Raw genomic sequence first — 144,179 nt, 5'->3', positions numbered from 1 at the left:
TAAATTAGGGAAAAAAGGTTGTCAATAACCTAAAACAAACACTAACAGTTTCAAAACCACAAAAAAGTTTCCACAATTAACAAACCCTAGACATTGAGGAAAATGTGGTTCTCGTTCGTACCTTGCTTGGATTTCTTCTTATTTCTAGTTCTTAGACATTTATTCGAGGTGCTAGCTTCTGCAGATTTGTTTGTTGCCTTTTTTTTCTCCATTTGCTGCATCTCAGTTGAAGCTTTCCCTCTTTATGGTGATATTCTTTCAATCGGTCGAAGCTGCTCTGCAGAAGGGAGAGAAGATATAATACAATAATAAAGTAATAGTATCAGCAAAATAATATAAGTAGGCGGGTAGTAATGGGTTTTAATCAAATATGAGGGTAATTCGGTAGTTTCCTCTTCATTGGGGAGTTTAAACATATAAATACAATTTGTCAGGCATTGAATATAAATATATTAACGATTGGGTACTGACCGTAAAGTTCAGGAATCAAATAAGAATTTATGCGCAATTTGCTGATATTTTGATTTATGTAAAATAAATAATTACTAGATATATAAAGGCAAAAATTTATGTGAGACGGTCTCACGAGTAATATTTTGTAAGACGGATCTCTTATTTGGGTCATCCATGAAAAAATATTACTTTTTATGCTGAGAGTGTTACTTTTTATTTTGAATATCGGTAGGGTTTATTCATCTCACATATAAAGATTCGTGAGACCGTCTCACAAGAGTTATACTCATATATAAATAATATGACCAAATAAACATGATATATATAAGATATATTAATTATGTATAACTTCAAAGTCTGCCTTAATGTTTTTCTCGTATCTAAATACCTCCATCCACGTGCAAGTTGGGACTCTAAAATCCGGAATGTCTCCGGTAACATCGAATTCTGGTCCTTTGAAGTTCCAATTGATGTAGGTATCCTACGATCGAGTCACGGGTTGGGAATACAACAAAATACATATGCTTGGTTTCAAATATCTTCGAAGTTGATGTATATAACCACAAATATTAGCATATACTAAAAAAAGTGAAAATTAAAAAGGATCTCTTGCCTTTTGTTCTTGGTAAATAACCACAGATATTATCATACAACCACAAATGTCACAAGTTTGAGAGTTTTGACAATTCAGTTGGCCTGTCCTTTCAGTAAAACAATATGGGATAGAGTTCTAAGATGGATTGGTATTTCATTTGTTAGAGCATCTCCAACTCTTCACATCAAAACGTCTTTTTGGTGCAGAGAGATGTTCTCCAATGGAGTTGCGCTAATTTGGTGCAGAGATTTGGTGGAGGGCTGCTATTTATTTTTTAAAATTTTTATGTTTATTTATTTTATTTTATTAATTAAAAATTTTAATTAATAGTTTGATTTAATTATTTATATATAATATAATAGTAAAATACAAATGAAAATTTTAGTGCAAATATAATTTATAAAAATACAATATAACAATTAAAAATGTTAGTTTTAAGGGTAAGTTGGTGAAAAATCTCCAATCAAAACATTTCTTTGGGTTCACTCCCTACCCACAAAATTGTGGTACTATGTCAAACAAAATGTGGTACACTTTGTGTGGAAATGTGGTACACTTCATGTGGAAATATGGTACTAAAAAAGTACTCAGGGACTGAACACAAAACAAATCGACGGCTGGGACTGAAGATTAATTTCTCGTAGTTTTAACATAAATTAAAATATAACGATTAATATATATAAAATAAAAAGAATATTCTAAGAGTATTTTTTTTTTTTAAGATTTGAAGTAAATAAGTTATAGTTAGATGTTGAATTTGATGCAGAAATTCAATTATTTTAGTACTAAACTTGTACTATAAGGGGGCGTTTGGTTTATGGGATTAGGTGGGTTTATGATTGTTAAACCCACCTAGTCAAGCGTTTGGTACGATTTTTATTTAACCAACTCAATCCCTCCTATAAATGATTAGGTTGTATAATCACTCCTCAAATCTTAGGATTATTTATCCAACTCTTAATCTATCATATTTTTCTAATTTTACCCTTCTCTTATATCCAAACACACCTCCACGACCGACCACCGGCCGAACACCGACCCCCCCGCCGTCGCCTACTGCCGGCCGACCGCCGGAATACCGCAGCCGTCGCAGTTCGACCGCCGCCTTCGGTCGACCACCTCCGGCCGTCGCCTACTGACGGCCGACCACCGCCGCAGCCGGCCGATCACCGCCTCCGCCGACCACCACACCGTCGCCGCCACCGGAGTAAAGAAGAAAAAAAGGAAAAGGGAAATTTTGTCATTTCATCAAAAAATTCAAAATTATCCCACACTTAAAAATCATACCAAACATAATACAATTTTATATTATATATTATATTTCTATCACAATCATTTCTTTTATCATTTACATACTGATCATTAGTTTATTTTGTCATCCAAACCAAACGTAGCCTAATAGAATTAAGAGTTGGAAATAATCTTTATGAACCAAATCAAACCATTAAAAAGTAAATATCAATCAAGTCTTTTTGCTTGGTTATGTTCAACTTGTTTTGGATAATTTTCAAATCAAAAATTTAGATTTTTTAAAATATTATCATTCAAAAATTTTAAAAGAACTATTGTAAATAAACAAATATGAGTATATACATAGATATTAATAGTATTTAGCAATGTAGTATACAACAATGACACTACAAATTTGGCATAAAAGAAATCCACAATGGTTTAATTTAGCTTCTAAGAGCCCTCATAAGTCATAACTAATAATCTAATATCGACGAAAATCTCTTGAAAAATAGTAAAGAAAAATAAATAGATTAAAAATTAAATTAATTACGACAAATCAAGTTTATATAAATAAAAACATCATGGTAAGGTAAATTATTGACAAAAATTATATAATTTTATATATATGAAATCGGTTTAATTTGAATTTTTTATTTATGCTTTTAACCTAACCAACTTTTTTCAGTTCCCTCAAGTCCACCTTCTTGGTCACCCCTCTCTACAACTCATCAAGTCCCCTTGAAACCAACCTCAGTCAAGGTGATATCCAACACTGCAGTTTGGTGTACTTGTGTGTGTACCTATGGAAGATACACCCAAGAATGTTATATTTCTGGTAACAGAGTGCCGTAAAGTTATGGGATTATTAAAAATAAATAAATAAAACGAAGAACTAATACATCAGTAAAACTTCATCCATAAATTGTGGACCAAAAAGAAGACCAATAGTTGAAGGAATACATTAAATTCCCAGATTAGGGGGCAATGCAAAGCAAAAGTTCAAAACAACAAAAACAAAAAAGAAAAGGAAATAATATATATAAACAGGCAACAAATGGCCTGCCGGTTTCTAGTATCAAAATTTTCTAACCTGACTGCTAAACATATATGTGACAAATCAATCTTTTGGTAAAATAACTGTAAATCATTTGGCGGATTATGAATACCTAGTGTTTCTGTCCCAGTATGGAAGCACGTCTCTATTCTTTGAAGTTTCCGCCGCCTCCACTTCAAGACTGCGGCGCTTTAACCAACCGAAATAAAATCAAGAGGTGTGTTGAGGATGGGTTATTATGGCTGAATTGTCCTCTCAGATTACTGCTACGAGGGTTGGAGATGCTTAAATTCCTGACATTTGGCGCCAACTCCAGTCAATGCATTGAAAAGTTTCGGTACAACTTTAGCAAGCATTAGCTTGAAACCGATTGAATTCAAGTTAGAATTACTATCACTAGATACAGAAGCGTCCCTTGTGAGTGAGCCAATGAGGTGTCCTTTCATATATGCGTCACAGGCCTTTAGAATGTAGTACCCGCGCTTCCTGAAGTGCTCAAAAACCAGGCCTTCAAAGTCCTGCAAAACTCGTGGAAAATCAACATCTAACAAGGATGACTACAGCACGTCACTGTTCGTGATAAAAAAAAAAATGCGCTAGCCAGATCGTCCAATTAATAGAAACTGCTAACATTTTATGATGCAGCAGATGAGAAAATAATGGGATGATAAAAGCACAAAAATGTTTTACGCTGAACGCTATACGTAAGTGGTTATTTACAACAGTTAATAAACAATATATTAAATATCTCACATCGACTAGATTAAGCCTTTTGGAGTTGTACATATGGATATAGACAATCCTCACCCCTTGAGCTAGCTTTTGAAGTTGAATTATGTTCAAGTCTCAATCATCTCGTATATTTAATACCTCTCCTCACGTCTAAGAATGAACAACTGGAACGTGAAGTTTACAAGACATTATCAGATGGCTTATAAGACAGTCTAATATATAATGATGAATCTTGGCTTTGATATCATATTATCATGTTAAGATTGAGAATTGGACATGACTCAAACCCAAAAACTAACTCCATGTGAAGTTTGTCCAAGTCCATACATACAACTCTCAAAGACTTAATCCAACCGACGTGAGACATTTAACATAATATACCAATCATCAAAAAACTGTTCTAAAATACTGATTTGGTTAGTTTTCAGAACGGATCCATCATATATTCCTTTTGGTAAAACATAATGTTTTAACAACTATAGAAGTCGAAAAGTAAAAAATTTTGCGTCAATCACCTTTGGGGGCTTTCGTATCAGATACATCATGGTCTTACAGTTCAATAGAAATGTATTCTCATTGTAAGACAATGAATTTTTCTCCCCTTCAGCTGTCCCGACTTGTTTGTCATATCCAGCCTCGTTGAAATATGGCTTCGAATTTAGCACAAGTCCCTGAAGAGAAACTAATACTTGAAGAATGCTCGACGTTGAAGGATGCCAGACCTCATTTCCTCTACCTGTCCAGGTATTCAGAAGACTGAGGCAAACTTTTCCCTCCTCGTACAAATTTGGATTTATTCGCCATCCTCCAGAATAATAATATGCAGACTACAGACATGAAAATTGGTAGCTGAATGTCACAGAGCAAAACCAGCAAAGATAAATTACAGTAGTTCGGTGCAACAAGGAGGCAAAGAATAAGATGCGAAAAAAAAGTAGAACTTTCCAGCTTTAAATGAATGATGGACCCGGAATGGCAATGCATAGGTTTCTTACAGGCGGAACATCAGGATATTCTGGTGGAAGTTGAAAATCAAAGAAGAAAAGGCCATCTTGGTAAGGCGTCCCATATGCTCCAACTATGACTGCCCTCAAAAGATCCATTCTATCTTCATAGGCACGTACATATATTCCCTCTGTTTATCAATCTTGTAAATTTTAAGATAGCGTGTAAAATCATTTCCACGTGATGATAAGAGTTTTTAAAAAATGTCCAGAGCAATAGGAAACCATCGGAAGCATACCTGGTAGGTTATTTTGAAGAATATTCCAGTCTTGTTGCACTTTCTTGAGCCATTTCCTTGCAACACTATTCTGTATATTGGATAGCAGGGATCAGCTGAGCACAAACCCTGATAGAACTAAGGAAGCACCATAAGTTGGTAAATAAAAGACTGAGAAAAGAAGTCAAGGACGTGAGGCTCATATTAGTCACATAAATAATTTCTCAATCTGATGATTCATCATAAATAGCTTTCAAGCTGTCGTCGTGGTAATTGATTGATAACTAACCTGCGCCGGTGCACCAGAGAAGTAGTGGTCAAAAGGATCTGTGACAATATCAAAGCCTTTGAATAATGAAACATTTGATTCTGTCAATTTTAAGTGGCATAGTGTTTCCGCAACTTCTAATAAATCAGATGCCTTAGCATTGTGCTCCTCACCCTTACTATCAATGCTTAGCTTCGAATGTTTATCCTCTATATCATTAAGTTTTTGAGAGCTTGATCCATTACAAGGATCCTTATTCGAAGTCAATCCATCTAAATGAAAATCATCTTCACTTTTGATATTTAACTCCATCGAATCAGAATCCTTTCGTCCCCTTGAAAATATTCCAGAGGCTATTCTGGTCACAAAACCAAGAGCAGCAAGGGGAAATGAGAGCACACCATTCTTTCCAGAATTTTCTGCCGCCAAGTTGCTATCTTCAATATCAGGTTCGACGTCACTAGAATTGTCCGACATGGGATCCTGATATCACGTGCAGTTCATTCATTTTATCAAAAGAAATTTAGGTAAATTTCAACATAAATAGAGAGACTCCTGACCAACTGATAAATCATATACCTTAAGAGTGACAATTAAAAAATGCTAACAAAGGATGTGGCAAATGGGAGTGATAAATGAAATTAACCAACGACAACAATTTAACTGCTCTAGCCACCGTTACCTCCTTGTCATCATCAATACTCTCAATGTTATCATCTTCAACAGTTTCCCAGCTGGCAGCATCATCGCTAGCACCACTTGCAGCTGCAATAGATTCATCATCATCACGACCAACAACATATATTTCATGGGGACCAACCTGATACAACATCATAGATTCAACTGTCAATGAGGATTATCATCTTCAACAGTTTCTCTCTTGAAGGTTCAAACAACTGCTGTATCAAACTTGACCACTTTGCATGGACAAAAATAAAAGAATAGCAATTACTGAGTCGGTAAATAATACTCACATTTATTCCAAAAATATGATATTCATATTTACCAACTTCTTAATAATTGAAAATCAGTTAACATTCCTCAAAAAAAAAAAATCAGTGAACCAAGTAATACAAAAAATAGAAGAAAGTAGGACATAAGAACTCAGGAGTGAAACTAAAGCTTTCAATCAATTGAAGAGTCAAATGACCAGAACAAGATTAACAGTAAAAACTAAACAAAGTGATTATAATTCGTGAGGCATGCAGAAAATTTACCGAGGATATCATCCCATCAGCCCATGTGACTTCTATGTCACCGTCTTTCAGCCCAGTGATGTTCCCAACCCAAGAGAGATCCGAAAATTCCGAAGACATGTCATGAGCAGAGTTTCCCTCGTCATGCTTTGACTCATGTGAACTATTAAGTGAACTGTCTTCAATAAAAGTTTTGGTAGGAAAAGTTACTGATGAAAGCCGAACAACTACATCTCCATAACAATAATCATAATCTGGATGGCCCTCCAGCTCATAAACACTTACCACTTCCTCTCTGTCAAATTCTCTGGGGTCCTCTGCCCTCAGTACAGGCTTCAACCATCTGACACAAGATGTCCGTTCTTTTGCATTTACACTTTTAACAACCCCGACACGTCGGATCTCAGTGCCATCATTACTGTCATCAGCAGCTTTCTCCACCACATACTGCTCAGCAACAAATTCATGATCCCCAAGACTATCAATGGGAATCAAGGATGTGGAATCCATGCCCAATTTTATTGTTCCATCCTGCCATGCAACATCAACTTTTGTCTTGGTATTGACAATTAAAAGGGCTCTTTCAAAATTTTCTACCTTCTTCCGGGCTTTCTTGTCCTTCCTAACTACAACTTTACGAATCTTTTTACGGTGAAGGGGCCAAGTTTCATGCACAGCTTCCTTTGAAGGTGTCACCGAACTGCATAAACTGGATCCTGCAAGGGAACTGTTCTCTGATGATTTTATGTTTTTGTTAAATAAAGCCTCTGAATCATGCTGCATGAGTACAACATTCCCAGTTAATTCCACATTAGTGGCCATTTCTGCATCAGACTTGTCGCCTGTTTCAGCTGATTCCTGTTCATATTTCACAAAATCCTGAGCTTCTGATTTTGATTGTTCCTTGTCCAATAGTGTAAGTGAGAACTCCACGGCCAATGGAAGGAGGCACCAATCACCCAACTGCCAAATTGTATGTGCAAAACAAGACAGCAGTTTTAAGTTCTTAGGACTCTGCTCTTCATCTGGAGTGTTATCAGAATCAGGCCCATACCCAGCAGAAGCAATCCAGAAAATGAACACTGATCCTACAGCTACTTTGGTCACTGTGCCTTCCAACCTATTAGCTTTCCACAATCCAGATAGCCACCTAGAATTTTTGAAAACTGATGACGAGCTTGCCTTCACGTGTTGGCCGGGATAATATGGAAAATGTCCATCTTCTAGGATGTTCTTTCCAGCTGGTTTGAGGCGCAATGGGTCAGCATTCATGACCTTGCAGATAGAACCATCATCAAATAGAACAGTCACATTATCAGAAACATCTTCAATTCTACCCAACCAGGGCCCAAGGACAACATGGTCGCCTACGGTGAATTCTCTAATGCGTTTAAGGTCCCTGGATGACTGATCTTTCAATACAGATCCATCATGCATTAATAAATCAACGGTAGTACTGATATCAACCACAATCCCGATTTGACCAGTTGGATCTGAAGTAGCAGCAACATAATCCCCTTGTAAAAATCCTCTATCAATAACTGCCACGTCATTAGTACTTTCTTTTGTTTCAGATTCCTCCAACCAAAGCACTCTAACTTGGTCTACTGAGAGGGTTCCGTGCTTAGAGTCATTATCACCAAATTTTCCAGTAGAATTTTCATCCGAATTTTTGTTTCTTTCCTCATAACACTCCTCTTTAGAGCCAGCTTCATCATCTCTTTCATCTTCATCCTCTTCATCATCATCATCTGTTACAATGCTATCGGTATCTGAATCACCAGCAACTTCAGTCACAATACCAATCTTACTGTTAATTTTGCTACTCACAACATCATGCCGATAAATGTATGAAACATTCTGCAAGTTCCTTAGAACCTCGCCTGATATATTTGCATAGCTCAAGTCGGGATCTCTATTTGATCCACATGTTGAATAACATTGTTTAATGGTGGCGTCCTCTGTAGTAGTGGTAGGTTCATTAGGATCAGGACTCCGCTGAGATTCCATCTGACAAACAATAAAGACATTCATGAAGGCATGCAATCCGTACCTAATATAGACATACGCCCACAATATCCATATTTTAACTGCTCTATTTTTAATACGCGGATAGATGTTCTATTTAACATCTCAATCAGGATAATCGGATCATGCCACACTCATCCCCTTCACTAAAGAAAAAAATATCTCATAACGAAATGTGGAAGATCGTAGTCCCCATATTCAGGTTATTTCTTGTAATCATTCATAATCATTAATGGATTTTCAACAGGTTTAAAATATGCTAAGTTTGTAGAAGGAAGATGACAGTCACATTTGCTCGATTGGTCCAATTATACATAACCCAATCTCGTATCTCAATGCAAATTCAATTCCAAAAGCACTTACAGGAACTTCATGCATACGTCGGATAACCTTTCTATATGATTGGAGAATATTTTAATAAATTGAGAAGCACCAAAGAAAACAAGTTAACAAGGCAAGTCTGTAAAAGAGATAACCATACAACAAATCAGAAATTTCAATGCATACTCCGCGCATGACACCAAAAGTCAAATTAATAGTTCTACAAAAAAAATTGAATTAGCATACTCCTTAATTCAAGACTAGAGAATAAGAAGCTAGTGAAAGTAAAAACTTCTTAATCTGCAATATATTTTCCAAATGTCAAGCCTTCAGAAACAATTATGAGACTACTTTGTACAATGCTATTGTTTTCGTGAGCAGCAGATAATTCCCTTCTCCTATAAAATACCAACACCTGGGGGGCCATGGATAATGGACTAATTTGAGTTCTTTAAGACCTCATCTTGAAAACCATGCTCCACAATAACCGGTATCTCAATTCTAAACATTTACCATCTTCGCCACTGCGGAAGCTTCAATTTTTCATTATAAGAATGAAGCTAAAATAATGAGAAACTGAAATTTAAGAATCCAGATTATAAGAAAAGGAAAAAGAAAAACCAAAGAAGTAATAAATAACGAAGAACCCAGACGCAAGCTCAAACCCAACATCTTTTAAAAACTCGTACAGCTAAAGGATGAGTTAACAAATAAAATGCACAAAAACCAGATCAAACAACAATTCTTTATATCAACTCGTCCGCCAAAAATCCAACAAAACGTCGGAAACAAATAAACGAATCACCAAATATAAAAAAATGCCAAGATACATAAGGAATTTAATCAAACGCAAATCGAAGGAATGCGAAGAATAATAATACCAATTACCTTCGAAATCGGAGAGCAACAAGCGAGCTAAACACGGCAGCTGATTGAATGTGAGGCACTTCCCTCCGATTATATTTGATCCAGACAATAAAATATACATATCATTGTTTAAAGGTCGTGGTCTTAATATAGAGGCTACCATGGGCCTTTCTGTCATTACACTACCGTAGAATTGTTTCCAAGGCGACCTTTCTTTACTTTTTTTTTCTTTTTTATTATTATAATAATATATAAATTGATAATCTAATATAACAAAAAAATAAGTAAAAATTATAATTAATATAATGTTTGATTTATTGATAAATAATAGTTTGTTTCATTAATTAAATTTGAGAGAAATAAAATATAAAATTATATTTGTACTTTTAATAATTAATAATATTATTTATTAAGGATATTTTATTAATTTAAATTTAATGATTTGATTGACGTAGAATAAATAATTATAGATTTGAAAATAAACAAAATCATGTGAATTAAAAATATGCCAAAAAAGGATATATTTTCTCTCTTTATATAAATTAATAATACTTATTTTTCACTTTCATATTATATTGATTATTATGTATCTCTCACGTATGATACTAATAATATGGTTACCCCTCTTTAAACATCTCTCTTATTAATCTCACCCTATCAATCAACCAATATATATTATAGATATAGTTTGAAATTACAATATTATTCTTAATAAATAATATTATAAATATTTTATTAATATTTTCAAAAAAAACACAACGATAATATCAGATTATCTCAAATTTAATCAAATTAATCAATCAAATCAAACATTATATTAACTATCATTTTTATATATTTTATTATTAAAAAATTATTACACATCTCCATACTATTTGTTTCATGTCACGAACCAAACGGTACTAATGCTTATTATTCAACCAAACAATACTTTAAACCACATTAGTTTTGTTACTTTATTTCTTACGTGAAGAGTTGTGTATACCTTTTTTGTGGGGAAAGCCCTCGAATCTTATTTAACCATTAACCTTTAGAATTTCCTTAATTTGAAAAAATAATTATTAGAATTAAAATTTTTATGTATAAAATACACCCTCAGAGATCAAGGCAGAGTTTTGAGGATATATTAGAACGATGGTCTGAAAATGGAATACATAAATGTTTTGCAGCAAATTATGACGACCAAAGCAGGGAAAATGCTTTTCTTGAGACCTCAGGGAAGGAAAAGGAACAACTTCCCAGTGAAATAATCTATCTACTGTTGAATCAAATTGCAAATTTAGAAGTAATGTTGAATTGTTAAAAATAATAATAGCATAAATTATGAATAAAGGGGATTCTTTAAAGTTAAATGAGGCGATCCAACGTCTTGAAGCTCGGTATGATATACGTAACAAAATGTCTTAGGAAAATTCGGTAGACCCCCCAACCCATCAAAGAAAATGGAACAGCTTGCAAGAGAACTTGGTAGTTGTGCACAGTATAAGAGAGAACATTTATCAGAATTCGTCATCGTCCTCCTCAGCTATATGTTTAGCAAGTTCTTGCTCTTGCTGATGTCTCTCTCTCCTCTTCTCCGCGGTTTCCTTTTCCTTGTGGGAATTAGGTGGGAATCGAAGAGCACGGACTGCCTCATTATGCATATTCAGGCAGAAAGCAATTCTGGAGTTGAAAGCAATTTGAGGCTCATTCGTAGAGTATATATCCCCTGTCTCCTTTGAAACCATCCATCCATTAGCATGGTCCAATGTGGCATCAATGGCACCATCTCGAATTGCTTTGGATACAATGCTTTCAGCATCAGCAACAGGATTTGGCGAATCCAATCTTAACTTCTTGGCAACATCAGCAAGTGAGATCTTGGAATATGAGATACTGATGTTGCGTAAACCAGTCCTGATAACATTGTGGCGTAGCCTGACAATTAGATTGTTAGTTCGATCAGAGCTGAAGGTACTGGAGAACTTTTCAGCAACTGTTTTGAACAGCTCCAGATCTCCAATTCGAACGGCCTGAAACCCACAAAAATATCAGTCAGTACCAAACGATTTGAGTGTGAGGATGCTAATCCACCAAAAAAAAGTACTATCCTGGCCCAATACAAATTCAGGATTTGTTTATATAAATAGATAAACGAAAGTTTTGACTCGACAATATTAGTGCCCATTAACTAATAAAATTAAAGCTTACAATTAAAAACTTCCTGATTTCTACAAATGCAAATAAATGTGTGGAAAGCCTTCGACAGCTTCCTCATGAAACCATCATTTTCATTTGGGTATGGACGGTGTCTCTTCATTCTTCATGATAGTCAATGGTTATCATGAACTTTAATAGAATCATACTCACATTTGTAAGCTCAAAGTAAGGCCTCAGAGCTTTTTCCATCCCTTTCTGCATAAAAACAGTTCTTTCCGGAATCTCTCCAAGCAGTAAGCGGACAATTATAGCCCACTTGTTGCATTGAACTCTGAAACCAAGAGCAGAAGCAGGTGCTTTCCTGGAAGCTTGCAGGAGTGATTCTTTGGCATCGGTGTATTCCAACTGAATTGTCCTGATCTTTCCGAGGTAGAAGAGGTACCGACAGAACTAAAGAGAATGCAGGTAGAGTTAGAACAATCAGATGACAGAGACGACAGTTATCCCTGGAATAGTAAATGTTTTTGACACATGTATAGAGAAAACGAGATCTGAGTACAGGTAGAAATGCTGCATTTATGGTGTGGTATCAGAGACAAAATCACTAAAGTTACAACGTTAAAGTGTGATGTTGGTACAAGAATAACATGTAGGAGCACAAACTATGCATAAATTCGTAATTTGACTTCATTAAAACGTGATGATATCTCTAGTACACAACATATAGCTGTTTGAAACAGCCATTTACAATATCCTTTTCCATTTCTTATAGACGTGATGTTTAATCTGGTCTATCAATCTCTTTCCATGCTAACAGTTCAAGCGATATCGACAACAATCTAGGAGTTACAGGTCATTTAAGATGAAAATAATTTAATCCGGACTAAATTTACAACATTCCAATCTCCATTTTTTTTATATCAATAATAATAATATATTCCACCCCATATTCGGCTCTTAGTCAAACCAATTATTGTATTAATTGATAATTTATATTCAAGCAATTATAGAAAGAAACAAAACAATCCAGGGATTGGAGCTGTGTTTCTAGAGTTGCCTGCTGATTTGAGTGAGCTTCAAACCGAGGAGCCTTTGATCTCAGTTTTTCAGCTTGATCATATAAGTTGTAATGGAGGTAATTCCTCAGTAACAGATTCAGAAGAGTTTCCTGCATCATGCCATTACTATATCATCACTCACAAGAACACCGCTACCCAAGTTAACAATTTTAATTGCTGATTCAACAACCACCAACCTGACCCAACTCGTCATGGCGCAAAGTAGCAATTCGGTGCAGAGTAAGAAGACTACTGAAAAAATATGAGAATTTCTATCAGATATAACACCATCAGTTCATAATTAACAGAGTTAAAGTTACAAACAAGAAGATACATAGCATCCCAGTTTCTTGGCTTTCAAAGTATCAGTATCTGAGCATCAGAAAAAGATTTAGGGTATCAAAAGCTATGCCAGCAATTCAAATGAGTAAAAACATAGGCATACCCACGTATTTCAGCAAGATCGCCAGTAAGTTCATAGCTTAGACTGTAGTAAAAATAGAGCCTGGATGCAAGGACATCAACAGTTCTCCTATTAAGATTCTTTAGACGTGCAATGCTTGCAGAAGAACAAGCCTTGGCCTAATGTATCAAAGAATAATCAATATATTAGTACGCACTCAAAGACAATCTAGTTATGACCTTGCAGTAATTTGAACATACAACTATACCTCACTGTATCTCTCCTGATCAATCAGAAATATCAAAACAAGTAAATAGCAATAAATCTCAATCTCTGGTAAGGAGTGTTTTGCAGGAGCTTGAGCACTAGATGTAGCGGAATCAACTTCCATATCATTTTCATCTTCCTACAACATTCAGCAAAACTTATAAGAGTTATACACAATATATCTAGTTTATCTTACATGCCGTATAATTTGATGAGACAAACGACCTCAGAATGAAATGCCAACCGCTGCTCAAATCTAATTGGTCACCAAGTTTAAATGCACTTCAATTATTCAAGGTATACAAAAAGACGTCGCCTTCTCAGTCAATGTAGTACCATAACCCAGAACAAGATAAAGTCTGTGGTTTGAAGCTATGTCTCAGAGCAATTGTAAAAACACAGAGTTGAACGTCCAAAATCAGATGTACACAATTTCACAAGATACCAATAAATTGTTGATGATGTATTCCACCAATAACATTGAGAAATCATTCTCTTTGAAATAAGTTTAAGCACTTAAATTTCCAAAATTTATTTGGAAGTTGGTGTAAAAACTTGTTTCTCACCTTGGGAAGGTAGGACGACAATCGTGAATGCACCTCAGATCCTGGCACTAGCACAAAAATGAGAAATGCAGATAGAACAGAAGTCGTTAGGTTCTTCCGCAGCTGAATTGTAGATCGAATTGCCCTTGCAATTCTTCGAACCTCCCGGGTGTATGCCCCAGTCTCAACCAGAGATGCTATATCCTTCAAATCTAAAAGAAGCAACACCCGAAAAATAAGGGGAATAAAAAAAAAAAAGCAAACTCATTTAAAACTAAGATATAATTTTCAAAAAGATTTCTAAATGTAGTTGAGTACTAATAAAGCATAAAACTATTGATCGTCTCCGCTCCCATGAACTTGAGCTTTTGGGAGAAATGGTTTAAGGCTTTCAGCTTAGTATCAAAGTTGGATAAAAGATTCAAGACCAACTTAGATCTTCAAGCTAAGATCTAAAAGTGATAGCTAAAGCTTAAAATAGAAACTAGAATTAACGATGATGTTTCTTGTATAAAAGAATGAAGGAAAGCTACGGTTTCCAACCAAAGTGAGCTTAATTACAATAATCCACTGAAACAAAGGTGCTTTCTTGGCTCTTTCCTTTCATTCGGAACGCAACGGTAGGATTCTCTTATTTTCACCCTCTAGTCAGGAGTAGTTGCCCTAATTTTTTAGAGTGAACACGGGGAAAGTTTTTTATTAATGAAGCAAAGGGCAAAGGCGAGTCTTCCCATTCCTAGAAGCAGCTAAAAGAAAAAGTCCCTCGGAGTGAAAACTCCACATATTTTATTAAGCCGGCTTATTATGTCCCTTCTCGCATAATGTTCTACCAATGCACATGTCTACGCCTTAGATGTTAAGCTGGAGCTTTTGGCACAAACCGTTTAACAGCATTGCAACTTCGCTAGAATACTGTAAAACCAAAGGGCTTAAAAAAACACAATGAAACTCCAAGTAGTTTTGTTAGTTGGTTAATTGGTCACACAACAGAAAACTCAAGCATGTTCACCCAAATAAAGACACATACCCTGGAGAGCTGAGGAAGAATTGATGGAAATTGAATTTGAAGGGGTGGGCCGCTGTTCCTTCATCTCGATATCTTGAGTCATTTTCTACGAATCTGAGAAGTAAACGCAAAATTAATCCGCGGTTTGTTCAGATTAATTGACGCAAACCAGATTTGATAACATTGAAACAAAAAGTAGTTTTCGAGGTAAGATTTGATCTATAATAAAGGGCGAATATAAGGTTTCAATCGCTTTAAATCGATGCATGCCATTGAATAATATTAACAATTTCAATAAAAAAACAAGTCAAATTTTGTTCAAATATGCATACACAGAAGAAGATAAGAGGAATCCGTACCTCGGATTCAACGAATTTCTGAAAATTGAAGTTAAAACCCTAAAGTGTTGGCTCAGTGATTTGGGGGGTCTTCTTCTCCAAGCAAGCTGTAGAAAAAAACAAGTTGGTCTGCTTGCCTAAGGCCGATGTATGGGTGCGGGGCGTTTTAGTAAAACAGTTATGTTTTCTTTCTTTTTTATTTAATTAATAAATTCCGGAACTAAAACGTTTTGATTGGGAACACGTTGATTTTATTTATATATGATATTAATATTATATTTTTATTTTTTGTTTTTTAAAAAAAAATCAATACAAATTTTTATTTTTATTTTTATTTTTTAACAATTCTAAATTTTATTATATTACATTTTTGTTTTTTTAAAAAAAAAATTCAACACATATTTTTATTTTTTTTATTTCATCAATTCAAATATCAATTTAGTCCCTTCATAATTTGTCAAATTTCACTTTAGTCCATCGATAATGATAAAAAAATTATAAACATACACATCGCGTTTACAGATTAACTAATGTACATATATATATACAAATATATAAATATATATATATATATATATATATTCTATTTTACAAACTACCTAAGAAGTACACCAACTTTTTCTTCCAACTTTATCTTTATATAATATTAATATTACGCTTTTGTTTTTTGTTTTTTTATTTTTTTATAAATTTCAACACAAACTTTTTTTATTTTTTTATTTCAACAATTCAAATATCAATTTAATCCCTCCATAATTTGTCAAATTTCACTTTAATTCATCGATAATGATAAAAAAACTGTACACATGTGTATTGTGTGTGCAGAATAACTAGTATATATATGTGTGTGAAAGACTACATGTGCATGGTGTGCTTGTGTTGTTCTATTGTATAATCTTTTATTATTAATTTGAAATTTGATTGATGTTAATGAGAAATATCATGATTATAAAAAATAAAAAATATTTTATTAAATTGAGATCGTATTATAATTATAAAAATTAACAAAAAAAAATTTATATTACAATTTAAAATGACGATTTTTTGTATATATTACTTAATGATATAGTTAATATATAAATTCAAATGTAGCTGTAACATTTATAATTTTGTTCTACTATTTCATAAAATCATGCTTTATTTATTATATTTTTATTTAGTATAATAGAAATAGCTTAAAATTTTACATTTCATCACTACTAAAAAAATCTTACTTGCATGTCATATTTAATTTTTTAAATATCATAACTATAAAAAAAAAAAATTGACAAACAAAATTTGTATGCTGCAACCTCATGAAATTGGAATTTCTAATTGAGTTGTGTTATTAAAATATCAACATTTTTCAACAGAACTTCATTTGTCAAACTTATTTGCCACTCACCGATGTGAAATATATTACAGTTTCTTCGACAAAGTGCATTACACAGTGCAAGTAAATGACATGAAGTTGATCAAGAATCCACAAGCTTGCCACAGTCAAATTTAGACATTCTAAACAAAGTTCCGCCCAAGTATTTGGCAAACAACTTCTCTCTCAAAAAGCTCAACAAAATCCCATCACTCTGCTGTACAAAGCCTACCACATAAGCTGCACTGACAAGCTTTACACTCCTCCATCTCCTCTCTCTTGCATACTTTTTCAACCCAATTTCGATCATCCGGTGCTCGAGTTCCTCACCGCTTTCGAGCATCCCAGTGCTTGATTTCCGAGTCAAAGCATCGACTAAATTCCTGGCTAAAACAACAGCATCTTCTAGAGCAGAACAACCGCCTTGGCCTATGTCTGGTGTCATGGGGTGAAATGCGTCACCGAGCACACAAATGTTGTCTTTACTGATATTTCCCCATAGTAGTTCCCATGGGTCCCTGAATTTTAGCTGGGACCATATCATATTGTTTAGATCAGTTCTTTCAAAAACGGCTCGAATCTTATCAGGGATGTTTCCAAGCTTGGAAGATACGAATTGTTTCATTTTAACTGGATCTTCTTCCATGCCTCTGTCTGCACCAAATTTAGTAAAAGCCACGTAACTTCATTAGTTCATGGATTGTAACTGGCACATTGAGCATAAAGATCCCAAATCACATGCACTTTGGGAGCAAGAAAAGAATGAATCTTCACAAGAATAAGAACCAAGCAAAATTTCAAATGTCTGTAAAACAAATCACTCTTAGTGCTGCATGCAAGACCTACTTTCTAAGCAGGATTAGAGGGCGTTTGAAAGGGGCCATCAACCTCTCCCATATTTGTATTCTAAAAAATTATTATATTTTTTGTCTTCAAAAGTTTTTCGACTTTTCCATTACTCTTGTGGCTGATTAAGCCCCTGTTTCTTAGGAAGAAAAATGTGAACCTGCTGGAGAGGGAATGTATGTGAAAAACCAGTAGACACCATGATCATCACATGGAGTGACACCATATCTTGCGCCATTTCCGAAGAACAGCAAAAACTTTGGCTCGAAGCCATGGCCATCTTCAAACTTTACATGACCCCTAATCGATGCTCGCCCCGCCAATGATGGCTTCTTCAAGCCTAGATATTTGGCCACCTTTGAGTTCACTCCATCACATCCAATCAACACCTTGTGCAAAATAATATGAAATATCTCTATAAATTGCAGAAAAAAAACAACATCAAAGACTTCTCCTACTTCTTCAGTTGGGTCCATTACCTTAGTTTTAATAACAATTCCATCAGCAAGATGAACTAACTTGAAGTTACCAGACTCCTCGATATGTACCAGTTTAGATGAGTACCTAATGGTGCCTTCAGGAAGTTCACTCTTCAACGTTTCAATCAGGACCTTCCTATCGATACGACGAACTTCGTGATCATCCCTGCACGTACCATGCATCATACTACCAACCAACTCATGATGAAAACAATTTTTGCAAAGTGAAAACGATCATCCATTTGAAACTCACCCAAACGGTAGTTCTGCGGTTGGCAGCCCGGAAACAACTGAAGTGGTCACTAGACTGCAAGAAATAGTTCAATAACGAATATGGTAGGCTAACAAGCTCGGAAAAAAGCGGGCAGAAGCCACATTCATCAACCATCGAAGATAATGAAAAATATAACACGACTATACGTCTCTATACCTAACAAGCTGGTTATGTTGTCGACGAAGAAGGCCACCGACACCAATGGCATCCAATGCCTTCCAAGCATTAGGCCACAATGCCAGAGCGTACCCCTCGGCCCTCAATGCATCTGCTGACTCCAAAACCAAGTTCCGAATCCCCAGCCTACAAAAACCGAATCCGTAAAGTAATTCATTCAGATAAAAATACTACTTGCTGTCATCCAATCTACATTTCATATTCTGCTAAAACTAGAAGATGCAAGATTTAGGATAGACTCACCTAATTTAATGATGAAACTCAAGTCCATGGTTAAAAATACAAACTCAACAAGTACCTGTGAAGTCCTAAAGACGTCGCAAGGCCAGCTATTCCAGCACCAACGATCACTATTCCCTCCATAATCTCTGTCAAAATCCTACATGTTTTTTCACTGATATCATAACCCAAAAAAAACCCTGATAAAAAATCATAATGGGCAGATATATAATTTAATTTTAGCCCCATATACGATAACAACATGCAGACATAAGAAAATGAAGATTAAAATAGACACCACAATCTATATGAAAACCCACAGAAATTATTAGATAAAAACCACTCGCAATCTTGAAATTAAATGCTTTTATTTGTGTGTGTGATAAAAACTAGTTCAAGAAAATAAAGGGTACCTCTGCCTGTGCCCAGATGACCACCGTTTCACCTCCGCTGAATGATGGTGGTGTGTAAATAAATAAACTTTATATTATTTGTTTATTTTTTTTCTCTAATTTGCTTCTTTATTATTATTTAAATAAATTATATTTATGTGTCAATAAATTATATTTATGTGTCTGCTCCTGAGCCAACCAAGTTTCATCGTTGTATCGAACCATTTGTAAAAATCACGTGTTCAAGAAATGCAAACGACTGGAATCGGGCCTACTCAATGGGCTTTCTCAGTAATGCATGGGTGACACTAGGTAAACCTTACGATCAAATTTAATACTCTGTAAATTATGCTAATAGGTAAATTGCATTGGATAATATTTATGTAACATATTCGTCCGATAAGGTATTAGTAGAGATATTTGAATTTATAATAATTGATCAAACGTTCACCTATTCCATCAGTAATTATCTTCTTTTTTTTATTGACGTGAAAACTCGTCGTCGCTAGCTTCGGTGCACACTGAGTAAACCTCCAGAATAATACAAAAGCAGACAAATTGTAGTGACCCGTTCCAGAATCACCTACTAATCAAGAACTAAGCATGCAATTAACCTAATTAACAATAATCAGAGATAACAGCGGAAAAAGTCAACAACTATACCGATTATACAACCCAATCGAAGTCTATAACAACTCAAAATAAGGTAAAGAATATCTGGTACAACCATATCGAAATCAAAACAATACCGATAAACTAAACCAACCAGCTACTCAACGTCCTCCTCCTGCTCCTCCTGAGCTGTCCAACCTGAGGCCTGCCCCGAGGGAATGGGGTGTCCAAGAATAAACAAAACCGAGGACGTGAGCGATAAGAACGCCCAGTACAAAAGTATGAGTATACAGACCTATATGAAATGCACATGCTATGATCATGATACCGGGGTAGTCAAGAAACAGGAATCACAAAAGGATCTCAACAATGCTCAGTCTAGAGGCGCCAAGTGGATAGTGCCGCGCGGTCCAACCTCTGGGTCACTGCATCCACTACAAGACAGACGTGGACCTAAAATGTCCCGGACCACCGAAGCCCTCCCGACCCGTCGGCCACTGTGTACTCTCGGTGTCCATGCGTCCACAAGACAGGGCTGAGCGGCCCCAAGATATAGCTTATCTCGAAAGAGATACAGCTCAACAGTAAAGGCTATCTCGAAGGAGAATACGGCTCAACATGAAATGCAACGTGCAGTAATAAACGTGACATAATAGCATGCATCATATGACATATATCAATGCACCACATAATCATGCAACACATATAAGAATGTATACTCAACCAGGATATCTCGGATAGTACTTTCGTACCTCTATCACAGCAATCCTAATCCACTGGAACAACCAGACAACAGGTCTAATCCAAGCCTATTCATCAAGTGAAAACCATCACTAAACTTATCTACCAGACTTAACTAGATAATCCTGAGATAAATACTGATAAAATTCCAAACCTTCGTCCGTCGCTAGCCCGCTGATGCCGCTAGCTCCCAACTAGAGCACAGCTCTGCTACAAGACCAGCAGCTCCCCGCTAGTGCCCAAATCTCGGAACAAGACTAGAACCTGTCAGAAACGACTGAAATGCTATGAAATTCTCTGAATTGGCGAGTCAAAATGAGGAAATCCGACCACTATTTATAGGCCATGTTCGGATCCTCCGAACACCACTTCGGAACGTCCGAACGCTACGTGTCCATTGGCTCTTGACAGCTCATGATCGGATCCTCCGATCATACACTTCGGACCGTCCGAACATGCACGTGTCCAGCTGCTCTTGACACCTCATGATCGGATCCACCGAACCCACTTCGGACCTTCCGAACTCCCACGTGTCGATCAACTCTTGACACCTAATGATCGGATCCACCGAACTCACTTCGGACCTTCCGAACTCTTCGGTGCTTCCGAACCATCTTCGGACCTTCCGATCATGATTAATCACCATTAATCCGTTAATTACCCAATTTGGAATTCGGGCTACTACATTCTCCCCCCCTTAAAAAGATTTCGTCCTCGAAATCTAGGCAAGAGAATAAAACACCATTGTAATACACTGCAAATATTCTTCATTACAACTGTATAACAATTACATCTCAGGCTGATCCTGGTTCAGCGCAAAAACCTGACCTTGGGCACGAGGTCGAAGATTCGAACTACCCACTGCCTGACCCTGTCTCCTCTGCTGAACAGTCGTCTGGGATCCAGAACCAGATCCTTCTCCACCTCGCAACTGAGGACAATTCTTCTTGATATGACCCATCTCTCCGCACTGAAAACAAGCTCCTGCGGCTACTCGGCATTGCTCCGATGGATGGTTCTTCCCACAATGCACACAAGCATCCTTCTTCTCACCAAAGCGAACATCACCGCTAGACCTTGATCCAGATCCAGAAGAAGAAGAACCTGACTTCTTGAAAGACTGAGGTCGAGGGCTCAAAGTATGCGAAGGTCTAGAAGAAAAAATAGCCCTACCACGCTGGAGACTGATCTCTGCCTGGCGACACCGGTTCACCAACCCATCGTAAGAAGTAGGATTATCACAGACGGTGACACGATCAAAAATCTCCTGGTTAAGGCCCTGAAGGAAATGATCGTACTTGGCTTCAGAACTGCCACTGATATGAGGCGCAAAGGGTAACAACTCGAAGAATTTCTGCTGATACTCATCAACAGACATACTACCCTGCTTCAGATTCAGGAGCTCAATCGTCTTGGCCTGGCGAAGGGCTGGAGGAAAGTACAGCTGCATGAACGCTGCACGGAAATCGACCCAAGTCGCTCTACCCTGCGACTGAACTATCGGCGCAGAAGTCGATCGCCACCACCTGCGAGCACGGCCCTCAAGAAGAAAACTAAGGGTCTCCATCTTCTGCTCATCGGTGCACTGGAATGCGCGGAAACAACTCTCCATGCGCTCTAACCAATCCTCAGCATCATCAGGAGTCTCTCCACCAACTAGAGGCTTAGGCCCCATCTGAATGAAACGATGCATATCGAAACGCCTAGGACCATCCCGACGATGACGATGCTCACGATGACGCCTACGATCGTCCTGGTCACCCCAACGACCTACACTTCCCTGACTACTCTCATCACCAAAGTGGTCAGCCATTGCTACAACATAGAATGGGGAAACTAGTAAATTGGTCAACGGAAATCCCAAAACAAAAATCTATATCCCAAAATCGCACGCATGCTCTGATACCATAAATGTAGTGACCCGTTCCAGAATCACCTACTAATCAAGAACTAAGCATGCAATTAACCTAATTAACAATAATCAGAGATAACAGCGGAAAAAGTCAACAACTATACCGATTATACAACCCAATCGAAGTCTATAACAACTCAAAATAAGGTAAAGAATATCTGGTACAACCATATCGAAATCAAAACAATACCGATAAACTAAACCAACCAGCTACTCAACGTCCTCCTCCTGCTCCTCCTGAGCTGTCCAACCTGAGGCCTGCCCCGAGGGAATGGGGTGTCCAAGAATAAACAAAACCGAGGACGTGAGCGATAAGAACGCCCAGTACAAAAGTATGAGTATACAGACCTATATGAAATGCACATGCTATGATCATGATACCGGGGTAGTCAAGAAACAGGAATCACAAAAGGATCTCAACAATGCTCAGTCTAGAGGCGCCAAGTGGATAGTGCCGCGCGGTCCAACCTCTGGGTCACTGCATCCACTACAAGACAGACGTGGACCTAAAATGTCCCGGACCACCGAAGCCCTCCCGACCCGTCGGCCACTGTGTACTCTCGGTGTCCATGCGTCCACAAGACAGGGCTGAGCGGCCCCAAGATATAGCTTATCTCGAAAGAGATACAGCTCAACAGTAAAGGCTATCTCGAAGGAGAATACGGCTCAACATGAAATGCAACGTGCAGTAATAAACGTGACATAATAGCATGCATCATATGACATATATCAATGCACCACATAATCATGCAACACATATAAGAATGTATACTCAACCAGGATATCTCGGATAGTACTTTCGTACCTCTATCACAGCAATCCTAATCCACTGGAACAACCAGACAACAGGTCTAATCCAAGCCTATTCATCAAGTGAAAACCATCACTAAACTTATCTACCAGACTTAACTAGATAATCCTGAGATAAATACTGATAAAATTCCAAACCTTCGTCCGTCGCTAGCCCGCTGATGCCGCTAGCTCCCAACTAGAGCACAGCTCTGCTACAAGACCAGCAGCTCCCCGCTAGTGCCCAAATCTCGGAACAAGACTAGAACCTGTCAGAAACGACTGAAATGCTATGAAATTCTCTGAATTGGCGAGTCAAAATGAGGAAATCCGACCACTATTTATAGGCCATGTTCGGATCCTCCGAACACCACTTCGGAACGTCCGAACGCTACGTGTCCATTGGCTCTTGACAGCTCATGATCGGATCCTCCGATCATACACTTCGGACCGTCCGAACATGCACGTGTCCAGCTGCTCTTGACACCTCATGATCGGATCCACCGAACCCACTTCGGACCTTCCGAACTCCCACGTGTCGATCAACTCTTGACACCTAATGATCGGATCCACCGAACTCACTTCGGACCTTCCGAACTCTTCGGTGCTTCCGAACCATCTTCGGACCTTCCGATCATGATTAATCACCATTAATCCGTTAATTACCCAATTTGGAATTCGGGCTACTACACAAATGATGTTGGCCAAGTAAACCACACACTAGACAACTCATATGTAACAAACTCGTCCAAAAAATGTTGGTAGAAAACCGAACTCAAAATCATCCACTTATTCGCCCAAAATTTGTAACAATTTTAAAATATGTCTATATGTTTTATAATAAAAATAAATGTTTTATCATGCAGAGATTTAGGATTTTAATAGAACGAAGAAAATAATTGGTGCATTGAAGTGTGAAATATTTTTTTTTTTAATATTGAATCCGAAATAACCTCATCGCTACAAGAATTAAGAATTCATTAATATTAGACTATATAAAATGTGGATATAGCGCATAGCATTTGCATTGACGTTGTGTGGGTTAAGTCGATATTATATGTGGGAGTACTGCTCTCACATGATTTGGATAGACAAGATTCGCACACATATGTGATTTTAAAAAAATTAGTGGACCCCATGTATGTATGACTAAATTTGGGCCCTTGATTCTATCATGAGATAGTGCCCTCACATGTAAGATGGAATCAAGTGGTTGTGTGGTGTTATTATGCTTTGACCCAAAATGGGAAATTATGCACGCATAATTAATAAGCCATTAATAGTTTGTTCCAATTTAATATTATTTTACAACTAAAATCCACACAAATTAATGGTGTTTTCATAATTAATTATATCTCGTGCAACTTGCTAAAAAATATTAATTAACATGTTTATTACATCCTTTTAAAAAATAATAATTAAATTCTATGTTTATTCGTGCACTAAGTAATAAATATCTGCATGTTATATATATATATGTGTGTGTGTGTGTGTGTACTATTAAAATGCGAGGAGTGACCATACTACAAAATCAACAGCTCCTTGATCTTTATATCAAAATAACAAATTATATTTTATTTAATATATTTGATTGGGTGGAATTTTATTGGTAGGTTTATATTTCTTCATGAAGTTCCAAATTTAACTTTTATTAGTAATTTTTTATGTGTATCAGCTTATAATAATTGATACATGTGAATTACATCCATTTTATTATTATTTCTAAATACTATATATATTTTCTTATTGTTTCAGTGATCGTTTCATCAAATTATTTTTAATAGCACTGTAACTAATAGATTCCAGTTTTTTTCATATAATTTTCTTTTTAATTTTATATTTGAAACTGTATTTATTGATATATTCAAAAACTGAAATACTAAATTGATGCTTATTGAAGACATTTCAACAACAAAAAAATTTGAAAATCTTTTCGAAACTGCCACTTATTTATGTTTTAATAAATATGTTTGTCTTCTAAATAAACACTTTTTTTATTTATTTTTTTTAAAAAAGTATACTTTTGCAATAAGATATATATATAAATATATAATTCATTTAATACTATACTTTGTTAGATTGAAAATATCTTCATTTTGATGATAACAAATAGTATCGAGACTCGATGTTTCTAAGTCCAACTTTGAATTAACAAGTTTTAAGCTTGATGGTAAATCAAGTCGGGCAACCCTATATTCTATTTAGAGTCAGGTTACTATAAGGCCCATGAAACTATCATTTTTTAGTCTGCAATTACATTCATCATGGTAGCTCATTACAACTCGAAAATCTACATTCTTGGCAGTTTACATTCTTGGCAATGGAGTATATGTCTCTCCGAATCTCGAACTCAAGACCTCGTCAAAGTCATAAGTACTTGGATTAAAGAGATTTGATATCAATTGAGCTAGTTTGTAAGGTCTGTGACACTATCCCTTTTGGGTCTACAATCACATCTTTTATGGTAGCTCATGACACCTTACTCACAGAACTCTCCACGCCTAGCAGTGGAGTACATGCCTCCTCAAGTTTCGAACTCAAGACCTCGTACAGGCCATGAGTACATGAATTAAAGAGAATTGGTATCAAGTGAGCTAGTTTTATTGTAAGGCGCATTACACTATCCATTTGAGCATGCAATCAAGTCCCACCTAATAGCTCATAGCTCAATTAGTACAAAGTTTCTTTAATTCAAGTACTTATGGTCTAGACGAGTTCTTGGGTTCGAGACTTGAGGAGACATATAATACACTGTCATGAGTGGGAGTTCTGTGAATAAGGTTCAATGGACGATCATGAGAGATGTGATTGCAGACTCAAAAGAGCTAATGTCATGGGCCATACAATTGCACTTCTATCTATTAATAAAACTGTTTCCAAGACTCTCGTCCAACTATTCTATTAACTTAGGCTGGTTATTCGGATCTAGGTGGCATGTTTGTACTTCAAGACAATACGGTTGCACACAAGCTCAACAAGTCAAAAGATCAGGAAACAAACCATGCACATTATCTGACATCTCTAATTGTTTATGAATGCCTATTAATAAGACAAAGATACACGCATAATTTTATGTCTCGTGAATCAATATTTCAGATGTCGTTATTTTCTATATGCCAAGGTGCATTTATTGTGGCGTATTTATGAAGGAATATGATACCAAAAATATTATTTTTGTGTTGATCGTTACAAATATTCGTTTATTGAATATTTAACCATTGAAGGAGACTCAAGAAGATTAATGAAATTATCATAATATGTCTTATCAAAGATCTTGAACACTACTTATTGTTGTATATTCAAGTTTCTCGATAGCACACACTTCTATTTATATATGAACATTAAGAATCAATCTGTGTTGCACAACCAACTCAAGCTGATTTGATCGTCTTCAAATTTCTATATATTTTGTGTTATTTATTTCCAGCTGATTAATATATGTTTGCCATTATTATCTGCTAGTTATTTTGTTTAAAGTTTGTTCAAGTGAGTGTATATATTATATCACTAATCTAGTCGGATCTTTCCACACTTGAAAAATTATTTATAGTAGTCTAATTATGTCTAGCTGATCAAGAAACATACACTAATAGCTAATAATTGTTTTTCTCGGCTCAAGTTCAAAAAAAAAATTAAAAAGTTTATATAACTCTCCTTTTAAACTCTTTTTACGATCTTAACATACTATAACCAAAATAAATTTAACTATCATGTTAAAAAAGATACATAAAATATATGTATTTGTCAAAAAAATATTTATTAATTTAATGCCCCATAATTATCTAATGTCCCACAGTTCTTGGACTTTTTTGCTTTGGTGGACTTGCTGAAACACCTTATCAATGATAGGTATGGATTGCGATTTATATATAACAATTATGTATATATAGGGATGTTCAACTGCAATTTGGTTCCATTTTGAATAAAAATTTGAATCAAAACATATTTTATGGATTTTACATAATTTCAAACCGATCAAATTATGAGATTTTTATAACCAAACCAACTCACTTCATGAACTTGGTTTGATCTGATTTAAATGACTAATTTTCAGTATTGAATTTCATAATGAATTAGTGTATGAAATGTTATATTTTGAAAAAGTACAACTTTCACAGAAATCGAGTGAATATTTTATTTTATTGTGGACTAATATAATTGAAATTCTTATTTTAAAATACTTATGATTGTTACATATTTTTGTAACTTATAAAAAAACATATATTTTTAAGGTTATAATTATGTTTATTTGGACTAAAATCTACAATATACAAATTTTCAATGTAATTGGACTATTACAAAGCTCGCTAATAATTTAGTATAAACTAAAATAAAATATACTTATATTAAAAAAAATCACACTAAATTTAAAAAAAAAATTAAATGATTTTTTATATTAATGTAGCCGATTTGGATCGGTTTTGCTTGATTTATGTATACAAAGTTTGAACCAAATAGAATTTTAAGGTTTGGTTGATTTAAAAAAAAAAATTCAAATCATGATTGCCTGAAAACCGACCTAAACCATACAATATGGTTTGGTTTTACAGTTCGATTCAGTATGGTTAAATTTCTAAATACACTTGCATATATCTATGGACAAACTATTAATAACTCTCAATATCTAAACATAACTTTCTCTTTATTCCCCTTTCATCTAAATGTTTGTTTGAGCTCACTAATCATTTAAATTTTGCAAAAATATCATATCCCTAATCATTTAAATTTTCCAAAAATATCATAAATATTCATAATTATGATATGAGCCATTGTTATACCTATTGAGCATGCTCTTAAAAACATATAGCCCAAAGATATGCCACTACACAATGTTTCCAACTTATATACTGTGGGGACCCGGACGCTAATTCGATTCTTAATCATCTTTGGGACTAATTAATCAATTATAATTAACAGGGTCTAAATTTTTTTAACATACACTATTACATGCGGAACGTAATGGTATTCATCTATTATACATATCAGTATAAATTAAAGTACGAGTCCTTACAGCATACATATATTCAAGTCCGTAGTCTCCACTCTAATCACAATCTCTCTTCATCTCCTTAACCCTGAACATGTCCCACCTGTTGTCATGCACACATACAAACAAGACAACAGCCGGATACTCCGGTGAGAATTATATTTCTAGTATAAATCAACGTAACATGCATTTCATATAACAGATATAAAAGCATGAAACATATATTCATAACATGTATCGCAATCAGAAACATGAATCAATATCAAACAATAAATCATACTCTGAACATGTATCACAATCGGGAACATGAACTAGTAATCCTATATCAATTCCTAAGAACATAATCCATATAAAACTGTCAACCAGACTCGTGACTCCACATCTAAGACTAGACTCATTCCTAGTCTAGGGATCCCGGTTTCCAGACGTTGGCATTCCATATCGATCACCAGTAATAGAAGAAACTCCAATTCTATCCACATCGATATGGTATCGATCACCAGTAATAGAAGAAACTCTAATTCTATCCACATCGATAGCCAATTGTCCGGTGACCTATACGTGATACACTCACTATCTTGTGACATCGTGCAATGTACACGTGGCGATCCCACCACTATCAGGCACTTCTGTCACAAGATCACTCTTCTAATACATGCTTCCTATAAATCAATAGAACAAGCATATCAAATCAAATCAATGCATATAATAACAATAAGTATGTGATTTAGGGAAACTCAAGTATATCCTACTTGAGTCGATCTCCCAATACCACATTGACTTATACCTTTGTCTTCTCGATCTGACGAAGTCGAAGTCTCGAAATCCAATCTGTCCATATCAAATCTGAAAGCATAACAATAAAGTCTCAGTAGCCCCGTCAATCTCACATCACAAGTATAATAAAACAGCTCATAATCAATATCAGTACAACTCGAAATCTTAACAATAACAGATCATAATCTCAACTCTGTCTAATCTCGCAATATCGGTAATACAGTATCAGTATATACAAATCAATAACTCATCTGATACCAGCTCTGAATACTATCGAATGTACTGTATCAACATAAAACTCAAATCAATATTGGATAAAATCATAACCTAATCAAATTCGGTTTCAACGGCATAACAGTACCATTATATATACCCAGCAATATAAATCAACAGATATCAATTCGTGTAACTCATACTAGATAACAATACAAATCTGATATCAATTCTCAGTCTAATCACTCTGAAAATCATAACAATTCCATACGGTCTTTGTTCTTCGACCCGGTTTCTATTATACGATGTCTGATATCGTAAGAACAACATATATAGATCCTATCTAATTCTGGCAATATCATAATTACAAATCATATCAAAACTTGATAAAACTTACGTCCAGTTGTAGCTGTCGTTGCTAGGAACTCGGTGCTGTGCTTAGATTTCAATTCAAACGGGCGGATCATTCGCAATTCAAAATCAGAACTTGAGCCGTCTTCTCGTTTATTTTTCTTTCTTCTAACTAATATTTACGTTTGTATATATATATATATATATATATATATATATATATATATATATATATATATGTATGTATACATCATGCATATCCAAGCAACGTGGCTTAATATTCATACTGCACGTCTCGCGCATATGCGCGACCTATCTCGGCGCATATGCGCGAGACACCAACTCTCGGCGCGTGTGTCTCGGCAGCATCTCGCGCATATGCGCGCCTTCACTTGGCGTATATGCGCGAGGTCTTCTGGATATAAATTTGGCTACTGGACACCTCGTGCATATGCGCGCCCTCACGCCGCGCATATGCGCGGGGTCTTCTGCCAAATCCGCGCATGAGTGCGCACCAGATCGCGCATGTGCGCGAATGGCGTCTCCCTCGCACATATTTCGCGTCTTTTCTCACCTTTCCCGGTCCACCCCGTTCCGTCTGTAATCACATCAATTAATCAAGAAATCATTCCATATTAATCTCAGATTACAATAAATAAAATCCCAGTCATTACATTTCTCCCCCCCTAAGATTCGCTTTCGTCCCCGAAATCGAAAATAATCAATTCAGATAAGGAAATAAATGTCTAACAGGGTAAATCAGAAAATTCATCTCAAGAGACCATTTTAAAATTTCAATCTCAGAATATTGGCTATACCTTATCTGTATATACCAATCAACAGCTCCGAATAACATAATAACATCATCTGCTACTAAATTTGTTAATCCCTATCCAAGTTATATTCAGTCTTCTATCTCTAATATCAACCGTCATCGTCCGACGTTGACATTTTCCGTCTATATATTCTGAGTTGTCTTTATTTTTTTCTGAATCAGCTTCAATTACTTGGTCATATCTTTGATCCTCATCAGATCAAATCTCAGGTATCTTCGAGATATTATCCCCATATGATGGAAACTTACTGTTTTCACTGTACAATACCTCGAAAGATGCTATATCGATACTCATCGGATAGCTATCGTTATACGATAATTTACAAGTGACAATAAATCATGTCAACTAGTGCTAAAATCCAGCACTACAGTTCCTGGACATTCTCCAGTATCAGGATAGTTCGCTCCGATTATCCGTTGATCTATAAACAATAGGTGGAAGATCTTATTGTATATTCAGCCAAAAATACAAAATCAACCGAAAATCATGGTACGATATAATCGACTTGGCATTCAGTGCAATCTGCCACTTTTCTGATATATATCTCAGTCATCCCGTTATATTTTTACTTCATCCTGTACCACATAATATAGGCAGATTCTAGAAATCTGTACAAATTCTGTCACCCGGATAAATATTTAATCGACTATTGTGCGCTTCTGACCATATCTGTCATTTTAGATTCAAAATATCTGGCACAAACAAGTCGGTTATGAACATAAAATACAGTATCACATACCTGATCAACTTTCTGAACTTTTTCAGCTCTCAAAATCAGCTCTGATTCGGATTGTACGGTATCGCATCTTAACTGTATACAATCTGTATCAAATACTGCTGCAAAAAATAATCATTCACAAGCAATTCAAAATAACAAACAGATACAGTAGCCTGCTAACTCATGCAACTACAAATTTCCGACACGGATATTAATCCCGGCCAACTGATCGCGGTCTCAAATGTGCTAGAATTAACAGATATATCATCTTCAGATATCACAAACCCTGAATACAATCTGTCTCAGTCAAAATACACATTTCCACAGTTCCCGTATACAACTTTCCAGTTCCCAGAATATTCAATACAATACTCAGATATTCAACAAAGCAGTCATAGCTTCGAATATATCAGAATACCATCAATAAATACATCAGAAAATTATCAAAATATTCTGAACAGTGGGTTTATCAACTCACCACTATAGCTGATACATCCCTAACGAGAAACATTCAATCAGATGTAACTCTCGGTTACCAAATCTGCTATCCAATCTTTCAAGTCTTTCAATTCAATCAATATCATTCTGTACGAAATTCTAAAAGTAATAACAGTACCTGATATCAATTCAAGACTGTAATCAATCTTCCTGATTAAAGGCAACCCAGAAGTTAATCTGAGACGACTTTAGCAACTCTGCTGTCACTGGCGAAATCAGTCAATGATACGCTCAATTTCCGTAAATCAACTGAGTACATAAGGAATCACTCTGTTCCTTTCGGTAATCATTGAATTATGAACATCACATTTATCAAAGGTATTCTAAATCCAGAATCATTACCGTACCATGTTCATTCTTTGGGCATTTCAGGTCCGACTCTTAGCATTTCCTGGAAATAATCTACGATAACTCTGTACTTGGCCAACACATCAATATCAATAATGCGGTTAGAATCAAATGACACCAAGTACTATATTATTTAACTCAATCTCATATCTGTCGTACTGTAGCATACAAAATCCAACAGATATCCTTGATATAAAACCTCTCCCCAACAAAAAAGAGATCAATACTACAACATATAATAACACAATACTCAAAGCATATATCAATGCAATTCATTAAAGAACAATCGTATGGAAGGCATTAGTATCTATCAATACATATGCAATATAATTCATACGGTCAGGTATGTCCTGGCCTTGGTCGTGCTTGAGAAGTCGTCGGCGGTTGGAAAGAGTGAACAACCGGTGATTGTCTATCAGGCAGTGCCACTGGTCCAGATGGTTCTGCTCCCTGAGTTCGTCGGGAAGCTCTCAGTGGACATACTCTAGCAAAATGTCCTGGCTGATGACAGATGTTGCAAGTACCAAATACTCCTCGGCATTGCTCTGTGGAATGTCTTCCTCCACAGGTTCTATAATACACCCCGGTATAACTCGGGCTAGAACCACTGGAGCTAGATGAACCGATCCCTAACTTCTTGAACTGCTTCTTTCGAGCTTTCAACTGTTCTTTCTTCCCACTACTGCTGCTACCAATCTCGATTCTAGGAAGCAGTTGATGTGGTCTCGGTGTTGGAAGATCATACGAAGCTTCTTTTTGTCTTATCAGAACTGTTTCTGCTCTTCTGGCTCTGTTCAGAGTATCAACAAAGTTATTCGGTGGTTTCACATTTACGAATGTACGTATCTCCGGATTCAATCCCTGGATGAACTGATCAAATACAGTTGCATCATTCCTAGTCACCTGAGGGCAAAATGTAGCAAGGTGAAGAACTGAGCCAAATACTCATCAACCTTCAACTGACCCTGTCTTAGATTCACAAACTCTGTACTTTTATCATGTCTGTATGATACGGGGAAGAAACTTTGATAGAATTCAACTTTAAAAATTTTCCATGTAATCACTGAACTACGATGTTCTAAGGCTTCTTTGGTTATCAGCCATCAACTCCTTGCGACTTCCCGTAACTGGTGCCCAATCAGTTTGACTCTACAATCATCTGTGAAACCCAGAAATTCAAATAGTATTTCTATATCATCTAACAAATTCTCACAATCGACTGGCGTCTCAGTACCCTTCAGAATCGGCGGTTGAAACAACTGAAACCTTTTCACCATTGTTTCTATCGTAGTTTCTGACACATCCATCTGACTGGTCACAGTACTATCCCGTTCCGGAATTCTTCTAGGAGGTATATCTGATAATCACAAGTGTTATCAATCACATGAGACAAATCCATCTCAGTCCTTTTTCGATAAGCTTACCTCTGATCGAGAATTGGTTCTGATTCGTCCTCTAATAATGCACATTACCACATCAACTCAGATATTCAGGTAACATGTATCTTCAAACAAAACAGTAAAACATACTGCACTATTAGCGTGTACAATGTAAGTCAACATTATAATAAATCACATGCTAGCAATCAAAAGCAGGAAAGAAAACCTCAATCTACCCCGCTCACTAGCTTCTATATCAATCTAAAGGATATATCGCTCTGATACCACCTGTTGTGGGGACCCGGACGCTAATTCGATTCTTAAGGTGACCTATAATAGAAGAAACTCTAATTCTATCCACATCGATAGCCAATTTTCCGGTGACCTATACGTGATACACTCACTATCTTGTGACATCGTGCAATGTGCCTGTGGCCATCCCACCACTATCAGGCACTTCTGTCACAAGATCACTCTTCTAATATATGCTTCCTATAAATCAATAGAACAAGCATATCAAATCAAATCAATGCATATAATAACAATAAGTATGTGATTTAGGGAAACTCAAGTATATCCTACTTGAGTCGATCTCCCAATACCACATTGACTTATACCTTTGTCGTCTCGATCTGACGAAGTCGAAGTCTCGAAGTCCAATCTGTCCATATCAAATCTGAAATGACAATATCGAATGGACTGTGTCAAAATACAACTCAATTCAATACTTGCTCTGATCAATACTCGAATCAAAACTTAATCTGATCAATATCAACGATATGACGATATAATCTCAATCAATACTGAATCTGATCAATATCAACCTACTGATGTTTCGACGGCATAACAATAAAGTCTCAGTAGCCCCGTCAATCTCACATCACAGGTATAATAACACGGTTCATAATCAATATCAGTACAACTCGAAATCTTAACAATATCAGATTATAATCTCAACTCTGTCTAATCTCGCAATATCGGTAATACATTATCAGTATATACAAATCAATAACTCATCTGATACCAGCTCTGAATACTATCGAATGTACTGTATCAATATAAAACTCAAATCAATACTGGATAAAATCAGAACCTAATCAAATTCGGTTTCAACGACATAACAGTACCATATAAATATACCCGGAAATATAAATCAACAGATATCAATTCTTGTAACTCATACTCGATAACAATACAAATCTTATATCAATTCTCAGTCTAATCACTCTGAAAATCATAACAATTCCATACGGTCTTTGTTCTTCGACCCGGTTTCAAGTATACGATGTCTGATATCGTAATAACAACATATATAGATCCTATCTAATTCTGGAAATATCATAATTACAAATCATATCAAAACTTTATAAAACTTACGTCCAGTTGTAGCTGTCGTTGCTAGGAACTCGGTGTTGTGTTTAGATTTCAATTCAAACGGGCGGATCGTTCGCAATTCAAAATCAGAACTTGAGCCGTCTCCTCGTTTCTTTGTCTTTCTTCTAACTAATATTTACGTTTGTATGTATATATATACATCATGCATATCCAAGCAACGTGGCCTAATATTCATACTGCACGTCTCGCGCATATGCGCGACCTATCTCGGCGCATATGCGCGAGACACCAAGTCTCGGTGCGTGTGTCTCGGCAGCATCTCGCGCATATGCGCCGAGCGAGGTCTTCTGGATATAACTTTGGCTACTGGACACCTCGCGCATATGCGCGCCCTCACGCCACGCATATGCGCGGAGTCTCCTGCCAAATCCGCGCCTGAGTGAGCACCAGATCGCGCATGTGCACGAATGGCGTCTCCCTCGCAGATATTTCGTGTCCTTTCTCACCTTTTCCGGTACACCCCGTTCCGTCTGTAATCACATCAATTAATCAAGAAATCATTCCAGATTAATCTCAGATTACAATAAATAAAATCCCGGGCATTACATATACCCTGATTCAGGTGATTAATTTATTTTAATGATACATCATGCTTCCATAAAATAAATTGAACATTTTACCTCTTTTACAAAAGTACCGTCAGGTTATATCCATCAGGTTTTACAGACTGCTCATCATATTCTAACCACGTAGTCGCAGCAGATGCTTCCTAGCATAGATTCCTTCAACAATACCTAGCACAACCATGTTTCGTTTCCTACCTCATGATGTATAGCAAGGTAGTTCAATTTGAAAATAATACATGAAAATGGTTGTAAGCCTTGGTCTTTTTATTCAAACATACATTTTATTAATACATGGTAATCTCTTCTAGAGGAGGAGGACCTTGCTTAACTACTTATAGGGGTGGGAAAATATACCGAAAATACCGAAAAATCGTACCGAAAAAAATACCGAACTTACCAAAAAAATCGGTATACACAATATTTCGATACGGTACCGAAATTTTCGGTATCGGTACGAAATATTTTTTTTACCGAAAATACCGAAAAATAATTTTTTATTATTTTTTAAAAAATTTAAGTTCGGTATACCGAAAAAATGTCGGTATACTGAAAATGTTTTCGGTATACCGACAAAATTTTCAGTGTCGGTACGGTACATGTATGAACATTTTTCATATCGAAAATTCGGTATACCGAATCTGCGGTATACCGAATTTCCGATATAGGTATCGGTATGAAAAAATTTCATACCGATATTTTCGGTACAATATACGATACCGTAGTTCGGTCTGGTATACCGTACCGTACCCACCCCTAACTACTTATAGTAACATGAATACAACATATAAACTTAGAAAGAAAAATATTACAATCTATTTAAAAGAAAATGGAGAGGTTGAATGATGTATTTATCTTCCTTCTGTCTTGGTATTTATATAAGTCTTGATGAATTTGAAATCCAGATTTCAAATCTTGTGAATTATTCTGCTAGTTATGGCCGACAACATCTTGTGAGTGGCGGTCTCTTCAACCACTAGTTAATGGCTTGTCTTTATGGATGATTGAATGATCCATCTTCCACTGTGTAGTTCAATCGAATTTTAGTGGTGGCCCATCTTCTATTAATGGAGTGGTTGGATCACATGCCTATTTTATCTTTCTTCTGCCTTTGTATGGTCCTTGAAATATTTTTGTGTGGTTCTTCACCACTTGGTCATGTTTCTGCAAGATATTTTTGGTCAGATCTTGACCAAAAACCTTTTCTGAATTATGTTACCTTCAGGTTCAGGCATTTTGGACAGATGCTTTTTGGTCATCTTCCCACATGAGCCATATTACAAAATTTTGGTGAGTTTCTTTGCTCCTCGACAACTTGCTATTCCACGGAAGATTTCTTTTCTTTTCAAATAGGTCTTCTACAAAGCTTATTGTTTTTCCTGTCATAATATTTAATATAAAAGATTCATTTACATAATTATGATAAAACTTAAATCGAAACTTGACTTTTTCCATCTCGATTAGACATACACATAGACCTCATGCTTTTTTGATAGAGATGTCATCTTCATTTAATAAGCAACAAGGGTGTTTTTTTTGTTAGACGATCTTTGATAAATTTTTTGAATATTTGTATCTGGCTTCCTTAGCTTGACAAAATGAAAAGCTTCATGTGAGCCTTTTCCTGTTGGTTTTGGTGTTGCACTGAAAAGTATAGTTCCAAAATATCTTCCCAACACAAATAATCATTGTTTGTCCATGTCTCGTGCACTTATTCTTGAATCCACTTAGGTAATCCTGGAATTTCTGGAAAGTTGGGTGATGTAGCATAAACTGAGACAAAAGCCTGAATTCATACCATATCTTGACATCCTTCGGATATGAATCAGTTTCATACATATCTTGGGATATTTTCCTGCTACATGGTGAAATTCATGTTTTGATTAGTCTAAGATCCAGATGTTCTTTGATAATAATATGCATATCGTTTTGATCAATTATGTTCATCGGGATATGCTTGCATATGACAAATTCATATTATTTGACTTTCTTGATTGTAAGGCTATTTTTGAGTTGATTTTTATCTTACAACACCAAAGGATCTTCATTATAATTTTCTTTCATCATTTTTTTGATATGTTCTAGGGATACCTACAATTCAAAATCTACATCATTATGATGTAGAGTTATCTTGAGAAATTCTATTTCTTCTGGTCGAATATCCTTATCTGCTTTCAATTGGAGCATTGTTTCTCCAAACCATCTAGAATCTTTCATTTTTGTGTAGCTACGAAATTGGATTGACAATTTTCTATAAAATACATCTCTTAATCTCTGGACGATGACTTTTTGATCACATGGTGGTGTAAAATCTTTTAGTCTCATTTTCTTGTGTATATGGTTTATACATTTTTAGGAAATTGTTTCATAACTGAATGTCAGCTCCTGTATCATAAAAATAAATCAATGGTGTTTTTACCTTGTACCACTGTGTTTGTCCAGTACCTCCGATTAATATTTCTATCATCTTAATTCATTTACATAAGATTAAGATTCGTTTAGAGAAATCTCGTAAATCCCGTCCAATAATCTGAGGTAATTCTTCGTCCAATACTTTTGGAAAAACTCATGTTTTTGCTGTACAGATTCGAGCATCTAAATCAAAGCAGCAAAGTATTGTACCTTATATTGTTTATATAACATCTGTACTGGAATGCATATCGAGAATGAGCTCATGATAATTGGATCTTCCACATTCTATCATCTGCCATGAATTCCATTATATCATCCAGTCGTTTCCAAGTTTTATGTTCCTCGAGAAACTCTAGCCCAAGAACCAATCGATCTGATTTTTTTCTTGGGATTCCTTTGATGTGAACTTTCAATTCTCCAATATTAATCATTCCTTAGTAAGTTCATATCATAGGTTGTTCCAAATAGTGTATAGTATTACAAGAAAATTGATTTCTTTGTCTTGTAATGTCAATTACTATTTCAAATTTCATCTTTCTAGACATCTAATTTTTCCTATTGTTGAAAAATTTGAGTTTTCGGTTGGACTTCTTGGATATGTGTTTTTCTCCATAGTGACTTGTTATTATATCTCCTTGAAAAGATAGTCTCATTGGTTCCAGTATAAGACTTTGACTTCTTTTTAGAATATGTTTGTCTTGGATCTGGATATTTGTTTCATGTATTAAAGGAAACTCGATTTTTGTTGGATAGATTGTTTGAACAACTTTTCCAAATATCTGTTATTTCGATACACTCATTTTAATAAATAATTCTGAATGATGTGTATTAGATAAAGCATATGAAATTTGATATGTAATAGAATATTACCTATTACCTTCTTTCACAAGTCTTTTTCCTTGAAATTTTGATGTCACGTCAAAGTTCAACTTCAATCTCGATCTGCCAAGTTGTATGTAATTCTTGAATAAATTCTTCCTACAATTTTTCAAATAAAATATCCACCAGATATGAAAATTTTGCATACATATTTCGATTTTTAGGTGCATCAATTTAGATTTTCGAAATTCCATACTAATTGAATGGATTAAGAGATCATAATCTATCCAAAACTCAAACCTTGGATTACAATCTATCCTAAATTCAAGACTTAAACTCAAAGTTTAACATGAAGATAATATGCAATCTGGATAGCATCTACACAGCTATATATAAGGCTCTCAAACCTCTCAAGTCTCAAATTTTCAAGTTTTACTCTGCAATATTTTTGAAAAGCCTTTCCCAAGTGCTGCTACAGTCATCGAAGTATTGTCCACGTTTGAAAAATTATTTTGTATTTATATTGCTCAAAATCCAATCTTCACCATTCGCAATACAATATCATATGTTCCAAATAACATATTCAAGATTCAGCCAAATCCAATGGTTACATTTTTGTATACAGTCTCTACAAGAAAACTGTTCAGATTTTAGATGAGAATAATATATCTATGGTTTTTCGTCCATAAACAAGTAAAAACGACTCCACATTTCACAATTTAGTTGCTTTACTTAAGGACGCACTGTGCAAGTTTAAGCTTGATATAGCGATCCAGTAAGTCGCAAAGGATTTTCAAAACGATTGATTATTCAAGCAATACTAACGTAAGTGAGCTTTTGATATAATTTGGCATACTTTTTCGTGTAAGTGAGCTTATGTTTTCAGTTAATTCACATATGAATCATTTCAGTTTTCGAAAGTTTCGTTCGAGCACGAGTTATTCGTTTCGTATTGTATTTAAAGAACCCTATATTTTGAGCACTATTAGGATTCAAATGAATATGAGTGAGAATCCCAAATCCAATAAATTTATAGCCCTTATATATTGGGATTATAACCATTATATGGTCTCGTCCTATTAGATGATTAAAAATTAGGAACCGATATCAGTAAACTATGAAAATTTGATAAATTTTAGTGTTTATTATTATTTATGTTATGATGCCAAGATTACGAAATATGATATGCGTTACGATTCAGGTCATGAAAAGATTTCGAAATTATATATGTATGTTGTTATGTGTTTCGAACGACCTCCAATTACTAAGTATTTCACAAAATATTCATCTCTTACTCTCTCTCCTTATATAAGAACGAAGAACAAGTAGAGGAGGAAGACGACGAGCAAAATATGTTTTGAGACTGTGATGAACATGTTTCGATTCAAGAATTTATTTTAGTCATATTATTTCAAAATTATTTTATTAAGTTGTAAACGGTCCCGCTATGAGACTTGTTGTTTTAAGATTATATGATTGTTGAACAACATCGGATATTCACGTTTAGTTTCGAGACATGACAGTTATTATTAATTTTTTTTATAAAAAAAGTCACTAGTGCTCGGTGAATAATTTTATTGATTGATTATGTTTTGGGAGTTGGTGAATAGTTTTAGGAAAAAAAATACATGTTTGATTTTTTTTAAGGAGTATGACTATCTTATCCAAAAAAAATTCTTTTAATATTTCGAAACCTAGTATTTTTTTTTGTGAAAAACAAGAAATCTGTTTTGATCATCGAAGAATAAAAGATAAATAATAAGATATATTCTTATTTTGAACAATGCTAATCATTCATTCCAATTCCAAAAAAGAAAAACAAACAAAGGCCTGCTGGCTGCATCTTTGCCCAAATTCATTGACTTTGTTTCTTATTTTGTGGAGTTAACTTCATTAAATTTTCCCCGAGAGTAGCTAAAAACTCTCCACTTGTGCTATGTTTTGATTGTTTATTCAGCTTCTCTCTCTAGAGTTTCTCGTTCTTGGAGTGATGGTGGAGCCCAAGCTTCGCTGGCTTGAAGCTCTCCACTGTAAACATTTTTAATGGGGTTTGTCTCCTGAGAGCCTCAGAGGTACCAGAGCTTCAGTTGCCCCCAATCAAAGACGCCATTATTGATATAACCCATTTATTTACGCCACTTCCTCTCTCTACAGCATTCTCCTCTCTCTCTCTCTCTTTGATTATTATTTCCCTTTTATTTTATTGTTTGTTACACTTTTGCTCTTCTCTCGTGTTTTCTTTTCTGGGTTTCTCTTCTGCCGTTGCTGTTGCATCATTTTGTTCTTCGTTCGGGGCAGAAAATAGGGTACTGATTTTCATTTTTGAAAAGGAAAAAATAGGGTGCTGATTTCGAATCCCCCCTTTTTGTTTTTAAGGAAAAGGCAAAGATTTGGTTTGATGATGGATCCAAAAATCTAGACCTCGTTCACTTGCAGATCTTTGGCCCTCCCAGTCAGCTATCAAGGTATGATCTATTGGCTTGTTTCTGTATCCCTCCCCAAATATTGAGTCATCTGTTTTTTATTTGAGAAATATTTTATTTTAGTGTTAAATCACTCATACTGCTGGAGGGCTTCTCTGATTTTAAGAAATTATCTGTTTTTTTTTTAAAAAAAAAAATCGAACTTGGGACTTCTTTAATTTGTGGTGGTTGACCAAGCAATTAACTGAAGAACAACGTTGACTTTTTTTGCCGTTCTTGTTTTCGAAGCCAACCCATTTCCCCTTTCCAATCGCGTTGAGTTTCTTTCTTTTCTTTTTTTTTTGTATTTTTAATTGTTCTGAAGCTGTTGTGCGAATTGTTCCGGTCAGAGATAACCATGGTAGTGATTTTCGAATGGCGGTCCTGTATTTTTGTAGCAAATTGTCAGCTGAATTGAATTTAAAGTTTGCATCTTTATGTATGTATATTGATTGATGTCCATATTATGATGTTGTTGGCTTTGTATTGTGTTGCTATAGATACTGCTCTAGTGAGAAGAAATAGACACACCACACATACATTTGAGGTTCAATTCATACCGAACCTGGCTTAGGTGCTTGGTAGATGTGGATTACTCGGAGAGTGGTTTGGAGGAGATGAGGGATGTTATCAGCTTTAATGAACTTTTTGAAGGCCTGTTTCCGGCCAAATGCAGATCGACACGGGGATGCGGGTTCCGATTCAGGGGGCCGTCAAGACGGGCTTTTATGGTATAAGGATTTCGGGCAGCACTGCAATGGAGAGTTTTCTATGGCTGTCGTGCAAGCTAATAATTTACTAGAAGATCAGAGCCAACTTGAATCTGGTTGTTTGAGCACGAATGATTCAGGACCATATGGAACTTTTGTGGGAATTTACGATGGCCATGGCGGTCCAGAGACCTCTAGGTTCATCAATGATCACCTTTTCCAACATTTAAAGAGTAAGTCATATGAAAACTTGCACGATTTCGTAATTACCATAAGCTTTAACTAAGTTAAATGCTCCATTCTTCTTAGGAAAAAGGACTGTAATGTTTAGTGCCAAATCTAATCTTTTGTTAATTATAAATTATTACTCTTGATAACAATGTTTACAATTTGATAAGAGTGTGCTCTTTTTCAACGCTTCTCTATTGATCTAGCATTTTGTTTTGTATCTGAAATCCAAGTTAGCACAAAAGATGACAATGGAAATCGTTGCTGTTATTGGGCTACCTTCCATGAGCGATATAACATCCAATCTAGGGGTGATAGGATCAAAATCCCTTGTGTATAATTTTGTAGATTTTGTTAAATGTATTAGGTGTCTTCCCGAGTCCGACCAACGTGTATGTGTACGATCTTAAGATCGATTAGTTATCCCTCGGCCTCCAGACACGTGAGGGTTTCGGTTAACGTATGAAATACTATTACTGTGCCACCTTCCATGAGCTCAAACTTTTCATAAAAGTGGGCTCTATAGAAACCGTTTCTTGTCTTGCTTGGTTGTTGATAATTGTATTCTAATTGTTGTTCCAAGGATTGGCTCGATCGATTATTTCTTTTTGTACAGGGTTTACTGCAGAGAATCAATCTATGTCAGTAGAGGTAATTCGGAATGCTTTTCAAGCTACAGAGGATGGTTTTTTCTCAGTTGTTAGTAGACAATGGACTGTGCAACCACAGATTGCAGCGGTTGGATCTTGCTGCCTCGTCGGAATTATCTGCGGTGGAATTCTTTATATTGCGAACCTTGGCGATTCTAGGGCTGTTTTGGGGAGGCTTGTGAAGGCTACAGGAGAAGTACTTGCCGTTCAACTATCAGCCGAGCATAACGCAAGCATCGAGTCTGTGAGACAGGAACTAAAGTCTCAACACCCTGATGACTCACAAATTGTGGTTTTAAAGCATAATGTATGGCGCGTGAAGGGTCTTATACAGGTTGGTATATTTTTTTGTGCGATCATTTGGCGGAGAGCGATGGAAAGATATCCTCCAAGTAATAATCTAAGTGTGTGGAAAATGTAAATTCTGCTGTTTTCTCTAAGCGATATATCTATTGTTTGATGGGCTAAATATAAAATATCTCCCAAACATTCTTCATCTCTCATAAATATTTTGAATTTGATTTCCACCTGTTGTTTGTACTGTATTTGATAAGAGTTGCTGTTTTACAGATTTCAAGGTCAATTGGAGACGTGTATCTGAAAAATACAGAATTCAATAGGGAACCGTTGTATCAAAAATTTCGACTCCGTGAACCTTTCAGAAGGCCAATTTTGAGCTCGGAACCTTCAATTACCGTCCACCAGTTGCTGCCACATGATCAGTTCATTATATTTGCATCAGATGGCCTTTGGGAGCATTTTTCCAATCAAGAAGCCGTTGATCTAGTCCAAAATCATCCCCGTAATGTAAGATATTTGGCTGTTCATTCAACTCTTATATATCTAATTTAACCTCTGTTGCAGCAATATGCTTTAGATTATGTTGGATAACTAGGACAGAGCCTAGCAAGCTGTGTCTCTTATCAGCTGTGCTCGTATTTGTTTTGAACAATGGATTCTAAATGTTTTAGGGGATTGCTAGGAGATTAGTGAAAGTTGCATTGCAAGAGGCAGCAAAGAAGAGGGAGATGAGGTACTCTGACTTAAAGAAAATCGACCGTGGGGTTCGTCGTCATTTCCATGATGACATCACGGTTGTCGTGGTGTTTCTTGACTCACACCTCGTGAGCAGGGCTAGCTCGGTTCGGAGTCCTAACTTATCCGTGAAAGGTGGTGGCATCAGTCGACTCCATCCAAACAGGCCGGCCCCATGATCTACACGAACCGCTCTTGATCGGACACCTGAATACTGGTAGATTCTTGAAATTTATATGAAGCAGCCCTTGACTTCTTTAATGTAATGTGTAACTGTCAACTGAAGGCTAATACATGGCTCTGGCATAAGGGGTAAATGTGAGAAAGGGCAGGCTATCTTGAAAGCTGAATTTAATCAAAGCTCTATTTTGTGGAATATTTTATTTTTCACAAAAGGGTTATTTTCCATGCTATCATTACCGGTTAACGCTTGAACCATAACGAACATTTAATTGGTCTAGTAGAAGTAGGAATGTAAACAAAGCAAATCGTTTGTGAGCAATTCGAAACTCGGTTTGATAAAAGCTCGTTTGAGCTTATTTAATGAGGCTCGTTAAGATAAACAAACCAAACTCAAACTTTATAGTATTCGGTTCGTTAGTTCGTGAACATGTTCGTTGGTAAGTTCATGAGTAATCTTTTAATTAAAAAATAATAGTTTTGATATTTGATTTATTGATTTTGCATATTATTTATGAAATATATAGAAAAATCTATTAAATTTATTTATTATAATAAATTTATAAATTTTAATAAGAATAATATTTTTCTTTAAATATATAATTTACTTTTTAATTAATTTAATGAAAATTTAAATATATAGTTCATATTTATTAAGCTTGTTTAGGCTCGATAAAGGCTTGAATAAGCTCGTGAGCCATGCATATATTAGTTAAATAAAGCTCGAGCTCGGCTCGATTATAAACAAACCAAGCTCAAACATTCAAGAGTTCGGCTCGGTTCGACTCGATTACATCTCTAAGTAGAAGGTGATGCACTGCACATAGATAAACCGAATTAACCGATCGAACCGAGTCAATTCGGAAATTCGCTTTGGTTATTTCGGAAATTTTTTTTCAAATTAAAAAAATTCCGTTATATCGGTTAATTCGGTTCGGTTACGGTTTTCAAATTTTTGAAATCGGTTAACCGAATTAACCGATATAATAAATATTATTATTTAATAAATTTTTATTATTTATCAATTTTTATATATTTTTTAATTTTTAATTTTAAAATCGATATAATATGTATTAATTGTGTTCAAACAAAACTTATATATTTGTTATGTGTGTGATTTTATGTTTTTATGTATTTGTGTAAATTGTAGTGTTCAAGAAAAATTATATATATAATTAAAGTTAAATCACAATTTTTTTTAACTAATCGGTTAATTCGGTTTTCATCGATTATGAAAATTAATTCGGTCGGTTCGGTTATGACTAAATATTTCGGTTCGATTCGGTTCGTTTATGGCTAATTCGGTTCGGTCGGTAACCGAACCGACCGAATGCTCACCCCTAACTGCACATGGATGATAATGAGTAGGGTTTGGGTAGAATTTTATATTTTCCGTCCTCATATTCATTTATTATATTTATCCTCATTTCCACTTATTATTCAATTTCATCATCATCTTTGTACATGTCGGAGGATTGAATATATACACTACTAAAACATTTTAGAGTAGGTTTCTTGTGAGACGGTCGCACGAATCTTTATCTGTGAGACGGGTCAATCTTATCGATATTCACAATAAAAAATAATACTCTTATCATAAAAAATAATATTTTTTCATGACCCAAATAATAGATCCGTATCACAAAATACGAATCGTGAGATCGTCTCACACAAGTTTTTACCAACATCTTAAAGTTTTCGCAAATTTGAATTATTCCGAAATAATTATGAATATTTACTAAATTATTAAGAACAATAAAGAAAAAATAAATATAAAAATTAGTAAATTAAATATTATCGTAAAAATAACAAAATATTAATAATTATTTTTCGTAACTTTATTATTTTACAAAAATAACATCAATTTTTTATTAATAATTTTTTTCATTTTATCTATCTAATATCAATATCAAACAGTAAAACATACTAAAATCAACATAATAGTTGAAAGATCAAATATACTTCGAGACAACTCGAAAACCTAACGGATGGACCTTGACCCTTGTTCACCGGTCACCCATTGGTAAGTTTAACAAATACTGGGCTCCTGAAACGAAAACAAAAGAAGCCCATTTGAAGTAAGGCCTATTCGAGCCCATTGTCAAAGATTCGAAGTCCTGTATAAGGCTGTTCAGTTCAAATCTTAGCACCAGCATTGATCAGCACTCGTACGTACGGACAATCGTGGTTGTGGTCGCGCCGCCAGTGACGGCTTTGTTATTTCTTCGACTGGAGGTGCGGACTACCTTTAATTTTCTTTTTTTTATTGTTGTCGTTTCATTTTTTTTTCTTCGAATTTGATCAACAATTTTATCAGCTCCACTTTATGTATTTTGAACTAATGATTTCCATGCAGATTTTTTTTTTTTTATCAACGTCAAACTCCTATTCCACGCATCTAGGCTGTGTGTTTCAGTTAATTGTTTCAGAAATTTATCCAACTCCAGTTCCTTAATTTGCAAATTATTGATTTATTTTAGTTTCTGTGATTTATTTTAGTTTCTGTTGCATATGCTTCTGTTTTTTTTTCTTTTCCCTTTTGCTGCTTGTTTTCTAGTGATTGTGTTTAATTGTTTTTCTTAGATGACTTATGTTTTAAATTTACAACTTTTATGTGCTTAATTCAGGCCGAGAGAATCTGTGTTTATTCACTTGAGATATTGAGTTGAGCTGTTTGGCGGTCTGCAGAAGAGTATACTGGTTAAAATTAGAAGGTTGAAAGTTTTGATATCTAACTTCTAAGTCGTCCTTGCATTCTATGGTTGCAAGTATCTTAACGAAGACCTGTATTGTTGCTGCAAAAGGCTTACTAATCTTGCGCACTTTTTTTTTCCGTATGTATGTTAAATGCCTTATTTGATTTTTGGTGATATAGATGTTGAAGTCAACCATTATGCTGTTTTGGGCTTGCCAACTAGAGAGGAAGTTGGCAAAATTTCAGAGGAAAATATTAAGAAAGCATCCGGATCGAAGGTTAGGGAGTTGCACAGAGACAAGATCACCATGACCCTAATGCACATGTTGAATTTCTAGAGATTCAAATTTCCTATGAAGTGTGAAGGATAAAAATCTAGGAAGTAACATCATGATCTACATCTCGTTAAAAGAAAGACACTTTAACATCAGGAATTCCTCAAAGCATTCCAACAAAAAGGCAGCTGCTACTTCAACTTTGAAGAAATATCCCGTGCATTAATAGTTCTAAGAAGAAAGGATCAGCTCTTTTTGTAATGGTATCTAAGAATGGTAATGTGATATGGACCAGCATGAAGGACCAACAACATCCCAAGCCCAACGTGAAGGACCAGCCCAATCCAAAGCCCAAATGTCAAACCCACGTGTAAGCAAACGGGTGAGAGGACCACCGAAGCATCTGGAAGAGTTTGTGCGCAGTGGCTAACGGATTTGCAGGGAATATATCAATGAAAGAGAATGTCGAGAAGGCAGAGAAGATTGTTATTAATTTTATTATTTCCTTTTTGTAGTTTGTTCTGAGCTTGAATTGTGCCGCAATGGACATTATATCCTCTTGAATCAATATATTGCAATTTCCTTCTTCCAAATTTTGCTTGAGAATTGTCACTGTAATTGAGTACATATCATTTGGTGCTCTCGTTGCTGTCGTCGATCATGGCTGACGGCACCGACTCAAAACTCTCGATGATTCCGTGAAATCTCTGCAAGGGCGTTTGGATGATTACCAACAGCACTCCGATGAAAGGCATGAGCAGACTACTAAACACTTGGAGGCTCTGGACACTAAACTGGAAAAAACCTTGTTACTCTTAGCTGATAATTTGACCCACAAACCACCACCTCCTCATCCTCCAATAGACACATCGCCACCTGTGATTTCTCCGACGCCTCCACCAGGTTTTATGTCGGCACCACCCAATCCTCATCTGATGATACCGTCTTCTCCATATCTCTACCCTTTCAACTCTTCGTCTCGTTCGACCCGCATTGATTTTCCCCGCTTTGATGGTACCGAGCCCTTGGATTGGATTTATAAAGCTGAACGTTATTTTGAGTTCTACCAGGTACCACCATACCAGCGTCTTCTATTGGCATCGATTCACATGGATGGTCCAGCTCTACCTTGGTTTCAATGGCAACACAAAACTCACCAATTTGACTCGTGGGAAGGCTTTATCCGGATTCTAGAGACTACTTTTGGTCCATCAGAATATGAAGATCATCAAGAAACTTTGGCCAAACTGACTCAAACTTCAACGGTAGCAGAATATCGCCAACGTTTTGACGCCTTGGCTAATCGTATTTCAGGTGTATCGGCTTCGTTCCTCACTAGCTGTTTCATTTCTGGTCTTCGTTCTGATCTTCGACACGAGGTCAAAGCATTTCGACCCACATCCTTGACTCAAGCTATAGGACTTGCTCGTCTTCAAGAGGCGAAGCTTCTGGATCGCCGCAATCACAACAGGGTGAATCAATCTTATCAGTCACTTGGCTCCAACATACCCTGTAAAACTCCTTCCACAGGTTCTATCTCTAACACTCCTTCCGTGACTTCGTCACCAGCACTAACTTCTCCTTATCCTGTTCGTCGTTTATCCCCTTCGGAAGTACAACTTAAACGCCAACAAGGACTTTGTTTTAGTTGTGACGAGAAGTGGTCCTCCTCTCACAAATGCAAGGATAAACCCCATCTTTTTTTCTTTGACGTGGAGGATGACTGCCCATCCCCACCACCTGAAGACACCACTGCCCCAACTGAACCATTACCTCAAGATACATCCATCCATTCGGCTATATCATTCCATGTTCTTGCTGGTCAGCCTACATCTACCACATTTCGATTTTCCGGGATATTGGCCGGGTCTCCAGTGCAAGTATTGATTGATGGGGGAAGTACTCACTCTTTTGTTCAAACCAGAGTCGCTAAACATCTACAACTACCTATTGTGTCAGCAACTCCTTTTGTGGTAGCAGTGGGCAATGGGGATCGTTTGATCACGGAAGGCACCGTACAACAATCGCCTTTGACAATCCAGGGACACACATTCCAACCCGAATTATTTGTTCTCGCTTTGCATGGTGCCGATGTTATATTGGGTGCTTTGTGGCTCGCAACACTCGGGTGGGTTCGTCAACATTATGATAAATTATTGTTTGAATTTGAGTATGATGGTAAAACCATACAATTGGTTGGCAATTCTCCGGCTCTCCCTACACCGATCCAACTTCATAGTTTCTCTCGAATGGCCTACACTGATGCCATGGCTCTATGTTTTCGTCTGGATTTAATTCATGTATCTACCACAGAAGACAACCCAGCTCCACTTGAATTAGAAGCTTTATTGAGTCAATTTTCTACTGTGTTTGAGACTACACATGAGTTGCCTCCGTCTCGGGTTTATGATCACGCTATTCCTTTGTTTCCAGGATCCCACCCTGTGAACGTGCGCCCATACCGTTATCCGCATTTTCAGAAAGCTATTATTGAGAAACTAGTAAGTGAAATGCTGGCAGACGACATCATTCAGCCTAGCTTGAGCCCATTTTCCTCTCCAGTGGTGTTAATTCAAAAGAAGGATGGCACATGGAGATTTTGCACAGATTATAGAGCTCTAAATGCTATCACAACGAAGGATCGATTTCCTATTCCTACCATGGATGAATTGTTTGATGAACTCAAGGGCGCTAGTTTTTATTCCAAGATTGATTTGAGAGCTGGGTATCACCAAATTCGGCTCAAACCCGAGGATGTTCCCAAGACAGCTTTTCGAACTCACGAGGGACATTATGAGTATCTTGTTATGCCTTTTGGCCTCACTAATGCCCCAGCCACATTTCAGGCAGCCATGAATCATATTTTCCGGCCCTTTTTGCGGCGCTTTGTGATTGTTTTTTTTGACGACATATTGGTTTATAGCAGATCTTGGCCAGAACATATAGAGCATTTGCGGTTGGTTTTTCAGAATCTATTGGATCATAAATATTTTGCTAAGCGGTCTAAATGTCAATTTGGACGCCAAAGCATTGAGTACCTCGGGCATTGCATTTCAGTTCAAGGGATTGAGGTGGACAAGTCTAAAATACAAGCAATAGTAGATTGGCCTCCTCCGCAGTCTTTGAAAGCACTTCGGGGTTTTCTCGGTCGGTCGGGATTTTATAGACGTTTTGTCAAGGGATATGCATCTATAGCAGGACCTTTAACGGATCTACTAAAAAAAGATGCATTCATGTGGAATGATACTACAGACGCAGCTTTTAAAAATCTCAAGGAATCCATGACATCTGCCCCAGTGTTGGCCCTCCCTGATTTTTCTCTTCCATTCGTTCTTGAATCTGATGCTTCTGGCACCGGCGTGGGAGCGGTTCTCTGTCAACAAGGGCACCCCATTGCTTTTTTTAGTCAAAAGTTATCTTCACGCATGAAAGGAGCTTCCACATATCACAGGGAAATGTTCGCCATTACACAAGCTGTCAAAAAATGGCGACACTATTTACTGGGACACAAGTTTTCTATCATTACAGATCAGAAAAGTATTCGTGATCTCACATCTCAAACTATCCAAACACCGGAACAACAATATTGGCTCTCCAAACTCATTGGGTTTCATTTTGAGATTAAGTACAGACCGGGCCGAGATAATAAAGTTGCTGATGCTCTTTCTCGTGTTCACTGCTATGCCATTTCTCTCCCTCAATTTGATTTCATGGATGAAGTTCGTCTTGCCAATCAACATGATAAGGAATTAAGGGACGTACACATTCAGGTGCACGGACATAATGCCACTTTTAGCAAGTTCTCTATCATGGGTGATTTCTTATACTTCAATGATCGCTTAGTAATTCCTTCCAATGGCTCCTTGAAATATAGATTACTTGCTGAGTTCCATGCATCTGTTCAAGGGGGCATGCTGGATTCCACCGAACTTTCCATCGTCTAGCTTCAAACTTTTATTGGAAAAATATGAGGGCTGATATTCGTGCATTTGTGGCTCAATGTATGGTTTGTCAACAAGTTAAAACTAGCAACCTGCTGGTAACTAGAATTTGGGAAGATATATCCTTAGATTTTATCACGGGTCTTCCGAATTCGGGAGGCAAAACTGTCATCTTTGTTGTGGTGGATAGGCTATCCAAGTATGCTCACTTCCTTCCTTTGGTGACTCACTTCTCCAGTACTATGGTTGCTGCTCTATTTGTCAATGAAATTATCCGTCTCCATGGGCTGCCACATTCGATAGTCAGTGATAGAGATAGAACTTTCATCAGTTCCTTTTGGCGATAAATATTCCGTCTCCAAGGCACAACATTATCAATGAGTACAGCTTACCATCCGGAATCTGATGGCCAAACGGAAGTCGTAAATCGAACTCTCGAGATGTATTTACGTTTGATACCCCCGGTGGGAGGATGGGCTCGGCCCGCTCTCGATAGCCCATATCAAGCAAAGCCCAACATGCATTCAGAAGAAAGCTTGAGGCTGTCCGGGAGGTCATCTCTGGCCGACCTCCCATATCAGAAGTTCCAGCCATTGGAGAGGTCAGCCGACCTCCCTGGACGACCTCCCTGGCCGACCTCCCGAGCTGACCTCCAAGAAGCTATTATCGGGACGATCGAAAACCCTCGGCCGAGCTCCCGAGCCGAGGTCCCAGGAGGTCCTAGCGTCTCGTGGGCCCATACCTGCGAGAGCTCTTACTCAGATATTAAGCGCGTAGCCCACAGAGATCAAAGCCCAGAAAGGTAAAGCCCATCAAAGATCTAATCAAATCTGGCACGATATCTAAACCAAATCTGGGCAAGATCTAATCAAATCTTCCGAAGATTCTGAGGATCCTAATCTGCCAAAGTAGGACTCTATTGTTCTCCTATAAATACCAGGTTCCGTTCATTATTTTATTCATTCATACTTTTTCACATTCTCTCGGCACACACATTATTCTCTCAAGTTTTCCGTTTTCTAACTTGAGCGTCGGAGGGGCTACGCCGGAACAACCTTCCGGCCCCCTTCTAACACTCTTGTTTGTGTTTCTGGATTTCGAGGTGTCTGATCCGAGCTCCCAAGGTGAAGATCCGACCTCCCAGATAGCGTTCAAACGTTTGGTCCGAGCTCTCCAAGCAGGGATCTGAACTCCCAGTTAGCATCACCGATTTCAGTGTTAACAATTGGCGCCGTCTGTGGGAATATACTGAGAAGACGTAGACATGTGGGGACGAACAGGTATAAGAACAGGCCCTGCGCGTGGTAACAGAGGTCCCGGAGGTGGCAATCAGGGCCATGCAAATGGTAACAGAGGTCCCGGAGGTGACAATCAGGGCCATGCAAATGGTAACAGAGGTCCCGGAGGTGGCAATCAGGGCCATGCAGATGGTAACCGAGGTCCCGGAGGTGGCCAAGGCAGAGGTGTGGCTGATCTTAGTCTAGACCAATTGGCCCAGTTGATTAATAGGTCTGTGAATGAGGCCCTCCGTCGAAATCGTACTCCATCACCACCGCCACAACAACCTCCTCCTCCTCCTCCTCCTCCTCCTCCTCCCCCTCTTCCTGAGCATATGGAAGCCATTTGGGAGGAAGTCAGGAGGCTTGGCAGGCGAATGGGGGGCCGACCTCCCGTATTGGACAGAGAAAGCCCACTCTCCCTCGAGATACTGAATGAAGACCTCCCCGTTAATTTCCGCCAACCAACCGTCAAGGATTATGATGGAAGTACTGACCCCGAAGAACACCTTGGAAGGTTCAATAATTCTGCTTTGCTTCACCGATACTCAGATGGGGTCAAATGCCGGGTCTTCCTTACCACCCTAGTGGGACCCGCCCAGAGGTGGTTCGATTTGCTCCCGCCACATTCCATTACCAGCTTTCGAGAATTCAGCACCCTATTCATAAACCAGTATGCTACAAGTAAGAAATACTTGAAAACCTCATTGGGCCTATTCAATTTGAAACAAGGAGATACAGATTCGCTGAGGGACTTCATTAGACGATTCAACAGTGCGGCCTTGGAGGTCCCAGCTGCAGCAACAGAAACCTTGGTAAATGCTTTCACGCAAGGGCTCCGAGGGGGACAATTTTTCAATTCCTTGGTCAAGAAACCCCCTCAAAGTTATGATGAGCTCCTGAGCCGAGCTGAGAAATACGTGAATCTTGAGGATGCACAAAGGCAAAGGCGAGTGGATATCCGACCCGATGATAAAAATAAGGGGAAAGAGAAAGTGGAACCAAGTAGGAAGAGGCCTGCAGAAAGAACAGAGGAACGGAGCCGAGGTCCTGGACCTTTCCCTTATGCCCCGTTGGCAATGAGCTTGGAAAGAGCCATGGCCATTTGTGAAGAAAGAAGAAAGCTGGAGCGACCGAAACAAGCCGAGAAAGGGCCGCGTTTACCGCCCTCAGATAAGTTTTGTGAGTTCCATCAAGAGTACGGTCACGTCACCAATGATTGCCAGAAATTGGGGGAAGAGGTCCAAAGAATCATGCAAAGAGACCCTCACATGAAGAACCTCCTAGCTCGATCAGAAGGAAGTTATCGAGATGATCGAAGGGATCGGGGACCTCCTGGGGTTAATCAGAGGCCACAACCCCGGGAGAACCGACCCAACCGCGGGGGTCGAGATGACCCCCCGCGACATCAAGGCCCTCAGGTCCAGCAGATTGCTAATGATCCGACCAGAGGTATAATCCACATGATAACGGGCGGCGCCACCGACGGAGATTCGGGCAGGGCTCGTAAAGCTCATGGTCGGAGATTGGAAAGTTTGGGGTTAGACCTTGCCCCCAAAGATGACCCCGTCATTGGCTTCGGGCCGGATGATATGAAAGGTGTTGTGGCACCTCATAACGACGCCTTATTAGTCACTCTTACTATCGCCAACTATGACGTCGCAAGAATCTTTGTTGACACCGGAAGCTCAGTTAACGTTATTTTCAAAAGAACCCTGGACCAAATGAAAGTGGAAGGTTTCGAGTTTGATCATATCTCTACGCCTTTATTTGGCTTCACAGGACATGCGGTCCAAACTGTAGGGCAAATCATGCTCCCCTTATCCCTAGGGGCGGGACCTCACCGCATCACAAAAATGACATGTTTTACTGTGGTGGATGCCCCCTCTTCCTACAACGGAATACTTGGCCGACCTGCCCTGGCCGACTTCCGAGCTGTAAGCTCTACCTATCATCAAAAGCTGAAATATCCTGTGGGGAATGAAGTAGGAGTAGTCGGGGGGGATCAGAAATCCTCTCGACGATGTTATGTGGATGAGGTAAGGCAAGAAGTCAAAAGATCCCGGACCGAGGTAGGGATGATTGTGGCCCAACCAAATATGACCTCCAGAAGAGAGGTTCAGCTCACCTCAGAAGAGGAGCCAGAAACGGTGGAAATAGGGGTCCAACGGAGTGTCAGGGTGGCGGCTGATCTTGATCCCGAAACCAAGCATGATCTACTGGCTTGTTTAAAAACTAACATTGATGTATTTGCTTGGTCTCCACAAGAGCTTCGGGGGATCAGCCCCGGGATAATGAAACACCACCTCAACACTCTCCCTGAAGCCCGGCCAGTCAAACAGAAGAAGAGGCATTTTGGCCCCGAGAAAGACAAGGTAATAAAAGAACAGGTAGACGAGCTTCTTAGGGCAGGACACATTAGGGAGATCTTTTTCCCAACATGGCTATCAAATGTTGTCCTGGTCCCCAAGAGCTCGGGAACATGGAGAATGTGCGTCGACTTCAGAGATCTTAATAAGGCTTGTCCAAAAGATTGTTACCCCTTGCCGAGGATAGACCAACTGGTTGATTCCACCGCAGGTCATCAGTACTTATGTTTGATGGATGCTTATCAAGGATACCATCAGATCCCCTTAGCAGAAGAAGACCAGGACAAAGTGAGTTTCATCACTTCCGAAGGGACGTTTTGTTATGTAGTGATGCCTTTCGGATTAAAAAATGCGGGAGCCACCTATCAAAGGCTCATGGACAAGATTTTCTCAGCCCAGGCCGGAAGAAATGTGGAAGTGTATGTGGATGATATTCTTGTAAAGTCGAAGAACTCGGCTGATCTCATAAAGGATCTCCGTGAAACCTTTGCCACTTTGAGATCTTACAGGCTAAAGCTGAACCCCCAAAAATGCACTTTTGGGGTCAAAAGTGGGAAATTCCTTGGGTACATGGTAACAGAAAGGGGAATTGAGGCCAATCCTGAGAAAGTAAAAGCTATTCAATCTATGACACCTCCTGGGAATCTCCAGGAGGTCCAGAAGCTCGCCGGGAGAATCGCCGCTTTGTCACGATTCATTTCAAGAGCGGCACATCGTAGTTTACCCTTCTTCCGAGTCCTCAGGAAAGCTAAAAAATTCGAATGGGATGAAGAATGCGTGAGGGCATTCGAGGATCTGAAGAAGCATTTGGCGGAGCTCCCCATATTAGCCAAACCAGCCCCAGGAGAACCATTGTATGTCTACCTCTCGGCCACTGAGATGGCTGTTAGTTCAGTCTTGGTCAGGCAGAAAGGCACGGAACAAAGCCCCGTATATTACATCTCTCACGCCCTCAAGGGAGCGGAGCTCAGATATACAGTTGTGGAGAAGCTCGCTCTGGCCTTGGTCACAACAGCTCGAAGACTAAGGCCTTACTTTCTATCTCACCCCATTATGGTCCTCACCAACAGCCCTCTCGGGAAAATAATGACGCATGCTGATATCTCAGGAAGGTTGGTAAAGTGGACCACTGAACTAGGGGAATATGACATTCAATATGGGCCTCGAACCGCAATCAAAGCGCAGGCCTTGGCCGATTTTTTGGCCGAGACTTTGCATGTGGAGATGGAAGATCTTTGGAAGGTCTATGTGGATGGTTCATCCACCAGTGAAGGCAGCGGAGTTGGTGTGTTATTAATCTCTCCAAAAGGGGATGAACTAAAGTTAGCCGTGAGGCTAGACTTTAGGGCATCCAACAATGAGGCAGAATACGAAGCGGTCTTAGCGGGTCTAAGAGCAGCACGGCAGGTCGGAGCAGCTCGAGTCCACATCTTCTCTGATTCTCAGCTGGTGGCCCACCAAATGAATGGATCATACGACATCAAGAATGAAAGATTGATAGAATACGTAAAAGCGGTGGAAGCAGCTAAAGAACTCTTTACAGAACTGGTTTTTAAGCAGATCCCCCGAGAGGAGAATGAGGGAGCCGACGCCCTTGCTAAAATGGCCAGCTCGCTCCACAGCTGGAAATCAAGAGAGGTGGTGGTCCAAGTAGAGCTAAGCCCTTCTGTGCACTACCCCTCTCCTGAGCATGAAGACAATGACTGGCGCGCCGAGTTATTAGATTACATGAAAGATGGGGTGCTCCCCGAAGATCCAAAGAAGGCTTACAGGATGAAGCGAAGAAGCCTTCGGTTTGTAATGATCAACGGAACTCTTTACAAGAGGTCAGCCTCTCGGCCTCTTCTGAAGTGTTTGGGTCCCAAGCAATCTAACTATGTACTAAGAGAGATTCATGGAGGCTGTTGCGGGAATCACTTGGGATCTTACTTTCTAGCACGAAAGGCACTCTTGGCCGGATATTTCTGGCCCACTATGTTAAAAGATGCTCTAGCCATCGTCATCTCATGCGACAGCTGCCAACGTCATGGTAAGCTCCAACATCAACCAGCTGCCCTAATGAAGAGTATTGTGGCAGCCTGCCCGTTTGACCAATGGGGGATCGACATCGTGGGACCTTTTCCCCCGGCCCCAGCCCAGAAAAAATTCTTGCTCGTGGCCATAGATTACTTCTCAAAGTGGGTAGAGGCTGAGGCTTTGGCTAAGATAACTGAAAATGAGGTACTCAAATTTCTCTGGAGAACATCGTCTGCAGGTTTGGGGTCCCGAGGAAGTTGATATCCGACAACGGAAGGCAATTTCAAGGAAGCCGGATCCAAGCCTGGTGTAAAGAGATGAAGATACAGCAGCACTTCACCTCCGTGGCCTACCCTCAATGCAATGGCCAAGTGGAGGTCACCAACAGATCCTTAGTGCAGAGCCTGAAGACCAGACTCGGGAGCGCGAAAGCTAATTGGGTGGAGGAACTCCCCAGCGTGCTTTGGTCATACAGGACCACCCCAAAAATAGGCACGGGGGAGACGCCTTTCAGCCTAGTTTATGGAAATGAAGCCGTGCTTCCGGCGGAGATCGGAGAAGAGACACCTCGCGTCACATTCTATGATGAGCAAAACAATGAGAGACGAGCAGCAGACTTGGATTTCGTGGAAGAAAAAAGAGAAGCCGCTGCCATAAGAATGGAAGCTTACAAGAGACGCATAGCCCAGTCTTACAACAAAAAGGTCATTCAGAGGAGCTTCCAGGTGGGAGACTTGGTCTTTAAGAAGGTTCAGGAAGAGAAGGTCGGAAAGCTCGATCCAAAATGGGAAGGGCCGTTCAAAGTGGTGGAAAAGCTCAGCTCAGGTGCCTACTACTTAGAGGACTGGATAGGGAAGAAATTGAAGAGGCCATGGAATGCTTATCACCTCCGCAAATATTATGCTTAGATATTGATAGAAGCTTTAGTTCTTTTTTATGTCATTTACTTTCAATACAAGGACGTCAAGTTTTGATGCTTTATTCAGATACATTAATAAAATTATGCATTTTTGTTAGAAATTATTATTATTGCAGATAAGGGTTTTCACCCTCAGTCAGATCAGGAGCCCAGAGCTCACCTCATCTTGGTCACGCCAAGTATGAGAAGGGTTTTCACCCTCAGTCAGATCAGGAGCCCCGAGCTCACCTCATCTTGGTCACGCCAAGTATGAGAAGGGTTTTCACCCTCAGTCAGATCAGGAGCCCAGAGCTCACTTCATCTTGGTCACGCCAAGTATGAGAAGGGTTTTCACCCTCAGCCAGTGCAGGAGCCCAGAGCTCACCTCATCTTGGTCACGCCAAGTATGAGAAGGGTTTTCACCCTCAGCCAGATCAGGAGCCCAGAGCTCACCTCATCTTGGTCACGCCAAGTATGAGAAGGGTTTTCACCCTCAGCCAGATCAGGAGCCCAGAGCTCACCTCATCTTGGTCACGCCAAGTATGAGAAGGGTTTTCACCCTCAGCCAGTGCAGGAGCCCAGAGCTCACCTCATCTTGGTCACGCCAAGTATGAGAAGGGTTTTCACCCTCAGTCAGATCAGGAGCCCCGAGCTCACCTCATCTTGGTCACGCCAAGTATGAGAAGGGTTTTCACCTTCAGTCAGATCAGGAGCCCAGAGCTCACTTCATCTTGGTCACGCCAAGTATGAGAAGGGTTTTCACCCTCAGCCAGTGCAGGAGCCCAGAGCTCACCTCATCTTGGTCACGCCAAGTATGAGAAGGGTTTTCACCCTCAGTCAGATCAGGAGCCCAGAGCTCACCTCATCTTGGTCACGCCAAGTATGAGAAGGGTTTTCACCCTCAGCCAGTGCAGGAGCCCAGAGCTCACCTCATCTTGGTCACGCCAAGTATGAGAAGGGTTTTCACCCTCAGTCAGATCAGGAGCCCCGAGCTCACCTCATCTTGGTCACGCCAAGTATGAGAAGGGTTTTCACCCTCAGTCAGATCAGGAGCCCAGAGCTCACCTCATCTTGGTCACGCCAAGTATGAGAAGGGTTTTCACCCTCAGTCAGATCAGGAGCCCAGAGCTCACCTCATCTTGGTCACGCCAAGTATGAGAAGGGTTTTCACCCTCAGCCAGATCAGGAGCCCAGAGCTCACCTCATCTTGGTCACGCCAAGTATGAGAAGGGTTTTCACCCTCAGCCAGATCAGGAGCCCAGAGCTCACCTCATCTTGGTCACGCCAAGTATGAGAAGGGTTTTCACCCTCAGCCAGTGCAGGAGCCCAGAGCTCACCTCATCTTGGTCACGCCAAGTATGAGAAGGGTTTTCACCCTCAGTCAGATCAGGAGCCCCGAGCTCACCTCATCTTGGTCACGCCAAGTATGAGAAGGGTTTTCACCTTCAGTCAGATCAGGAGCCCAGAGCTCACTTCATCTTGGTCACGCCAAGTATGAGAAGGGTTTTCACCCTCAGCCAGTGCAGGAGCCCAGAGCTCACCTCATCTTGGTCACGCCAAGTATGAGAAGGGTTTTCACCCTCAGTCAGATCAGGAGCCCAGAGCTCACCTCATCTTGGTCACGCCAAGTATGAGAAGGGTTTTCACCCTCAGCCAGTGCAGGAGCCCAGAGCTCACCTCATCTTGGTCACGCCAAGTATGATAAGGGTTTTCACCCTCAGTCAGTTCAGGAGCCTCATAGCTCACCTCGGCTCGGCATGAATTTTACGTTCCAAAAGTACGGTTAAGTGGCTGGCCGAGCTCCCAAGGCCGAGCCGATCTCATCGCTGTTTTAATTATTACCAAGTTATTACGGTTAAGTGGCTGGCCGAGCTCCCAAGGCCGAGCCGATCTCATCGCTGTTTTAATTATTACCAAGTTATTACGGTTAAGTGGCTGGCCGAGCTCCCAAGGCCGAGCCGATCTCATCGCTGTTTTAATTATTACCAAGTTATTACGGTTAAGTGGCTGGCCGAGCTCCCAAGGCCGAGCCGATCTCATCGCTGTTTTAATTATTACCAAGTTGTTACGGTTAAGCGGCTGGCCGAGCTCCCAAGGCCGAGCCGAGCTCATCACTGTTTTAATCATTACCAAGTTATTACGGTTAAGTGGCTGGCCGAGCTCCCAAGACCGAGCCGAGCTCATCGAAATTTTAGTCTTACCAAGTTATGGTGGTTAAGTGCTCGGCCGAGCTCCAGAGCCCAGCCGACCTCTCTCAGCGTGACCTCACTGGTGTATTATCTTGTCAAGTGTTCGGCCGAGCTCCAGAGCCCAGCCGACCTCTCTCAGCGTGACCTCACTGGTGTATTATCTTGTCAAGTGTTCGGCCGAGCTCCAGAGCCCAGCCGCCCTCTCTCAGCGTGACCTCACGGGTTTATTTTAGTTTTTACTTCTCTCTGGGTGACCTGACCAAATTAGAATTTTGTCCCCGTCGTATGGGCTGACCTCACACGGGACAGAATAAGGAAATAAAATTTTCATACAAGAAATCCAACACGGAGTACAGAAAAAAAATATGTAACTAATAATCGAAACAAAAGTGAGCTGGGATGGGGAGCTAAGCTACTCAAGCTTCCGGGTCTTCGGGGGGGAGGTTGTCCACCACCTTCTGAGCATCAAGGAAGTCGGCCGAGGACCCTTCGGGAGGGTAGCCAGCCTCCTTGAACTGAGCCACGGCGCCATCGAAGCCCACATATATGAAGCCTAGAGCCCTTTCAGCAACAGTAAGGGCAAACTCTTCTGATTTCAGGAAGTCCTCCTTGAAAGCCTCAGAGCCCTTTGCCAAGGCAGCCTGGGCAGTCATGGCCTTCTCCTCAGCTGATCTGGCCTCCTCTCGAGACGCCTCAAGCTGGACCTCCACCATCCGCAGCTCATTCTTCAACTTCAGGGTCTCCGCTGCAAAGCCCTGGCGCATGTCATCCTCCCGCCTCTGGGAATTGGCCTTTTCCTTCGCAAGGGCCTCAGCAAGGTCAGCAAGTTTTTTTTCAAGTTCGGCCGAGGTCGCCTGGAAGGCCCGGGCATCCTTCGAAGACTGCTTCCTAAGGTTGGTGGCCCGGAAAGCCACCTCGGCATTCAAGAAGGCAGCCTAAAAAAAAAAAAAAAAAAAAAAAAAACAATTATTTAAAAAAAAAAAAAAAAAAAAAATGGAGAGAAAGAGAGAAGAGAAGGAGGCGCTACCTCGGCGCTGGCAGCAGTGGACCTCATGACGAGCTCAGACCAGTTAAGCTCCTGGAGATATGCCGCGTCAGCTTCAGAGATGACGTCCCGAAGAAGGGCCCCCGCCAATGCAGAGGGATCTGCCCCTATGATCCGGTGGTCATCCCGGTACATATCAAATAGGCCGGATCTGCTGCGGAAGACTTTGGAACGAGGGTCCGGCTTAAACTGCCGCAGAGGCACAGCATCCGTTTGAGGAGGTCCGAGCTCCCCACTGCTTCCGGACTGACCCAATGGGCCAGGTGTGCTCGGAGCTCGGCGCTTCCGAGAAGATGTGGGCTGAGAGGCCCCCTGAGCCTCGGTAGCAGCCACCACAGTGACCTCATCAGCACTGACCTCAGCGACCCCGGCCTTACCTTTGCTCACAGCAACCGAGCCGACGTGTTGCTTCTTGCGGGCTGCAACCTTTTGGACCAGGGCGTTCATGACTCTAATTGCTGACATAAGTGAAAAGTCGAAGAGAGGTCAGATCCATAAAAAAAAAAAAAAAAAAAAAAAAGAAAGAAGGGGAGAGAAAGAAAAAATTTGGGGGGAAGAATTTTTTACAGGGGGAGGACGAGCTGAACTCCATACCCTCGTTGCCCTTGGGAGAGACTTTGGCCGAGCTGAGCCCATAGTAGCTCAAGAGGTCCTCAGCTAAAAGGGTGGGGGTATGGAAACGCCGGCCCCGGATGACCCCGAAGGGCCTCAGAAAAGTATCACTCTTGCGAAAACCTGAGGCAGGACAGGGGAGCTCAGGTAGAGCAACCCTCCATCGTGAACAGATATCCCATGAGTCAGAAGGTTGGACGAAGAAGAAGTGGTTTTTCCAAAATTTGTTAGAGCTCGGAGCCCCCTCAAAGAACTGGCAGCTGGGCCGAGCTGAGAAATAGAAGGGACCATCTTCTGACCTCTTGGGGAGGTAGAAATGAGAGAAGGTTAGGGGGTCGACCTCAAAAGCTAAGGCTTTGAAAAGAACCACAAAGTTGCAGAGAGTGCGGAAGGCGTTTGGAGAAAACTGGCCAAGGTGGATTTGGTAAAATTGGCTCAGCTCTTGAAAGAAGGAGGGGAGAGGGAACCTGAGTCCACCTTCTAATTGGTCCTCATAGAAAGTATAGTAACCGGGAGGGGCATTATGGGCTCTCTCTTCAGAATGAGGGAATATAAACTTATAATCCCTGGGGGCATAGGAGAGAGCTCGGATGCGAGGCTCATCCGATGCGTCTAACCACGAAGGGTAGAGCTCAAACCAGGGGTCCGACGTCCTGAGTGATTCCTCGGGGTGACTGAGGCGGAGCTGGTTCAGGACCGCACCATCATCACCAGTGTCGAGGCGGGAGCTGACCCCCTCAGGCTCAGAGCCCCCAACCAGCATCGGGACGGCCTCCGTAAAGGAGTCATATAGATCCACCTCTCGGAAGACCTCCTCAGAAGTCGATTGGGTAGAAATGTTGGGGGAAGTCATTAGATAAATACCTAGAGAAGACCGGGAGATCAGGAGGATTGAGGAATTATTTTGGAGGGTCGGAGCCGAGGTGAAATGAAGGGAAAGTAGGAAATGAAGTAAAAGGGGTAACGGGTATTTATAGAGGGACCAGGAGCAGATCTGATCGTTGATCGCGAAAGGCTTAAACGGCCTGGATTGTATCGAAATATGTGAAACTTACTTTTTAACTGACAGCTGGCAGTGACGTTTCGTATTCAGCATTGCTGGAAGCTCGCCACCATCTCAGCTCAGCACAGACACCGAAAGGAATCAGCGTGGCTTAGGGGACACAAACCTAAGCTCAGTTCAGCTAGAACTTCATAGTGTGGAGTGCCTTGTTTAAGTCATTCAACCCGACTATGAACTTCATCTTCCAGCTCAGGACGATCGAAAATTACGCTCAGCGGAAGACTCAATTTCTGAGGGCAGAGCTCCCTATAACTTGGTAACCTCAGATCAGCACAGCATAAAAACTTCGAGGCTCGGTACAGACAAGAGCCACCGGGAGCTCAGGCACCCACAGATTTTTGGCTTTCCCTCCCAGCTCATCCAGTCACTCGGACGTCATGATCTCACGGTAGTACTGAGGCAGTGAGCTCAGAATAATCATGGGCCATCGAGAGCTCAGGAAACCACGAGCTTCAGGTCTTCAACGTCAGCTCGACTTGAGGGGGGGACTCGTGATACCCCCGGTGGGAGGATGGGCTCGGCCCGCTCTCGATAGCCCATATCAAGCAAAGCCCAACATGCATTCAGAAGAAAGCTTGAGGCTGTCCGGGAGGTCATCTCTGGCCGACCTCCCATATCAGAAGTTCCAGCCATTGGAGAGGTCAGCCGACCTCCCTGGACGACCTCCCTGGCCGACCTCCCGAGCTGACCTCCAAGAAGCTATTATCGGGACGATCGAAAACCCTCGGCCGAGCTCCCGAGCCGAGGTCCCAGGAGGTCCTAGCGTCTCGTGGGCCCATACCTGCGAGAGCTCTTACTCAGATATTAAGCGCGTAGCCCACAGAGATCAAAGCCCAGAAAGGTAAAGCCCATCAAAGATCTAATCAAATCTGGCACGATATCTAAACCAAATCTGGGCAAGATCTAATCAAATCTTCCGAAGATTCTGAGGATCCTAATCTGCCAAAGTAGGACTCTATTGTTCTCCTATAAATACCAGGTTCCGTTCATTATTTTATTCATTCATACTTTTTCACATTCTCTCGGCACACACATTATTCTCTCAAGTTTTCCGTTTTCTAACTTGAGCGTCGGAGGGGCTACGCCGGAACAACCTTCCGGCCCCCTTCTAACACTCTTGTTTGTGTTTCTGGATTTCGAGGTGTCTGATCCGAGCTCCCAAGGTGAAGATCCGACCTCCCAGATAGCGTTCAAACGTTTGGTCCGAGCTCTCCAAGCAGGGATCTGAACTCCCAGTTAGCATCACCGATTTCAGTGTTAACAACGTTGTTTTACTATGGACCGACCTTCTTCTTGGACTCGTTTTTTATCATGGGCAGAATTCTGGTACAATTCGTCTTATCACACATCAGCGGGTATGACTCCCTTCGAGGTTGTATATGGACGTCCCCCCCCCCCCCCCCCCCCCCCCCAACTATTTCCAGGTATTTAGTGGATTCAAGTTCAAATGCAGCGGTTGATCAAGAGCTTCGTCAAAGAGATGTCATCTTGCAGCAGCTACGTCTTAACTTGGAAAGAACTCAGAACAGAATGAAGAACTTGGCGGATAAACATAGAACAAACATAAATTTTAATGTAGGAGATTTGGTTTGGGTGCGTTTACAGCCATACAAACAGTTTTCGGTTCGTGGCCATTCTTCTTCTAAACTGAGTCCTCGTTTCTTTGGCCCTTTTCCGGTGATTGAGAAGATTGGTATTGTTGCTTATAGGTTGCAACTTCGTAATCATGTCAAGATTCATCCGGTGTTCCATGTTTCGAAACTTAAAAGGTTTGTGGGAGATTCAAATACTCCTCCACAACTTTTACCAAATTTTTCTGATGATTCGCATCCAATACTAAAACCGCAACAAGTTTTAGCAACAAGAGAGATTTTAAAGAAAGAAAAACCAATATCTCAACTCTTGATTCGTTGGGAAGGGCTGCCCACCGAAGAAGCTACATGGGAAGACTCAGAATCCATGTCCTCTTTTCCTCAGAACCTTGAGGACAAGGTTCTAGTTGGAGATGGGAGTCATGATATGGACCAGCATGAAGGACCAACAACATCCCAAGCCCAACGTGAAGGACCAGCCCAATCCAAAGCCCAAATGTCAAACCCACGTGTAAGCAAACGGGTGAGAGGACCACCGAAGCATCTGGAAGAGTTTGTGCGCAGTGGCTAACGGATTTGCAGGGAATATATCAATGAAGGAGAATGTCGAGAAGGCAGAGAAGATTGTTATTAATTTTATTATTTCCTTTTTGTAGTTTGTTCTGAGCTTGAATTGTGCCGCAATGGACATTATATCCTCTTGAATCAATATATTGCAATTTCCTTCTTCCAAATTTTGCTTGAGAATTGTCACTGTAATTGAGTACATATCATAATGTGAGTTATTTTCAAGTCTCAATTCTATTTTGATTGTATTTTTATGTGATTCTTAGAGGGGAATTTCAATCGGCAGGTTGCTAGTATGGCGAACGTGTACGGTGATGTTTCAAATGCTCTCCTGGTTTTGCCTCTTCAACCTTCCATTTTTCGGTAATGAGATAAGGAGTCTGTAGGTCCATAGTTTTTTGGTGCTGGATACCAGCCATTTGCAGATTCAGTGCTGGATAAAATGATGAAAAGGTTAGTAATGATTCAATTTTTCCTTCTTTTCTCCTAAAAAAATTTGCAAGATTATCAGTCCTTGCTATTTTTTTAGTTGTTTAACTTTAATGGTATTTGATGTTTGCACTGAAAGTGAGGGAATAATTAAATTCAGTTTCATAAATTTTCAGTTTGGATAAATCTAAAAGTCTCAAAGAATTATTGGATCTTCCTTTCTCCTTTTGTTTTAATTTTTTCTGCATGAAATTATACCATTTAAATTAGGAACTATGCATTCCATTTTCTTAGAGCTTATTTTAAAACACAAAATTTGCTGACATCAGTCTGGTGGACCCATTTTGGTATGATTTCTTACTTGTAATTGTCTTCAAAATGATGACACTTATTGCACATTTTGACATGTTTAGAAGAATGTCTTTGGGGTGTGTGCAATAGAGAAACGTGAAGTTGGGGCGGTTTGAGTTGATGGTCAATTATATGCTTTTCTTCTCTGATCACTTCACATAAGGAATGTTTAATTCTCTAGCACTCCAGTTTGGGCTTGTACCTTATGATTGGAACGTCAATCCTTATTTATCTTGTCTTGTTGTAGTTTAGAATGATTAATTAATAGCCGTAAGTCAGCATTTCTTTTTTAGTTGTTGACAAATTCTTAAGACTCATCCCAACTTGGTTCTTTGATGACATGCCGCTTAGAAGCCAAAATGCTTAATTAACTTATCATGGAGGAGACTGAAGATGGACTTGGTTCTCTGTTTTCTAAAAGGACATAGCTACTTAGACATAATTCTCTATCTTGTAAGATTATTCTTCTCTGTATTCTAGCCATAGGCGCATGCACTTTGGGGATTGGCCTAACCATTTCTCTGGAGCAAAACACCTTTATTAGGAAACGTTTTTTTAACACAGTCAGCCTCTACCTGAATTATGGGAAGCATTCGTCAAGCAGAAACACCCAATGGAAATTTTTTTATATTATGTTAAAACAGGACAATCTTTTGGGTTTTATAGCTGTTGAGTCAGAGTGCTGTGATAAATTGTGTTCTTGCAACCATCATGGCAAAGGTGATATTATTGGTTTGTGAGTTATGAACTGATTGTTCATTGAAGGCTTTGATAGTTTCTCCAGTTTCTTCATCTGCATTCACTTTTGAGTTTCTTTTCCCTCTCAAACACATGCAGCTATGTGTCAGATATCACCATAAATTGGTGATGCTCCTTCCAGATTTATTTAAGAAACAAATGTTTCCGTTCCCCAGTTTCATACTACACTTAAGGCTGTGATTGGGATTTTTGATTTTCTGTTAAGTGTGTTTTTTTCCTCTTTTTCTCCTTATTTTTCTCAAAATCTGTTTTAAATTCTTCATATATTAAAAGTAAAGCTTTTTAGGTTCTTTAATTTTTTAGCATAATTAGGAAGAAGGAACTTAATAAAGAATTTAATGTTCTCATTAGCACATCTGTTGTGCGTTAAATTTTTTACACTACTGTTTTTGGATTCCCGCACTTCTTCTCTTTACATTATTGCGCTGACATTGAGATTCTTGGATGATTCGATTAATTTTCGCAGCCATTTCTACTCTTTTCCAATTTTCTATCCGCCTCATCTCCACTTCATCAATGGATGAATCAATCTGCGATAAGCACTTGGAGTACAAGTTTGGTTCCATTTCTTCTAACATTTCTTTAACGTTTTCAGTCAGCTCTCGCACGCATCTGTTCCAATGCCATTTCAGGTTACTCTCCATTCCTTTTACTACAATGGGAAATACGTCATTTATTGCTTCAGATGCCATCTTCACAAATTGCTCATTGTTCCAAATGTAGAGTGCACGTTCTGCAACCTGCATCCAGAAAATGACAGAACACGAGATCTATCTGGTAACCGACTTAAATTCCGTACATGTTTTCTCTTAGATTCTGGTATTTGTCGCGAACTAAGAATAGGATGATGACATTCAGAGAAGTGAAGTTATACAAAACACTTGTAGGTTATGCTGGTTAAATGAACATAATTGCTTCAATGACCTAGTAGAAATGATTTTGTTGCATGTCGTAGGAGTTAAAAATAGTTGCAAGAATCGATCCCTTGGTAGAAACATTCAGGACAAAATAATTTGGAACACAATTTACCTGTGAATTCCAACTGTTCGAACACTTTGTTATCTGTTTACACAAAGGCAGAGCAAGAATCTTATACTGTCCAGGACCCATGTTTTCCACTAATTCTTCCAACTCCCCTATGAGTAAAACTTCCTTCGGACAATTAGTCCGGGGCCAATATCTCAAAATACCTTTAACCACAGCAACCCCAAGCATTGGCTCCTTCTCCACAAATTGGTAGACACAGTAAGCCAACTGCCTGTGGAATACCTGCATAGCTTTCAGCCTGTGCAAGGGAATAAGCACTCTCGTTAAGAAAACCTTGTGCTCTTCCTTCAATGGAATGCTAAATCCATTGATTATGGTTCCCCAAATCTCCAGTAGATCACCAATTCCACAGTGTCTCTGCTCTGTGTCAAAAATGTAGTTCAACAAAACATCATTCATCGCCTTTCTCATGAATGATCTCGAGGAGAGGAACTTAGAATAAATCTTGTGGAACACATTCTTCAAGATTTCTCGTTCCCTCGGATCTTCAGACTGGAAAAGATTGAGTAAACCAAGAATGAAAGGATGATCTATGTATTCACTCAGCACCTTTTGTTCTAGGCTGACAATCAGCCATAGGAGGATGTCGTATGCTATTTGTAGGTGCAACCAGGCAGCTGCAGGTGTCGCAACAAGGTCATCATCATCAGGCAAGATGCTGATGATACAAGCAGCATTGGGTGGAGGGAGCTGCCTGAAGATGTTAACTGATATCATGGTAAAAAGGGGCGGTAGGATTTTATTAGGGACAAATTTTTTCCACGACTTGATGATGGAAAGAAGGTTTATGAGTTTATAACGCTTAAGATCATGTTGCGAAGGAGATTCAGCAGGATCGTTGAACGTATAAACATATGAACAATAAGAAATCAGAGATAGAGTTTCATCATGGTCCAAACTGTTATGTGCCTGCCTGCTGGAATTGTGCCTGGAATCAATATCTAGAAGACATTTTAGAGTAGGGGTTCTTTGGTTTGGATATGCTTTCGGACTGCTACGTTGAGTACCCATGTTTGGATACACCTTGAGGAGGTTCCGCTGAGCGCCCATTCGCTTTTCTCGTCTATGCTCGAATCAAGCTCAGGGAGGTGAGAGAATGCTGGATGTGTTTTTTCCTGCGTTATATATTTCTTTGGTACTGAGGACAAAAACGGCGATACTTCTCATGTTATTGGAGAAATCAATGTTGATGCCCTGCTGAGCTGGCAGAGACACGTCACCTTTTTATAGAGTGCTAGTTTTTCAAAGTCTCATTTAGATGAAATCCACACAGATATTTAGCTGTACTTCAAATTTTTAACTTGGCCTGGCGCCTTGTTCATTTCTCCGGAGAATATTAGGTGAAGAAAACGTGGTACAAATAAAATAACGGAACTAGGGATGGCAAGAGGATCCGACCTATTTGGGGCGGGCATGAATATTAAATAAGAGTAGATCTTTTGTGATACGGTCTCACGAATCTTTATCTGTGAGACATGTCAACCCTACCAATATTTACAAGAAAAAATAATACTCTTAGCATAAAAAGTAGTAATTTTTTCATGGATGACCCAAATAAGAGATTTGTCTCACAAATACGACATATGTGATCGTCTCATAAAATTTTTGCCATTAAAAATTAGTCTCATGTCATGTGTTTTTATTAATTTTGATCTTTAACGGGTACGAATCGGGTAACATATCTTGTAAGACCTTACATGTTAGGGTTTTAATACTAATATATATTATACCAAATTTTTTTAGGCATCAATAATTTTAGTAATGTATATGTGTGTTTTTATTTAAACGCAAATGTTAAATACATTTTTTTAATTATATTATTTAGCAAAATTTATATCGTTTTTTATATTTATTTACAAATAAAGATTCTAGCCTAAAAAGTATATGGACACGATGTTTGGTGATGAAGAGGGCGGATCTCAAAGATAATGTTTTGAGACAAAAACTTGTGTGAGACGGTCTCACGGGTCGTATTTGTGAGACGGATCTCTTATTTGGGTCACCCATGAAAAAGTATTACTTTTTATGCTAAGTGTATTACTTTTTATTGTGAATATGGGTAGGGTTGACCCGTCTCACAGATTATGATCCGTGAGACGGTCTCACATGAGACTCACTCATGTTTTGATCGAGTTGATTTTATTATAAGAGCCTCAATTTACATTACTTTGTTTATTCTTTGTCGCGTGTTAACTAAAATTAGATATGTCAAATACTAATATTATTATTATTATTTTGATAAATTAGATATATCAAATATTAATATAAATTTTTTTACGATCCAATGAGTCCAACCTGTTATGTATTTAAGTTTAAATTTTTAATGAATCGAGAAAAACATGAGTCCTTACAAATTTTAATGGCTCAAATCTGGAATATTTCATCATACATATGGGGACAGTGCCCCCATGTGTAGATCAAGGGTCCAGATTTAGTCATAAGTATATGGGGTCCACTATTTTTTTTTTAAAATCACAAATGTGGCTAAATCTGGACCATTTAAATCTTGTGGGGGCAGGATCGAACGAACATGTCAATAAGAGCTGACCCATTGTTTGCCTTAAGTTTTGTTCATTCTTTTCATGTATTTACATAAGATCTGGCCAAGGGCTGAGTCAAATTGGGACCGAACTGGAACCTGTTCGTGGTCAACGGGTTAGTTAATCGGGCCAATGTGTTTGATCCGGAACTATCCTAAGGCGGTCCAGCTAGGGTTTATGGGTGTCAAACACGTCGACATGTCAGGTTGGACGTGTTTGACTCGGCATGTCGACCAAAATATTTTGTTTACTTTAAATTAACGGCCATGATTGGTTGATTAAGTGACTGTTGAAGATAACGTGACCGTTATCAACCTAATGGGTCGATCGTTCTTTTAAAAAAATCATTTGAAATCAACAGACACAGCGATGACGTGATCGTTGTGCAACAGTCAACCTGTTGGGTTGGCTCGTACCATAGGATTGATCGTTGCAATTTTTATTTGTTCGAAATTTTTCTATAAAACCCACCACCCATTTCATTTTTCTCACACGTTTTTCTCTCAAATCTTTAATTCTAATTGTTTATTGATTATCAAAATATCAAGTCTCAATTATTTATTATCAATTATTGATTTATTTTCATAATTACTTGAATTTCATATTTATACAAATGATCATGACTCGTAATGGTGGCAAAGGAAAGGGAGAAATCATCATGCCACACGAGTTCGTGTTGGATCTGGTTTTCTATACGCCCAAACGCAGCGGAAGTTTTAAAATTTTTATTTTATTTTGAAAAACAAAATAATTTTGCCTTGGAAATTAAACATGCATAGGATGTTCAGTAGATTATACCTTTGGTGAATAAATCACTGGACTCCAACTAATCCGGTATAAAAACGGATTAGCTCTTGTTGATTTCCTACGAACTTTCTTCGATAAAATCCTCCTATCAAGTCCACGACTAGATAGTATGCTCCTCTTTCAAATTGCACTAGAGAATGTGAAAGAGATTTTTCGTAGAAGAAAAAATTATGAGAGACGGCTCAAACCCTAAAAGGAATTTCAAGAGGTGGCCAAAAATCCTTTTTCCTTTGGAGGTGGGCTCACGTAATTTTGGTTGGTGGTGGCTAGGTTTAGTGGTTTCAACTTTCAAGGTATTATTTATAATAAAATAATAAAATAATTACATAATTAACATTAATGGGCTTGATTTAATTAATTGGGCTAATCCAACTAGTTTAATTAATTTAATCAAAGCCCATTAAAACTTTAATTATTTAATATGTTGGACGTGTACCCCTACAAGCCCATTAAACATATTATCCACCATTTTTAATTTATTAATTAATCAACTCAACTTTTGAGCTTAATAAATTAAATACATTATAAATTCAACATTTGAATTTATTATTTAAATTATAAATTCAACAACTTGAATTTACATCACCTCCAAAATTTAATATTTAATAAACCCAACATTTGAGTTTAATAAATTAAATTCTCAAATTTTATAAATTCAACTCCTTGAATTTATTTTCTCAAAATTTAATTATCATAAATTCAACTCCTTGAATTTACTATATAATATAAATTCAACTTCTTGAATTTATTCTCTCAACGGGAACAAACAATCCAGTACTTGTGTGACCCTCAATGGTTCAGGGATACAGCTAGCCGTGGGTTCACAACTCTTTGTGATTCAGGGCAGAATCCTTTATTCGGGCTTACCCTAGTTAGCCCCATTCTTTTCATCAACACCTTGATCAAGAATGTCAGAACTCATTTCTGATTGCACCCATCGGATCATGGTAAGAGCGTCTAGTAGCATCGCCCCATGATCTCCTAGGTATCACTGATAGTGCCTGCAAGAACCAGTCGATTATGATTAACGTACAGTACAGTCCCTTCATCTCATATATCCCTATCGAATCTACAACCATTGGTTCATCGAGAGTTGCATATTAATTCGATAATTATGTGATAACTATAATAGTGGCATCACTTGTACTATTTGGAGAACTCCTTCTCCAACGTACATCTCGTACTCTGGCCAGAGATTCCATGCACTATTATTTCATTAGATCACATAGGATATCCACACCCGTAGGTGAGCGGTGAATCCCCGACTACAATGCACTGGCTCCTATATGTGTCGCAACTGTACCCAACCTCGCCACCTGATGACTCTCCTGGAGCCGGTAAACGAGTCAAAGCACAGCCCTAGCATATAGAGCCTCGGTGTTGTCCCGGGTCGTAAGGATTAATGGTGTACAATCGTAACCACAGACTTATCCTCTCGATGAATGATAACCACTGGAAAGTCCGAGGGAGGGTTGTTCGGTATAATCATCATATGACTACCCATCTGCATGTTTGGACATCTCTATGCCCTTACTAAGAAACGCAGTACACAACATCACAGATGCTAGTCTCGAGCTCAAGCGACCTTTATCCATGTTTTAGGCGGCTGAATCGACTAGGAACGAATTTGATCATACAGTATTTACAAACGAGTTTCAACATCGAATTACGATTCATTTGTATTAAAGTATAATCAAGGTCTTTATCTATGTTTGATAACATGGGTATACAGATAAAGAATTAACAAACCATGAAATAATGAATTATATTAAAATAAAGATTGTTTATTACACTTGAGTCAATAAAATCCCTAGTCCACAGTTGACTTGTAGGGCATCTACTCTAACAATCTCCCACTTGCCCTAGAGCCAACTACCCATAAACTTTAATCCCATTGCTTCGCGATGCTTCTCAAACAATGGTCCTGGCAAGGGCTTCGTAAGTGGATCGGCAACGTTATCTGCAGAGGGGACTCTTTCGACTGATATGTCTCCCCTTCCCACAATCTCCCGGATGATGTGGAATTTTCTCAGTACATGTTTGGATCGCTGATGAGACCTTGGTTCCTTTGCTTGCGCAACGGCACCAGTGTTGTCGCAATACACCGGGACTGGATCAACTCCATTAGGAATAACGCCCAACTCTTGGACAAAATTCCTCATCCAAACTGCCTCTTTCGCTGCAGCAGATGCAGCAATGTACTCAGCTTCAGTGGTGGAATCTGCAACGGTGTCTTGCTTGGAACTTTTCCAAGAGACAGCCGCACCATTAAGCATGAATACAAAACCAGAGGTCGATTTCGAATCATCTACATCACATTGGAAGCTAGAATCAGTATAGCCTTCCAATTTTAATTCTCCACCCCCATAGATCATGAACAAATTCTTAGTCCTTCTTAAGTACTTAAGAATGTCTTTCACGGTCTTCCAATGCATTGGACCAGGGTTCGCCTGATATCTGCTTGTAACACTCAAAGCTAGGGATGTAAATGAGCCGAGCCGAGCCGAGCAGTAGCTGGCTCGAGCTCGGCTCGTTTCATTATTTTCTCGGCTCGAGCTCGTTACGAGCCTCGGGTTTGAAGCTCGGGCTCGGCTCATTCGGAATTTATTAAGCTCGGGCTCGGCTCGAGCTCGGCTCGTTAATGGCTCGTTTATCTTGTTTAATGAGCCTGGCTCGGGTTCGGCTCGTTAAACATGCTCGTTAAGCGAGCTCGGGCTCGGCTCGTTAAACTATTTGCTCGGCTCGGGCTCGTTACGAGCCTTTGGTTTGAAGCTCGGGCTCGGCTCGAGCTCGGCTCGTTAACAAATAAGAAAAAAACAACTTAATTAAATAAGTTTCTTTGGGATCGGTTCTTTTTTCTAATGATCAAATAAGAAAAAAAACAACTTAATTAAACCCAACAACCAAATAAGAATTCAACATCATAAAACATAAAAGAATTACCAGAGCATGAATGAGCTTGCTGTTCTTGCCTCGCTCCCTCGTGAACCCAACTTCAACAACCTAATAGGAATTCAACAAGATAAAACAAAAAAGATATTTAAATTAAAACAAACAAACAAACTTCACCAATTCAATGATAAACATTCGATGGTAATGACCTTAATTCAAATGAATCTCCTTAAGCCCCGAATTTTCCTTTTACATACAAGCACAAAAATTCAAAATGTTAGAATTAACCAACCTAAATTAATAGAAAATAACACATATCTAATAAAGATACAATTAAATTAAATATCAATTTACTTACATTTTCTTTTCTCTTGACTTGGTACCGGGCACGTAACCAATCTTTTGCACAAAGCAACATCTGAACCGTATCCACTCCCAAATTGGCACGATATGAATCAATAACTCTACCACCAGCGCTGAAAGCCGATTCAGAAGCGACAGAAGTTATTGGAATTGATAGTACATCACATGCCATCTTTGAAAAAATCCTAAACTTTAAGTTGTTCATCTTCCACCATGACAATGCATCAAATTCATCATCTTCTTCACACAATACAACCCCTTCCTCAAAGTACACTTCAAGTTCAGACTTCACTTGCTCCACACTATCAACATTCTTAATATAGTTGGCAAATGCTGTCCTTACTTTACCCTTTCCTTTTGCACTAACAATACTTGAAACACTAGAACTTTCTTTCTGAGCATCACCTGAAACATCCTTTTCAGCAACATTATTTTTGTGAGCATCAACATATTCACGATACAACAAACGCAATGTCTCACGAACTGTAACGATGTTCTCAATTGCATCAACTTCAGAATAGATTTCTGGAAAACACCATTCAATCAACTTCATCTTATTCCTTGGATCTAATACAGCTGCCATAGAAATTAACAAGTTACAGTGACCCCAATACTTGTCGAATTTAGTCTTCATTTTGTTAACCATATCTTTCATGAAACTACCTTCACCCATACTTGTATTATTCAACAACCTCTTTATGTTATAAAGTTCAGGTAGATACTTCTTGCATATATAACTCATTCAAAAGATTATAGATTTACAAAATAAAACAAATCATATTCAATTTAATATTTTGTGAAAAATAAATGTTCACTTCATCTACAAGCAAATAAAAACAAATAAATTTGATATTTCTTATTATCAATCATAACTCATAAAGAGAAATATTGAGCAATAATGAATAATTTTTGTAAAGATTTATTCATAATAATTTTAAAAATTTACCTTCAAAGATTTGTCATTTCAGATTACATAAATCTATAATTGATTTACTTATATCCATCTTTATAAAAATACATCTTCGTTATACAAGTGGAGCTATGTCGATTTTTTTTTAATTATGTAGTGCATAAATGATATGTTATGTTGGAAGAAAAATAATTGTTATCATAACACTGTTTGTGCGCTTACTTGCAAAAAAGGGGGAAAACAAGTCAAATGAACAATTGTTTTCATTCCACTTAGCCTATTTGAATAAACGTGGTCCTCGTTATTTCATAGGGGAAAAATTCACGCATATATGAGAAAAGTTAATTGATTTGTGTTCAATTTTGTTATTATGATTCATTTTATAGGAAAAGTGGGAGATAAGCATCTTTAGTAAGTCTCAAATTTCAAACCTACTCTCCTAAGTCAGAATGGTAAAGTGGGTACTATCATCAATACAAGTAAGTCTACTGAAAAATGAATGAATCCCAAAATATATACTTTCAGATGAACTCTTGGATAATGTTCTAAAAGTTGGGTCTCATATCTCAAGGAGTGCTGTCAACTACTTTTAAGATCTATTGTTTTTTTAACAATATTAGGCTATTAGATTATATGAAATATTGATTGAATATGATACATATAGCTGTTTTATAAATTTTAATTAGATATTATGAGCGTAAATATATATTTTTGATATAATTTTATTAGAATCCAACCTAATAACTTATATTTGAGAAGCTCATATCCCAAAAAGTAAAATAAAATATATTTAACATCATATCATTATACAAATTAAGTTTTTGTGGAAAAAATATTTTCATTTTATTTACAAGAAAATAAAACAAAAGAATTTTATTATTTTAATCTTCTAAAAATTAACTTTTTTGTGAAAAAAATTTACAAATTAAGTTTTTTGTGAAAAAATTCTTTTTCACTTCATCTATAAGCAAATAAAACCAATATATTTTGGGTTTTCAATCTTTTCAATTAATATTTTTTGTGAAAAAACTTTGTTTAATTCATCTACAAGAAAATTAAAATCAAAGAATTTTAAAGTTTCAGCTTTTTTTGGCAACTTGATCATTATCTAACATAAATGTAGTTTGACAATTTTGTCCTTATCATAATAATGATTTGACAAAAACATCCTTACTAAATTTTTTCTGTATGTACAAACTAAGGACAAAGTTGACAATACACAATAGAAAAACTTTGACCTTAATTCACACTTTTATAATATGTATAGATTTTTAATTTTTAATTTATTATTATTTATCATACATAATTATTTTAATATTATAACTCATTAATTATCTCAAATTCGAGCTCACGATCTACCTAAACGAGCCGAGCTCGAACCCGAGCTCGTGAACCACTTAAACGAGCCGAGCTCGAGCTCGAGCTCACGATCTACCTAAACGAGCCGAGCTCGAACCCGAGCTCGTGAACCACTTAAACGAGCCGAGCTCGAGCTCACGAGTCAGCTAAACGAGCCGAGCTCAATTTTGAGCTCACGAACCTATTATCGAACATGTTCACGAGCTAACGAGCCGAACGTCATTAATCTCAAGCTCGGCTCAACAAAATTGTCGAGCCCAAAATAAGGCTCGGGCTCGGCTCGATAAGCTTAACGAACGAGCCCGAACGAGCTTTTTAACGAGCCGAGATCCGAAAAACTCGCGCACAGCTCGGCTCATTTACATCCCTACTGTCAAAGCATAAGCAATGTCAGGACGTGTCGATATCATACCATACATGATACTACCAATGGCTGAAGCATATGGAATTCGTGTCATCATCTCTATCTCTTCATCAGTTTTGGGACGCATCGCTTTAGATAGAGTAATACCATGACACATTGGTAAGTATCCTCTCTTGGACTCTTCCATAGAGAATCGTTTTATAATGGTATCGATATATGTGGCTTGGGTGAGTCCCAGCATTCTTTTCGATCTATCTCTATAGATCTGTATTCCCAATACATAAGATGCTTCACCCATGTCCTCCATGGAGAATTTACTGGCCAACCACACTTTAGTTGATTGCAATAATCCTACATCATTCCCAATGAGCAAGATATCATCAACATAAAGTACTAGGAATGTCACTGCACTCCCACTAACTTTCTTGTACACACACGGTTCCTCAGGATTCTTAGCAAAACCAAACTCTTTGATAGTGCTATCAAATCTGAGGTTCCAACTCCTTGATGCCTGCTTGAGGCCATATATTGATCTCTGAAGTTTGCATACCTTATGCTCACTTCCTACTGATGTGTATCCCTCGGGTTGAGACATATAAATTTCGTATTTGATGTCTCCATTGAGGAAAGCAGTCTTTACATCCATTTGCCATATCTCATAGTCATACCATGCTGCTATGGCTAGTACTATTCTAATGGACTTAAACATAACAACTGGTGAAAAAGTTTCCCCATAGTCAACTCCTTGCCTTTGAGTATAACCTTTTGCAACCAGTCTTGCTTTGAAGGTCACTACCTTCCCATCCGCCCCAAGCTTTTTTTTGTAGATCCATTTGCATCCTATGGGAACGATTCCCTCAGGTGGATCCACTAATGTCCAGACTTGGTTTGAATACATAGAGTCCATTTCCGACTGCATGGCTTCAAGCCATTTGGTTGAATCAGTATCAGATAATGCTTCTTTGAAATTCATTGGATCACATCCAACACAAGACTCATCATGGCCTTGTTCATGAAGAAGCGTATATCTTGCAGGTGGTCTAATAACCCTATCAGACATTCTAGAAGCTTGTACTTCAACTACTGGTTCTTGGGAAATGGGTCCAACTTCTATAGTTGATGGAGTATCTTGAATTTCTTCAAGTTCAATCATCTTGCCTTTTCTATCTAATAGAAATTTCTTTTCCAAAAAGGTGGCATTTCTTGAAACAAACACTTTTGCTTCATTTGGATGATAGAAATAATATCCAACAGAATTCTTTGGATATCCTACAAAGTAGCACAAAATGGATCTACTATCCAATTTGTCTCCCACTGTTTGCTTCACATAAGCAGGACATCCTCATATTCTCATGTAAGAATATTTGGGAGTTTTTCCCATCCATATCTCATATGGTGTTTTATCTACTGCTTTTGTATGGACATTATTCAACAACATTGCCGCAGTTTCAAACGCAAAGCCCCAAAACGATATAGGCAATTCAGTGAATCCCATCATAGATCGAACCATGTCCATCAAGGTTCGATTTCGACGTTCAGAAACACCATTCAATTGTGGTGTTGCTGGTGGAGTCCACTGTGAGAGAATCTCATTCTCTTTTAGATAACCCAAAAATTCAGCACTTAAGTATTCTCCACCTCGATCAGATCGAAGTGCCTTAATACTTCTTTCTAACTGATTTTCTACTTCAGATCTGAATTCTTTGAACTTTTCAAATGCTTCAGATTTGTGTTTCATCAAATAAACGTACACATACCTCGAATGGTCATCAGTAAAGGTAATGAAGTAGGAATGCCCAAATTTTGTGCTAACACTTAGCGGGCCACAAACGTCCGTGTGGATCAAATCCAGTAGACCATGCGCACGTTCCACGTTTCCATTGAATGGAGTTTTAGTCATTTTTCCTTTTAAACAGGACTCACAAGTTGGTAGAGAATTTATGTCTGACAAATCGAACATGCCTTCTCCCACTAGCTTGTGCATCCTTTTTTGAGAAATATGACCTAGTCTAGCGTGCCATATTTGTGCAGGATTTGGATCTTCTATTTTTATTTTGTTTGTTGTTCTTTTTGTATGCGCTTGGACATTGTTTAACGGAATATTTTTCAATTTTAAGTTATAGAGATCGTTTGTTAATTCTCCGGTTCCAATCAAACATTCATTCTTGTATAAATTGCAAACACCTTTAGCAAAAACACAAGAATAACCATCCCTATCAAGCATAGAAATAAAAATAATGTTTTAACCAATTCAGGAACAAATAAAACGTCTCTAAAAAACAACTTAAAATTATTGTCCAAAATTAAAGTAACGTCTCCAATGGCAGTGGCAGCAACTCTTGCTCCATTTCCTAGTCTTAGAAAGGTCTCACCATCTCTAAGTCTCCTGCTTCTTCCCATAACCTGCAAATCATTGCATAGATGAGAACCATATCCGGTATCCAATACCCAAGAAAAGGAATTAATAGAAACATTAACTTCAATATAAAACATACCATGGCCAGAACGCTTCTGGGCAAGATACTCCGCGCAATTACGCCTCCAGTGTCCAGGCTTGTTGTAGTGGAAACAGACTTGTTCTGACTTGTCAGGCTTTGTGGGCCCCGGATTTGTTTTCTTGTATGGCTTTTTGTTGGGCTTGTTCTTCTTTGGAGGGGCAGAACGCTTCTTGTCTTTATTTGGGGCTCCTTTTTTCGTACCATACGAAGAACCCACTAGAAGAACAGGCTTTTCCTTTTTAACTGTGGCCTCATAATTAGTAAGCATGTTGACCAACTCTTCAAGGGTGGCCTCAAGCTTGTTCATATTAAAATTAACCACAAATCCATCGAACGAGGCAGGCAAAGACATCAAGAGAATATCAGTCGAGAGTTCAGTAGGTATAACCAAATCGAGTCCCACCAACTTCTCGATGAGCCCAATCATCCTAACACCATGCTCATGGACCGAAGTCCCCTCTCGCAAGCGTGTAGTCATGAGTTCTTTAACAGTCGCATGTCTTTCTGAACGAGTTTGTACAGCATACAATTCTTTCAGATGAAGGGGAATGTCAGCAGCATTCACCGCCTCCTCGAATCTCCTCTGAAGTTCATTCGACATAGAAGCCAACATGTAGCTCTTAGCTTGGAGATCATGATCCCAATGTATCTCAAGCTTAGCTAATTCAGTCCTACTGATATTAGGAGCCGCCTCCTTAGGTGGCTTCTTATCAAGCACATACGCAATCTTTTCAGAGTTCAGAACAATCTTTAAGTTTCGAAACCAGTCATGATAGTTAGGGCCAGTCAATTTGTTTTGATCGAGAATGATTGAAAGCGGGTTACGAGTAGACATCGTAAATATACTGAAAATGAAAACAGATAAATGTTACTGATAATTTTAAAATAATTCTAAGATATAAAATATGGATTTCATTTTATAAATTACCCTCCTACTATTTTGACATTTCCACCACCCTCTGATGAAAAAGGGAAATCGTATTTCCTTAGTAGGCACGTAGAGTCAAATTAGCCAATTATAATCCCGAATAATATTAGCCAATTATAATTTCTAAAAGGTAGAGTCCAATTGCATCCCTATGCAACCTCCACGTGTTTTGCCTCACGTTTAATAAGGACCCAATAATATGACGTCGTTTATTTTTACGTGTCAAACCAACCCATCAATATTGAATCGTAGTAGACGGTCGCCATGAGTTCCCCCAATAATATGAGCCGAAGTCATGGGAGTTCCACTCAATTCACATCATATGTCCGGTGGAAGTCACAGCTTTTCGGCGTACAGGCCTCCCCAATAATATGAGCCAGACACTGTCCGCGGGTAGCGATCAACATGCAACCACGGTTGATGGAAGGCAAGGAAAAATTAAACTCCTTTAATTTTTACTTTTTCGGATCGATATAAATTTTGAATCTTATTCAAAATGAGAGATTTTAATTTTAAAATGGTCTCATCATTTTAATTTAAAAATCGCGTGCCACGAGTTTGTATGCTTGCCGGATTCATGCAACTATATTATATAATAATATACATACATGCATACTACTATATATCACATATATCATAATATGACATTCAACAATAAATAAGGATGATCGATCGCCAACACTATTAGATCCATGTGACCCATACATGGATCCTGGTCCAAACCTAGGTGAATGCAGCGATGCAAATGCAACTTATTACAAAAGCTTCCAATATTTTACATGTCTTCATCTTGATCATCGGGCCCACCATCTTCCAGTCTTGATCTCCTACTATTTCTAATTATTACATTTGAATAGCCATGGCACATAAGGGATACATCTCATGGTGGTGGGAACGGGCCATAAACCAGGCCCACTTTAATAATATCAAATATTATAAAATTGAATAAAAACAGTAAAATATCCTAACATACACCTAACACATTGGTCAAGGCTCTCGATCATCCTTCATGCATTTAATATCAAATATGCACATCAATTTAATTAAACAATTTAATTAATTGATCAATCATATATCTAATAATTATATCACTAACCACCACAATAATTAAAGAATTTAATAAATTAAATAAACTCCTTTATTTAATTTTAAATTAAATCAATAATAATTAATTTCTTATAAAAACTAATTTTTATCATAAATAATTAAAATTATATTCTAATTATTTATTTTACAAAAAAATTATTAATTTCCCAAAATTAATTTTCCAAAATAAAAATTGAACCAATTTTCAAAAATGTCAATTTTACCCAAAATTTTGAAAAATCAGAAAATTGCACCATGGGCCCAAACAATTCAAGCCCACCAATCAGAACGCTTCTCGAGAAGATCCCGGGCAGTCACCCCCGCTGCCCGAACGATTCGGGCAGTGGCAGCCACCTGTGCGCGCGGCGTGCGGACGCTCCGCACGTTGCGCCGCGGTGTGCGCCACCCTTCCGCAAGCTGCGCCGACACGCGCGCCTGCTGGTCTACATTTACGTATGCAAAGCCGACCCTTAAAAAAAATAAAAGTGTCGAACCGAATCGGAACCCATGTTTAATCATACCCGGACCGTAATCGGCATCAAGTCGACATGTTAAGGGTTGGTGTTGGGCCAACCCGAGCCCGGCATGTCCAAACCTTGTCCGTGATCTGGTCTACATTTACATATGCAAAGCCGACCCAACAGTTGGCAGGTTAATGCAATGACACATGGTTTACCGATTAATAGCTTTTTCCAAGGTTTATGTAATATTGGTGAGGTAGTACAATAGCTACGTGTTGAAATGACTTTGACACTTCTTTTCGGTCCGAACGAGACAAGACAAAGTTTTTTTGTTTTTATTATTTCCGTGTCTAAGAAGTAAATGGTATATTATTTTTCTAGTTTGAATAATGTGAGCCAATATATTATATTATGGATGATTTAATCTATTATTTTACCTAATTTAAAAATGATTAATGGGCTTATATAATTATATATTTGTAAAGGAGCATGCAAACAATTCTGGTATATACATGTGTGAGACGGTCTCACAGATCGTATTTTGTGAGACATATCTCTTATTTGGGTGGGTCATGTATGAAAAAATATTCATTTTTATTGTGAATATCAGTAGGGTTGATACGTCTCACAGATAAAGATTCGTGAGATTGTTTCACAAGAGACCTACTCAACAATTTTACGGTCATTATGGTCATCTCCTCTCCGAATTGGAAAGAAAGTTTGTGTTTTAGGTTAAAATATTATTCGTTCAAAGTTTGAGACATGAAGGATGTTCAATTAAACTTGAAATTTTTTTGGAGTTTAGTTTGTAATCCGTAAATATAGCTGAAAAGTTGTTAATATATTTTTTATAATTATTATCAAAAAATACATAACACTAAGAAAAATTATGCAAATTCTTATAATAATTATTTTTATAATTAATGTTATAAAAACAAGAATATTTATAAATATAGTAACAAAATTATATGAACTGTAATAATAATTATACAGTAAAAAGTAGTGGTTATTATTATTCATCGACAATATATATAATTAATAATTATTATTATCGTTATGAAACTAATATTGATGGTAGTACCGATAATCGTATTAATTAAATTATTATAATAAATAATAAAATAGTTATCATTTTCACAGTAACGAATATATTTTTTGAGAAACAATAAAAGTGATATAGATATATAAAATGTTATTTATATAAATGTAATTATCGTGATTATAATATATAATATCTATCTATTACTATATTACTGAAAATATTTAATTTGCATAGTATATGAAAATATGTTTGAGATATAATAAAATATATATAATTAATTTTATATTTAAATATTTTCAATGAAATTCGTATAAAAACAAGTCAGGGCGATCTAATTTTTTAAAATTGTTTTGAAAAAATCTAAGAAAAAGAATATTTTTGGAAGACTTAAATAAATATGTATTTAGATAAATTTAAAATAATACAGCATTAATCAGGGACAGAGCCAAAGGGGAAGGTGGTTGCACCCGTCCCCCCTTGTCCCTCTTCCCCCAACCTAGCTCACTTCCTTTGTCTAAATATTTACAAATAATTAAACAACTTAATCACCCTTCTAACACCTCAATTGCTCAATAAATATTATATTATTTTAATAATATTTTCAAAATAAAATTATAGGAACATAATACAAACCCGAAAACAATTTAGTCCAATTTCTCTAACATTTGTTTCTCCGATTATCTTCTCTTTTTTTCCCAGGACGCCATCTTTGAATTCCTATTTTCTTATTTTTCAATATCTTAGTAAAAGTAAATTTGATTTTTTTTATATAATTAATATGAAAATATGGTAGTGGTAATTAGTTTTTGTATGTGCATGTCAATTATCATATTTATTAATATATCGATACACATATTGTATGCTTATACAGATTTTTTTTAGAATTAATCCGATTTATATTTAATTAAAAGTAACATAACAATTGTAAAAATTAATGAAGTATTATTGTAATTTTCAATTATTATATTTAAATGAAGGTCAAGTCATCATTGTAAAAATTAGTGAAAAACGAAATTAAAATTTAAAATAATATTTTTTAAAAAAAATAAACCAAAAATCACCGTGACACCATTTTTTGTCTTTTATCATACAGATTGTTAACATTATATATCTATATATATATATATATATATAGACAAAAAATAATATATATACAGAGTATGTCTTGTGAGATAGTATTACGAATTTTTATATACGAGACAGATCAACCCTACCGATATTCACAATATATAGTAATACTCTTAGCATAAAAAGTAATATTTTTTCATGGATTATCAAATAAGAGATCTGTCTCACAAAATTAGATCCGTAAGACCGTCTCACAGAAATTTTTGTCTTATATAAAACATCGAGCGTTTACTGCTACATCAAAAACTCTTCAAATCTTTAAGTTATATAGTGGTCCAAAATAACTTATTGATTAACTCTCATAATTTATTGATTTCAACAATGTATTTAGTACTATGTGAGGGAATGAATAATAATAATAATAATAATAATAATAATAACATAATAGAAGGAATGAGTGGTGAAGTTTCTTAATTTTGGGAGAATAATACACATTTGAAAAAAGGCATGAATAATCGATTAGAGACAAATTAAATCCACGGATCCCACGCGTCTGGGACCACCGTCCACCCCAATCGCTACCACGTGTCCTCAAATAACTCCATCGTGGACCCCACTCTGCTCACTCTCGCACACCTAATTCACTCAACACTTCTCCTCTTCCCCCCTCCCTCCATAAAAACACACACACACACACTCCTTCGCCCCCCAAGAAAATCCAAATTAACGGAAAACTCATTCCGATTTCAATTTATATGAGTGATGGAACCACTGATCAAGACCCACAACCACTTCGATCTCAGTTTCTCCCTGAATTCTCCAATGGAAAAATGTCGGGATTTTGAGATGACTACTTTTCAGAGCATGGGCTACACCAGCCTGAAGGATTTGATGCCTGTCTCGCCGCCGTGCTCGATGTCTCCGACATGGAGTTGGAAAGACAGCTGGCGGGAGATCCCCATCAAGGATCCTTTGCTGCAGCATGCAGCGTGGGCGTACCTGCAGCCGATGGCGTCGCCTGATGGTGATGGCGGCGGAGCTTTTTTCTTGAAGAGGTTGAAGAAGAATTTCCGCGGCTTGATGGGATGTTTCGCCGGCGTCGTGCTGGTTCTCGTCGGCGGCTGGTTTCGTGAACGATCGGCGGCGGATTGCTATGGTGATCAATTTGACTGAACAAATTAAAGCTTGCTTCTTCTTTTTTGTTTGGAGCATTAATTTGTTTTTGATTTTGACTAATTAAAACTCAATTTTCCCCTTTATTTTAATTTTTTTTATTAGTGTTCTTCGTAATTAGATTCATCGTTGTACGTATTATAGTTTCTGCTTCGGGATTGTACGTCTCGTAAGGTAATTTGAAAGTATATATATGAATGTTTTGAAATTAATTTGATTGTATTTGGATCGATGAATTCGAATAATTTTTATTAGCAATGATTTTATCATAATGCTTCTTTAAATTGACCTTGTAATTTTATTGTAACATTCAATTAAATTATATTTATTCAAACTAACTCAAATTGTTCAATTCAAAATTCTAATGATTATGGTAATTACAGTATTATATACATATATATGCTGTAATTATATAAATACATTACATATATATGTGTGTGAGATGGTCTCACAGTTCGTATTTTATGAGGCGAATCTCTTATTTGGATCATCCATGAAAAAATATTATTTTTTATGCTAATAGTAGTATTTTTTATTTTGAATATGATTTGTGAAACCTTCTCATAAGAAACTTACTATATATATATATATATGTATGTATATTAATTAATTTAATTAAATTTATCATATAACAAAAAAAGTTCATTTCGTTTTGGAAATTTTATTCTTTTTGGGTAAAAATATTTTCGATTGAGATCAAATTTTATCAAGGATGTGGTCCATGAGAAGTCCTGATTTTTTATTTTTATATTTTATATTTCACTTCCACTTTGTGAATATGATTTTATAATATATAGAAAGATAGATGGGTAATTAATTTATTGATTTTAGCTTAGTCATACCCGATAGAGTTTCGATATATTTAATGCACCATCAATGAAATATCACTACTTGATAGCGTGTCAAATCTTTAATTAGTTAAATAAAATATTCATCTTGTTACTTGGATATTTGAAATTTGCCTCCACAATTAAAATAAGAGTAAGTCGATATCGATCCATATTTAAAGTAAAAATTGATATTTTTTCAATAATCGAGTTGCTTGGAAATCAATCTTAAAAAATTGATTCGTGAAAACGTCTCACATGAGTTTGTGTGTTAAAAAAATAAAGCCAAGATTATTATAAAAAAAACTAAGAACGATGACACATAATAAATGTTTGCTCCATTTTGCCCGATAAATAAAAAATATAAATGTATGATTATTGAGAACTTTCCACCAAATCTCTCAACTTACACGTTTTAATTCTTTTATTATTTATATTTTATCTATTTTGAATAATTAATATATTAGTCTATTTGATTTGTATTCCATTGATTGTATGATTATTATATAATTAATGGCCGACTTACTTAGATATAATTTGTATAAAAAGTTTGAATTTGTCAAAAGGATATAAGTAACGTGTCACACTCTCAAGTATTTGTTATAACTTGTAAATTAATTTAATTATTAGGATGAGTTTACTTTAATTAGTTAGTATCAAGGAATGTAATTTAATTAGCAAATGGCTAAACCTGGTACGTTGAACGTTTGTTTGCAACCACGTTTCCAGCTTTGACTTTACTTTGGATTGATGGATATTCACGGTAGATGAGATCCTACCCATGTGGGGCACTACCCTCACTTCATTTCAACGGGTAAGATATTGTCACAAATACAATTTCCAAAAAAAAAGTGGGTCATATATATGCATTGACAAATCTTGGACATCTATCCTATCATGGAGGCAATGTCCACATGGATAGGATGAAATAAACCGATATTCACCATATTAAAGCACAATACTATAAATTTTTTTGTTTGTAAAATTAAAATTTAGTAGGAGAATTAATGACTGTTGAAAAAAAATTTAGTTGGTTTTCGAAATAAGTTTTCGTAGATTTTTAAAAAGTCAAGTGATGATATTCGATCTTAGTTTTAAAAACCACGTAAAAGTTTAGAGATGTTCGGAGTTTTAATGACTATATGAAATTTATTAAAGTACTAGTGTTAGAACTTGATCGCTTTTTTGTTGCATTTTCAAGTAATAATTTGCTCGATTAAACCATTAGTTTCATTTAATATCGAATTTTAATTTATATCTATATATAGACCGTATGACAATAAGAATCTTGTTGATCTAATAATAGGTCGAGACATCTGCAAATACCAAACGTTTTTCTACAAAAATTATTACGAGAGTCTCGTAAGTCAATTTCGTGAAACGATCTTTCATTTGAGTTATATATTTTTTATGTACAAATTATTACTTTTTATTATAAATATGAGCATGATTGACCAACTGACGAATAAAGATCCGTGAAATCTCTCGACAAAAGACTCGCTCAAAGGTTTTTTACATCAATCATGGCCAAAAGTAATTTAAAAGTAGATCCACATATATATATATATATATATATATATATATATATATATATATTGCTTTTAAAATCAAATCCTTAAAATGAAATTAAAAATGAGTATTTATAGTTGAAAATAACATTGTAATATGTGTTCCTATATATGATGTTACGTGTTATTATAATAATAAAAAAAAATAAACCTCTTACTTTTTTAAGTACCGACAAATCAAATTACCCAAACATCTTCTTATTTCCAGAACGAATTCTGTGGATGGGAAATGGAAGAAAATATTCGATATAAAAAAATTTATAATAACAAAAATTAAATATATTTTTTTTCCATATAATATTTCTGGTTGTAGCCACTGAGTCCTGCTTGGCATAGCTGACGAGTGACAAAAGTAGTCATCCTCACTCTGTTGCCTATCAAAGTTCTAGACATTGTGTTTGACAGGTGTAAACATCCAATATTCGAGTTTATTAATAGCATTTATTGATTTCATTTTTTAAAAAACAAAATCATAAATATAAATCAAGTGTGTGCAAATATGGTAAAATTTTAAAGTTATAATTACTTATTGCATAATAGCAATTTTTCAAATATTTCATTAAGGTGTGAATTGTCATATTCCACCTTAATCTACCATTTTGCGTTATTTCGTTCGTCGCATCATCATCACTCGTGTATGTTTTATAAGATTAATGTTCCAACTACATATCCAACGATTATCACTGATTCTATATATATATATGTATATGTATATATATATATACACAACCTCTACTGCCATAGCATCATCTTGAAATTACTGACTCCTAGAACCAAATATTAGAACTCATCCTTTCATCTTCGACTTGCAGATTGTCCCAAACTCCTCCTCCTTGGACATCACTTACCTCGGTGGCCTTCTTTAACGGGCTTTTTTAATAAATATTATAAATTAATAAAAGTCTTTTAAAAATGTTGCGAAATGAGAAGTTTTGTAAAAATAGTATAATCCACGCAATGCTGCACCGGATTCTTAATATTAAAAAAATAATTATATTTACATGATATAATATTATATCTACAATAATTACAATAGTTATTTACTTGATATAATATTATATCTACAATACTTACAATAGTTATATTTACGTGATATAATAATAAAACCTATTCTTAATTTAATCCTAATAGTTTTAATAATAATAATAACTATATTTAATTTAATTACAATAATTATAATATTAATTGTTTTATTGGAATTAGAATATGCATATAAATTACGGATTTTATATTTACGTGAAATTAAATTTTAAAACTTATTCTCAATTTGTTTTTTTATGTACTTTTCGATTTATATTAATGAGTGATATATTTTAAGAAAAAATGATCTAGTGGCAAATATAATTATTAGTGGTAGGAATTAGCTAATAACCAAACTAAAATTACAGTAAAATTAAAAAAAAATGACACGTATATATTATTAGTAACATGTAGTAAGTCTCTCGGATTCATAATATTTGCATTCATAGTAGAACTATAAAAGTGTCTAACATTTGTGGTATTTTCCTCATTAGTCCATGAATTTAAATCCAATTGGCATGTCCTACTAGAACCCCATGCAACATCAATTCCCGATGGAACCGTGATATGATGATCCCAACCCCCTGAAGTATAATCTCATTCTCGCGTTGTATTCATCCCCCATGCATAGTCTTCTTCAGTGTGAACAGTGATATGGTGATCCCAAGGATCAGTGTCGATCTTAGAGTATGTATGAGCTGATTTTTCATCGGCGTGATACATAGAAGGTCCCGCTTCATTCAAACCTACTGTTCCCAAACCTTGCGTTATTACTGGCATGACTGCATTAAAATCGTAATTACTTACTTTGTGTAACATTGTCGATGAATCAACATACAAGTACATGCAATCCACTGTCGGCAATTCAAACATAAATTGTAGACTATCATCATCTGTGATATAGACACGCTCTTCAATGTAACGAGCCACCGAGCTATAACAATATTTTGTTGACAACTTGATGCAGAATTTTGATGGGTCGATCTCCAGCTTGCTATGCACATAACTCACCAATAGAGAAAATATAGTAGACCGAGAGATTTTAATCGGCTTTGTCGCGGGGATACTATATCATACCCTACCATCTTCAATGATGACATAGCCACCTACATAAAGTAAGGCTCTCACAGTATCCATGTCTGCACCAAAAACAATGGCATAATGTATACAATTATAACAAAATTTAATTATGAGTTTCTTACACATATATTAAAATATATTTTTTTCGTGTAAGGAGATGACTTTAAAATCTGCACATTTAAATATCATAAATACTTTTTCTGTCGGATTTTTTATGGATTGTTTACTATGATTATTATATATAGCTTTTTGATAAAATATAAAGATTTGATCAACATGATTTTTCACGTTAAACTCTCATACGAAGCTAACGTAAAATTTATCAAATTTTGATCATTGATCCTACAAATAAGGTAATACAACACTTCTCCGGCACGAATATCCCAACTTACTCCATACTCTTATTTATTATTACTTTCTTATTAGTATTCGTATTAGTAATTCTACAACATAATTAATATTAAAAATAAAACAAAATTATAAAATAGTATAATGCAACCGAAAAAATTATAATTACAATAATACAATATAAATAATACAATTAAAATATTAAAAATTATTAAAATTACCTTTTCAAATGTGATATTACGAAATTTATAATTATATCAGCTATCGGAGTTCAACATCTTCAATAAATTACAAACATTGTCAGAAATAATATACAAAAAACATTTCAATGTAGAAAGAAAAAACAGAGAATCGACTTAGACTCAGCGCAATTCTCCCATATTCTGATACTCAACACAATTCTCTCAAATCAAATTCTGAATTACTGAAACTCGGCGCAATTCCCTCTAATTCTGATATGCGACAGAAAACTATCAAATCAAATTAGGAATTCCGATAAGCACACGATCAACGCAATTTATAAGGGAAAGAGAATCACTGATTTTTTTATAAACAAAAAAAAAGAGACACAGACTGAAGAAAAAAAAGAGATGATAAAGAAGAATGTCGAAACCGGAAACTTGAGCTGAAGGATGGATGAATTCGCCAAATACTCGGTGGAATTTATAGGCATGAAATTGTGTCACAGATTCAACACGCTGTCCCGGATTCAGAATCCGGGACAGTCTGTCTCAGATTCTGGTCGGGACAGTGTGAATGAATACGTGACGCATTTAAGCTTTTAAAAAAAAAAAATTAGAATCCGGAACTGGAAACTCCGGTTTGTAATATTTTCACAATGTTTTAGAATTTGTAATATTTTAATAAATAAGTTTTAAAAATATATTATTTTTTAAAAAATCCCCGTTAACTAGCCCCAAGAGCTTGATCTAGGTCCTAGGGGGTCGGGAACTACTAAGGGCATTGCCTTGTTTTTAAAAATCAGACATAAAACACCTACCCGAGGAAGTAAATGTTCCTAAATTCTGATAACATAAAGGTTCCAAAATATTGCATAAATTCATTTGATGCCAAGCGTTATGCTTGGCGTAATAAAATTCTTTTATGTTGCGTTGGATGGAATAAATTGAATTTATGAACTGAATTTAATGGATAAATTCTAAATGATTTAGAATGTGATGATTTATACTCGTTACTTTGGTTTAAACTGAAGGAATTTATATAGTCAAACGAATGTGATGAAGGATCCTTCAATCCAAACACTTCAAAAATAAGTTCCTGCGTAATCATTCGGTTCCATGCGCTGATTGGTGAATAAATTATATGATCATTCTTTGTCAAGAATTCCAAAGAAATTCCGCAAGTTCAAATTTGTATTTCGGAAATTTTTGTCATGTTCAAGATGATACTAATTCCACATTTTATTTTTTTTTTTCCCACTATGGGAAACTAAAATAAGACAAAAATAGTAGCAAGAAAATTAACTATCCCTTTAGGACGCCAATTTAAATATTGCCTGATGAATTTTAGACTGATCAAAAACTTACATTTTTAGCATGTTGATGTGAGCCGTAAGCCGTTCGATTACTCGTTAAACAAGATTTCAGGTTCGAGTTACAAACAGAGAGCTAAATACTAGAAAAACTTCTTTCTATGGCATGAAACCCAGATTTATGCTGAGATCCTAAACTGGAATGAATCACGGTGATGAGTACTCACACTGTTCGTTTGAAATAAACGTGCAAAGCAAATCTCACGTTGTTAAGTGCTCTGAGCGACAGTGAAGGATTTGAGTTGACGTAGTTGCTCAGGAGTCGCGGGATTAGTGGTATGAATTCAATTTGCCCTCCTAAAAACTTGCAAATATAATTCATTTATTTTATTTGGCATGTGAAGACTACTCCTAAGGGTGGGAAAAAGGTGGGAAAAAATAAAAAATTTCGGTATGCCGAGATTACCGTACCGAAAAAATGCCTAATTTACCGAATTTTCGGTATACCGAATATTTCGATACGATAATAATACCGAATTTTTCGGTACTGTAATGGTATGAAATTCGAAAATTTCGATATATACCGGAATGCCGAAATATCCAAAAAATATAAAAAAAAATTAAAATATATAATATTTTAAAACAATAAATACATAAAAATTTTAAAATGTAATGTTTTTTTTGTTATAAGACGGATTATACGATACCATACCGAAATCTCGGTATACTGTACAGTTTCGATATAATCGATATGCTAGTTATATTTAGTGAAATTTTCGATACAGTACGATATCGATATGAATTTTTTTATATTGAAATTTTCGATACGTATATGATATAAGATTTTCGATACGGTACGGTACGATACAATATTTCATCCTAAGTACTCCCATCACTTTGCTAATGGTTCTAACTCAAGACAAATACTGTTATGCTTATGAAAGAAGATCGTATGATTGTTTCACAAAATTGTATAAAATATTGTCCAAAGATAAAAGTCCTGGACAACTGGCATGGAATGTGTGTGCGCATGGAAGCTTACTTTATTAGTACCACAATTTATAGCATTATTGATAAGCACATACCTTACACAATCTACATCAATTTCAACCACATTAAAAAAAGGGTAAGAGCAAATAAAAATTTAAGGCTATGTATGATGATGCTTGTTCGATGAATCCACACAGATACTGCAACTTTACAACTAATAAAATGCACAGATATCTGCTAAAACTCTTATTAATCAACAATCAATAGCATGCCACATGACACCAATCTTGACAAATTGGTATATTTTACTCGAAAATAAAGATTCAGTAGCAAATAAATTATATCCAAATACATGCACTTGTCCCACCTCTCAAACTCAGACACAAGTCCATTTTCTTCACTGATAGAAGTTATCTACCTACCATGAAAGAAGGTAAGCTAAATCTGTGGATACTGGATCACGTTTCAGTAAATTTCGCTTTCAATGTAAATCGATAACACCAACGACAAATATGTACTGCCAATAATCATTCAATATTTACACATCCCATATCTCAAAATGTTCAGATCTTTACCAGTGATTAAAAAAAAAACCTCATATTTCAACTACGAGTGTGGTGAAGTTAATCAACAAAAAGGTTCTTAAACTATCACAGGTAGACTTAAAAACAGCAATTTGCATGGGAATATCATTTTAAATGACAATCTACACAATAACAGCTTGCAGCACATGAACAAGACAACAAGAATAGTTACGTTTCATCTTAGTATTACAGGCTGTCTTAAAAATTCAGAGTACGCAGGACCACAAATGGCCCTCCAAGAATCTTCTAATTGAAAGATACTGAGTCATTCGGCTAACTATGGCACATGCCATGTCCACGCAATAGCTTATTTGTATGATTGTATCAAACTAAAAGACAATCTACAAACAGTCAGAAGCTAGTGTCTAATATAAACTAAGAAAACGAAACTCGCAAACATATGCACAGAAACAAGTGAATGTAAGAAATCAATTTCAAACAGCTTAGGCTATTGGAATCAGTCAACAGGTTACATTAATCCCGTTGGCACAAGCTATAGGACATAAAAATAGATGGATTTCAAAGCATTTGCTTAAATAAGATAATTAAGGAAATCCAAAGGCAATAATATAGTCCAAGATTCCAACTTTGAGAAAAAATCAGAGAAAAGCAAACTTGATTATCTATAAAAGGAACAAATTACTCGAAAAATCCATAAAGCTGTTAAATTTGAAGTCCCATGAGAAACAGATAATTAAAAGGTAATGGCATATAAAAGAAACACCAACAGCAACAAATTGGGGTCCGGGACGAGTAATCTTGGTCGAGTTTCATTACAATATCTCCTAATCCGAATTGGAACCGAGCTTAATCTCGGGCTTTCTGCAGAGAATCATATGCATCGGAGTGAAAATCCCAGTCTCTCCACCTCGAGTAAGGTAATCAGCGGTAACAAACAGCATCTCGTGCACATCCACCACACCTTTCGGCGCAATCCCAATCCAGGCAAGCACGGTAACTAGAATGTGGTTCCTCCAGTATGCAATCCGACCCATTTTGAGCCGGGTCCACCATGGATTAGACGGCGGCTTCGCTAAATCCTTCTCCTTAATCACTTCGAAACCCACCCTTTTCGCTACTTCGGCTATATCCTTGTAACTCCTTAGACCCGGCAACGCGTCTCCCCTCTCGATCCCTTGGATGACCTCCACGTGTTCCGGGTCGTCTCCGTGGTATAACTCTGTGGTGACCCATTCATAGGAGACATACAAGGATCCGGGTTTCAAAACCCTGTAAATCTCGCTGTAGACCTCTTCGAGTTTCGGCGCATGACAAGTAGCTTCAATGGAGTAAGCCCCGTCGAAGCTGTTCTCATCGAAGGGCATCTGGAGGAAATTCCCGCACACCACCTCACACAGATTGTCAAGACCAGCCTTTTTGTTATGCATCCGGGCACGGTTCACCTGGTACTCATTTATGGTGATACCCACAACATTTGCCCCGGAGTGACTCGCAATCGCACGCATCGGGCCACCGACTCCGCAACCCGCGTCGAGAATCCTGGCTCCGGGATTGACATTCAATAGATCCACCGCCATCTCCTCGTGAACACGGGTAGCTTCGCGGTGTGATTTACCAGGAATCGAAGGCGAAAAGTGGAAAGACTGCCCCCAACCCCATTCGTAGATATCCGTGACGAGATTGTAGAAGGTGTCCACAAAAGCTGGAACCTTTTCAGCCATCTCGATCTCTTTAGGGCGGCGGAAGAAAGACCAGTACTGCTTGTAATTGTCCTGGACTTTTTCCTTGGCAATAGAGCCGCCCGAGAGGTTCACGGCGCGCTTGCCTTTCTGCTCCGCCGACCCGAGAATGCATAAGAACCAGTACAATCCGCCGGCTACGAGAGAGGCGGTGCAGAATAGAGAGAGAGAATCCATTGAAGACGGCAAAAAAGGTTTGGGGAGAAATGAGAAAAAGTGGACAACTTTGCAAAATGGGCAGCAAAGGGTGAGTGAAGCTTTATTCAGCAGGAGGGTAGTCGAGTTCCTATTATGTGCACGCTGTGCATTGCACCGGTGCTATTAACTCAATCACCTGGCAACACGTCAGCTATTATCAGTGTCATAATCTACTCAATATATGATATATATGTTGAGTGATGAATAATGAATACTTATTCATATATGATGGTTGAATAAGTAGTCGTGATTTATTATCGACTGGACATATATACCATGTATTGAAAAGATAAATACATTATCTTTATAAGTATAATGAATAAAACCATGGTTGGATAGATAGATTTAAATAATAACAAAAATATTTAAAATTTTATATTTTATATTAATTGTACTAAACTTGAATGTCCTAATCAGTCAATCAAAATTTCAGATTTGGGAGAATTGGGGGTCAGTCCCAATTCAAAACAACTTTGTTCCTACATCCCTGGTGAGAGAATTTCTATTCAAAAATACCAACTATACCCTTTAATCTGATTTTAAAAAGAATTGATCCCACGCTTTCGAAAATGGTATCAGAGCGAAAGGTTAATATATTTCAAACACAAATTTTATTATTACTAGTAACTAAACCATTGAGAAGGAGAATTTCGAAAAAATTATGAATCCGAACTACGGTTCGAGAAAAATAATTTACAAGGAATATTCCAAAATTTTGGAATATAAACAAGTGCATCTAACTATTGTTAGATCTCAGAAGCCGGAAGGGAAGCATCAGCACCCTCAGGTAAAATCTCAGGTAAACTTATGATTCAAAATAATAAGTTTCTGGAGATAGTTCCAGATTCCTCTAAGCTCTCTTCAGATCTTAGAGAGATCCAGAAAACGGTACAAAGTTATGGCACTTTGCTATATTATGTACCTCAAAGAGTTGAGAAAATCCTAGAGAAACAAGAAGAAATTCTTGTAACCTTAAAGGATATTCAAACAAGAATTCAGAAACTAGAACAACAACCAAGTTCTAGTAGACGAACTTCAGGAGGATGGTTACCACCCTCATTTGGTACCGAACCTTTGTTACATCAACAAGGGAAGGCCAGAGTGGTGTCAAAACCTTTAACCGAAGAAGAAAAGATGATCAATCTAATAAAGTCTGTCTCAGAAAAGAAATTCATCTGATGACAACTTTAGAAAGGATTGGTTTAGAGGATCTACAAGAGCTTGCGGAATCTTTCGCAAATCTCAAAGTAGTAGATCTAAAGATGAACACAGCAGTAGGTGAAACACCACCTGCAATAACCTGGTCATCTTCTCAGGAACCACCAAGGGAAAGTATGGGATCTCATAATGTAAATATGAGAGAATCTCAGACTGATTTCCATACTGGTGGAGGATCACACCCAGCGGGAACAAGGGCAAGGAGAACTCAAATTCCTTTGAACCAAACACCCTATGGGAAAACTGTTTTAGATCCTATACATCCTTACGGGGTTATGCTTAACCTTGATGTATTGGACTTCAAAAACAGAGAAGATCTCATAGACGATTGAACATCTGCTATGAGGATTGCAGCAGGAACACTTGATCTCAACAAAGAAGGATTCATTAAACTTTTGGAAATGAGTCTTATGGGATCAGTAAAAATTGCTTGGGACATGACTTCATCAGATATGAAGGAATCAGTCCTAACTGGTGAATCTCTCAGCGAGATCGCTGGAAAAATGGCTACCCTCTTTAAAGCACACTTTATAGGGGTAGACTATTTTAACAGTCAAGATACAGAGAAGAAAAAGAAATACACTCAAGCTCTGTATAGTCTTGAATTACATGATATATGTTTGGTAGATGAATACATTATGTTATTCACCAAATATAGATGGAATTCAGGAGTCGAAGAAGATATAGCTATGCAGCTTTTCTTCGCAAAAATGCCAAGCCCTTGGAGAGAAATGCTCATAAGGGAATACGTACCTGGAAATCCAGATACTCTGGCAAGAAGAGCCTCTTTCCTTAAAGGAAAATTGGCAGAATGGTGCCATATGGCAGCATTACAAAAGAATTACAAACGCTTAAGGGGTATCAACAAAAGAACTCCTTTGTGTTGTAAGGAAAATGATCTTCCAACTATTATTGGAAGTAAACCACAGAAGCATAAAGGGAAAAGTTTTAGGACTCATCCTTATGCACGAAGTAGAAGAAGTTCTTTGAAACCAAGAACCATATGGTCTCGACAGAAAGCCAGATCTTATAAATCTGGACAAAGAAGCGGATCATCAAGAAGTAGGATATCATCCCAAGCATCGAGTTCATCTCGAAGCACAGGAAGAACACCTACAAAGAAAACTTTTAGAAGAGCTCATACTCGAGCCAATGAAAGTTTTAAGGATTGTAATTGCTGGACATGTGGAGCAAGAGGTCATATCTCGACCAATTGTCCAGAAAATGAGAAAAGAGGTATTAAACGCTTCGATCCTACTCCGGATATTGAAGAAGCAGTTTATTACCAAGATCTTATTCAAGTATACCGATTTGAGGATATTGCCTCAGATGAAAGTATATATGAAGAAGAAGAAGTCTTAAGTCAGGAAGAATCTGATGGAACAGAATCGGAATCTGTCTGAAGACGAGGTGTTTCGACACGAAACACATGAAGATCTGTCTGGGTTTTTCAGCCAGACAACAATATCTCATAATATGGTTCAAAGAATCATGAGAGAAAATCCGAGTCTACAGAGATATCAAGGTTTCTCTGCAGGACAGGTAGAAAAGTTCTTAGGAAGTCTTGGCCTAAGAAACAGAAAGCATCATCTAATCTATAAAGTTTCTAGAAGGGAAATGGCTATCCCGATGGAACTAACAGGAAATAGAATGGAGATGCAGTTAATTCCTTCCGAAGAAATTAAGGAGGAATTACAAAAACTCAAGATAGAAGTAGCAAGAACTATGTCTTGGATTCATATCGGAGCAATCCAAATTATAATAAAGGCTACTTTCAAAGAAGGGATAGATTCACCAATTGATATTGCTATTTGCGATAAAAGAATGGGGAATCTACAAGATTCAGTACTGGGAACAATCTCAGGAAATCTATGTGCAGGAAAGATTGTAGGAGTAATCTATCCAAGGATAGCCTACAACTTGGCAGATCGAGATTTCAGCCGAGCCTTGACATTGCATCAGAACTTCAAGGAAAAAAGGCTGATGAAAGAAGGTAATAGGCCATATTCTATTACCTATCAAATTTCATATGCTCTATCTAATACACATCATTCTGAATTGTTTATTAGAAATGAGTTTATTGAAATCCCTGAGATATTTGGAAAAGTTGCTCAGGCAATTTATCCAGAAAGAGTCGAGTTTCCTTTGATACAGGAAACAGATATCCAGATCCAAGACAAACTGATTCTAAAAAGGAATCAAAGTCTTAGACTGGAATCAAGAAGACTATCTTTTCAAGAAGATAGAATTACAAGTTATAGATGGGATAAAAAGCCTGTCATAGAAACCCAACAGGAGCTAAAAAGTTTTTCTACCATAGGAAAACTTAGATGCCCAGAAGGGTGGAAGGAAGTAGAAATAGTATTTGATATTACAAAACAGAGGAATCAATTTCCTTGTAATTCAATATACTATTTGGAACAACCTACGATAGGAACTTACCAAGGACTGATTAATATCGGAGAATTGGAAGTCCATATCCAAGGAATTCCAGGTAAAGAATCAGATCGACTGATTCTTGGACTAGAGTTTCTTGAGGAACACAAACCTTGGAAACGTCTAGAGCATGGAATGGAGTTTATGGCAGAAGATAAGATGTGGAAAGTCCAATGACCACAAGTCCATTCTCCATATACATTCCAGTAGGAATGTTGTATGAACAATATAAGGCAGAATACTTTGCTGCATATATTGATTCAGGTGCTGGAATATGTACAGCAAAACGAGGAGTTTTTCCAAATAATTTGGAAGAAGAGTTACCCAAGATTGTTGGAAGAGATTTTTCCAGAAGAATCTTAATCTTATGTAAAGGGATTAAGATGACTGAAATCATGATTGGAGGTGCTGGACAAACACCTTGGTACAAGGTGAAGACACCACCAATTTATTTTCATGATACAGGAGCAGACATATTGTTAGGAAATAACTTCCTACAAATGTTCAAGTCCTATACACAAGAAAATGAGACTAGGAGATTAGTATTCACAACACCATGTGCTCACAAAATCATAGTCCAGAGACTTAGAGAGGCATTTTACAGAAAATTGCCAATCCAGTTTCGCAGCAAGCGTGGTGATTCAGGAAAACTTCTGAACCCAAAAATGAAGGATTCTAGACGGTTTGGAGAAACAATGCTCCAGTTAAGAGCAGATAAGGAACTCCAACCAGAAGATATAGAATTCCTTAAGATAACTCTACAGACAAATGAAGTAGAGTTTGAATCCAAGGTATCATTGGAAGATGTCAAGAAGAGGATCAAAGAAAATTACAACGAAGATCCCTTGGCATGGTGGGACAGAAATCAACTCAGGGCTTGCCTTAAGATCAAGGAAGGCAAAGAGTATGAATTTGTCCGTTGTAAACCCATCCCAATGAACATCATTGATCAGAGGGATATGCAGATTATAATCAAGGAACATTTGGATCTTGGATTAATCAAAGCAGGTATGTCACCATATAGCAGTCCAGGTTTCCTGGTAAGAAATCATGGTGAGATTAAACGAGGAAAACCCAGATTGGTTATTAATTATCAAGAAATTAATAAAATTATGGAATTTGATGGGTATTTTATACCTAGTAGAGAACACTTGATTAGTTGTATTCGCAATGCCAAGATATTCTCTAAATTTGATTGCAAGTCTGGATTCTATCAGATTCGGATGCAGGAAGAAAGCAAGAAATTCACAGCTTTCTCCACACCTCAAGGACATTATATTTGGGAAGTATTACCAATGGGATTGGCTAATTCACCCCAGATATTTCAAAGAAAAATGGATAATCTTTTTAAAGATTATTTTAAGTTTATGTTTGTTTACATCGATGATGTTTTAATAGCATCTAAAGATATGAATGAACATATAAAGCATTTAGAGATTTTCTCTAATGTTTGTAAGAAAGAAGGACTGGTTTTATCTGAAAAGAAAGCAGTCATTGCTAAAAGGAAGATTGAATTCCTCGGAATTGAAATCGATGAGTCAGGAATAATTCTGCAAGAACACATAGTGGAAAAGTGCAAATTTTCCAGAGATTCTCAAAGATAAGAAGCAACTTCAAAGTTTCTTAGGAGTTGTTAATTTTGCTGGGATGTTTATAAAAAACCTAGCAAAACACAGGAAAGTGTTTAGTCCATTATTGAAAAAAGATGCTAGATTTATATGGACAGACGAACACACAAAAGAACTTATCCATTTAAAGAAGGTTTGCAAGAATCTTCCGAAAATGGCTATTCCTCAAGTTGAAGATGATCTGGTATTATATACTGATGCCAGTGATCATTGGTGGGCAGCAGTTCTTACTAAGCTCACCCCAGATGGAGAACAACCATGCAGATATTGTAGTGGGTTATTCTCAGATGCAGAAGCCATAAGATGGCATATCAACGAAAAGGAATTTTATGCAGTAAAGAGGGCTTTTGAAAAATGGCCATTATTTCTACTTGCAAAGAAATTCACTTTGAAAGTTGATAACACACAAGTTAAAGCTTTTTTAAGGAATAGAATTGAGTCTAAACCTGAGAAGGCTAGATTACTACGATGGCAAGCCCTATGTCAAAATTATATTTTTGATATTATGATAATAAAATCTCACGAAAATATTCTTGCAGATTTTTTGACAAGAGATGGACAGCATTGACATTGATGCTATTATCAAGATGCAGAGGCATTTGAGGGAACACCTTGAAATGCTTCAAACCGAGTTTAACAAGTTAGCCGTTAACGCAGAAATTGCGGGAAGGCTACAACAAGCTGATAAGAGAATTGTCTCTGATCGAATTACAGGATGTTTACAGGCATATACTCAGTTATGGTCTGTAATGCAAAGGCCTATCCTCCAGGGCATTGAGAAGCCATTGGTTTCACAAATGGAGAGTTTTCGAGTACAGGACTCTATACCTGTAGCGGGGGATTCAAATACCCCTTGCACAAGTGTTAAGTCGGGATCATCACCAGATGAGTCGGCTGAAACAAAAATTGAGACTCCTGATCCTTATCTTGAGTCATCAAGTCAACCCTTCACCTCGGGGATTGAAGAGGGAGAGATCAACCTTAGGCCTCGTATTGACAAAGGCAAATCTAAGGTTGATATTAACGAATCAACAATTTCTCCATTTCAGGTGTACCAACAGAATTGGGAGAAATTAAAAACAAGAATTGGCATTAACCCAGCTACCAATAGGGTTGATGTTTCAGGAAAATATCCAAGGGTATGGATGAAACAAAATTCATATCCAAAGGAGGTTAAAGCATGGTATGAATTCGGGGCTCTTGCCTCAGTTTATACTACATCACCCAGCTTTCCGGAAATCTCAGGTTTACCAAAATGGATCCAGGAAGCTGTTCACGAGACTTGGGCAAACAATGATTATTTGTCCAGAGGAGATGTTTTGGAGCTATACTTCTTTAGTGCAGCACCAGAACCAGCAGGGAAAGGTTCTCACGAAGCCTTTCATTTCATCAAGCTAAGGAGGCCGGATACAAATGTCCAAAAATTTATCAAGGATCCTCCAACAGAAGAAACACCCCTGGTTGCTTCAATCACTGAAGAAGACATTTCTACCAGAAGAGCATGGGGTTTCTGGGTCTGTCTCACTGAGATGGACAAGGTCAAGTTTCCGTTCAAATTTTATAATCATTCAGTGAACGGATCATTCCTGTTAAATACCATGACAGGAAAAACAACAAGTTTTAAGCTGCCGGCCAGTAAAGAAACTCGTCGGAAATTCTGTAATATGGCACACATAGGAAGATGGTCAGAAAACATCTGCCTTGAATGCCAAAACCAGAAGGAACCGGAATTCGGTAAAGGATTCAAGCCGAGATCTGATCGGAAACACTTTAACGATTCAAGCACAAGTGGGGAAGGACCACAATCACGTTTTCCTCGAGGACAGCGAAAGCCAAAGATGCCTCGACAAAACTAATGATGGACATGTGACTCACCCACTAACCAAAAGAAGGACCACCATGTGAAATTCATGTGAGTGGAAAAACAAGGACCACCAATAATAGGTGGTAGGTGACTCGTTAACCACTAATAAAGTGGAAAAAGACAAGAGAACATTGGATACCAAAACTAAAAGGAATCCAATGAATAAAAAGTAAAATAACTGGTCCCGAAAATTCATCTATAAATAAGGATAGAAGGGAAACCAGTTAACACACCAGAATCAAAACTTAAAAATGTATAGGGTATATTTGAAAGTTTTGAAAAGAAGATTAACATACAAGAGAAAAGAGGCAGAAGCTCTTAAATGGTTAGTAAATCATTTCCGAGAATATAAAGGAGATGAAATTACTGCAGATATATTGGAAACTCATCGACAATGGTAGCTGAGAGAGATAAAAGAGGATGAGAAGTTGATTTCAAGATTGATAATCTAGACAAGGACCCCTCAACCACCAAATGGTCCCCAATGCAAGCTGTAAAGGCTTATGAAGATTTGAAATCCGAAGTTCAAATCCGAAGGAGCCTTCTATAAATAAGGCAGGAAGAAGGAAGTGAAGATCATCGAACATTTTCCTCATTTCTTTCATATAAGGTTGTAATATTTCTCTTTCAAGTTTATGTGTGTAGTAAGTTCAGCTACTATTAGTAGCTAAACAAGTTTCTCCTCCTCTACAGGAGGTTACTATGTAATAAATAAATGTTTGTGTTTGAATAAAAGAGATCTTTGCTCTCAGCCCCTCTCATGTATTATTTTCAAAATTTTATATTTTATTATACACTCTAAGGTAGGAAACGAATTAGAGTTGTGCCGAGTATTGCTGAAGGAATCTGCGTCGGTAACCATCGGTTGTGATCGCGTGGTTGGACTGTGAGGAGCAGTCTGTAAAATACGGTGGACATAACCCGGTGGTACTTCGGTCAAAGAGGTAAAATATTTAATTTTATTTTACGGAAGCATGATGGGCCATTAAATTTAAAAGAAAAATAAATTATTTAAAAAGAAGAATGAAGGGTATTTTGGGGAAAGAGGGAGTTGAAACAAAGATGAGTTTCATTAGGGACTGAATACAAAGTCTCCCTTGAGATTTTCCTTGTGTCATCATAATTAATCAAGCCAGTAGAGTTGTCAAAAAATATTTGTCAGCCAATCTATTATTGTTAATTTCCGAATGATAACTTTGTTTAAAAGATTAAATATCAAATATCAGTAATTAAAGCTTGCAAAATAAAATTATAGCCGCATTTCCAGGCTCTTATGAATTGACGTATCAAATTGTAGTTGATATTTAGGGGAAGCTCTGGTCATGGGTTTTGAATGATCCCTGATCATGGATTAGGTCATGAAAAGTTTTGGATTGATCTAATACCAGTCGGACAAATGATTGCCTGAGGTAACATCTCACCGGATTACCAGAGGCCTGGGCTTTTAGACAAGTTCCCGGGTGATGTCTTTCTACTTGGGTTACCTCGATATTAGCACTACATTCGAGTGCATAAGCATGTGATACTTTATCTTGGCAATCATTACCGTCAAAATCATATGACTTTGACATGACGAAATAGACAGTTTGACGTGCCAGAGAAGTTGGTGTCAGAAAACAAGGGTATGAGAAATCATCTTGCCATAATTAGTAAGTGGATATTGGAAACAAAGTCATCGTTGACTTTTTTGTTATAAATATCAGGTTTGCTTAACATTTAAACATTCGTTCATATATATATTGTCCACATCATTTACTCTCTGGAATTTCATACACCATTTGCATAGTATTCTCTTTGCTACATTGGTTCTCCTCGTTCATCTGCTGACTTTAGCATCGGAGTGACCACGTCGAACACCTCTCCGACGCTCATTCACGTGATTATCTTCGTATTTTCTGGTCAGCATCAGCTTTTCCTCATAGAAAAGCCTCTGATTTGGACACATCTCGCTGTGCTCTCATCAATTTTAGAGTTTTTGTGAAGTAATGCCAGTATAAATAGTGTACATATATGATAAAATTTAACTTAATTATGGTCACCTACAAAGTTATTCCCATTTGATCACCATCTTCACCTATTCTTTATTGTATGCTTAGAATCCACTTTTTCTAATTTCTACCTTCCAATTTTCATAAATAAATCTTGATACGACACAATCTCCAAACATTTATTATTGTTTATAAATATATGTAACGTGCATCTACGATATTTAATGAAAGTCCAAATGTCCACTATTTTAATATAATATGATTTAATTTAAATTCATAGATACGCAATTGTATGCTAATTAGATCCTAAATTAGTATTTATCAATTTATGAATAATTTAAAACCAAACTCATGTTTACACCCTCAATTCAATTTCATGAAATTCCTCAAAATACCATATCAAAACTATTCCTTATCATTCATATATATATAAATATGTCATCACTAAGTTCAAGCCCAAGAAAATAAAGAAGTCAATTGACTCAATATATTAAATATTTATTTAAAAAAGCACATTATTAATTATAGGATAATACCAAAATCATGTTATGCATAACATCTCTTATATTTTTCCAAATATTATTCAGAATAAATTTTATATTATTTATATAACTATATCATTTTTTATTTTAAAAATATCCGATTACTATTTATTTAGGGTGTTACATGTAATAATGACAAATAATATATAAATTTTAATATTTAAATTACGAACAATGGTAACAATCCAGAAAAAAAGTAAAACAAATTATTTTAATTTCCAGTAGAAAGATCGTTAACGAGGTTTTACATTTATGAAATATACAATATATTAGCCAAATTGCTAATAACCAAAATATAGAAGTAGAGAAGCAAAAATAAACATATTATTGAAAGTATGAATATCGTGTATGAAAAATGTTGAGTGCAATAATTGTCCTTGCTTGATAGAGCGATCGAACCATGGTACTTGTGCTGCTGTGCGGTTTAAAAGATTTGAGTTGCACCATTACCACTAGCTATAGCTTTTGGTAAAGCGGTAAGCACTCGGTCCTACAAAAAAACAACAAGATAACAGTAACTCAAACTGAGAACGGTAAGAAGTACAATTTTCTTAAAACATATTTGCTAATTTTTTATATAAAAAAATATACATTATTTTATGAGGACATGATACTTATAAATTATATAAAATTTATTGAGATAATTTAAAATTTTAAATAAAATAGAAATAAATAAGAGAAAAATCGAAAAAAACTAGAGAGATGTACAAAAATTACTAATAAACCTACAATAAAAAAGTTAGCTAACAAATATTATGAAAGATAAAACTTTCAAGAAACTTTGATTTTATATTGAAATATCAAAATCAGTTAATATGAAGTGCTCAAATTTAATAATATATTATAGATAAATTCTCAAAAAATCTAAATCAATTTCAAATTACAAAATGGATTTCCAAAATATCAATTATATGATGGTTTTTTTAGATATAATAAATATAAACAAATATTAATAAATAACGTGTACAATCAATCATCAATAATAGTTGTCGAATGAATATTAAATTAGGGGTTAACGTTGTGGGATTCCATTTTCGAAAATAAAGTTTTATGATATCTATTCCACATGCCCCACTGGTTTCTTGATCTTAATTTCTATGTATATAATAATGCTAGTTTGATTTTTTTTTCTTCATTTTTTAGCTTTTGCAAATATGTAATTTTTATTTCAAAATTGATTATTTCTAAAATTAAAATTACTTTTGTATAAATAAATTTTTGAACATTTTTTAAGTTTCTGTTGTGAAAAAGTAAAAATTTATGGTAAAAAGTAAAAATCTCAAACTCTCAAAATTTACCAAACTACACACTTTATAATATTTTTCTCTCTACTTAATTGTGATTTTCTTCACAAATGAGAGATCTATTTATAGAGTTTCATTACACATAATCCAAAAATAAAATACATCATTACCTACATCATCACACACAAATTTCTAACTTTACAACTCTTATTTTCAACATTCAAATATTCAACTATTACTTTTTCCATATTAAAATATATTATTTCAACACTCCCCCTTGTGATGATGATCATGATACGATGATGTCTTCATTACGTGTTTTGTACTGCCTCGTTAAAAACCTTACTAGGAAAAACCCATTGGGATAAAAACCATAGTAAGGGAAAAAGAGTGCAGTCACGTGAACTCCCCCTCATGTTGACACGAACAACTCTTCACAAATTTCGTAGATTGCGCATCCCAATATTATATATGTGCTTTCTGAATATTGACGTAGGTAGTGCCTTTGTGAAGAGATCTAATGAGTTTTCACTTGATTGAATGTGACGAACATCAATACATTTATTCTTCTCAAGCTCCTTGGTGAATGCGAAGAACTTAGGAGGAATATGTTTAGTTCTGTCGCTTTTTATGTATCCTTCTTTCATTTGAGCAACACATGCAGCATTATCTTCATATAGTATCACAGGCTTCTCATCAAATGATAATCCACATGAAATTTGGATATGTTGGGTCATTGATTTTAACCACACACATTCACGACTTGCTTCATGTAGTGCAATAATCTCGGCATGATTTGATGAAGTTGTTACGAGCGTTTGTTTCTGTGAACGCCAAGATATTGCAGTGCCTCCACGAGTAAATACATATCCAGTTTGGGAACGTGCCTTGTGTGGATCAGATAAGTATCCAGCATCGGCATAACCAATTATACTTGGATTAGCATCTTTTGAATACAAAAGTCCCAAGTCTGTCGTTCCTCGTAGATAACGGAATATATGTTTAATTCCGTTCCAGTGTCTCTTTGTTGGATATGAGCTAAATCTTGCCAACAGATTCACGGCAAAAGATATATCAGGCCTTGTACAATTCGTAAGGTACATAAGGGCACCGATGGCACTTAGATATGGTACTTCTGGACCAAGAATATCTTCATCATCTTCACATGGACGGAATGGATCTTTTTCTATGTTTAATGATCTAACAACCATTGGAGTACTTAAAGGATTTGCTTTATCCATATTAAAACGTTTAAGGATCTTTTCTGTATAATTTGTCTGGTGAACAAACATTCCACATTCTTTTTGTTCAATTTGTAAACCCAGACAATACTTGGTTTTTCCAAGATCCTTCATTTCAAATTCTTCCTTCAAGTATGACACAACTTCTTGAATTTCCTTATTCGTTCCAATGATGTATAATCATCAACATATACAGCAATAATTACGCATCCGGATGTTATTTTCTTAATGAAAACACAAGGGCATATTGAATTATTTACGTATCCCTTTTTCATCAAGTGGTCACTTAGTCGATTATACCACATTCGACCTGATTGCTTTAACCCATATAATGATCTTTGTAATTTCACAGAATAACATTCCCTGGGTTTTGAACTTTGTGCTTCAGGCATCTTAAATCCTTCAGGGATTTTCATATATATATTACTATCAAGTGATCCATATAAGTAAGCTGTAACAACATCCATAAGACGCATTTCTAAATTTTCAGATACCGCCAAGCTAATCAAATACCGAAACGTAATTGCATCCATCACAGGAGAATACATTTCTTCATAATCAATTCCAGGCCTTTGAGAAAAACCCTGTGCAACAAGTCGAGCTTTATGTCTTACTATTTCATTTTTCTCATTTCGCTTTCGAATAAAAACCCATTTGTATCCAACAGTTTTTACACCTTCAGGTGTAAGGACTATAGGTCCAAAAACATTACGTTTATTTAGCGAATCCAATTCAACCTGGATGGCTTCTTTCCATTTTATCCAGTCCTGCCGATTTTTACATTCACCAAAAGATTTTGGTTCATGATCTTCATTATCATTTATGATGTCGATAGCCACATTATAAGAAAATATATCATCAATTTCATCTATATCTTTTCGGTTCCATATTTTTCCAGTATTAATGTAATTGATAGAGATTTCATGATTCTCGTCAGTTTGTGGTTCTGACAGAACATTTTCATCATCATGTGTTTCTTCAGGAACAACATTCTCTATTTTGTGATCATCATGTTTCTCTATGAATTTTTTTTTCCGAGGATTTTTATCCTTGGAACCGACTGGCCTTCCACGCTTCAGGCGTTTAATGACATCATGAGTATCTTCCATTTGTTTCTTTGGAATTTCAATTCGAGCAGGGGCATTTGCAGCATGTATATATGATTTAGTTACCCCTTTTGTGTCTGCAAATGCATCTGGTATTTGATTTTCTATTCTTTGCAAGTGTACAATTTGTTGTACATCTTTTTCACATTGTTTTGTTATTGGATCCAGATGTAACAATGATGATACATACCATGTAATTTCTTTTTCGGTATGTTTTTGTTCTCCCCCTAACATTGGGAAGATTTCCTCATTAAAATGACAATCAGCAAAACGTGCTGTGAACACATCTCCTGTGTGAGGTTCAAGATATCGAATGATTGATGGACTATCATAACCGATATAAATTCCAACCTTTCTTTGAGGTCCCATTTTCTTTCGTTGTGGTGGTGCAATAGGCACATACACCATACATCCAAAAATTCTCAGATGAGAAATGTCTGGTTCTTTACCAAATGCAAGCTGCAATGGGGAGTATTTATGATATGCACTTGGTCTGATGCGAATTAATGAAGCAGCGTGTAAAATTGCATGTCCCCATATAGAAATAGGGATCTTTGTTTTCATAATCATTGGTCTAGCAATCATTTGCAGACGTTTAATCAATGATTCAGCCAATCCATTCTGTGTATGTACATGAGCAACAGGATGCTCAACAATGATTCCCATAGACATACAATAATCATTGAAAGTCTGGGAAGTAAATTCACCAGCATTATCAAGTCTAATTTTCTTGATTGTATAATCGGAAAATTGATTCCTCAATTTTATTATTTGAGCAAGTAATCTTGCAAATGCAACATTTCGAGTTGACAATAAACATACATGTGACCATCTGCTGGAGGCAACAATCAATACCATAAAGTATCTGAATGGTCCACATGGTGGATGGATTGGTCCACAAATATCACCCTGAATACGTTCAAGAAACATTGGTGATTCAGTTTGGATTTTGAATGGTGATGGTCTTGTAATAAGTTTTCCAAGAGAACATGCTTTACATTGAAACTTATTATTCTGAAAGATCTTCTGGTCTTTCAGTGGATGACCATGTGTATTTTCTATAATTCTTCACATCATTGTTGAACCAGGATGTCCCAATCGATCATGCCAATTGGTTAATATCGAGGAATTATCAACTACCATGTTTGATTCAATGGGACTTATATGTGTATAATGCAATCCAGTAGGGAGCATTGATAGTTTTTCAATCACATATTTCTTTCCTGATTTATATGTGATAAGACACATATATTTCTCATTCCCTTCATTCATTGTTTGAGTATCATACCCATGGGAATATATATCATTAAAACTCAACAAATTTCTTTTCGATTGTGGTGAATATAAAGCATCATTGATAAAAAATTTTGTACCATTAGATAACAAAAATTGTGCTTTACCACATCCTTTAATCAAGTCTACAGGACCTGATATTGTGTTCACCGTTGTTTTTGTTGGTTTTAGTTCCAAGAAATATCTTTTATCTCGGAGGATAGTGTGCGTTGTACCACTATCGGGTATGCAAACTTCAGCTTTGCTCATAGCATTTTCCATATTTGTACTTCAAAAAAAATATGCAATGAAATAAAATTACTGACAATACATATATAAATATAACACATATCATAATTTTACAATAAAACATTATTATATGAATACATGAAAAACAAATTATTGTACATTTATATTCTACCACTATATTGTTCATTTTCAGAAAAATCATTGAGAAAATATGCAGCATCAAAATTGTTCATTTCTATCCCACCAACATGTTGATCATTTCCAGAGAAATCATTCATAAAATCACCAGCATCAAGATGAGTTGAATCACTCAAACGGTCACTGCGTTCAGTGAAGTTGGTCTCCTTTTCTTTCCCCTTTAATGATTCTTTATAAAGTTTACAAAGGTGCTCAGGGGCTCGACAAAATTTGGACCAATGTCCTGGAGTACCACATCTGTAACAAGAACTTTCATATCTTTTTGAGTGATTCTCATTAACACTTGTATTCTCATGATGTCTTTTCTGTGGATGGTTTGGGACGCTCTTTTGAGATGAGTTATAAAAATAACTATCTCTATTATTTTCAAAACCACGGCCGCGTCCACGACCACGACCAATTCCACGTCCACGTCCACGTCCACGTCCACGACCTCGACCTCGACCAAAACCTTGTCTTTGAAATTGATTTTGGTTTCCAGGTATAAATTCATTTTTACTTACAGCATTTACTTCTGGAAATGCTGTTGATCCAGTGGGTCGAGACTGATGATTTCTCATTAATAGCTCGTTGTTCTTTTCCGCCACAAGAAGACAGGCGATGAGCTCAGAATATCTCGCAAATCCACGTACTCTATATTGTTGCTGTAGAGTAATATTTGATGCATGAAATGTGGAAAATGTTTTTTCAAGCATCTCAGATTCTGTGACCTCATGTCCACAAAATTTTAATTGCGAGATTATTCTATACATCGCCGAATTGTAATCACTGACTTTTTTAAAATCTTGGAATCTCAGTGTGTTCCATTCATCCCGGGCGGTCGGAAGTATAACTTCCCTTATATGTTCAAATATTTCTTTTAATCCCTTCCACAAAGCCATGGGATTTTTTTCAGTCAGATATTCACATTTCAATCCATCGTCGAGATGTCGACGAAAAATATCATGGCTCTAGCCTTTTCTTGTGACGTGCATATGCCATTTTCTTTAATGGTCTCGCTTAGACCCAATGACTCAAGATGCATTTCTACATCTAGAGTCCATGGCATATAATTCTTTCACGTGATGTCGAGCGCAATAAATTCGAGCTTTGTTAAATTTGACATGGTGGTACTAAAAAAAATTACGATGCATTTTATTAGTTAATAAATATTGCAATACAAAGTAACGGATAAACAACAAGTACAAGTATTTGTAAAAATAAAGAAAACGCACGAGGAGGATATTCTCCGATAAATACAAGACTCGTGAGTATGATAACCAAAATAATTTAAAATATCCTTGAGAAAGCCATCTTCTTTTTTCTTCGAAAAATTTGATGATGAATAATTTTTAGAGAAGAAGAGAAAGTTGGAGTGATTGAATGTGTTTGTGAGATGATATTTATAGGGCAAAAACTAGCCGTTTGTTACCGTTTATGACCGTTGGTGTACAAAAAATAAATGTATGTATTTGTATAATTTTATGGTAATAATATGATGTATATAATATTAGACATGTTTAAATAATTATGTATATCATATCATAATATTATAATGAGTGTCATAATTTATTTTGTTTAAAAACCTTATAGGCTTTTATACTTGTCGTATCCCTTACCGGGAGTGTGAGATGTCGTCTTAACATCCTCCTAGGATTTATAACAAGTTTATGAAAAATTTATTTTTATTATTTCTAATAATAACATTATATTGTATATTAAATAAATACAGTAAAATAAATATTATTACTTTTTGTTTAAAAACCTTATAGGTTTTTATACTTGTCGTATCCCTTACCGGGAGTGTGGGATGTCGTCTTAACATCCTCCCAGGATTTATAACAAGTTTATGAAAAATTTATTTTTATTATTTCTAATAATAACATTATATTGTATATTAAATAAATACACAATAAATAAATAACAGTAAAATAAATATTATTACTTTTGTTACCTTTTTCTTCTGTTTGGAGCTTGGAAAAGTATGTAGGACTTTTAGAACTTCGTGCTGATAACGTGTTGTGAAAAAGTAAAATTTATGGCAAAAAGTAAAAATCTCAAACTCTCAAAATTTACCAAACTACACACTTTATAATATTTTTCTCTCTACTCAATTGTGATTTTCTTCTCAAATGAGAGATCTATTTATAGTGTTTCATTACACATAATCCAAAAATAAAATACATCATTACCTACATCATCACACACAAATTTCTAACTTTACAACTCTTATTTTCAACATTCAAATATTCAACTATTACTTTTTCCATATTAAAATATATTATTTCAACAGTTTCTACATATCTTTTGTGTATGTTGGTGAACGTGGAGATTGTGATTTTGGGACTGAAATAAAACATAATTAGATTTGTTATAATATTTCTTTTGTCCTAACCTTTGATGGTTGATAAAGTAATAACGTTCACATGTTACATGAAACCAACCGCTATATTTCTTTATATCGCAGGTTTTCGATTGCTGATGAATTACATCCATTCAAACTGCTATATTTTTCATCAGTTGAAGATCTTTCATTTTCTGACAGTCCTGCATTAAATAAAAATTATTTCTATCCAATCACCGGTTAGAATATGTGCAAAGCAAAGTGAATACTTTTTTTAAACCGTTCTGAACACTCTCAGATATAGCATAAGGAACATTATCCTACAAACTACCGATTTGACACAAAGTTTCTTAAAATGTCCCAAATCAAACAGAAAGGTAGGAGCTATACGTTGCAAAAACAAAGAAACATTATATAAGCATTTAATAATATATACATAATTTGAAAGTAACAAAATCATTCTATCATAAACTAGTACAAGTAATCATTTAAAATCTTTATCCTTAAAAGCTTTTGACTATTTATAGATGCATATTCAACTTCAATAAACAACCCAAACATAGTGTCAATATTTCTGAGCACTCCTACAAGAAACATTTCAAGTTCGCTCAATCCTCACATACGTTATAAGGGTGTGTTTGGTTGAGTGGATTAAATAAAGATAGATTAATAGTCCAATATTTATCGTTAAAATTTTAAGTTGTTTTAATAATCATTTTGACCCGGTTTAAGATCCAATTTTATGGATAACTATTTGATTAATAAAATTGGATTTTAAACCGGGTCAAAATGATTATTAAAACATCTTAAAATTTTAACGATATATATTGGACTATTAATCTATCATTATTTAATCCACTCAACCAAACACACCCTAAGAATCATATCAGAGTTGTGATACACAAACATCTCAAGCCGTCGAGTCTGACCGTTGGGTTTTGTATTTGTTGTCAGGTAAACCAATTGTTCTTAAATATCTAAAATTATAAAATGATCACTAGTTCTAATTTGTTTTCTGCCTAATTATTCAATCTTAATTCGGCTCGATCCTTTCAATTTTTCATAAAAAATATAAGGATTATAATCGGTAAATTCGGTTTTATAAAAATGGTTCGATTTGATTTCAACAAATTTTGTTATGCTCACTCATATTTGTAAGTGATCATCTCCTTTCATCCAGAGCACAATATTTGAGTTCAACATTATAATCTCCTAGAAGCATACTAGATGACACTTCCTCCCTAACATCCCAACTCACCGTAAAACAAAACAAGAACTAAGTGGATTGATTGGGATTCAGCGTCGAATACAAAAGTTTCAGTATTCGTGTAAAATCTTAGTTTCAACTTTTCGATCTTACATATTTTTCATTTCAGACTCATGAACTTAGAGACACAAAAATCATAGTTCATATATTCAATTTGAGTCGACTGATACTATTAATTTGTAAGTATGTGATTATACTCACATTTGTAATTTTAGTTCGACAAAACATTTTTTCAAAACCAAAAAAATTGTCATGCTAATTTAGTATCCAAGATTTATAAAATGTAAACTCAATTTAGTAATTTGGTGTCTGAAATGCATACGTTTTTTTCATAAATACTTCCAAGTACCTATATTGACCCCACAAAATTAACATTTTGTACCTTGAAAGTATAATCATATAGATAGTTTGATTGGTTTGTAGGACGGGATAATTGAATGATTAATAATTTGATTGATTAATGTTTGATAGGATAAGATATGTAATTTGGGTTATATATAATATCATGTGTGGTGCAATTTTAAGAGAAGGGATAAAATAATGTCAAACTTATTAATGACCAAAATACCCTTATGTGTTATATTTTAATTTTTTTGCCATAATTGTTCACTTCTCCCCTCAGCTTCCGTCTCTATCCCATAAAATTTGACGGCAAATGAAATCCCTCTCCACATCGTTCTTCCTTCAAGATCGTAAGTCGAGGTCAGATCCGTGAAAGATTTGAACCGAAGATCCATCGGTAAGCATGAACATGGTCTTCGCGTTTATTTTTTCTTGCAGGTGATATAAGAAATTTTATGTACAAACGTGGTACGAATCAGTGGAAGAAATCAAGAGCTACTTGGGAGAAAAAGTTATTGTGAGTAATTTCTGAAGTTTTTATTCGAGTGTGCTCTTAATTTCGATTTTCATAGAAACAAAAACGAACAAGTTAGTCGCTTTGACCGTGTAGTAATTTTTTTAGGTTTATGTTCACTTGATTTCTTATATTATGAATCCTGATATTACGAGAGTAGATATAATTTCTTGTGTCATTCAGGTTTTGCGCATCGATTTTGTTTTTTGTATGTCCATGCTATTACGGAAACAGATAAAACATTTTGTTTTGACTTCGAAGTTTTTCCTACTATTTTAAAAATTCGAATACTTTCTTCAAACAAAATTTGAGCGAAAGATGTTCCTACAAATGACAGTGAATAAATCATCTACTGTAATTAGAATTTGTTAATCTTTTTAGGAATGTTTAATATTTTCTCTACCGGTGGTGGCGTATGATGGAACCGAAGACACCACCACAGTGCGATTGTGGTATTAAAAGACATACCATAAAAATTGTACGGACCATCATTTGGTGTAGCAGCAGCAAAATTCTAATGTTATGATGTCTACGGTCCATTTTGCACACGTACTTATAAAATGCAACCGCAAATTAGAACGAGCCAAGAAATAAATAACGAAAACTCAGCAACATGGTTAATAAAGCTGTAACTCGTGTATATCAGTTTATGAAGCTTTAGTAAAATAATCTACAATTTACAAAACAAGATTTGTGTTGTACAACAGCCCAACACAGATTCACAACGAATGTCTCATACAATGTCACACGAAAATTTTTTGTACAGGATTTACGCAAAAAAAAAGTTCAAAATTACAGTACAAGAACTGGAAAAATAACGACAACATAACACTGCTAGGGTATGTACAATACATTTGTACTAAACAACGATCACGTGAAAGAAGAAATGTTCATCAGTCGCTAGTTTTCCTCAGGTTACACTGCGTTGAATTACGTTATGCATTACATACAAAACCAATAATCACACATAGCTTCAAAGTTGTAATTTCTCGAGTTTTACCTTCGATTAAACGTGAAAATTGAACAGATCGGACTTAGAAATGAGGATTTTTGGTTCACCACTTTCGATTTCGGCAGTACTGCGCATCCATCGGCTCTTCCGAAGTAAGAAAGAGAATGATGTGTCCGTACGCCACTTGCAAGATTTTATTTTAGAAGCAGGGGTATTTTGGGCAATAGAATTTATGAGAGCAGCAGGATAAATTGTATCCACAATAAATGCATGGATCTGTAGTCCAATGACAACAGTAAAGTTTGTCCACCTAATAGTCAATATGGCATTTGTAAATGAAAGCAAACAAATGATAATTAAACAATCTCACATTAAACAAGCTAACCAAACTGGGCGTTAAAGTTGTATATCTGTGATATAATTTCAACAATATACACATATATTTCTTGTTTTAATTTTCCTGTCTTACAAATTTATATATAATAAACTCAATCAAAATTTATTGATTCCAAAAATTCATAAATTTTTGTCATAATTTTAAGTATATATTTTTATTTAATTTTTTCTTAGCAAGTTTTATTTATCAACTAGAGTGACACGTGAAATTACAATTGTTTCTATATTAATCAAAAGTTATAATTATGTGTTCACCAAAATTTGTGGGTCTATTACGCCAGGGCCACCGTATAATTGAATGCCCACACATTTTATTTAAGATTAAAAATAAATAGGCGTGCTGTGTAGCGGGATTCTAGCCCTATGACCTGTTTCCATACTGGTCACATTTTCCTCTGTTAATTATTAACATTGACGCATATCAATGTCTGGCCTAGGATCCACCCGCGGCTCACTGTATAGACGTTGAGCGGTATTAGATATAAAACTTACTTACTAGTCATACATTTAGTCAGTTGGTTGGTTAGCAACCATGTGAAAAAGGCTAACACATCAAAGATATACAGGGTGTAGATCTCTGGATCAACTATTTTTTGATTCTTCATTCTCTCAATATACAAAAATGTTTCCATTCATTACGTAATATGATATCAGAGCTTCCGTGCCGGAAACGTCAATCACGAATTCAATCTTCGGTTTATATGCATTAATTGTCTGCTCTTGGTGATTTCCTCTTCTTCCCAAATTGCCAATTTTGTTTTTGTTTCGTCATCTTCCTTCGGTGAAACTTGAATTGTATCTCCAATGGCGCATGGAAATCTATCCGAATTTCCTCGACTAGGCAGTCTCTCTGCCATAGATGATCCAATGAGCCTTTACTTCTTGCATCATTCTGATAATCCGGGACTCACATTAGTTTCGCAATCGTTGACTGGAGACAATTACGCTTCTTGGAGCAGAGCCATGCGAATTGCGTTATCGGTCAAGAACAAGCTGGGGTTTGTGGATGGGACAATTGTGAAGCCATTAGAGGCTGATACACATTTACTTGGTTTCTGGGCTAGAAACAACAATATCATGATATCTTGGATCCTTAATTCTGTATCCAAAGATATTTCCGCAAGCATTCTATTTTCTGAATCCGCAGCCGCCATATGGGATGATCTCAAGGAGCGATTTCAGCAAAGTGATAGCCCAAGGATTTTCCAATTGAAACATGATCTCGTGAGCTTACGTCAAGAGCAACTTTCTGTTAGTGTATGTGAAACTTAAAGCCATATGGGAAGAATTGAACAACTTTCGTCCGATGTGTAGTTGTGGTAAATGCATGTGTGAAGCGTTAAAGAAGCTGGATGATCACATTCAAATGGAATACATCATGACTTTTCTTATGGGACTTAATGATTCCTTTGCCCAAAATAGAAGTCAGGTGCTGTTGCTTAATCCTCTTCCCCCCATCAGCCATGTTTTCTCCTTTGTTGTTCAAAAAGAAAGGCAGTGAACAATTGGTACACACTTTACTACTTCTAATTCAACTGGAGACATGGCATTTGCATTCAAGAATGATCAATCACAGAGACATGCTCAAGTTCGAGGGCAAGCGAGGTTTCCCAAGGAAAGACCATTTTGTACCAAGTGTAATATTCATGGTCATACAGTGGATACGTGCTATAAAATACATGGATATCCTCCAGGTTCTAAGCTTCGGGGCACACCCACATCTCGTTATACAACAGCTAAGGCAAATCAAGTATCTGAAATTAGTGGTTCTTCAGGTCATGTTCCTATCAGTAATGTTATATCTCCGAATTCAATCCAAGGATTCAGCACTGAGCAGCTGCATTAATTGAGACAGCTATTTGATCAGCAGATTTCTTCCCTGGACAAACGTGTTACCCCCATTACTAACTATGAAACTGTCCACACCACAGGTATTTGTTTATCCACATATGCTCATAATGGTTTATCTTATCTGTCGTGTTGGGTTGTTGACTCTGGGGCTTCCAGACATATTTGCTCATGTGCGTCATTGTTTAACTCATTACAATCTGTCACAGGATCCACCGTTACTCTCCCTAATCACACTACCATTGAAGTTAAGTTTTGTGGCAGTGTTAAAATTAGTGAACATTTGACTCTTGAAGATGTCATGTTTATACCACACTTCAAGTTTAATCTATTATCTGTCAGCTCCCTTCTTGCCAATGCTAAGTCAGTGATTAGCATTTATCACAATTCGTTCACTATCCAGGAGGTGATCATGAAGAAGATGATTGGCAAGGGTAGGAAAGTTGAAGGCCTTTATGTTCTGGATACAAACTCAGATCTTCAAGACATCTTCATTAATCAGATTTCGATGGAGACATGGCACAATCGTCTTGGACACCCATCTGTTCAAGTGATGCATACCTTAAAAGATCAATTACAATACATTGAAGCCACATAGATAATTGTAAATCTTGCATCATTTGTCCATTAGCTAAACCAAGACGACTTGCTTTTATATCTCATCATAACATGTCTGATTCTCCTTTCGATCTTATTCATTGTGATATCTGGGGACCGTACAATGCTGCAACGTTAAATAATCAACGATATTTCCTGACCTTGGTAGAAGATTGCACTAGATTCACGTGGGTATTTCTGTTGCAACAAAAATCTGATGCTTATAGAGGCGTCTCTCGATTTTCCACTATGGTCAATACTCAATTTCATCTAAAGATCAAAGCATTTCGTACAGACAATGCAAAGGAACTTGCTTTCACCGACTTGTGCATGGAGAAAGGTATCATTCATCAACGATCATGTGTCCAGACACCACAACAGAACTCTGTGGTTGAGAGAAAACATCAGCATCTTCTTAATGTTGCCAGAGCTTTATTCTTTCAATCTCACGTCCATACTGACCTTTGGGGCGAGTGTATCTTGACCGTGACTTATTTGATCAATCGGGTTCCATCCCATACAACACACAATAAGTCTCCTTATGAACTACTTTATCACAAGGTATTTGATTATTCTTCAATGCGCACATTTGGATGTCTTGCCTTTGCATCTACTTTGGCTGCTCATCATGACAAGTTCTCTCCTAGAGCTCATGCATGTGTTTTTCTGGGTTATCCTTCCAACATCAAAGGCTACAAACTGCTAGACATCCATAGCAAAGAAATCTTTATTTCACGGGATGTGACTTTTCGTGAAAATACATTTCCATTCAAAACACTCACGTCCAAGATTCGTATTGATTCATTTCCTGAGGTGGTTCTCCCGCTCCCATTAAACACACCGATCCCTGATTATGTCATTCCAACATTGGTTGAGTCTCAGCCAACAAGTTCTGAATCTGTCACCAGATTTGGTTGAGTCTCAGCCATCCAATGACTCCAACACCACCACTTCGCCACTGGTCTCAACTTCAATTCCAACAACTTCCATGCCTCCTCGCACATCTTCCAGGCACTCTCAACCTCCATCCTATCTTCGAGATTATCATTGCAACCTCTTGAAATCAAAGGCCCAGCTGAGTTCTAAGTCCTTTTATCCTTTAAACTCATACATATCATATGCCTCTTTATCACCTTCATTTCGAAATCTCACACTTAATGTATCCTCGCATTTTGAACCACAATATTTTCATCAAGCTAAACATCTTCCTCAATGGCAAACAGCCATGAAAGATGAACTTGATGCCATGGAAGCAAATCACACATGGTCCGTGGTTCCTCTACCCCCGGACAAACATGCCATCGGCAGTAGATGGATTTACAAGATTAAGTATGCATCCAATGGATCGATTGATCGACATAAAGCTCTTCTTGTAGCCAAATGATACACGCAACAAGAAGGTGTTGATTTCTTTGAAACGTTTTCCCCCAGCCAAATTAGCTACTGTCAAAGTCTTACTAGCTCTTGCGGCTAGTAAACAATGGAGTCTTGCTCAGTTAGACGTCAACAATGGCTTTCTCAATGGTGACTTATTGGAGGAAGTCTATATGGATTTACCTCTTGGATATACCACTCGTGTTCAAGCTACTACTTCATCGCCCAAACTTGTGTGCAAGCTTCACAAATCAATCTATGGGCTTCGTCAAGCGTCTCGACAATGGTACACAAAATTCTCCCACGCTCGTCTTCAATCTGGATTTAATCAATCACAATCTGATCACACTTTGTTCACTAAAGGCATGGGGTCTTCATTCATTACATTACTGGTTTATGTCGACGATATTATCATCGCTGGACCTTCCCCTAATCTTATTCAGGACTTAACCATTCATCTTCAGGGACTTTTTAAACTCAAGGACTTAGGTTCTCTTAAATATTTTCTTGGTCTTGAAATCGCTAGATCACAATTGGGGATTTGTCTATCTCAACGTCAATACACTCTTAAGTTGTTAGAAGACATTGGTTTCTTGGCTAGTAAGCCCCTCTCCACACCAATGGAGCCACATACTCATCTTAACATCACTGATGGAGAGCCTTTGACAGATATTTTCCAATATCGACGCCTCATTGGACGTCTTCTTTATCTTACATTGTCTCTCCCGGACATCACGTTTGCCGTACACAAGCTCAGTCAATTCGTGTCTCAACCACGCACACCTCATCTACATGCAATATATCACCTTTTAAGATATCTCAAGGGAACACCGGGGCAGGGCATGTTTTTCCCAGCCTCATCATCCACTCTTTTGCACGCATTTTCTGATGCAGATTGGGCGTCATGTCCGGATACCAGAAAGTCTGTTACTGGTTTTTGCATTTTCCTTGGTGATGCATTGATATCCTGGAAAGCCAAGAAACAAGCTACAATCTCACGGTCATCCGCAGAGGCTGAATATCGAGCCTTCGCAAGCACTGCTAGTGAAATAATTTGGCTCACTAATCTCCTTCGCGATTTTCAAGTTCATACCTCTTCGCCAGCCACTTTATTTTGTGACAGTCAATCGGCTATACACATTGCTCAAAACCGAGTATTTCATGAAAGAACCAAGCACATAGATATAGATTGCCATTTTATTCGAGGCCGAATCCTCGATGGTTCAATCAAATTGCTTCCTGTTCGATCGTCTTCCCAACTAGCGGATATGTTCACCAAGCCATTGCCATAAACCACTCTCTCACTCTTACTTTCCAAGATGTCTATCAAAAACATTTATAGTACATCTTAAGGGGGATATTAGATATAAAACTTACTTACTAGTCATACATTCAGTTAGTTAGTTGGTTGGTTAGTAACCATGTGAAAAAGGCTAACACATCAAAGATATACAGGGTGTAGATCTCTGGATCAACTATTTTTGATTCTTCATTCTCTCAATATACAAAAATGTTTCCATTCATTACGTAATAAACGGTCGTTCATCGTCCTGATTTTTTTTTTTTTTTAAAAAAAAACGATGTCTTTAGACGTTATAAAAAGGCTACCTTGTAGCTATATGCGACTAATATAATGTATAAGCGCGAGTAGGTCTTTTGTGAGACGGTCTCACGAATCTTTATCTGAAAACGGGTCAACCCTTTGAATAAAATGTAATACTCGTAGCATAAAAAGTAATATTTTTTCATAAATGACCCAAATAAGATATACGTCTCACAAATATGATCCGTGATACTGTCTCACACAAGTTTTTGCCAATTTATTATTTATCCCAGTATTATAATAACAGCAAATTATATTCAATCAAATCATTAAGATTGGGCTTCAAATCCACCAAATTAAGAACCCAATACACAAATCCTCGTGAATATGACGTTTTGTGACGTATTCGAGAATCTTTTAAATTAGTTCTTCTTTGATAATAAATGAGAAGGGACGATAACGAAATATAGCAATTCATTTTTCATTTGTGATACTTATTAAATAAAATGAAAGTAGGTCTCTTGTGATCTCACGAATCTTTATTTTTGAGACGGGTCAATCATACCGATATTCAGAATATAAAGTATTACTCTTAACATAAAAAAATAATATTTTTTTTTGGATGACCCAAAAAAGAGATTCATCTCACAAAATACGACTCGTAAGACAGTCTCACACAAGTTTTTGTTATAAAATAAATATACTGAATAATATGTTTTATGATTAAAATTATACGAATAGATGTTTTACAAAAAAATATAATTTATTAGAATAATAAAATTAATCACATCCAATAAATTTTAAAAAATAAGTTTAAAGTATTGTACATTATGAGTTATAAAAAGATTTAATAAAATTATTCAAATAATAAGAAAATAAAATGGACATAAATTAATAATATAGGTAAGAATTTATGAAATGTGGGCATTGATCCCACTCGTTCAAATATCCTCTCTTGGCCCAGTGGAAAAATATGGGCCCATTACAACCAATAGATCCAATTTTAGGCCCATTAAAGCCAATCGATCCAGTTTTACAGTAACCAAACTAGTTTCAAGATGCAAACAAGGAAATCGAGTTAACTATGGCCAATTATCTGAATTTGAATAACTTGGTTTTAATTTTAATTCAAATTTATATATACATATATATATATAAAAAAAAGATTTTAGGCGTCGCGCTTTGTTTGTCTGATAAGATAAATAAATTATACTTAATAAGAATGATTACAAAATAAAATTATTAAATTTTTACTAATTTCAATCTCCAAAATTCAAACAAAATGCTAAAGGTGTTAATTAATAATTTTCAAAATAATTAAAATTTAATAATAAAATAAATATGCATTTATTGTGAATAGTTAACATAACAATTAAAATAATAATACTAATTTGAATATTAACTAAAGGTTAGTAAGAATTATAATATTACAATAATTGCTAATAATAATTAAAAAATGATTAGTAATAATTAAACTAGTTATATGTAGCCATATTGTAAGTTATTTTTTAATATTACTAAATTTGGTAAAATTTCTAATTATTTTAAACTATAGGGATTTTTAGAAAAAATTAAATATCAACTATTATCTGACTCAAGTTAAATAATAATAATAATAATATTTCCGGACAAAAAAATAAATAAATAAAAATCAGCTGGTAATATTATCCAAAAGCCCCGCAGTCTTTTTTCTTTTTTATATACTTGGTTCTTGATATAGATCCCTTAAAAAACACTTAGCACTCTTTATTGTTTCCTATCTCATGATGTATAGTAACGAAGTTACATGAGAGAGACCGTAAGCCTTGGTTCTTTTATTAAAAAATATAACATATTATTACACAGTAACCCTTGTAGAGGAGGATAAACATGTTTAGCTTCTTATAGTAACTTGAATTACAACAAACATAATATTCAAAATTTTATTTTGAAAGAAAAATGAAGAAGTTGAAAGATGTAGCCGACAACATCTTCTAGTTGGTGTACCACTAGTTAGTGGTTTTCATATTGTAGTGGTTGAGTGACTCATCCTCCACTAATAGAGTGATTGGATCACATATATGATTCTTTTGCTTCTGGCCCTTTCTGGTTTGGACATTCTGTACATATTCATTCTGATCATCTTCCCACATAATCCATATTATAGAATTTCCGACGAGTTTCTTTACTCCTCCTCGGTAGCTAGTTGTTCCACAAAAGATTTTTTTTCAAATATTTATTCCGCAAAGCTTGTAATTTTTTCTTTCATGGTATTTAACAGAAAACGTCTTTTTACAAAATTTTGATAAAACTTAAATAAAAATTGACTTTATCCATCTCCATGAGACAAACCCATAATCTTCATGCTCGTCTAATGGAGATGTCGTCTTTAGTGAATGATGAAACAAGAGGAGTTTCATTCTCTGGAGGATCCTTGATGAACTTCTGAATGTTTATGTCTGGTTTTTTCAACTTGATGGAGTGAAAGGCTTCATGTGAGCTTTTCCTAGCTAACTCTGATGTTGTTCTAAAATAATAGAACTCCAGAATATTTTCTCTTGACGAATAATCATCAATTTGTTTATGTTTCATGAACAGCTTGCTGCATCCATTTTCAGTAATGCTAAGATTTCTGGGAAGTTGAGTAATGTAGTAAAAATTGAGGCAATAGTCCCAAATTCATACCATGATTTTACCTCCTTGGGGATAGGAATTTGATTTCGTCTATATCCTCAAAAACTTTCCTACTACATCAACTTGGATTGTAGCCGAGTTAATAAATTTTCTTGTTTTCAATTTCTCATAGTTCTTTTAACGGCCTAAAAATCCTTACTTGGAAAATTTGCGGAATTTTTTTTAAAATTTTTCTTTTTAAATAATTAAAATTTCCCCCTTCATAAAAGAACTTATAAATAAAGTTTGATGTTCAATGTGGCAGCGGAAGAAATTAACATTTTCGAAATAACAGTAAAAAGTTTTTCCAACAATAAATAAAATGTTTGAGCCATCAATAAAATAAATGCTGAACTGAGGTCCTCGGGTCCTACTACTGCCGACTCGAGCCTGCTCACTGGTCCCCGCCCTCGGCCCCATCATCATCAGAACCTACAACAATCAAGTCTAGTGAGTCTAAAGACTCAACATGCATATATCGTAAATAAAAAATAAATATAGTAAAATTTGCATGGGATAAAAATGTCATGTCATGAGGCATATCGTAAAAATGTCGTGTCATGATTAATTATAATACATGCATAACTGAACTGAAAATATTATGGTAAAAATGTTTGCTCCTTGGAGCCCTGTACTGAAATAGCCTGTATTAATTTTCCTGGTGAGATTATGGTATACGCAAGTGGCTCCTGCACTGAAACTAACCGGTAACTGGCGACCGTGTAAAATAGTAAACGTCTGATCAGACTGTAGCCACAGTATACTGGGTGAAACAAACTCTACTGACCGGTAACTGGCGACCGGACCGGTAACTGGCGACCGGATTTAGCAATAATCCCATGATAGTGAAATGGCCACAAGCAATATCGCATAATCTCAAAAATGAACATTTTATATTCTTATGCACGTAATATAATTAAATGGCACAATTAAATATCCTGAAATAATTTACTGCTTGGATTGGATCGCTCCCAGGCTCGCTGCAACCTAAATATGTCATGAAAATATGCAATAGATTTATGGGACCAAACTATACAATAACACTCAAAAATGTGACAATTTCACCGAACGACTTCGTATTTAGTCATGACTCCGAACCAACCCGAGCCAACACTTAAACATCATATAGTCATGATTAAAATACGTCTAAAATGATAAAATAATGCTCCTAAAATGATGCAAGTCGAAATCTAGGCGAATGGAGGCCAAAACAAGAAACGCTCTTTCGAGAGTCAATTTGGCACATCGTACCGTAAATTCTCGTACGACCTCAAAAATGATCCGAATGACAAACGGTAGAAAACATGACCTTCCCAACTCAAAGGGGCACTGTCCAGTCCAAGGCCATAGGCTAAAAGCCAACCGAGAACTCGAACGAGCCACCGAACCGACACAGCAAGTTGCTGTCCAAAAATACAGCAACCGTGCTTTGATTTGCTTGCGTCGTTTGCGAGGCTAATGGCCATTGGGGCTTGAAGCACCGACCAAAACCTCTTACCAGCATTCCAAGGAATGATTTGAACCATGGCTAGGGGCCCTAGGCCAGCCACAATCCTCACCGTTCCAGCAACCAACCGAAAAGATTCACCGAGAGCACCTTTGCATGCGCGTGAGGTGTTGTGCTTTGCTTGCTGTCTCGTGTCGTTCCAGTGGCCATTTTGTAGGACCGAGTGCTTACCGCTTTACCAAAAGCTATAGCTAGTGGTAATGGTGCAACTCAAATCTTTTAAACCGCACAGCAGCACAAGCACCATGGTTCGATCGCTCTACCAAGCAAGGACAATTATTGCACCCAACAATCTCCCTCCCAATAATTGCACTCCTTGCAATCAATGGGAATCGAACCCATGACCTTTGCTCCGATACCAATTGTAGGACCGAGTGCTTACCGCTTTACCAAAAGCTATAGCTTGTGGTAATGGTGCAACTCAAATCTTTTAAACCACACAGCAGCACAAGCACCATGGTTCGATCGCTCTACCAAGCAAGGACAATTATTGCACCCAACAATGGTGCAACTCAAATCTTTTAAACCGCACAGCAGCACAAGCACCATGGTTCGATCGCTCTACCAAGCAAGGACAATTATTGCACCCAACAATCTCCCTCCCAATAATTGCACTCCTTGCAATCAATGGGAATCAAACCCATGACCTTGGCTCTGATACCAATTGTAGGACCGAGTGCTTACCGCTTTACCAAAAGCTATAGCTAGTGGTAATGGTGCAACTCAAATCTTTTAAACCGCACAGCAGCACAAGCACCATGGTTCGATCGCTCTACCAAACAAGGACAATTATTGCACCCAACACATTTAATTGACCATGGCACGACCTAGACATCTTGGGGTATGGTATGAACCATGGCTAAGGGCCCTAGGCCAACCAAGATCCACACCAAACCAACCAAAACCGAACTCATATGCTGTACCAATGAAGAAGCCGAAAGTGGGGGAGGGGCTGTTCTAGCGTTTCATTCAAAAACCGATTAGCCATGGACCAAGCCACAAAAAGGGCGACTTAGTCTCGTCTTAGACATGCTATGGAAGTGATCCAACCATGGCTATAGGCCTTGGGGCAGCCATGATCAGGTCTATCCCTCATGACAGCAAAAACCGAAATTGTGAGACACAAAATGGCACATTTGGAAAGCTGCTGTCATTATCGAATTCCAGCAAGCATGGGGACTGAAATAACGGACTAAAGTGATCTTAATCCATGCTAGAACATGTCTAGATGTCGCCTTGGGAGCCTGGAACCGATCCATCCACCTGAAACCACAACATCAAGAAAAACGTGAAGCTTGAAGAGAAGGGGCCGAAATTCTGCATGTGATGTTTTCTAAAAATTTTGATGTATTTCGGTTCTTGCTCATTAAAACATGATCATGTAATGAAAATAATTGATATTAGGACTTGATTGAAGAGTCAAAGAAGAATATATGCATGCTTGGTTTTGTTTTGAAAGAAAACGAACGAAACGACGACGACGCGGCACGGAGGAGTGGAGCGCTTCCTTTCCTTGCTAACTTGTTATCGATTTTCTTTCTAGTTTACCTCCTGAATTCTCACGGTTTTCAGCTTAGAAATTCACTCATATTTCGAGCAAGGGAGAGGGGGAAAGATGGTTAGGAGAGTGAGGGAAGTGGGTGCAAGATATAGGGATAATACAAGACCAAGTCTACTCTCATTTGAATTTTGAATTTTTGGTTGCTATTCAAATAGTTATTGGATGAATCTAGAATGGGGGTGACCGAAAATTCCTTGCTAATCTAGACTAGGATAATGCTCACTAATAAATTAATTATGGTGGAAAAATAGCTAAAAGGTTAGCATGCTAAAACAACCAAGAATGGGTCAAAGGGTGATGAGTTGGCAAGGAGTTGCCTAGACAATAAGGGGGCCGAAAATTTACTAATAAAAATATAGAGGAAATTGTTTTCTAGCTAGTAAATTTATAACCCTTAAAAGTCTCACTAATCCTTTAATTAATTTATTGAATTAATCCCTTAATTATGTAACTTAATGAGCTTATTTCCTACTCACCTCAAGTAATTAAAATAAATCCTCAAACCTTCTTTTTAACTTAAATGAACTTACTTGCTAGCTAAAATAAATTCTGGAAATGTTTCTTGAATCTTAAATTTTATCTCTAAACTCCAACTCCAGTCCGGCCTCACTGAAATAACTGAAATGATAAAAATCAAACTACTGCATGAAATAATAAAATAATTAACTTTAAATACTCATGCAACAAAAAAAATCATTTTAATTTAAAAAACTAGAATTATGCATGGTTTATACGTAGTCTAAGTTACGGGTTCTACAGTTCTGTTGATATGCCTAAAATGGAGAAACTATAAGCTTGTTAGTACCATCCTTAGATTTTCCCTTTTCAGTGTGAGGTCTAAGGTTAATATCTCTCTCTTCAATCCCCAAGGTGAAAGGTTGACTTGAAGGCTCGATATAAGGATCTGGAGTTTCAATTTTTGTTTTGACCAACTCATCTAAATATGATCCTTGCTTAGTACTTGTGACAATGATACTTGAATCCCCTGGTCCAGGTATAGAGTCATGTACTATAAAATTTTTCATTTGGGAAACCAGTGGCTTCTCAATAGCCTGAAGGACTTGTTTTTGCAATACAGACAATAGCTGAGATAACCCTTTAAACAACATGTTATTCGATTAGAGATAATACTCTTATCAACTTGTTGTAGCCTACTCACAATTTCTGAATTTATAGTAATCTTATTGAACTCGATATGAAGCATTTCAAGGTGTTCCTTTAAATGCTTTTGTATTTTCATGATGACATCGACATTAGCGCTATCCATATCTTGTTAAAAAATCTGCAAGAATATTTTCATAAGATTTAATAATAAAAATATCAAAAATATAATTTTGACACAAAGCTTGTCATCTCAATAATCTATTTTTCTCACGTTTAGATTCAATTCAAAATTTCAAAAACATTTTATTTGCGTTATCAACTTTTAAAGTAAATTTCTTTGCAAATAAAAAATAATGGTCATTTTATAAATAGTTTCTTTTTTTAAAAGCTTTTTTTACTGTATAAAATTTCTTTTCGTTGATATGTCATCTTATGACTTTTGAATATGAGAATATAGTCTACTGGAATACCTGCATAGTTGTTCTAGTTCTATTGTAAACTCTGTAAGAACCGATGTCCAAATGATCATTGACATCTGTTTATAACGTCAGATCATCTTCATCTTGAAAAATAGCTATTTTTGGGATATTACTGCAATTATATTTTCACTTGCTTAATCCTTTTGTGTATTCTTCTGTCCACAGAAATTTTGCATCATTATTTAATAATGGATTAATACACTTTCCATTATTTTGCTAGATATTTTATGAATTCCAACAAAGTTAACAACTCCTAAAAAACTTTGAAGATGTGTATTCTCTTTGAGTTTTTCTAAAAATTCCGAACCTTTTCTACAACGTGTTCTTGTAGAATTATCCCCGACTCATTGATTTCTATTTAAATAAATTCAATTTTCCTTGTTGCGATGATTGTCTTATTTTTCCATAAAAGTAGTCAATTTTTACACAATTGATAGAAAATATTTGAATGTTAATTTGTTCAAATATATTTTTAGATGTTATTAAAACATCATCAATATAGATAAACATAAATTTCAAATAATCTTTAAATAAATTATCAATATTTCTTTAAATATCTGAGGTGAATTAACCAATCTAATTGATAATACTTCCTAAATATAGTGATCTTGCTTCAAAACTGGATTGACAATTTTCTGTAAATTGTCTCTCTGTCTCTGGACTATGACTTTGTGACCAAATAGTGTTGTGAACACTAATATTTTAGTCTAATTTTCTCGTGTATATTATTTAAACAGTTGCAAACAAATATTTCTTAGAAGAATGTCAGCTGAAATATAATGAAAATAAATCGATGATGTTTTAACCTTGTACCGAGTTGTTTTTCCAACACTTCCAGTTAATATTTTGTCATCTTAATCTATTTTTTGTACATATTCCTGTTTTGAAATCAATATAAACATCAAAATATTCTACTTTATATTGTTTATATGACATCCCTACTATGTACATCGAGAATGTGCTTGTGGTAATTGGATTTTTCATATTCTATCATCTGCCATGAATTTCATTCCATTATCTAGATGTTTCCTATATTCGTGTTCTTCGGGAAACCTAGCCCAAGAACCAATTGATCTATTTATTTCCTGGGATTTCTTTGATACGAACTTTCAATTCACTAATATTGATCATTCATTGGTAAGTTCATATAATATGTCGTTTCAAATAGTATATAGTATTACAAAGAAACTGATTTCTTTCTCTTGTAATATCAAATATTATTTCAACTTCTCTAACTATTCTGGACATCTAAGCTTTCCTAATGTCAAAAAGTTTTTTTAGTACCTGTTGGGCTTCTAGGACATATGTTTTTCCTCACCTGTGACTTATATTCTATGTTCTTGAAAATGTAGTCTTCTTGATTCCAGTCTAAGATGTTGATTCTTTTGTAGAATCGGTTTGTCTTAGATGTGAAATATGTTTCTTGTATTAAAAGAAACTCGATTATTTTTGGATAAATTGTTTGAGCAACTTTTCCAAATATTTTCAGTATTTAAATAAACTTATTTCTAACAAACAATTTTATTAGGTAGATTATAAAAAAAAAATTAGCTGCCCTGCTCGAGAATTTTTGTTTTTTAATTTTTGATTTTTTTTTCAATAATTTGCTAAATTGTCACAAAACGTGATAGTTTGATCAAAGAAAAAAAAACATACCGTAACATGATAAAACTTCTGTATTATGGGATCTCACAGTTTCTCTTGATGATTCATTGGAAGATGACCAACTTATTAAGGGAAGTTCACCCCATATTGTATCCACCATAGCTAGAGGTTATTACCATACAAAGCAACAAAACACATAAGAACATCAAGATTGTCACCAAGTAATTATTAGCATATTTAGTAGATTTGTGAAACTCAACAGAATAATTATTATCACATAATTTTCAAATTCTAATCAAATCGTAACAAACATTTTCAACTAATAACATATATTTAATAATTACTTGTCATGGATAATCTTACATTCACCCAGAGCCTTACACTTGTAGTTGTCTCTGAATGTAATTATTGGTTCGTTGTAATCAATGACTTTTAATAACAGTTTGACATCATTGGTCATATGTCTGGAGCATCCACAAAAGTTTTCAGCTCGACATTTGTGTCCTCCGAGTCAACATTTGCCATGAGACATTGTACATTCTCATCATCATTCTTGCTAGATGAAGTCTCTGAGCATGAAGGATCTGAATTTGAGTCCCTTCACTTGCTTTTGTTATCCTCGGCAGCAAGTAATTTTTTTTTATCTTTCTTCTTCTTGAAATCACTTTCCATCCTTATATCTTTTATTCTCATAAAGCTTCTTATCATCTTTCTCGGGCCTATTACAATCTGCAATGAAATAGCCCTTCTTTCACATTTAAGTTGATTATCATTAACTTAATCATTTTTAAGACAAGAGTTTTTAGACTGGCTATTTCTCATAAATTTTCCAAAATTTATTACCAAATAAATACATTGATTCATTGCAACTGATCAGCAAATTTCTTGATGGAAATTCTTCGTTTTGGGGTTTTGGTGGCTAGTGCTTTGGTGGGTTGTGGAGTGGATGGCTCATCTTCTGTTCGGATCCCCAGCTCAAACTCATAAGCATTTAATTCGGCAAATAATTCATGAAGCTCGATTTTTTTGAGGTCCTTGGACTCCCTCATAGCCACCGTCTTTACATCCCACTCTCTCGGCAGTGCTCTCATTACCTTCAAAGTAAGTTCACAGTTAGAGTATTTTTTACCAAGTGATGCAAGTTCAATAACACTACTACTAAACCCTTCAAAAAATTCGTTCAAAGTCTCGCCGAACTATATCTTTGCATTGTCGAACTTCTGGATATCCACTCTTAACTTGTTCTCTTCGATTTTATCATTTCCTCGCAAAGTTGGGCCAGCTTATCCTAGATGCCTTTAGCAGTTGAACATGTTTTGTTCTTGCTGAACATGTTCTTGTCAAGAGATTTGTATGAAATTTCCTTGGCCACATTGTCTAATTTTGATATATTTTTTGTCCTCAGTAATTCACTATAACTGATGCTTTTCAACCATATGTGGCACGCTCTCATATATGGACATGGCAGTGTTAGCTTTGAGAATCTTCATCGGGCCTTCTGTGATTACATATCACATGTCACCATCTTGAGCTACAAAGTGTGCCTGCACACATATTTTTCAATTATCATAATCTTCCTGAGAGTATTGAGATCATATTAAAAGATCTTATTGTAAATATATAATTATCAATGTTAAAAAAAACACTATCTGATACCATTTGTTGGGATCTTAATAGAGTTTATAAGGAGGTGAATAAACATTTTTAAAATATTTGTTAAAACGAGCATGTTTTAACAATTTTTAGGATGTTAAAGTCACTTTCATGAATGGTGAGACTTCGATAAACCATTTAAAATAAATAAGTGCGAAAATGGTCTTAGATTAGTGATAAAATATATATTTATATATATATATATATATAAAAGCAGAGTTTTTGCCAAAAATAGTAATTTCCCGCCAAAATGTCATTTCTAAAAAAAGAAAGATTTATCATAAATATAGATATATGTGTACTGCAATAAATGATTACTTCAATTATTTTTTGCATTGATTATATCAATTCATTTAATTCAATTTTGAATTTAATTAATTTTTATATTAAATGTAATTTAAGTATTATATATTTTTTTATTTTTTTACTCAAATTAAAACTAGAGACTATTGAAAACATAAACTATATTAAAACTTTTGCATTTATTATATCAATCAGTTTAATTAAAAACTATATAAATAAATTTAAAATACAAATGATTGCAATGTTCAGTATCACTCATGAGGTAAATCATTCAAAAATAAATTTTTCTATTTTAAGTAATTTTCTACCCAAATTACATACTAAAAAAGAAATACATATTTAATTAGTTTATTTAATTTTTCTAAAAATAAAATTGATTGAGTGTTAAAAGTTATCACTACAACAACGTTTTTCAATGACCAGTAATTTACATATTATTTCGAAATTACCTTAATTTGAAAGAAATAATCCATTGTAGTTTTCTTCCGAAACCATATGTACATTGTATATCTTGAGTTGTCTTCTTAAAAATTCAAATAAGAAAAAAAAATTAAAAGAGATAGATTCAAAATAGTTTCAATTGGACATTAAATTACTCTCAATAAACATGTATATTATCCTCAATAATCAGAAATATTTGACACCTAATGCATGCAATTCGAGATTTTCATGATTTGAAATAGTTAATGTATGATATAATTTTTTTCGAAAGTATTCAATGTATAATTTTTGTCCCTTGGGATGTCTTATTTGAATTTAAAATTATAAATAATGCAATATTGCATTTGTATTAGAAATCAATTTTATTCTATTTATCTTACTAAATTTATCTGATCAAAGATTGAATTCTGAAATGACTTCTCTTTTCAGCACCATATATGAATTGAATCCTTCCAAAATGTAATGTTCGTTTAAATTTAGCTTTGTTCGTTGACCTACATATGGAAATAATGAGAACGACAAGACACTTTGAAATCTCTCTTTCATGATCGAGAAGTAAAAAATATTATCATCTATTTGTACAAAATTATAATTATTACGTATTATTAATGTGATAAATTTCATATATATTACAAAGTTCACGGATACATGATAATATAAAATTTCCTGTAATGGAAATGATCAAATCAATTCTAAAGAATGTAAACATCTTATTAGAAGACACCTTATAAAATTTATTGAAATTGTTTTGGAATACACATAATAAATGTTAATTAAATAACTTTTCTAATTTATACATAATTTACTTACGTTCACATGTTTTATTTTTCTTTCGAAATAATACGCTGTTGTGTATAATATGAAGATATTTTGTAAATAAAATCACAACTCATTTGGATAAAGATATTGATGAAACAATTATTGTTATCATTTAAATATGTCAAATTTGTGTCATGTCAAAAATTGTTTGTGAATGTGGATTTAGACGAAATTAATAAATTTTTAAAAAAGTATTTCTCACTATTTTTTTGAATATGATTTAGATTTTTTTATCACATGTTAAAAAATAATAATATATAGCTTCTCAAAAATTAAAGAATTAAATATGTATTAAGGTTGGTGGCCGACATCAATACACTAAAAATGATAAGCATCATGTCATTGTTTTAGACTAACACAATCTAAAATTTTGAGATATGTTAATGATTATTAGCCAAAAAACTAATCTACATGTGTTGTATTTAAGAATTTTTTTTAAATTAGCGAAAAATAATTTTTATTTTTATTTTTTATAATTATATTATTTTTTTAAATTTAAATATCTATTTATTTTCACTAATTTTTAATAATATCATCCCGTGCATCGCACATGTGAAATACTAGTTTAATATAAGCAACGGTTAATAAAGAAACAACTAGATATGCAAGCAAGTAATAAAAAGTGCGTAAGGTAAATATAAATAATTATGGATGTTCAGAGATGAATACTCATACGTCACTCATTTTCCCACTTATGAAAGAACCCACTAAAATACTTTCGTTTCACAACACTTTGTACAACTCACTTTGACTAGAACTTATCACTATCTAAATCAAAATTATTAGTGATAACACAACAAATTATCGCTTTTTAAGAACCTTTGGTTCACCAGAACCCAATACAAACACCAACAGTTAGCTTTGATGATTTGAGTTGGTAGGTTAGCACAAAATGATCCTTAGAAGATTTGATGTAGTCTGATAAGCATGTGGTAAGTTGAAAAACTTGATATTTGATCGAACAAGAGTGTGCTTGAGATCTTCATATTGAAATATTGTTGCACTATTTTGCTAACCACATGTGTACGGTTTCAAGTTTTAATACTCGGTTAAGCACAAATATTGTTCCCATAGGGAGTAAAATTTAATAATATATTAATTACCACACTTAGAATAGTCATACTTTATTTAGAAAATTTATTTGAGTGTTGATTGGTAATTGTAATGCCCGATATTTCTTTTTCAAAAAATTAGTATTCATGATTTACTATTGAAGCACTGCGGTGCTAGAATGTAGCGCCTAGGTGCTAAAGGCAAGGGAGTTTTGGCGCCGAGGCGCCAAAAAGTGGCGCTACAAACGCGAAAATTTAAATAAGTAACCCATCTCCACTTCACCTAATCATTTCTTCTCCTTCTTCTTCACCTCATCCCTTTCTCTCCTCCATTTTTTATTTTCTTCTTCATTTTATGGGTGATTTGCACAAGAAAAATATGAAATGAAGGTAGATTTGTGATAATCTCACAATAGGCTTCAAGATGATATAATTATTTCTCACTTTTATTCAAGTCTGTATATGAGATGGTTGTATTTGGATTTTGGTGTTAGGGTCTTCATCAAACTTATAGATCATCAAGTTAGCTTCGATTTGGTTCATGGATTACTCAATTCTAGGAAGAAATGAAAGAGATATATGATTTTTACTAAAACTAGTCTAGAATTCCGAGTTAGTGCAGATTTGTGTACATGCCTTTTGTTTATTCGAATTTTGGGATTTATTGGTTGGGATTCTGGATTTGATGTTCAAATGAAATTATAGGATATTGTCTTATCTTCGAAATGATACCAAATTGGCTTGATTCCATTGGATATTGAGGAAGTTATGTTCAAAATACTAAAATGTTCCAGAAATGTATTGACGCATAATTTGTGGGAATTATGTTGTATGTTTTAGATTATTAACGACTAGGTAAATTACTTTATTCGACAAAACTTTGTGAATAATAATTGTTGGGCTTTGAGTTCTCTTCCATATCCAATTTGCGGGTCTTGATTTGAAGCAGTATTGAATTAATTATGAATTTGTACATTCATTTTAATAAATGATCCAAGTTCTTGACTTATAGTATACTTCAGAGGTTCAAGACTTCTCAACTACACATTTCGATCTCTTTTTTATAATATTTGAAAGGTATATTACAGTCGGTAACATACGAGGTAAAAGTATCATTTTTATTTTAAATTGTAAATTTTATGGCTCGATGAATTACTTGTGATTTTTTTTATGATTGTTATCTTGAGATGAGCTTATTATGATATCGAGTTGATGATATTGATTTGCATCATTGTATTGCATCTTAAGCCACTTTTTGATTCAGATTTGATATGGCGGAGGTCGCCTTGATTTGTTGGACATATGAGGCTATAGTTGAGTTGGCATAGTGTATGAAGAGGTCCCTGCTATGGTCTGAACACTCTCTATAGGCGTACCATAGTCCTAGGATTGTAGAACACAGCACCCCACCCCTAGCAGATGAGTTGGTGGATGTTGTTGGGGAATTCTCTTCCCTTGGGTACCCTATGACTAGGTGATTCACTTGATCTTGAGATTTATTGATAGGTGCAACTTCTGATCATGCATTGCATTATATTACATCTTTATAAAATTTTTATGAAGTACTAGTTGTCATTTTAATTATCATATGTTATTAATTGTATCATACTAGGTTTATACTCACCGACATGTCGGTTACCTCTTGTTTCATGCGCTTGACGGTAGGTGAGGTGAGGCGAGGTGTGGGATGCTCCAGTTCAGCTTCAGGCGAAGAGATGCGAGTTAGAGTGAGATTCTTGGGTTTTAGGATCTATTTGATGATGTTTGAATTACTTTGGCTCACTAGTTTATTTTGACATGTTAAAACTTATATTTAAACATTTGGAACTTGTAAATTATTTTGTCTATATTTATGTCGGTCTGTGACCCACATGTTATATGTTTTAGTCAATCGTTTGTTTTGTTAGAGCTCTCTTTGTTCATTTGGCTTTTGATTGGGAAAGATTTTTATATTTTTGGATGTTCTTATTTTAGAGGAGATACTGCCCGTTTTATTTTAGAAAAATTCAAATAAATTTCCCTCATTTATAATTATTAGAATTAGATGTCGGACTTGGGGCCTCACAATAATTATAAACTAAAATGAATTAAGGCACACAAACGATTTAAAATCACTGAGAACAAAAATCTAGATGTGCGATTTCACTTGGTTTTCACTATATTAAATTATCATTGATATCTCTATTCATAATTTCAACTTGTTTACTACGCAATAATTCTCAAATATTCATACCCTCTTTCCTAGGGGAAACGTATGAATTAAATGTCAATATCCCTATTAAAAATAAACAAAAATTAGTTTCAACAACATAGTAATTCTTTTAACTGGTTCGGTAGAATTATATGCATTCCGAACTCTATAAACACTAACAATATATTCTCATGTGGTCCCACTCGACATCCTTTCTCCCAAGTGATTAATCTCAAATAAATATGACATTCCAATTATTTATCAAGTAATTGAAAACAATAAAATCTGGAAAAGATAAAATAAAGCAAGACAAAATTCGCATATGCAAATCAACAATTCATAAATATAGATTCAACCAAACTACGTCGTCCTCTAGATTAAATAAATTTGTTCATGAAAGAAAAATGATAAAAAAATTCATGTTTTTCGACATCACTCACTTAAGAAATAATAAGGATAGAAAAATCGAATCAAAAATTGCGATTCCATCCCCGTATATGCGTTTTTCATCTTCGCTCTTCGTTCTCGTTCTCTGTATTCTTTTGTGTGTCTGTGGTTCCCCTCTTCGTGGCTATTGTTTCAATTTTTATATCTGCAATCCATGTTCCAAAAGCCCACAAAAAAGCCCGAACAGGTCTACGTCGCACGTGGGTGTGCGTACCTGTGCTGATTCTGATCTTTTTCTTGCCTTTTGCACCTCCTGGGCACATGCCGGTGTGCAGGCTTCCGCGTGCCCAACGCTGTCTTTTTTTTTTGTGCGCATAGCCACTGTGCGTCATAGGCACGCACAACCGTGAGCTTCCATCTTGGACTTCCTCGTTGGTCGCAAGTTATGCGCTCATTCTTGATTCCTGTAAACGACATAAACCACTACCAAACATGTAAATCCGCTCGATTAGAAAACTTTCATGCCACTTCCTCGGATGATTTACGTGCAAGTTTTTGCACTTATCAAATACGCATAATTCTTTTTGATTAGTGATACTGATAGGGCCAAAATAAAAAATTCACCCTCCTGAACTTTTTTTAAAATTTCCAAATATCTTATTAATAATTGCTCCAACTATAAGAACGATTGACACATAACATTTTAATTGTTGTATGATTTAAAATATTGAATTTATATTATTACAACCAACTATAGTTGTTGATAAAATGACTAGAGTTTGAACCTTCAATTTATGTAGGGATGTCAATGGGTCCGGGTTTTACCCAGACTCACAATGGACCCTCATGTATGGGGTGTGTTTGGGCATACTAAATGGGTCATGGGGTGGGTATTGAGTCCAATTTTTCAGACCCATTCATATATGAGGTGGGTCATGGTTCTATAATATCCGTCCCATACCCGTCCCATATATGTAGATATAAATATTTTCGGGTTTTAATTTTATTAATTTTTATTTTTTTAGTACCTCATCTCAACCATAAAGATCTTAGCTATTCCTATGTCAACTATTGCATTTGAATCTGCTTTTAGCAATATTGGAAGAATAGTTGGTCATCATCTTAGTAGACTTAAATATTGCATACTCACTGATTTTATATTAATCTGTTTAAATTATGTTATGACTTATTTTTGGAGATGTCAAGATTTTTTTGAAGAGTTAGCAACTCTTTTTTTATATAACTTTTTATGTCATGAAAATATTTTGTTTGTTATTATTAAGTGTGGTCGAAAACATGAATTAATTTTCCACAATGTTGTATTTAGAGGCTTATATGTTTCATAATTTAGTAATGTGGGAAGAAATATTAATTTTTTATTTTAAAAAATTCGGGTCTCACGGGTTTCATGGGTCTACCCGGCCCCGTTTCGTATTCGAGGTGGGGTGGGTCCGATGATTATTTAACCGGGGTGGGGCAGGTGATGGGTCCAAGTTTTTTTCATGGGGTGGGTCTTGGGTTTAGCCAAACCCGCCCCATACCCGCCCCATTGACATCTCTAAATTTATGTAAGATTTGAGGCCACATATTTAAATATTATGGATTACAAAGTAGTGCAATTGTTGATAATGCGATTTTTAGATATAATAATTGTCTATGCTATGAGAGCGAATAAAACGTAACTCATTCAATTGTTGTATATTTTAAAATATTGGTGTTATATTGTTACTACCATTTATAAATTCCGAAATACACAGTGCTTTATTTTTTTTACATTTTATTTTCCCTCATACCATTTCAATTTTAAAAATTAATAAATTTCATTTCAAGATAAAACACTACTTTATTATTTAGTTTTTCTATGAAATACTGTCCTCGCATCATGCATGTGTCATAATCCGCAAAAAAGTAGGTCTTTTGTGAGACAGTCTCACGAATCTTTATCTGTGAGACATGTCAATCCTACCGATATTCACAATAAAAAGTAATACTCTTAGCATAAAAAGTAATACTTTTTCATAGATGACCCAAATAAGAGATCCGTCTCATAAAATATGACTTGTAAGACTGTCTCACACAAGTTTTTGCCTCCGCTAAGATATTTAGTAGTCAATTTTTTACACGTCAGTATATATACACACACACACATCACATTAATATGGCGTAAAAGTATGAGATGTCAAATTTGTATCTTTTTTAAAAATCGATTATTAAAACTAGCTAACCAGAAAGGATCCTCGAATTATTAAAATATTTTCTCGGTACTAAAATAATAAATCATGTGATTCATTTGGTAACAATAACTTTCTAAGTTTATTTGGTCTGTATAGCTGAAAATACCAATGAAATTGTCATCCTATATTTTGATTATTTTATTTTTGAAATGTTTTAAACTATATTTGTCTGTGTCACATGTATGATATGATTATTTTATTTTTTGAAATGTTTTAAGTTATATTTGTGGGTTGACTCTGTCTATCTAAACTGTACTTGCAATCTTTCCACAATCTATTTGATCAAACAAAATTAGGGCCCCAAAGATTTTCAAATTATAATAAAATAATGAACAGATTGTTTACTGGTAAGAGTGACGATCTAAGATCAAAGAGGTCTTGCATGTGTTAGAGTTCTATTTCTGTATACTGTTTAGTGAGATAAATCTCACATCCCTACTGTATAAAAAAAATTCGAAATAATATTTTCATCTCTTCCATGTTGGTCTCACGTGCAGAATTTGAGATAATAAAACCCGAAAAAGAATAAAATGGACACCGAGATTTACGTGAAAAATCCCTAAAAATTATTAGGGTAAAAACCACGGGCAAGATGAAAAGAATTCCACTATAATATTTTGTGGTATACAACTTACTCAATGTGTTTCCAAAGAGAACACACACTCTCTTAATACAGAAGAACAAAACACCTCACAAATATAATAGAACTAAGCACACAAATGCTTATAAAAAGAGAGACAACTCGAAGAAGGGATGATTTCAGAATGAAGGGGGGAGCTCTATTTATAGGGCATCTTGACCGTGTGAATACGCGTTAAAAACGCGTATTCATATTTCCACGAAATTGCCAACCCATGTTTTGCTGCCTACTGCCTTTCTTGACAGGCCCCACCTTTTTTGAAAACTCTTGCCGACATTTCTCCCATTTGGAGATTTGATTGAAAATCAAACACATCTCCACACATCCTTTCAATCTTGCCATTCCTCGCTGCTTACGTTTCCGCTAGACCACTTGAGGATCTACACCACTCAAACTTATCAGTGTTCACTGGTTTGGTCAGAAAATCAGCTGTGTTTTATTTCGTATGGATCTTCTGCATATCCACGCTTATTTCTTCTACTACTTCTCGTACAAATGAAATTGAACTCCAATGTGTTTCGTCCTGAAATGAAAGGCTGGATTCCTTGCAATGTGCAAGGCACTCTGACTGTCACAAAACAAAGGAACATTATCTTGTTTGTGCCCGATCTCCTACAATAACCTTTTAATCCATATTGCCTCCTTGCAAGCTTGAGTAGCTGCCATGTATTCTACCTCTGTTATAGATAACACCACAACTATCTGCAGTTTTGAAACCCAGCTTACTGCTCCCCCTGCAAGTGTAAACAGATAACCAGTAGTAGATTTTCTCTTATCAGGATCATCTGCATAATCTGAATCGACATAGCCCTGAGCATAAAATCCGATACTCCATGACATAATACAACATTAGAGGTACCCTTAATGTATCTAAGGATTCTCTTAACAGTGTTCCAATGCTCTCATCCAGGATTCGCCATATACCGACTAACTGCTCCCAATGCTTGAGCAATGTCCGGTCTTGTACAGATCATAACGAACATCAAACTTCCCACTGCTGATGCATATGGTACTCGAGACATATCCATCCTATCTGCTTCACTGCTAGGACACATCTCGGAGGATAACTTAAAGTTAACAGGAAGAGGGGTCGAAATTGGCTTACTATCTTACATGTTGAAGCGTTGCAAGATTTTTCTCAAATAATTTTTCTGGGAAAGCAAAATATTTTATTACTTTTGTCTCGATGAACTTGCATCCCTAGAATCTTGTTTGTTGGTCTCAAGTTCTTCTTATCAAATTCCCTAGCCAACTGTGTCTTCAATCCTTGGACCTGATCTTTGTTGGGGCCTGCTACCAACATGTCGTCCACATACAACAGTAAACTAATATAATCATCACCAGACATCTTGAAATACGTACAAGGGTCTGCACTCAGTCTGTTGTATCCAAGGCTCATGATATAGGAATCAAATCTCTTATACCAACACATCGGCGCCTGTTTGAGACCGTACAAAGATTTGTTCAACCTGTAAACCAAGTTCTTTTTGCCTTTTTCCGCAAAACCTTTTGGCTGGAGCATATTGATTTATTCTTCAAGATCTCTATGAAGAAATACCGTTTTTACATCTAGCTGTTCTAGATGTAGGTTAAACACCGCACACAATGTCACCACTACTCTGACTGTTGTAAGTCGAACCAGAGGAGAAAATATCTCATTGAAGTCAATGTCTTCTTTCTGAGCATACCCTTTTACCACCAATCTAGCGCGATATCGCTCCACTTGGTTATTGCCATCATGCTTGATCTTATAGACCCATCTGTTTCCAATGGATTTCCTCCTTTGTGGTAGTGTAACAAGATCCCATGTTTTATTTCTGTCTAATGCCTCCAACTCTTCTTGCATATCATCCATAAGGATACATCCGAGCTTTGAGTAGCCTCGTGGAAACTCGATGGCTCACCATTGTCTGATAATAGACAATATGCAATGTTGCTTTCAGTGACATAATCTGAAAGCCAACCTGGTGGTCTTCTGTCTCGAGTTAACTGCCTCACATTGAAAACCTCAGACTCAACATGTTCTTGTTCTTCGTGCTCTGGTACTGTTTCACAAGAAATTTGACCTTCGTCTCTCTTATTTTCCACCTGAAATACAGTAGTTTATGAATTCAGTGTGCCTTTGTCTCCCTTTACTTTATCTTCCTCGAAGATAACATCCCTGCTGATGACATGCTTGTGAACATTAGGATCCCACAAGCGAAACCCCTTCACTCCATCAGCATAACTCAAGAAGATACATTTTCTTGATTTAGAATCCAACTTTGATCTTTCTGGCTCATCGTATAGAACGTACACCGGACTTCCAAATGTATGCAAATGAGAATAATTTGTCGGCTTCCCGGTCTACATCTCCATCGGAGTCTTCAGATCAATCGCCACTGAAGGAGAACGATTGCTAATATAACAAGCGATTTTGATTGTTTCCGCCCAAAATGACTTTTCTAGACCCGCAGTTCTCAACATAGCTCTTGTTCTGTCAAACAAAGTCATGTTTATCCGCTCCGCCACTCCAATTTGTTGAGATGTGTAAGCCGTCATGAATTGCCTTTTGATGCCCTAATGTTGACAATATCCATCAAACTCATCACTGGTATATTCTCCTCCATTGTCAGTCCTTAGACACTTGATTTTCTTTTCAGAATCAAGTTCAACCCGTGCTTTGAAATCTTTGAAGACTTGGAAAACTTCTGATTTCTTCTTGATTGGATACGCCCAAAATCTCCTAGAGAAATCATCAATGAACGAGACAAAGTATTTCGCTCCTCCTAGGGATACAACTGGTGCTTGCGAAACATCCGAATGAATCAGCTCCAATATACTTTTTCTTCTAGCAGTAGAAGTGCCAAAATTTAATCTGTGTTGTTTACTGGTAACACAATGCTCACAAAAGGGTAGTGACACTTTTGTAAGTCTTGGCAGCAGCTTTCGTTCTGAGAGAATTTTCAACCCTCGTTCTGACATATGCTCGAGCTTTCTATGCCATAATACCGTTAATTCTTCTCCTTAACCAATTGATGCAACAGCTAGTTCTGCCTCTTCGTGTGTTTCTCCCAAAAGTACATACAGATTTGCAGCAACTTTTTCCGCCTTCATAACCACAAGCGCACCCTTCACAATTTTCATGATCTCATTCTCGATATGGGTTTTGCACCCGATGTCATCCAATTGCCCCAAGGACAAAAGATTCTTCGTCAGTCCTTTCACATGTCGTACCTCTTGTATGGTGCAAATGATGACATCAAACATTTAATTTTGATAGTACCGACCCCAGCGATTTCCAAGGCATGATCATTTCCCATGAATACAGATTCTCTTGAGATTGATTCATAATGATCAAACCATTCTCTCCGAGACGTCATGTGTCACGTTTCTCCTGAATCCATAATCCACGTGTCACAAAATTTGTGCATGTCTTCTGCAACAGTTGCTGCTTCGCTGAATAATATTTCACCACGTCCTGAAGTACTAGCCACATTTCCTTGAGAACTTTTTTCGATACTCGTACACTCTTTCTTGAAGTGCCCTTTACTACCAAATTTAAAGCAGTAAATATTTTTCTTCTTACTTCTCGACTTTGATCTACCTTGTCTTTGACTCCCACTGGAGTCACGGTCCATGAATCTTCCTCTTATCATCGGTAGAGCCTCTGCCTGCTTCGAGGTTACCAACCTATCTTCCTTATTCTTGCGCCCTATCGAATAGCACCCGCAGAGACGAAGGAGTTGAAAGATCAGATACAAATCTTCCTCTTATCATCGGTAGAGCCTCTGCCTTCTTCAAGGTTACCAACCTATCTTCCTTATTCTTACACCGGCTTTCTTCTCCGAGAACCGCAGTTAAGACATCGTCGAATCTTAGAAAGCCCATGAGAATATTGTTGGTTACGTTGATGATAAGTTGATCATATGAATCTGGTTGAATTTGAAGTAGAAGCTCCGCACGTTCATTTTCTCCTATTTTATGCCCCATAGAAGTGAGTTGGGAAAATAAAGTATTTAGTGCGTTGATATGGTCGGTCATCGATGAGGATTCCTCCATCCGAAGAGTATAAAGCTTTCTCTTTAGGAAAATCATGTTTTGTAGCGACTTGACCTCGTACATCTTTGTCAGAGTATCCCAGATAACTTTTGCTGTTTTTATCTCAGAGATACTTGACAATACTTCGTCTGCTATAGCCAAGTGTAAATTGGGAACAACATTATCATTCATCTCATTCCACTTTCCGTCGTCCGTAATTTCCACCGGTCTATCTCCAATAGCCGCCAAACAATTCTCCCTTCTTAAAACTGCTTGTATCTTAATTTTTCACAGCATAAAATTGCTTCCGTTGAACTTTTCTATCTCGTACCTTCCCGCCATTATGTCTACAACAATTTAGTAGAATGGACAAAATAATCCAGCCTTAATAAAAATTTTCAAAAAATCTTTTCTGATGTGGAAGATTAGTCTAGGCTGCAACCACAGAGCATACTCATAATTTTAAGAAATGTTAAATCAAGGCTCTGATACCATTTGTTGGTCCCATGTGCGGAATTTGAGATAATAAAACCCGAAAATAAAGAATAAAATGGACACCGAGATTTACGTGGAAAACCCCTAAAAATTATTAGGGTAAAAACCACGGGCAAGATTAAAGGAATTCCACTATATTATTTTGTGGTGTACAACTCACTCACTGTGTTTCCAAAGAGAACACACTCTCTTAATACAGGAGAACAAAACACCTCACAAATATTATAGAACTAAGCACTCAAATGCTTATAAGACGAGAGAAAACTCGAAAAAGGGATGATTTCAGAATGAAAGAGGGAGCTCTATTTATAGAGCCTCTTGACCGTGTGAATACGCGTTAAAAACGCGTATTCATATTTCCACGAAATTGCCAACCCATGTTTTGTTGCCTGC

At 36.4% G+C, this 144,179-nt stretch overlaps 11 protein-coding genes and 1 long non-coding RNA gene across 19 annotated transcripts; 4 read left to right on the top strand and 8 right to left on the bottom strand.

Moving 5' to 3' along the window:
- Window positions 1-3,036: 3,036 nt before the first annotated feature.
- LOC140812123 (probable ubiquitin-conjugating enzyme E2 23) lies at window positions 3,037-10,078 on the bottom strand. Of its 4 annotated transcripts, XM_073170326.1 has the most exons (9): window positions 9,991-10,078; window positions 6,775-8,763; window positions 6,240-6,377; window positions 5,579-6,040; window positions 5,311-5,380; window positions 5,063-5,202; window positions 4,583-4,894; window positions 3,448-3,853; window positions 3,037-3,081 (listed from the first exon to the last, which is right to left on the bottom strand). In XM_073170326.1, the coding sequence occupies exons 2-8, from the start codon at window positions 8,761-8,763 to the stop codon at window positions 3,602-3,604; spliced, it is 3,363 nt and encodes a 1,120-aa protein (XP_073026427.1). In that variant the 5' UTR covers window positions 9,991-10,078; the 3' UTR covers window positions 3,037-3,081; window positions 3,448-3,601. The 4 variants fall into 4 exon arrangements, with proteins under 4 accessions (XP_073026427.1, XP_073026424.1, XP_073026426.1 ...); XM_073170323.1 differs by lacking the exon at window positions 9,991-10,078 and having other exon boundaries at window positions 6,775-8,922; XM_073170325.1 differs by lacking the exon at window positions 9,991-10,078 and having other exon boundaries at window positions 3,037-3,853; window positions 6,775-8,922.
- Window positions 10,079-11,072: 994 nt separating this feature from the next.
- On the bottom strand, window positions 11,073-15,884 carry LOC140812265 (probable 26S proteasome non-ATPase regulatory subunit 3). The gene is made up of 9 exons (XM_073170494.1): window positions 15,747-15,884; window positions 15,409-15,501; window positions 14,403-14,593; window positions 13,838-13,975; window positions 13,612-13,748; window positions 13,364-13,418; window positions 13,166-13,276; window positions 12,319-12,558; window positions 11,073-11,981 (listed from the first exon to the last, which is right to left on the bottom strand). The coding sequence occupies exons 2-9, from the start codon at window positions 15,488-15,490 to the stop codon at window positions 11,469-11,471; spliced, it is 1,467 nt and encodes a 488-aa protein (XP_073026595.1). The 5' UTR covers window positions 15,491-15,501; window positions 15,747-15,884; the 3' UTR covers window positions 11,073-11,468.
- A 1,175-nt stretch (window positions 15,885-17,059) lies between these two features.
- On the bottom strand, window positions 17,060-19,529 carry LOC140812020 (monooxygenase 2-like). Of its 4 annotated transcripts, none has more exons than XM_073170191.1 (7): window positions 19,491-19,529; window positions 19,151-19,220; window positions 18,832-18,978; window positions 18,655-18,708; window positions 18,402-18,567; window positions 18,083-18,311; window positions 17,061-17,730 (listed from the first exon to the last, which is right to left on the bottom strand). In XM_073170191.1, the coding sequence occupies exons 2-7, from the start codon at window positions 19,213-19,215 to the stop codon at window positions 17,180-17,182; spliced, it is 1,212 nt and encodes a 403-aa protein (XP_073026292.1). In that variant the 5' UTR covers window positions 19,216-19,220; window positions 19,491-19,529; the 3' UTR covers window positions 17,061-17,179. The 4 variants fall into 4 exon arrangements, with proteins under 4 accessions (XP_073026289.1, XP_073026292.1, XP_073026291.1 ...); XM_073170190.1 differs by having other exon boundaries at window positions 19,151-19,231; window positions 19,485-19,519; XM_073170189.1 differs by having other exon boundaries at window positions 19,151-19,246; window positions 19,485-19,500.
- A 21,372-nt stretch (window positions 19,530-40,901) lies between these two features.
- LOC140813304 (probable protein phosphatase 2C 46) lies at window positions 40,902-44,281 on the top strand. Its single transcript, XM_073171807.1, has 5 exons — window positions 40,902-41,278; window positions 41,776-42,218; window positions 42,830-43,197; window positions 43,434-43,670; window positions 43,835-44,281. The coding sequence occupies exons 2-5, from the start codon at window positions 41,900-41,902 to the stop codon at window positions 44,075-44,077; spliced, it is 1,167 nt and encodes a 388-aa protein (XP_073027908.1). The 5' UTR covers window positions 40,902-41,278; window positions 41,776-41,899; the 3' UTR covers window positions 44,078-44,281.
- A 1,870-nt stretch (window positions 44,282-46,151) lies between these two features.
- LOC140813306 (uncharacterized) lies at window positions 46,152-67,082 on the top strand. Of its 2 annotated transcripts, none has more exons than XR_012113880.1 (6): window positions 46,152-46,313; window positions 46,706-46,792; window positions 46,954-47,311; window positions 64,904-65,070; window positions 66,752-66,788; window positions 66,880-67,082. It is a non-coding gene; the product is annotated as an uncharacterized lncRNA (long non-coding RNA). The 2 variants fall into 2 exon arrangements; XR_012113879.1 differs by having other exon boundaries at window positions 46,954-47,324.
- Window positions 52,223-57,674, top strand: LOC140811065 (uncharacterized). Its single transcript, XM_073168938.1, has one exon. The coding sequence runs from the start codon at window positions 52,254-52,256 to the stop codon at window positions 56,910-56,912; it is 4,659 nt and encodes a 1,552-aa protein (XP_073025039.1). The 5' UTR covers window positions 52,223-52,253; the 3' UTR covers window positions 56,913-57,674.
- LOC140813327 (uncharacterized) lies at window positions 60,135-61,252 on the bottom strand. Its single transcript, XM_073171823.1, has 2 exons — window positions 60,766-61,252; window positions 60,135-60,673 (listed from the first exon to the last, which is right to left on the bottom strand). The coding sequence occupies exons 1-2, from the start codon at window positions 61,246-61,248 to the stop codon at window positions 60,155-60,157; spliced, it is 1,002 nt and encodes a 333-aa protein (XP_073027924.1). The 5' UTR covers window positions 61,249-61,252; the 3' UTR covers window positions 60,135-60,154.
- LOC140813305 (serine/threonine protein phosphatase 2A 57 kDa regulatory subunit B' beta isoform-like) lies at window positions 65,069-68,709 on the bottom strand. Its single transcript, XM_073171809.1, has 2 exons — window positions 67,186-68,709; window positions 65,069-66,896 (listed from the first exon to the last, which is right to left on the bottom strand). Exons 1-2 carry the CDS (start codon window positions 68,251-68,253, stop codon window positions 66,537-66,539), a joined length of 1,428 nt encoding a protein of 475 aa, XP_073027910.1. The 5' UTR covers window positions 68,254-68,709; the 3' UTR covers window positions 65,069-66,536.
- A 4,716-nt stretch (window positions 68,710-73,425) lies between these two features.
- Window positions 73,426-74,513, bottom strand: LOC140812620 (zinc finger BED domain-containing protein RICESLEEPER 2-like). Its single transcript, XM_073170938.1, has 3 exons — window positions 73,801-74,513; window positions 73,652-73,688; window positions 73,426-73,553 (listed from the first exon to the last, which is right to left on the bottom strand). Exons 1-2 carry the CDS (start codon window positions 74,476-74,478, stop codon window positions 73,653-73,655), a joined length of 714 nt encoding a protein of 237 aa, XP_073027039.1. The 5' UTR covers window positions 74,479-74,513; the 3' UTR covers window positions 73,426-73,553; window position 73,652.
- A 4,302-nt stretch (window positions 74,514-78,815) lies between these two features.
- LOC140811118 (uncharacterized) lies at window positions 78,816-79,771 on the bottom strand. The gene is made up of 3 exons (XM_073168991.1): window positions 79,457-79,771; window positions 78,976-79,342; window positions 78,816-78,841 (listed from the first exon to the last, which is right to left on the bottom strand). The coding sequence occupies exons 1-3, from the start codon at window positions 79,769-79,771 to the stop codon at window positions 78,816-78,818; spliced, it is 708 nt and encodes a 235-aa protein (XP_073025092.1).
- Window positions 79,772-93,173: 13,402 nt separating this feature from the next.
- Window positions 93,174-94,549, bottom strand: LOC140812687 (24-methylenesterol C-methyltransferase 2-like). Its single transcript, XM_073171035.1, has one exon. The coding sequence runs from the start codon at window positions 94,478-94,480 to the stop codon at window positions 93,389-93,391; it is 1,092 nt and encodes a 363-aa protein (XP_073027136.1). The 5' UTR covers window positions 94,481-94,549; the 3' UTR covers window positions 93,174-93,388.
- A 21,536-nt stretch (window positions 94,550-116,085) lies between these two features.
- LOC140811117 (uncharacterized) lies at window positions 116,086-116,553 on the top strand. The gene has a single exon (XM_073168990.1). It carries the CDS (start codon window positions 116,086-116,088, stop codon window positions 116,551-116,553), a length of 468 nt encoding a protein of 155 aa, XP_073025091.1.
- Window positions 116,554-144,179: the final 27,626 nt, after the last annotated feature.

Source organism: Primulina eburnea, chromosome 14 (assembly GCF_022965805.1).
Source record: "Primulina eburnea isolate SZY01 chromosome 14, ASM2296580v1, whole genome shotgun sequence".
Classification (NCBI taxonomy): domain Eukaryota; kingdom Viridiplantae; phylum Streptophyta; class Magnoliopsida; order Lamiales; family Gesneriaceae; genus Primulina; species Primulina eburnea.
The sequence above is the reverse complement of the archived record's forward strand: the minus strand, read 5'-3'. Positions and strand labels throughout refer to the sequence as shown.

Excerpts from the sequence above, each read along its gene's own strand:
- LOC140812020 (XM_073170188.1), bottom strand. The coding sequence starts at position 19,335 with ATGTTGTTATCGTATATGGGGCTAAAATTAAATTATATATCTGCCCAT. Across the intron at positions 18,568-18,654 it reads ACCGCAGAACTACCGTTTGG|GGATGATCACGAAGTTCGTC; the intron begins GTGAGTTTCAAA and ends TGGTACGTGCAG. Across the intron at positions 17,731-18,082 it reads ATACATTCCCTCTCCAGCAG|ACAGAGGCATGGAAGAAGAT; the intron begins GTTCACATTTTT and ends AATTTGGTGCAG.
- LOC140811117 (XM_073168990.1), top strand. The coding sequence starts at position 116,086 with ATGGCGCATGGAAATCTATCCGAATTTCCTCGACTAGGCAGTCTCTCT.
- LOC140812687 (XM_073171035.1), bottom strand. The coding sequence starts at position 94,480 with ATGGATTCTCTCTCTCTATTCTGCACCGCCTCTCTCGTAGCCGGCGGA.
- LOC140813305 (XM_073171809.1), bottom strand. The coding sequence starts at position 68,253 with ATGGGCGCTCAGCGGAACCTCCTCAAGGTGTATCCAAACATGGGTACT. Across the intron at positions 66,897-67,185 it reads CGAACAGTTGGAATTCACAG|GTTGCAGAACGTGCACTCTA; the intron begins GTAAATTGTGTT and ends TTCTGGATGCAG.
- LOC140811118 (XM_073168991.1), bottom strand. The coding sequence starts at position 79,771 with ATGTCTACTCGTAACCCGCTTTCAATCATTCTCGATCAAAACAAATTG. Across the intron at positions 79,343-79,456 it reads ATCTGAAAGAATTGTATGCT|TTGGTGGGACTCGATTTGGT; the intron begins GTACAAACTCGT and ends CTCATCGAGAAG. Across the intron at positions 78,842-78,975 it reads CAAGCCTGGACACTGGAGGC|GTTATGGGAAGAAGCAGGAG; the intron begins GTAATTGCGCGG and ends AATGATTTGCAG.
- LOC140811065 (XM_073168938.1), top strand. The coding sequence starts at position 52,254 with ATGTGGGGACGAACAGGTATAAGAACAGGCCCTGCGCGTGGTAACAGA.
- LOC140813327 (XM_073171823.1), bottom strand. The coding sequence starts at position 61,248 with ATGTCAGCAATTAGAGTCATGAACGCCCTGGTCCAAAAGGTTGCAGCC. Across the intron at positions 60,674-60,765 it reads CCACTGCTGCCAGCGCCGAG|GCTGCCTTCTTGAATGCCGA; the intron begins GTAGCGCCTCCT and ends TTTTTTTTTTAG.
- LOC140812620 (XM_073170938.1), bottom strand. The coding sequence starts at position 74,478 with ATGGGTGAAGGTAGTTTCATGAAAGATATGGTTAACAAAATGAAGACT. Across the intron at positions 73,689-73,800 it reads AAGTCAAGAGAAAAGAAAAT|GAAAATTCGGGGCTTAAGGA; the intron begins GTAAGTAAATTG and ends TGTATGTAAAAG.
- LOC140812123 (XM_073170325.1), bottom strand. The coding sequence starts at position 8,787 with ATGAATGTCTTTATTGTTTGTCAGATGGAATCTCAGCGGAGTCCTGAT. Across the intron at positions 6,041-6,239 it reads GTATTGATGATGACAAGGAG|GATCCCATGTCGGACAATTC; the intron begins GTAACGGTGGCT and ends ACGTGATATCAG. Across the intron at positions 3,854-4,582 it reads TGATACGAAAGCCCCCAAAG|GACTTTGAAGGCCTGGTTTT; the intron begins GTGATTGACGCA and ends CGAGTTTTGCAG.
- LOC140813304 (XM_073171807.1), top strand. The coding sequence starts at position 41,900 with ATGTTATCAGCTTTAATGAACTTTTTGAAGGCCTGTTTCCGGCCAAAT. Across the intron at positions 42,219-42,829 it reads CCTTTTCCAACATTTAAAGA|GGTTTACTGCAGAGAATCAA; the intron begins GTAAGTCATATG and ends CTTTTTGTACAG. Across the intron at positions 43,671-43,834 it reads TCCAAAATCATCCCCGTAAT|GGGATTGCTAGGAGATTAGT; the intron begins GTAAGATATTTG and ends TAAATGTTTTAG.
- LOC140812265 (XM_073170494.1), bottom strand. The coding sequence starts at position 15,490 with ATGACTCAAGATATCGAGATGAAGGAACAGCGGCCCACCCCTTCAAAT. Across the intron at positions 14,594-15,408 it reads TTCTTCCTCAGCTCTCCAGG|ATTTGAAGGATATAGCATCT; the intron begins GTATGTGTCTTT and ends TGCTTCTTTTAG. Across the intron at positions 11,982-12,318 it reads CTTACTTTGAGCTTACAAAT|GCCGTTCGAATTGGAGATCT; the intron begins GTGAGTATGATT and ends TGTGGGTTTCAG.